Below are 144,179 nucleotides of genomic sequence, written 5' to 3'. Positions count from 1 at the left end.
TTTCTTCCTTCCTCCCTCCTTCCCTTCCTTTCTTTTCCTCTTTCCCTCTCTCCTTTTCTTCCTTCTCTCATTCATTCATGATCTCTTCCTTTTTTCTTTCTTCCTCCCCTCATTTTCTTCCCTCTTTCCTTTTCTCCTTTTTTCCTCCCCTCTCACTTTCCTTCCTTCCTTCCTACTAAGACATATCACCACATTTTCTAAAAGTTTTCTTTATGTCCAAATATAAGAAATATCTAAGTTAGCAGACTTAGACCAGTGAACTATCTGGTTCCAAATTCAGTCTTTGGTTCAGGTTTAAAGATAGTTTCTGGAAGAGTATGATAGTTGCCATCCATGAGTAAATCTCACCTTAAACTCCTCTTCAGTAATAGAAATACCAAAGCTAGGGAGTCTAACACATAGTAAATGGTGCAATGCAGAGTTCTCAGAAAAGCTATGTTCTTTCCTTTTGTTAAATTTGTTTTGGGTTTGTTTGGTTGTTTTTTGTTTGATTGTTTAAGTTCCACCCAGTTATTGAATGGCCCCAGCTGGAAGTATCCCTGTGGCAGATTTCTTCTTGGAACAGGTATTCATAGCAGGAGCCAAATTCCTCCAGGTTTCCTGCCTCCAGGGTGACTGGAAAGGCTGGTCATTAATCTGTGTACCCCTCACTGTTTTCAGACCCGGCATGGAAATGCTCACAGTTTCCGTTTCAAAGGTCAGATTATAGACTAAGATACATCCAGGACCCTTTTGTCTGTCATTATTTTTGTCCAGAAGGAAAAGACCACTCCTTTTTCTGTGCATTTAAAAACAGACATTCTGTTGTCAGCACCTATGCTATGTGTGAATGCATTTAATTTACTTCTTTAAGATTTTCCCTCTGTCTACTAGGCAATCCATTTCAATGGAACATTGATAAGTCAGAGAGCATCCATGAGGGGACAGCCAAGGTGGCAGTCCCTCAGTCCCTGCTATATGAGGATCTGATGAATGAACTAGAGTTGTTTAGTCAAGAGAAGAGAAGAACTCTGTGTTTGTTGGTTTATCATATAGAAGATCGACTCATTCCCTTTGGCTCTACAAGACAAATTTTGGTTGGCTGTCAGGAAAACCTAAAAAGTTGAGCTTTTTTCAGGGAGCATCAGAGGGCAATAGGTTCTTCTTCATTGGAAAACTGAAAGCAGAAGATGGATGACCACATGGATATCACTATTCTTTAGTTGTTTCGATCATGTTCAACTCTTTGTGATCGCTTGTGGGGGTTTTCTTGGCAAAGATCCTGGAATGGGTTTGCCATTTCCTTCCTCAGCTCATTTTACAGATGAGAGAACAAAGGCAAACAGGATAAAGTGACTTGTCTCCAGGGTCACACAAACTAGTAAATGTCTCAGGCCAGATTTGAACCCAGGTCTTCCTGATTCTAGGCCAAGCACTCTGTCCATTGTGCCACCCAGCTGCCCACATAGGCATATTATAGTGGAAATCCTATTCAGGGACAGTTTGAACTAGATGGCAACTGAGGTCTCTTCTGACCCTGAAATTTGCTACCTCTGTGAGACTTCTGAAAGATTTGTTTAGCTTACAAATTAATACACAGTGAAAGAAAATTCTTTTATAGATAAAGTGTTAGAGAAAGTCCATCTGAAAGCTATTCCTTGTGTGTGTTTCAGTTCCTGTGTGGAAATATTGCAGATGAATCCTGCCCTGATGGCATTTAGAGGACTTTGAAAGGGACTATCAGGAATGAACTCTCTCATGTTACTACCTCTGCTTAATGGTAGGGGTCTGAGGCTGTGGTTCCTGCTCCTAGGGAGCTGGAGGCTGGTTTAGCAGTTCTGAGCGATGGTAGGGCTTAAAGGCCATTGGCATCTGCACTAAGTTCAGCACTCACAAGGTCTAGGGAGGGTCAAGCTGGGCCAAGTCAGAAACAGAGCATATTAATGCTCCAGTACTCACCAGTAGTGGGATAGCAGGCCTATGAGTGGCCACTGGTTTTCCAGTGTGGGGGAGATAGGGAGATCTATGCCTACCCCCACCATGCTTGTGAGACATTTCTGGCTTTGAGAATTTTGCTTTAGTAACTTGGAAAGAAAGAAAAAAAAAAGGCAGCCAACATGAGTTTCTTATTTAGTCATCAGTTTGTTCCTTCTTTTCATTTCCTTTCAGGACTAATAATAGGATCTCAGGCATTGGCAGGGCTTAGAGGGCAAATGGTCCAAATCTTACTAAGTATAGGAATTCCTTCTACAGCATTTTTAACTAGTCACTCAGTTCTGGCATATAATATCCTGACATCATAGATTTAGTGTAGGAAAGGATTGTTGAAGTCATCCAGTCATTCAGTCAGCAAGGTGGTACAGTGGAGAGAGCTCGAGGGCCTGCTGTTATGGCCTGAATTAAATTCAACCTCAGACCCCTACTAGCTGTGTGACTCTGTTTGCCTTAGTTTCCTCATCTGTAAAATGAGCCAGAGAAGGAAATGGCAAAATACTCCAATATCAATATCTTTGCCAAGAAACCCCCCAAATGGGCTCATTACTGAATTGACTGATTGACTGGGACTGCCTGACTGAGACTATTACTTATTGGCTGAAAAACTAAACAAGTCAAATAATCATCAAGCATTCATTAAGTACCTAGCGTGTGTCAAGCAGTGTGCTAGACACAGGGCATACAAAGACATATGCAAAATAGTCCTTGCCCGCAAAAAGCTTATGCCCTATCCAGGTCCCTTTACATTTGACAAAACTAAGGCCTGATGCGAGTTTCTCAAGTTCCACAGCTAATACATGGAAGGTCCAATGCCACCAAAACTAGTGATGTCTCTACTGCATGATTTGGGGGATTCTAATTGTTTTTCTAGTTTAAACAACATCTAAATGGACATTTGGACATTCCAAATAGAGAAATTTCTCCAGATAGACTCTGTCATATATTATCTGAAATTTATTACTTTAAACTCATTTTCTTTCTTTTCTCCCTTCAAACTACTCCCTTTTTAACGTACATTAGATGAGGATATTACAAGAACAGAATAGTCAGTGTCTATTACCAGAGAAAGAAGACTTCACTCAGATTATACAGGGTGTTCTTAAGGGAGGGCTGGAATGCTTTTATGTGAATTATCTGGCTCATTCCTTCAAATAAAGCCTGGGACGTTACCTTGAGTACATATAACAACCACGCATCACACTTTGCTTCTGCAGGAGAGATGTGGCCAGCCTCTGATGACCACAGATGATTTCATTTCCACCCTTGGCGATGATTTTGAAAAAAAGCATTGCTAATATATCTGTTTTAACCTGTCTGTTATTCAGAGACTCTCATCTGCCAGAGTGAAGCCCAGGTAGGATGAGCTCTCAGGGCTGCTAACGGTGACATCCATTTAGTCCTTTGTCATCTCCCTATCCCATACAAGACTGAACAAGAGCTAACTATAGACATATGCTTCTCATATAGACATATGCTCATCAGTTGTATTCTGATGCTTGACAGCTCCCTGATAAAAGACATGATGGAATGTATTATATACCAACTCCTCAATCCATACAAATCAAAATTTGTTATATCAAATACTATTTCCCGCCCCCCCCCCCCCGAATGACTTAAATTAAACAACTGGAAGTATTTTCTAGCTGCCTCAAGCTTCCTTAATACTTCTAATATTAATTTCTTTACAATCTATATCTCTGTCTCTCTTTCCATCCATTTTGGAATGGATGGGGAAAGACTTCTGCTACTATTAGAAATAATGATCTCTTTCCAGGTATCTCTCCCAGGAGCTACTTGAAGTCTCTTTAGTAATGAGAATGAAAAGTACCCCTCACCCCCTCTGGCCAGTAAGGGAGCTTGGTCTTGTAATTTTAGGATTCATAAGCAGGCCTTAGAGCTGATCCTACTTGGGTTTCCATACTTATTATAATGAAAAAAATGCTGGAATGAGAATCGAGAGTCCTGGGTCTCCTACCAGTTTGTCTACATTTTCTTCTCCCATAATTGACCATGGCAAGGTCACAAGACAAACCATCTAACTTTATGCAATGAGGAGCTCTCTCTGGAAAACACACATTATATCCTTTACCCTGGCCTGCTATGTTGAAGGGTTATGCTTTTGGATGGGAAGGTGCCTAATGAGAATATGGTGATGGTCTAGTGATGACCTATCATCAAATAGGTAGTCCAGTAGATAGGATGATGGGCCTAAAGTCAAGAAGACCCGAATTCAAATTTGACCTCCCTGAGTAAGGCACTTAACCTTGTTTGTCTCAGTTTCCTCATCTATAAAATGATCTGAAGAAGGAAATGACAAACTATTCAAATTCCAAATAGGGTCACAAAGAGTCAGACACAATTCAACAATAACAATCCCATTACTAGAAAGAAAATAATGTTTTAAGATGTGCTCTGTTGATTCTGACTCAACAAAATCATCTTATAGCTAAGGACAGCAGGTTGCAAGGTGACTGCTCCCCAAAACAGTGTTGTCCTTCTCCATGTACATATTGTATCCAAGGAAGACCTGAGCTCAAATCCTCCATCAGACACTTAACTAGTTGGGTGATCCTTGGCAAGACATTTAACTTATCCCAGTTTCAATGTCCCCATCTATAAAGTGTATCTCTAAAGGGATCTGTAAAGGGATAGCAGCATCACCTGTTTCACAGGCTTGTTATGAGGATCAAATGAGATCATACATGTAAAGTGATTTGCAAAACTCAAAGCAACTTGAGCTCTTGTTATTACCTTTCCCTCCCTCCCTCTAATTTGACTTGTAATTTCATTGATCCAGGGAATTTCCAAATGAGGAAACTCTCTACACCAAGGCAAGTTGGTACTTTAGAGGGTGGCCCAGGGTCACATAGCCTGACGCACGACTTGAACAAAGGTTTTCCTGACTATCAAACCAGCTCTTTATCTCATCACTACCCTGATTAGTCACACACATTGTGTGCATTTGTGCTTGTATGAGTGAGTCTCGTGACCTTTCACACAGGAAGTATTTATTTAATGAATATTGAATTGAATCTCCCAAAGGGAAATTACAAGACAACAAAAATCCCTATTCAAAGCTTAATGAAGCACTGTCTTCATAGAGTCATCCTTCCACCCAGCCCCACTCCTTTACTCCTTTTCCCCCAGCTTTTTTGATATGGTCTCTAAAGGAGTAGTTGTTGAAGTATGACCTTGTATCCAAGATGTCAGCTGTAGCACATCCAGAAATGTGTTTACAGCTTACTCACTCTTGCTTTTCCCCCTGGAAAGAACCCAAACTGTTTTCTAACCACTGAGGTCATGCCGTATGGTGTGTAATTAGACTCCTGCTCTTGGCTAAGATATTAAGCTATCTCTGTACTTTATATTTGAGGCTCACCATGACATTTTACTGCCTAGGAAAAAAGGCAGAAGGGTCTGAACATGTCCCCCTATCACCTCGAAATTCAGAACAGGTAGTGTTTTTTAAGCCAAATGTGGAGGCTATAACTGTAATGAAGCTTAATTATATTACCGTCTTCTCAATATCAATGATAGGTTGCTAAGACAATAATGAGAAGAATGAAATAATGTGGTCCACCCAGACCTTAGGAAAACTTTAAAGTAATAAACTCATAAGCATTTCCCAAAACATCTGAAAGAAGACTTTAAAATCTGGAATCCTATTGCTGACCACAGTAGCAATGTGTTACATGGCCACAGCCCCACAGGGAGAGAAATATATATATATATTTGAATATATATTCAAAGATGGCAGCTACCTTGGCTGGAAAATACTTTTCCATCCCTGTCCTGCCAAATAGTCCATTTTTATTTTCATACCCATATCTATCCAAAGTGTTCACATTTTAGAAAAGCCTAGGCAAAAATTCAACCAAAATTAGCATTATATAGCCAATCATAGGTCATAAATAAGAGGATTTAGAACTTAAAGGCCAGAGCTCATTTGGTCCAATCCCTCATTCTCTTCTTAAGAAAGAAACTAACTGACTTCCCCAAGGTCATATACCTAGGAAATTTCAGAACCAGGATTAAAACTCGGGTCCAAACCCAATGGTCTTTTCCCTATACTACTGTAAAGGTTAAAAATTAAAGGGTTGGACTAAATCTAGAATCTGTATAAATCGTTGCCTTTTTATCTTTGGCATTTATATACTACTTCATAGTCATCCATTATGTGTGCCTGGAAACTAGGCTGAGAAGATATAGAGCCCCCAAATCCAAACAGTTGTAAAAAGAAACAACTGAGAGCTCCTAGTAAAATGACAGAATTAGAACTGGGGTCTGGGCCTTTGGAGGCTCAACTGGATCAGAAATTGGAAAACCTTTAAGTCTGCTTTTAGCTGTTTGAGGGAACACTTGTATTGGACCTCTGAAGGGTAAAAAATTAAAGGGTTGGACTAAATATATAAAAATGTGGTCGCCAAAATTATTACTCAAGTCAGAATTACTTTCTAGCAATTTATTTATAAAATAGAGGGAAAGAGTGAAAGTAAGGAAATTAGAGAGAGAGTAGATAATTACTCTGGCCCAGTCCAAACCAGGCAGGGCTCCAGAGGCCCAGAGGTAAATTAAACAAGGTTTTAAGCCACAGGCTTCCTCCAAGATAAGGAGCCTCTCCAGAGGCTAGTACCTCTCAGAAAAGCCAGGAAAGGGAGTAAGCCTTTTTCACTCACCCACGTGGTAGTTCTAAGGGAAAAATCAAAGAGCAGTTCGAGGTCCCCAGCTGGAGCTCCTCCAGGGCCAAGTTTGAAGATGAAAAAACTCCTCACTGGAAGTTCTTGCCACTTTTAAAGACCATTCCTTTTGTCACTTCCTGTGCCTTCCTTCCACTTTACATGGACCAATTGCAGCTATAGCTTTGCTTAGGACCGCCCAAAGGGCAGTCAGTTGATTCTGATTCATCACTCACTATAGCACACATGGGTCACAAACCTCTTCATATTTAATGATAAGTGGGGTGTATACACTTTTGGTGACTAAATCTAAAAATGGGCAGGGGAGAGTTAATCCCATCTTCACAATCCCCTCCCCCCACTGTGATCATTTGGGAGATTAGTCTCCCCAATTAATCATTTAACACAATTGGCTTATACCTCTAAAAATCTTCTAACTACAGGTTATACAATATCTCACCTTCTGAAAGGAAACTACAATAGTTAGAGATAAGAGGGAAATAGAAGAGAGAGAAAGCAAAACCAATGTTTGCTAGGTACATTGACAAAGAGCCAATTAGGGGGCAGTCCCCTTTGGTATAAAAGTTTACATTCAAAATAAATGTGTTCAATCCACTTCAGTTCAATCAATTGCACCCCAAATTTTATACTGGGTCTTCTGATGCAGTGTAGGTTTCTGCAAGGTATCTTTCTCCAAATAGTTCATTTTCTGGATTCAAGGAGTTAGCAAGCTTATTTCCCTGAAATTTTTCTCAAACAAAATTTTAAATCTTGGATTTTTATGAAAATATATACACAGGGGGCAGCTGGGTAGCTCAGTGGAGTGAGAGTCAGACCTAGAGACAGGAGGTCCTAGGTTCAAACCCGGCCTCAGCCACTTCCCAGCTGTGTGACCCTGGGCAGGTCTCTTGACCCCCATTGCCCACCCTTACCACTCTTCCACCTATGAGACAATACACCAAAAGTACAAGGGTTTAAAAAAAAAAAAAAGAAAGAAAGAAAATATATACACACCTCATGGAATTCTAATGTAAGCTATATTGAGCAAATGGCTTCATCATTCTCTCTTGTGTCCTAGTGACACTTAACTTGCATTCTTACAAAAGGGAAGATGAATAGTGGCTGTGAGAAATCAGGAGGTTTTGGTGAGCCAAATTTTTTCAACCCTTACATTCAGTCTTAGAATCAAAACTGAGTATTCAATCCAAAGCAGAAAAGTTGTAAGGGCTAGACCAGTGGTTCCCAAACTTTTTTGGCCTACCACCCCCTTTCCAGGAAAAATATTACTTAGCCCCCTGGAAATTAAATTTTTTTAAATTTTAATAGCAATTAATAGGAAAGATAAACACACCTGTGACCATCACCACCCCCCCGGATTGCTGCAGCACCCACCAGGGGGCAGTAGCGCCCACTTTAGGCTAGACAATTGGAGTTAAGTGAGTTGCCCAGGGTCACATAGCCAGGAAATGTCTGAGGCCACATTTGAATCCAGTTCCTCCCTTCTCTAGGTCTGGCTATGCACTGAACCACCTAGCTGCCTCTGGGCCAGTAATTCTTTAAACAAAATTAAAAAAAAATTTAATAACAAATTTCTATATAAGTTTTCCAAAGTTATATGATTCAAATTGTCTCCCTCCCTTCTTCCCTCCCCCCTTTCCTGAGCTGGCAAGCAATTCAATCTGAGGTATGCATGTATTATCATGCAAAACATATTTTCATATTGTTTGTTTTTATAAGTGAATAATCTTATAAAACCAAAACTCCCAAACATATGCCCAAATAAAAAAGTGATAAATCATATGCTGTCATCTGCATTTCTACTCCGACAGTTCTTCCTCTGGAGATAGAAAACATTCATTGTAATAAGTCCCTCAGAATTGTTCTGGATCATTGTATTGCTGTTAGTAGTAAAGTCTATCACATTTGATCATTCCATAATATTGCTGTTACTGTGTACAATGTTTTTATGGTTCTGCTTATTTCATTCTGAATCAGTTCACATAGGTCTTTCTAGCTCTTTCTGAAATCATTTTGTTCATCATTCCTTATAGCACAATAATGTTGTCACTAGCCTATACCACATTTTGTTCATCCATTCCCCAATGGAGAGACGTCCCTTTATTTTCCAATTCTTTGCCACCACCAAAAGAGCAGCTATATTTTTGAACAAACAGGTCCTTTCCCATTTTTATTTTATCTCTTTGAGGTACAGTCCTAGTAGTGGACTGGATCAAAGGGTATGCATTGTTTTATAGCCCTTTGGACATCATTCCAAATTGGCCTCCAGAGTGGCTGGATCAGTTCACAGCTCTATCAATAATGCATTAGTCTCCTAATTTTGCCACATCCCCTCCAACATTTATCATTTTCCTTTACTGTCATATTGGCCAATCTGATAGGTGTGAGGTTGTACCTCAGATCCATTTTAATTCCCATTTCCCAATTATTCTTTAATGGCCTTCTCAACCACACAGGAAAATCTCCCCATAGGGTTCCAGTTTAAGTCCTTTATTGACACTTTAAATTGTTATCAACACCATTTGCTCCAATCAATGAAGGATCTGAGAGCAAGATTTTAGATCCAGAGCTACAAGGGATCTCAGCAGCCATCAAGTCAACCCCCTCACTTTAGAAATGAGGAAACTGAGACCTAGAAAGGTTAAGTGATTTTTCCAAAGTCATATAGTTACTAATGATCAGAGTGGGATTTGAACCTAGTTCTTTTGTCTCTAGAGTCAGTATTTATTCCATTGCACCATGCTGAAAGGTAGAAGGAGAAAATTCTAGATGCTAAAGCTGTAGAGTCAGAGTACTAACAAAGGAGAGAGATATAAGGAGAAGGGTGTATTTGTGTGTGTGTGTGTGTGTGTGTGTGTGTGTGTGTGTGTGTGTGTGTGTGTGTGTGTGTGTTCTAATAGCTTTATCTAGGATTAGTCCCAAGTGATTTCTGGACTTTTAGTTGTGTCCACTAAGAACTATTTCTTCTGTGGTTCTTGCTGCTTCCTCTGGTAGCAGATGCTATCACTGACTTTCACTATGGACATGCAACAGATGCATGGATTGATTCTCTGCCACTTGTGCTAATTTTGACCTCACAATTAACACAAAGAAAACAGAGGTTCTCCACCAGCTAGTACTGCACCATTCATGTGTGGAACCATTGGTTATAGCAAATGGAGACATTTTGAATGCCATGGATAAGTTCACTTAACTTGGTAATACACTTTCCAGGAATGAACATATAGATCATAAGGTTGATACTCATATTGCCAGAGCTATCTTGGTGTTTGGGAGCTTCTGAAGGAAAGTGTAGGAGAGAAGAGGTATTACACCACCTATCAAATTGAAGATAGATTGAAATTATTGAATTGAAAATAGAGCCATTGTGTTGACTTCATTATTGTATGACTGAAACCTGAACAGTCTATCAGTGCCATAGAAGGAAACTGAATTGCTTCCATTTGAATTGTCTTGGGAAGATTCTAAAAATCATCTGGCAATATAAAGTACAGAACTGTCAAGCATTCAGACTGTTGCAGAGAGTGTAACTCCAATGGGCTGCCACATTGTTCAAATACCAAAGACACATTTGCCTAAAAGATTATTTATTTTATGAAGAAGTCACACAAGGCAGGTGCTCACCCAGAGGTCAGAAGGGATACAAGGACACTCCTAAGCTCTCTCTGAAGAACTTTGGTATGGATTGTGAGACTTAGGAGACACTGACACAGGACCATTCTACATGGCATGCCCACATCAGAAGAAGGCACTATGCTCTATGAGCAAAGTAGAATTGCAGTAGCTCAAAGAAAATGTGAGATGTGCAAATTTGGAGATATCTCCATCCCAAATGTTTACATGGGCTGTTCATGCCCAACCTGTGGTAGAACCTTCTATAATAATAAGAACCAAGTAACCAGTGTTATGATAGAGGGGAGAGGGAGAGTCTATGAGGTGAGACTCTCTTCTAGCTCTCCCCTCCTGCCAAATATGCACTAGGAGACTTTGAGGGGGTGTCACCCCTAAACTGGGTGACCTGGATGGTCGTGCCACCCCACAGGAGTTGGGAGCAAGGCTTCCCTATAAGATGAGGTATGGGGGACCCCAATCAGATTATGAATGAGGACGGGGTTCAGGCAAGCCTCCCCTGAGGTAAGCTAACTTCACAGCAGGTGGTCTGGCTTCAAGATGGAGGCCGCCAGACCAAGCTGTGATTCCCCTCCCCTTCGTCTCTCAGGCACTTTGGAACGCTGTCTGACTAACGAATGGCTTTTATTAATATCAACATAGGGATTGGGGAAAGGGGTGAAGGGCAGAGGGATTTGGGGGTGCCCTCTTCTCTATTTCTATGGGGTCTATCACTCAGGTGGGAACCTTTGGGGTTCCCACTCCTAAGCGTCTCCCCTCGCCACTTCTCCTTCTGTTTCTATTTCTATCCTTTCTATAATTGCAAGTTAAACTGGAAAGGGTCTCTCAGCAAGGTTGGGTGATGGGAAAAGGAGCCTAAGAGATTGTTCCCAAAATGGAGTCCCAAAACTTAGCTGACTCGTTGATTGAAGTCTTGATGGGTGAGAAGCGATGGGATGCCTTTGACCAGGGAATCAGGGTTTCAATGTCCAAAGAAAGAGCCTCAGGAGGCCCTCAGGACAGCTTTTTTTCCTGTCTCTAGTACCTGGGTGTCCTTTCCTTAAAAATGGGTTCTCTCGATAGAGTGATTAGATTCAAAGTAGTCTATGAATCTGGCTTAAAAGGCTAGGAGTCCTCAATGATTTATTTACTTTTACTTGTCAGAGGACACAATTTGTTCAAAGCAAGGATATAAAGTGTTGACTGGCAGAGGCAATTCCTGGGTTCTTTTGGCTTCCTCATTTTGGCAATTAATTTTGGTCAACCAATTCTATGCAGGAAATGATGAAAGCTTATGTCAGTGTCTTTTTCTTTGTCTGTTTCCCATTTTATTTTTGGTTCAGTAGTCATTTAAATAGGTCAGATAAATTTTCTTCTCATCTTTATTCTTTGCTCTGACTAGTCAGTGATCTGACCTCACATGCATAGATCTTATTCTGAACTGACTGGTCATTTCCAAACTGTTTAAATTTCTAAACAACAAAGCTATGGAAGTGACAGAATTTGGGAGAAAAATCACCTTTTTAACCCAGAGTTTCTAATAGTATGGAAAAAAGAAGCATGAGCTATAGTTATATATATATCCTAGAATTTAGAAAAGAAAATTTCAGGTTTCAGAGGAAAGAGATATAGCCCCATGGTCAGGAAATTGGAAAAGAAAATATGGTTTATACATAATAGAAAATTCTTATTGAAATGAGAGATCCCTAAATTTAGAACCTCAATTTGAATCCTCGCCCTGTCACTAACTACCAGTGTAATCTTTTTTTTTTTTTTAAGAAAAATTTTCTATGGTTACATGATTCAAGTTGTTACGTTCCCCTTCACCTCCCCAATTCCCCCCCCCCCCCATAGCTGACGTGCATTTCCACTGGTTTTAACATGTGTCATCAATCAAGACCTATTTCCATATTATTGATAGTTGTACTAGGGTGTTTGTTTTGAGTCTACATCCCCAAACATGTCCACATCAATCCATGTGTTCAAGCGTTTGTTTTTCTTCTGTGTTTCCACTCCACTACCAGTGTAATCTGGAGTAAGTTCCTTGTCCTCTCTGGGCTTGCAGATTCCTCTCTAAAATGAGAGAGTTGAATTAGTCAACCTCAAAGTCTCTCCTTTGAAAGTTTAATTATGGAATTTCAAACTATATTTCAATGAGAAAGTAAAAGTTTAGTAGATTTATAAAGAAGCCAGTATGGTACTCATTCTTATAAAAACACTAAAACTTGGGATAAATGGAACCTTCCTTCCATCTATCTAAAAATATCAGCAAGCATTATCTATACTGGAGATAAACTAGAATCCTTTCTAATAACATCACAGGTAAATCGGGGTGCTCAATAATACTGTTTAACATTATATTAGAAATGCTAGCTATAGCAATAAGAACAGAAAAAGAAATATAAGAAATTAGAATAAACAATGAGGAAACAAAATTATCACTTTTGCAGATGATATGTTGATATACATAGAGAACCCCAAAGAATGAGCCAAAAAACTAATAGAAATAATTCCAAACTTTAACAAAGTTTTAGGATACAAAATCCACATAAATCATTAAAAGCAAGAGAGAGAAAAGGAAAGTCCATTTAGAATAATTGTATATAATATAAAATACCTGGAGGTATACCTACCAAAGCAAATCCAGCAACTATATAAACACAATTACTTTTCACACAAAGTCAGACCTAAACAATTGGAAAAACATTAATTGCTCATGGACAGGCCAAGCCAAAATAATAAAATGACAAGCCTGCCTAAATTAATTTATATATTCAGTGCTATGCCAATCAAACTACCCAAAAATTATTTCATAGAGCTAGAAAAAATAATAAAATTCATCTAGAACAACAAAAGGCCAAGAATGTCAAGGGAATTAATGGGGAAAAATATGAAGGAAGGAAGGCCTAACCATTTCAGATCTCAAATATACTATAAGGTGGTAATCATCAAAACAATCTGGTATTGGCTAAGAAATGGAGTAATGAGTCATTGGAATAGGTTAGGAAATCAATACACAGTAGTTAATGACCATAGTAACCCAGTATTTGATAAATCCAATGATCTAATCTTGGGGGGAGGGGAGGGAAGAACTCACTATTTGACAAAAATTTCTGAGAAAACTGGAAAACAGAAACCAACATTTCACACCATAGACCAAGGTAAAGTCAAAATGATACTCAATCCAGAAATAAAGGATGACACCATAAACAAATTAGGGGAACACAGCAAAGTTTACCTCTCAGATTCATGGATAAGGGAAGAATTTGTGACCAAATGAGATATAGAGAACATTATGAAAAATGAAATGAATTGTTTTGATGACTTTAAATTTAAAGTTTCCATATAAACAAAGTCAATGTAAGCAAGACTAGAAAGAATACAACAAATTGGGGAGAAAATTTTATAGCAAGTGTCTCTGGCAAAGGCCTAATCTCTCAAATATGTAGAGAACTTACTCAAATTTGTAAAAATAGAAAGCATTCCCTAATTGATAAATGGTTGAAGGATATGAATAGGTTATCAGATGAAGAAATTCAAATTATCTATAGTTATATGAAAAAATGCTCCAAATCACTTATTAATTAGAGAAATGCAAATTAAAACAACTCTGAGGTACCACCTGACACCTATCAGATTGGCTAACTTTATTGAAAAGGAAAATGATAAATGTTGGAGGGAATGTGGAAATATTGAGACACTAACACACTGTTGGTGGAGCTGTGAATTGATACAATCATTATGCAGATCAATATAGAACCATGCCCAAGGGGCCATAAAACAATATACTTTCAAACTTAGCAATACCAGTACTATATCCCAAAAAGATTAGAGATAAGGGAAAAGGACCTACTTACACCAAAATATTTTTAGCAGCTCTTTTTGTAGTTATGAAGAATTGGAAATTGGGGAATGGCTGAAAAAGTTGTGGTATATGTTTGCAATGGAATACTATTGTGTCATGAGAAATGATGAAAAAGATGAATTCAGAAAGACTTATATGAATTGATGAAAAATGAAGTAAGCAGAACCAGGAGAATACTATGTACAGTAACAGAAATATTATATAATGATCATCTGTGGAAGACTAAACTATTATCTGCAAATCAAGTTTCCAAGATATCCACGAGGGACTCATGATGAAAAATGCTATCTACAGCCAAAGAAGGAACTATTGGAATCTGATTGCAGATCAAAGCATGATATCTTTCACTTTTTTTCCTTCATAAATTTTTTATTTTATGTGTCTTCCTCACAGCATGAGCAATATGAAAATATGCATTGCATGAAAACACTGGTATAACCTATATCAAACTATTTATTGCCTGGAATGGGGGAAGGAGAGAGCAAGAGATATAAATTATAAAATGTCAGAAAACAATTGCCAAAAATTGTTTCTACATGTAATGAAAAAAATTTTTAAGTTAAAAAAAGGGACTACAGTATGACAATACAAGAAGCTTCTCAATTGCTGATAGAGTAATCTGGGCCTATAAGAATATTGTTAAGAGAGTACATTTCCAAGATAACCTGAAATTTGGGAAAAGCACTGATGACAAAAAGAGCAAGAAAAACAAGGAAAGCACAGGGTGATTGCTTGAGAAAAGTAGTATGGAATTACTCAGTTTTGTTTTGAGTATATTGTTTCAGGTGAATGACTATTAAAGAGGAAAGAGGAAAGCAACTTTAAAGAGGCATTTGAAATGAAGAGATAATAAAAGTACATGTAAGCCCTTGAAAAGAGGGTAAGGTAGAATACAAAATAAGGTCCCAAGAATTAAGTCCTGCACACTGAGGGAAATTGCAGATGTGATCTCAAACCTAATGTAAATGATCCTTGAGAAACAGTGATTAACTACCTTCAGATAAAGAGCTGTTGGATCAGAACACAGAAAACATACTATTTTTCACTTTAGTTTATTTGTGTTTTTATTTGGTGGTTTTGGTTTTATAAGAGTATTCTCTTACAGTAATGATCAGTATGGAAGTAAGTTTTGCATGATAATATATAACCCAGATCAAATTGCTTACCATTGCCAGGAGGGGGAAGATAAGGAAGGGAGACAGAAAATTTGAATCTTATAATTTTGGAAAATGTATATTGAAAATTGTTATTACATGTAATTGGAAAAATAAAATATATTTTTAAAAATATAAATATTCAAAATATTAAGTAAAAATAAAAGGAGAAACTGTGATTAAATAGGTAGGGTACCAAAATCAAGGCAGCTAGGTGGTGAAGTGGATAGAGTACAGACCTGAAGTCAAGACTCATTTTCCTGTTTTGAAATCCAGTCTCACAAACTTATTAGAATTGTGACCCTGAACAAGTCACTTAAGTTACTTAACTCTGTTCACCACAGTTTCCTCATCTGTAAAAAGCTAGAAAAGGAAATATTAAACCACTCCAATATCTTTGCCAAGAAAACCCCAAAATGGGGTCATAAAGAATCAGATAAAACTTTTAAGATTACTAAACAATAATGAACCAAAATCAGAAACAGACAAATTTTTTAATTTTTTTCAATTCTAGAAACAACTAGCAAGCTTTATACAAATCATTGTTAATATTCTAGAATAGATTTTTTTTTAACCCTTAACTTCTGTGTATTGGCTTCTAGGTGGAAAAGTGGTAAGGGTGGGCAATGGGGGTCAAGTGACTTGTCCAGGGTCACACAGCTGGGAAGTGTCTAAAGCCAGAGTTGAACCTAGGACCTCCCATCTCTAGGCCTGACTCTCAGTCCACTGAGCTACCCAGCTGCCCCCTTAGAATAGATTTTTAAAATTATTTATAAGCACTTAGAAAAGAATATAAAGATTATTAGTGGCCAGCATGGGTTCAGTGGAGATTAGCTGTACAAACTAACTTTTGTATTTTTTTGAGATCATTGCTTAAAATTAGTAGATCAGGAAGATGCTATGAATGCATATTGTTTTCAGCAAAGTATTTGACAGTCTCCAGTTATATCCTTGTATATTCACAAAGGATCTATAATCACTTCAATAAGTTCTATGTAATTGCTTGGAGCACGACAGTTGAATGATTTGGTCAGGGTTACATAGCTAATATACTAAGGCAGAATTTGAACCCTAAGCTTCTTGCTTCCCAATTCTGTCCATTTTACCTCTATTCTTTTGGATAAGATGGTGAAATTTGGGCTCAATGACCATATTATAACAGTTCCTGAAAAGTGTTGACTAAAGGCAAAAGGTGAGATCTGACTGACAAAAAACTAATCAATTCTTGGGCTGCATTCATGGAAGTAGAATGTCCCTAACAAGGCAGCACCATTATATTTTGTTCTAGATTGACCACATCTAATTTAGTGTTCAGTTTTAAAAGGAACATTGACAAACCATAGCTTGCCCAGGGAGGATGAAGTGTCACCTCAAGAAATGCAAATGGAGAGCCTGAAGAGTAAAAGATGCAGTAGAGGTGGTGAAGACTGACTTTAAGTACAGAAAAGGCTAGTATTTAGAAGAGAGATTACCTGTATTTTGTATATGTCATTTATTACTCAAAGAAAAGAACCCCCAAGTAGAAGGAAAAGAAAGAAGGATTTATGAAGAAAGAAATTTGGAGAGTTTTCAAATTCTGATAAAGGTCATTGATCAAAATGGAGGGAGGAGAAATTTGGGAGGGTCTGAGAAGGAAAATGACTAGAGATGATAGAGGAGAAGGCTTTGAGGAGAAATAAAAGGGACTCAAGAATAGAAGAAAGTGAAAAAAGAGCTGGTAAGACTCTAGGAAACTGACCACAAGAATCTCTAATACAAAAGATGTGGGACTCAGAGTCTTGCTTCCAGAAAGCGATAACAGGCCAACTTGGCAGTGACTAGTATATAGCATGTATTTGCTGTCCCTTCTGATGTCCCCCAGGAGCCATGTGTTCCCTTGATACGAGAGAGTTTTCTGGGGTAATCAGCAAGCTCTCTTTGGCTTTCGAAGAGCTGCCTACATATCTCCCCTTGGTCCCTCTGTACTAGTAAGCGTGAGGGCAATTACTTCCACAGAATATGACTGCCTTGGGTCTCTGTCCTGTTCACTAGCTAGGGATGAGGGAAAGGAACATCCACTGGAACCCCAGTGCTATTATCCCAACCAATTGTCAGTGAAGTGAATAAAGTGCTGTCATAAAGACCTGAGTTCAAATTGGCCTCAGATATTTATTAACTTGTGGATAAGTCACTTAAACTTCTGTTTCTTCAACTGCAAAATGGGAATAATAACAGCACCTACCTCACAGAGTTGTTATGAGAATTGAATGAGAAAATATTTATGAAATGTGCTTAGCACCATGCCTGGGACATGAAGATGCTATTTAAATGCTTATTCCCTTCCCCGTGTCCCCTTTTCTATCTTTGCTCCTCATAGTTTAATGTTCTATATGTTAGTTACTTCCCTCATGTTGGACATACTCACCCCTTCCCAGGCTTAGCATTCTCTTCTTGCGTGCTTGGCCATATCCTTAAACCTTAATCCCAGCCATGGCCCAGTGAGGAGAAGGCTGTGTAAATGAATACAAATCAAATATCAAATAAATTTAAATAAAAATAAATATGAGAGAAGGGAATGAGACTCTTTGAGAAGGAAACAGTTGCTTGTCTTTCAAGGAATATTAAGTTTGAGGAATAATCCACTGGTACCTTCAGTTAAGAAATTAGACAATAAGGTTTAGGGTTAGTGGTTCTTAGTCTTGTTTGTGTGTGTGATGGACCTCTTTAGCAGGCTGATGAAACCTATGGTCCTTCTCAAAAGAACATTTTAAGTGCATAAAATTGTACAGAAATGATAAACCAATTGTAGTGAAATATACTTATCTATTTTTTTTATATGTTCATGGATCCCAAGTTAAGAACCTCTAGTTCAAAGGAAAAAGAAATGAGTGCTAGGTGACTGCTAACTCCCTAGTTAGGGATACTGAGTTAGTTTTGGTAGTCTGAAAAATAAAAATACAGAAGTATACTGTTTTCTCGGGGCATTTATACAGGTTGTGTCAGAGCTTCCCAAGGCTTGTCAAACCTGATGACTAATGTTAACTTTGGGTGATTCACACTTGATGGTACTGCCAGAAAAAATCTAGAAAACACAACTAAGAACTATGAAGTTTTAGGCAAAAACACTGAAAGCCTTAAGGGTTCAGGTGGTATTTTCATCAGAGCTGCTATTCAAAGACAAATGTTTCCAAAGTAAAAGGCAGATTTGACAATGACACGTTAAAACCAGTGGAAATGTGCGTCAGCTGTGGGGGGGAGGGGTAAGAACATGAATCATGAAACCATGGAGAATTTTTCTAAAAAGTAAAAAATTAATAAAAATTGAAAATTAAAAAAAAAGGCTGATTTGAGAAGTGAACAATTGGTTAAGTAGATGGTATCTTGGGAAGGAAGAGGCATTGAGGTGACTCAGTGGACTGAGAAGCTAGACCTAGAGACAGGAGATCTGGGGTTCAAATATGGCCTCAGACACTTCCTAGCTGTGTGACCCTGGGCAAGTCACTTAACCTGCATTGCCTAGTCCTTACCACTCTTCTGCCTTGGGACCAATACACAGTATTGATTCTAAGGTGGAAGGTAAGGGTTTAAAAAAGAAGATGGTATCTTAGAACATTTTATGGATTTTGGGACCAAGGACTAAAATATATGCAGTTTCTTGGCAGAGATGGAGTGCACCTAATGAGGGCAGGTAAAGGTGTGTTTTTCCTGAAGTCTCACCAATCTCATCAAAAAGGCTTTAAACTGAAAAAGATGGAGGGAAGAGAATAATGTCTGGACATTATTTAGTCTAGCTACTGTAAAGGGTAGCCAAAAGGGTGGAAGAATTGCAGGAAAGATACCAGAAGTTCACCAGAAATAAAAATCAAGAAAGGAGCTAGAGATAAAACTCAACTCCAACAGAACTTGGCAATGTTCTTCATTAAGTGGTGATGAGAATCTCAAAGAATATGTACAGATGAGGACCCCAATACTTGCCCAAATTCCTTTCCACACTTGGTTCTAGTCATTGGTTTTTTTTTGCTGTTTCTTGAACAAGATACCTCATCCTGATTCCATTCATTTTCACTGACCATCTGTCCCCATGCATGGGATGTTCTTCCTCCCCATCTCTGCCTCCTGGTGTCTCTGGCTTCCTTCAAGACTGTTCAAAACCTTCCTCTCGCAAGAAGCTTTTCTCAGTTTTTCCCTCCCACCCTGCCCTACTCCATTGCTAGTAACTTTCCTTGCGGATTTCCTCCCATGTCTCCTATATATCTTGTGCGTTCAGTTGTTTGCATGTTGTCTCTGTCATTAGAATGTGAGCTCCTTGAGAGCTTTTCTTTGTATTCCCAGGGCTCAATTAATTCTTATGTACTTCACTTGGTTCCAACTTTGCCTCTAATTTATGTGACCTAGGGCAAGTCACTTTTCTCTCAGCTTTCTCTTCTATAAAATGAAAGGATAAAGGAGGGAGTGGATGAGATAATTCTGTGATGCTTTGAAGTTAGAGAATGAGAATATCAAGAAAATGTAGAGCTGGGCAGTAGGGCAAATTATACCAGTAAATATTGCCCTGTGTGTGTGTTGGGGCGGGGAGGGGGAGTATTGTTGACTCTTCCTTGACCCCTTTTTGAGATTTCCTTCACAAAGATACTGGAGTGGTTTGCCATTTCCTTCTTTAGCTCATTTTATAAATGAGGAACTGAGGCAAAGTGGGTTAAGTGACTTGCCCAGGGTCGCCCAGCTAGTGAGTATCTGAGGCTGGATTTGAACTGAGGAAGATGAGCCTTCCTGACTCCAGGCCTAATTCATATTTGAGTTTAGCTCTTCCTGCCGGTAGGCCTGGCAATCTATCTACTGCACCACCTAGCTGCCCCCATATGTATTGTAGGTATGTATAGACGTGGATGTGTATGTGCATATGTTTATATAAGGCTTGAATGATATACCTAATCGATTTCTCTTGAAATACATTTATTATTTTCTCTTGAAAGGAGATCTAATGTAGACGATGTTGCCTTGTTTCTTTTAGAGGCAGAATTCCCAATCACCCTCCAGCCTTCCTGCACAAACGAGAAAACCCAACTAATCAGAGAATGTCGCACCTATACAGCAGACTCCTAGATGCCCAGCTCGCTCAGGTTTATGGGTCCTTCTGGAAGCAGCAGCGTTGCTCCTGGGAGTGGAGGGATTCCTGAAGGACAGAGCCCCAAGGATGTTGCAAACCCCCAGGAATTCCTTTCCCATTTATGCTTTATTTTGAGGTTAGGCACAGGTGGTTGCAATGTAATTTTCTCAACATGCAGATTCTCTTTGAGTAGACTTTCTAATGAAACAGATTCAAAATTAGACAAATAAAGGCCTGAAGAGTGTCCCTTGTGTATCCCCCGAGCCCCACTGTTCTGCCCAGAACCCCAGGGACCCAGCATGTTTTTAGGATCAGTGTGCCTTCAATGACCCAAAACCTCTGCCAAGCCCCTAAGCTAAAAGTGGAAGTCAATGAGGAGAGCATCTATCACTATTTTCTTCTAATAACCAAAAGCAGTTCCAAGAACAGACACTGATTTTGCTAAAAGAGCATGTTTAAAGGAGAGGTGAGGAGAAATTTCTCAATGGAGGCCATTCTCCCATGACCCATTGCACCAGAGGGATTTCCTAACTCACTCCCAGTAAGTTGGCATTGGAATGTGCAAATGGCACCATTGCAGATTGTTGTTGCTGGGGAAGTAGGAGGCATCTTATGCTTGCACATAAACAGAAAGGAGCTGGCTTTCACTCACTTTTGAGCAGCAGTAGAATATGATAAGGATAAGCTCAAAGGGCACCTCCCAAAGCATTCTCTTAAAATATAATTCAAAAGATCTAAATCACCATTTCAAAAATTGGGATTTGCAAAATATATACTTGTTGCTTGATTTCTCCCCTCTTCTCTTACCACCTCCCCACCCACTCCCACCCCTCATTTATTTTGCTACATTAGACCTCACAATCAATTGGGTCAATTCTTTTGAACCAGGACTCAGAATTTGTTGGGAAGTCATTCCCTGCCACTGACCATGTTGCAGGGGCTTGGGCTTTTCAGTCTTAGATTAATCAGACTAGAAAAGAGAAAGACACATGCTGGACATATATAGAGGCTTGAGGACACAGGCAGAGATAGAAATACTAACTTTCAGGCCCTACATTTCACAAACCTCTTTTTTTCTTTGTTTTAAAATTGGTTTCATTTTAAAGAAAGCTATATACTTAGGCAAGGGAGTATCTCTCTTAAGGAGTGATATCCTGTTCATTTTCTGATTCAATGATGGCTCCATGCATATTTCAGCAGGAGAGGTGGGAGGGAATAATGAGTAGGGGACAAAATTAGTCTCCAAAATTGAACGGGAGCAAAAATGTATTATTTTAAAAGAATTTAATTTTTTCTTTCAAAAAAAAAATTGTTCCTTTAAGTATCTCTCTTGTCATTTCTTATTTCCCAATGGAACCACATTCAGATGCTAAGTGCACATTTTCATATCTCTGGGCTCTTATAATCTTGAGAAATAATTTAGATTAGGTAAGGTATATAACAGAAAGAGCCCTTGGATTTGAGAGTCAGACCTATACTTCTGATCCAAACCTGTCCACCTGTAGGACCAAGGGATAAGATGGGTAATAACTAATCTTTCTATGGTGCTTTGTAGTTTACAAAGCAATGTTAACAATTAGCATGTTCAGTAGGCAAGGCAAACATGCCTTTGCCATTTTTTTAAATGAGAAAACTGGCCCTTGGGAAGCTAATTGACTTGACCTAGGGCCAATAGTTATTAAGTGGTCAAATCCAAATCTTCAAAGTCCAGCCATCTTTCCACCAGAACACACAGCCTTTCAGCCTTTCTGGTGCTTGAGAAAATTAAAGGTGTTATCTAAACACAGCACATTGTCTTATGACTATGCACATGTAGCTACTATCAATAAATGTAATAAAATTTTATCAGCATATAACATATTTCCCTTATATAACAGGGAATCTACTTGGAAAAATGCACCAAAAAAATCTCTTAAATGCACAGCCTTGAATTAGACTGCTTTAACAACTTTCACAATGGGCTCCAAAGCACTCTGAGTCTATCATAATTACAATTCATTACTGACCTTACTTTTGAGTAGAAATATGGCTAGTTCCTCTTGTGGCTGGTGCATAAGACTATAGGCTGCCTAATCCATAGATAATTCCAGCTACCACTTGTCCCTTTTGCATTGTCCCTAGGGGAAAGGGTGAAAGGCTAGTTAGGAATTTGGTTATATGTTGCTCCCTGCTGGTGAATGTAACTCAAGCACTTGAATTTTCAATCTCATGTGGGTCCAGGGGAATTTTTGCTATAATTATAACTTTACATTGGAACCCCTGGGTATAGAGGAGGAACATGGAATAATAGATGGAAAGGAGAATTCAGCACACAAATTGCAACATAAGGGGAGCCATGCTCCCAAGGAGTTAGGCCATGATTTCATTCAATAAAGAGTTTATATCTGCTGTGCAAAGCAGTCAGCCAACAAGCATTTATTAAGAGCCAAGCACTGTACTAAGCACCAGAAATACAAAGAAAGGTATAAGAAAGTTCCCACCCTCAAGGCGCTCCTAATCTAATCAGGAAGATAACATACCACTATGTATAGGATAAATCAGAGCTCAACAACAACAAGGGATAGCATTAGAATTAATCAGGAAAGATTAGGATCAGGAGAGGCCTGTAGAAGGTAGGATTTTAGTTGGAACTTGAAGGAAACCAAAGAGTAGAGATGAGAAAGGAAAACATTCCACGCATAGGGAACAGCCAATGAAAATGGCGGAGTAGGGAGATGGATTTTTTTGTGTACTGAATATTTAGCTATGCACATAAATAGGGTCCAATAAATGCATTTTGAATGAATAAATGAATTCTGTCAGCTCCACAAAGAGAAGGAGCCTCCCTTCTCACCCTATGAAGTATCTGCCAATATCAGCACCTTTGAAGTTCATAGTCAGAGGAAAGGGTCCCTACTGACAGTAAAAACAAGTTATCAAAATATAACTAGAGAGAGAGGATGCTAATAATCAGTTATCCCTTTGCCTCTAGCTATATATATAGTCCAAAAACCAATAAGTATCCTACACAATTGGCCCATAACATGGTCCTGGCTCCAAAGTACAAGGACAAATGGCCTTCATGTGAGATTGAAATAGAATGTTCTTTTGCTTTAAGTTTCAATGAGTATTTTGAGAAACAAGCTAATTCAGAACTCTCAGACAATTTTCTTTAAAAGCAACAAACACGTTAACATAATTATTTTGGAGCAAGGCAGTAAAATTTTTTCTAAATCCTGAACAGCACGAATGTTAAAATGAAATAAAAAAAATGTAAAGGCATTTAGTGTGACACCCACTTAAATGGAAATGATCTTCTTGAGTTGCTGGCCCACATATACAGGTCAGCTTAAGGCTTTATAACCTCCCTTTGAGCAACCTGGATGAATTGGCATAATAGAAGGAATACCAGACTGGAGTATGGAGTAGGTTTTGAACCTGATTCTGATGATAATTTCCTCTTTGGCCTAAGCCACTCGTGTCTTAACTTCTACATTGGTAGCAAAAGGGTGTTGAAATCGATAATTTCTTAGGCCTCTCCCAACTTTAAAATTCTGTGACATTCTCAGGTTGACAGTTTTTATTAAGATATATTTTCAGGGTCCAGGAGACTACTCTGATTTCTCCTCAGCTCTCACCTCTAAAAATGAAAAAAAAAAAATGCAGGTTCTCTTAAAGTTCTTCCATTGCCTTATGGAGCTCATCCAACTCTGGAAGGTTTTGGTAGATTTATGTGGAAATAGAGAAGTACTAGAGTAAAAAACTTTGTAAAATGTAAATCATAATATAAATGTGAATTAATGTGATCTTGATATTCCTGCAATTTAAGGATGGAATAGTAACTCCACTTTTCTTTCCTGTAGGTTCTGCACGGGCCACAGGCATATCTGGGAATTCTGCTAGGGTGGAGGTGGGATGAAGGAATTTCCCCCTCTTAACTAGTCAAGCTGCCAGCTGAGGGATAATGAGTTTGCCTGAAATGGTGTGATGGTGAAGGTGGGGATGATGGGGTGGGGGTGGGGGTTTGTGTTGCAGTTGCGGAGGGAAAACAGTAGGAAGGTTGCCAGTACAGCTGACCACTGCAGTGTTAAACACTTCATTTAAACATGTTTCAGGTGTTTCTCCTGTGGCATAGCATTGAAGCTATCTTTATGTTTCAAATCTACTTGAATATCTGAAGTTCATTGTTATTGATAAATGCTGCTAATAAAGGCTGCCTCTGTGTAAGAACTTCAGTTCCTGTCTCTGCCCTTCTACACGCCAGTAAGTCCACTCTAGAAACAGCCAAGCAGTCAAATGGCCAGTCTTTGAGGCAACAGAACAATTTCTATGCCTAGTTGTGTACTAGGCTGTTTGTTTCCTTGAACTATTGGATGAAGTCAAAGAGAGTTATTCATTAACACATATGAGTAATGCTCAAATAACACCCTTGCATTGTGACATTTAATAACTACTAATTAGTGGTGAGGATGATGATGACAGCGTGTGAAGCCTCTTTCCCTCCAGCTTACTAACGTCAACCTCTCTACCTCAGTTAGAAGATGAAATCAGCAAAGTGATGTCTGTTTCTCACAGTTTGCCACAAACCCTTGTTTCCCTCTTTAACTCCACAAATGGTATTTCAGTGAATCCATGACTTCATCAGTGAGGGTCAACCTACTGATTCAAATCACAATCCTGTCACATTTCCTCATCCTGGATGATTTTTAACCATATTTTCCCATAAATGTTCCATAGGGAACTTATTTTAGTGTGCCAGAAAGTTATCCTCTTGTTGTGTGATTACATTTTTTTGCGTTAGGCTCAGTGACCAATTCAGGTTGTCCATCCATCATCTTTCCTTCTTCCTATATGACTGACTTACTTAAGTATTCTTGTTCAAGGATAATGATGTTAGTGTCAGAGGACTTACATTAAAATCTTGGCTTTAAAGGAAAAGGACACAAATGCATGCCCATCAGTTGGGGAAAGGAAAAACAGTAGACATAATGGAATAATTACAAATATTAAAAATAGCTTTTGGATGAAATTGCAATATAAAAGGTCATGGAGAAGGTTGGCTTTCCCACAAATACTCCAGAAAAGATAACAAAAGACACTAGAGCATTATATATAGTAGGGACAAATTAGAGATCTTTTCAATAAGATAAGGAAACAAGCATGTCTATTATCACTATTACTATTTTATATTGTGCTTGAAATGTGAACCGTAACAATAAGACAAGAGAAAGAAATGGAAAGAATAAGCACTATTGTTTTTTGAAGATGAAATGATTGTTTACTTAGAGAATCCTAGAGTCAACTGAAAATTAATTAAAATGATAATTTCAACAAAGTCACAGAATAAAAATAAATCCATATAAATCATCAGTATTTCTGTATATTACTAACAAAACTCAGCAGGAAGAGAGAAATTCCCTTTAAAGTAATAATGTAGAAACACTTTGGAATCTACCCACCCTGACACACACAAGAAATATATTAATACAATTATAAGATACTTCAGAAAATAAAAACATCTAAATAATTGGAGGAATATTAATTACTCATAGGTAGACTGAGCCAATATAATAAAAACCACATTACCTAAATTAATTTACTTATTCAATGCTATATCAATTAAGATTTCAAAGAATTACATTATAAAATTTAAAAAATAACAATACATCTGGAGAAGTAAAAGATCAAGAATCTCAAGGGAAATAATGAAAAAAGTGGGAAGAAAACAAGTCTAGCAGTATCAGGTATGAAACTATATTACAAAGCAGTGATCATCAAAACAAATTTATATTGGTTAAAAAGCATGAGAGTCTGTCAATAGAACAGATTATACAACACATAGAAGCAAATCTACTTCAATTTTGTGTTTCATGTTCCTATCGTTAAAGACTAGATTTCTAACTTTGACTTTGCTTAGTTCTTTCTGAATAAATAGATTGGTATGTATGCATTAAGAGCAGATTGCAAAACTAGAGGGGCAAACTACGTCAATCCAGTGTTCTTGATCCTATACTAAAGCTTCAAATTTGTCTCTCTTTTTGGAACTTAAAGCTCGAGTATATGGTCCTACTCTTCATTACTTACCAAGTGATATACCTAAAGACTAGCCACTGGGACAAGACTCATTTATTCAGTGAAAACTGGAAAGAAGTCTGGCATAAATTTGATATAGGCCAACATTTCATACCATATACAAAAATTAGTTCCAAATGGATACATGACAAATCTAAAAAGTCACATCATAAAAAATAAAAGAAGACATTTCCTTTCAGATCCATGGACAGGGGAACAATTTATGACCAAAGGTAGAATCCCAGAAAATAAAATGAGAAATTTTTATGTTTAAAAAATTGAAATCTTTTTTGTACAAGCAAAACCAATGAAGGTAAAATGAAAAGGAAAGCAGTTAAACTGGCTATCAAGGTAGTCTTGACTCAGGCAGATAGCCTTCTAGTTAAGGTTTGATATTGGCATAAAATCAGGTCCTCAAAGGTCATTCAACAGTTCACAAAAGAAGGTTTACTGAGCAATAGCAAAGAAAAGATATTCAATAAGGATGTTCCAGGAATTAGCTAAGGTAGAGGTTTTTCCCCTGCTCTTGTCACCATATGAAGACACTTGATCAGCAAAACAGGATTTGGGGATGGGTGCCAATTCTGAAGGGTCCTAACTCCAAGAGTGGAACTTTTTATGCACTAGGACAACTAGGAAACCACTTCAATATGACCAGAGGCTACCATGTGAAGTGCAGCTTGAAGCCAATCAGGCCTAGGCACTATCTCCTTTCAGGGAAAAACTAGCTTAATCCATTTTTGGAAGAAGGAAGGAATTTGAAGAAAATTAATGTTGAATTGTATTATTTATGTACAACCTTTCTATGATGAAACCATTCCTTTTCCCAAATCCCTTAATCTCCTCAAATTGGTCTGCTCCCAAACTAAAGTAATTTATTTCCAGGCCTCAAGGCAGGGGTCGACAACCTTTTTTGGCCTTGAGAGCCATAAACGCCTGTGGAAGGAGGAGGATGGAGGCGGAAGGGCTGGAATATGGGGCACATCCTGAGGCTCTGCCCAGACTGGCAGGTCGGGAGGTGGAGCCAGATATGGCTCATGAGAGCCATAGTTGCCCACCCAGCCTACTTAGATGCCTGGAGATTCAAGGCATCTAAGTAGGCTGGGACCTTTTGGTTTTTTTTTTTTTGTTAAAGGCTTTGAAAGGATAAAGGACATTTTTTGTTTTGTTTTGTTTTGGTTTTTTTGTCTATAAACAAAAACACCCTCCTTGGTCAATTATGTTTCTCTAGCTGTGTGAAGTTATACCCCCAACTGACCCTATTCACCCAATGCTGTAAAGGAAGAGTAGTTGAGATATTTAAGTCCACCTACTTTTTCAAAATATCCACCAATCAAGATTGCTAGCAGAGGTCCAAAGGATGAACTGTTAGACCAATAAGAAAGAGGCAGGCCTCCCTATAAAATAGAGGATCAGGGCCTATGCAGCATCTTTTGTGGGTAAGAGGCAGACTTGATGGACCTGTCCTTTATTAACAGATCTCATGCCCCTATTAATAAACTATGTTATTTTCCGGGAAATGGATTCATATTATTTGTTGATTAAAATTCCAGGCACTATAGCTTGTAGTTCTAGTATACACTCAGAAAAAAAAAATCTTTGCAGCAAATTTCTCTGTTAAAGGTTTCATTTCCCAGATATATAAAGAATGGATTCATATTTATAAGAGCTATTTCCCAATTGATAAATGGTCAAAGAAGAGGCATCTAGGTGGTGAAGGTACAAAGTGTTGGCCTTGGAATTGGGAGAACCAAAGTTCAAATCCAGTCTCAAACCCTGAGCTCTGTGGATTTGGGCAAGTCATTTCTCGGCTTCAGTTTTCTCATTTGGAAAATAGGGAATCATAGCATCTTACAGGATTGTTGTAAGGATCAAATGAGATAATATTTCTAAAGAATTTAATACAGTACTGGGACCGTAACAGGTACTTAATAAATGTTTATTCCCCCTTCCCACTAAAGGATATGAACATGCAATTCTCAAAGAAAGATATTAAAATTATCAATAGTCATATGAATAAGTGTTACAATGCACTAGTGATTAGAGAAATGCAAACTAAAATTACTCAGAGATTCTTCCTTATAGCCCCATGTATCTTCTTTTGATAGATTGGTAAATAAGATTTAAAAAAAGGAAAATGACAAATGTTGGAAGGACTATGGGAAAACAAGCACATTAAGTGCACTGGTAGAGCTGTGAATTGGTCTGGCCATCTTGGAAAGCAGTTTGGAACTATAGCCCCTGTTATAAATAAAATCAATCTGGAGGCCTATTACTTATCATTAATTTTTATTTAAACACCCCAAAGACATTAAACTGTGACCCAGTGATACACTTACTCTATACCTCAAAGAGATCAAAGAAAGAGGAAAAGGACTCACCTGTAAAAAAATGTTTATGGCAGCTCTTTTCATGGTGACAACAAATTGGAAACTGAGGAGGTGTCCATCATTGGTAGAATTCTTGAATAAGTTACTGTATATGAAAATGATAGAATACTTGAAGTAATAAAGGGAGTGGCTTCAGAGTATGAACTAATGTGGAATGAAGTGAGCAAAAACAGGAAGGACAAATTATACAATTATAACATGGTAAAAAATATTGTAAAAACAAGATTATTGATTAATGCAAAGTACAACCAGGATTCTGGAGGACTGATGACCTGGGTTATCCATCTCCTAATGGAGAGGGGATGTATTCAAGATGTAAATGAAACATACATTTTTGGACAAGGACAAATGTGGGGATGTTTTGCTTGTTTATGTATGTTTTGCTTGTTTATGCATGTTTTTACATTAGGTTTGTTTTTCTTTTTTTCTTTTAAATGGGAGAGTAGAAAGGAGTGAAAATTATGCTTGTTATTTGAAAAATGAGAACTAAACTAGGAAAGAATAAAGAAAAAGGAAAAAGAATGAATGATCATCAAGACATCTAAGGGGAAACAATAGTAAACTATCAGCTGAAGCTGATGTTGTAATGCAGGATTTATGCAAGATCTCTTGCATTTGCAAAACTACCCTAGGCAATCCTGTCAGTTAGGAGAATGGAGCTCTGGTTGGGAAGGTGCTAATCCCAGGAGCTGACAATTTGAGCTGGGACTATAAAAACTCCTGCAGAACCAACCTGGGGATTCTGATTTCCTTGACCTCACCCAGACACCCAGCTACCCTTGACTTCCCTTGGGAACCGGGGAGGGATAGAGAGAGGTGGAACGTGGACAGGAATTAGGTTAGAGCAGCCTAGAAATAGGGACACCCCTAAACCAATTCATCAACTATATCTGGCTAACTGGTGGGTTACACAACATCAGGGCAGTGTCAAACTATCTCTGGCTGAGAGCTGGTTCCCTCAGCCTGGCCTTACCTTCTAGGTCCATAGCCATCACTTGCCAGTTGCCCCAAGCAACAGCCTCTCAAGAGCCCTATACCCTCTTACCTCAGTTTTTCCCTTCTGTGTTAAAATAAATCCTAGCCTGAAACTGAATTTCTGTAGTCAATATAACATCATCTTGGGTTAAGGGGCTGAGGAGAGGGGAGAATAACAACCTGTCGACTTTGAAGGAAGTTCTGGCCAAGCGTTCATTGTATCCAGGAAGTGTGTGAGCTTCACTTCCTGTTGAGTTCTGCTTTCACTCCAGCAGGGAGGGGCTCCTCACTCTCCACCTTAAAGGAGCCTATAGATAGCAGGGAGACAGTCTGGACATCACAGCTCAGACTACACATCCCTGACAGTCTCAAATCACCAGCTATAGTAGTTACAGGCTCCCTGGCCCAGGTGACTCACTTGTGCCACCAGCTCCCCTTTATCAGCCATATTACCCCCTTATTACAATATGAATAAACAAGAAAACATTAAACACAAAGAAGAAATGCTATGATCTAAGTGATGGCCAAGAAGTAAGCACAAATGAAAAAGGGAAAAATCTTTCTATAAGTATAGGCAAAGTCTAGAGGAAAAAATTCTCTCCACATAGAGAATAAAAAGGTTGCTAGAATAAGTTAAGCAAAATGTAAATGGCACAAGTAAAGTAATAAGAAATAATTGGTAAGAGGAAGAATAACTTAGAACAGATAGAAAACCTTACCTAAGTAGTAGACTTCCCCAAAATGGAATGAAGCAAATAAATGGCTTCTGGGAATAAAAAATATTAGAACAAAATCAAAAGATTGGGAAAAATAAAAAATCTAAAGTATCTGCTAACAAAAACTGCCAATTTGGAAAATTAACTTAAGAATCATGGCCTGAAAACTATGGTCAAACAACTACAAAGTCATGACACTATGTTTTTAAAAATCATAAAAGAAAACTGTCTAGGTCTATTAGAACTAGAGGGCAAAATGAAAATCCATTAATTGTTTCCTGAGAAAAACTCCAAATTGAAAGAAGATAGAAATATCATAGCAGAGATCTAAATCTTATCACCAAGAATAACTTATTCTGCAAAATTAGACATAACCCTAGAGAGGAAAAATAGAATTTTAAGAAACTAGAGAACTAGGGTAACTAGGTAGCACAATGGATAGAGAGGCAGGCCTGGAGTCAAGAGGACCTGGGTTCAAATCTGGTCTCAGACACTTCCTAGTTGTGTAACCCTGGGCAAGTCACTTAACCCCGATTGCCTAGCCTTTGCTTCTCTTCTGTCTTAGAAATGATAAGGTAAGGGTTAAAAAAGGGGTGGGAAAAGACTTTCAAGCATATGAAAAGGCTTAGAGCTGAATAAAAATCTTGATAAAAACAATGGAAGCATGAGAAATCTATAAAGATAAATACATTTGATCAATTGCTTAAGGCTAAATAGTAATGGGAAGTGGGGGAAAATTGGAAACAATCATTTCACTACCTCGTGATGGGCTAACAATATAAAAATCTAACCACCTAGTGGCCTAATAAAAGAGACCCCAGGAAAGGACTTGGTAAAGCAGATGATCTCCTCCATTACTGTAACAACTACCAGTTGTCCTTGGATGGGACACCCTGCAGTTTTGTCTAAAAAACTAGCCATTCACGTAAGATAGATAATGGAACTCAGTCCCCAAACTCGCTGGCATGGAGCACTCTCCTTACTAGTGGAATTCAGGGATGGGGTGGAGGTGTCCAGAGTTAGAGAGACTCTCTCCAGTCTTTTTAGAATGTGAATGATGCTGGGCAGGCCACTTAACCTCTGTTTGCCTCGGTTTCTTCACCTGTAAAATGGAGTGGAGATAGAAATGGCAAACCTCTAGTATTTTTGCCAAGAAAACTCCATAAACTCCATGAACGGTAGGATATTGAAAGATAGAACAACAAAGAAAAGATCTATTTGTTCTAGAGCTGATTACTGTTTAACATTAAGTGAAAATAATTTCACTATTGTAAAAGTATTTGGTTTCTTCTTGTTTCTTGTCCTTGAAGAGGGATTATTTCCTTTTCTGATAATAAAACATACTACTCACATTCTAAGGATTCCCCTTTTCTGTCTTGGATCACCCTCATCTTTCTCAGCTCCTCCCTCTTGTAACAGAATGACTGGACTTGGGCAGAAAAAACCCCAGCAAGGCATGCATCTCTGAGATGAGATGGAACTTGGAGCAGCCCCAGGAAGGGGCTGGAGGATTGGAAAGTGAAGGGAGGCGCCAGAGGAGCAGTTCTAATTGTCAGACCTGTGGGTTAGGTGAAGGGAAGTGGCTGCATTTGTATCTGGAGTGAATCTGCCTCCTCTGAACCCCTATATTTGAGTCTAGTTGGAGATCACAACTGCCAGCATCATTTCAACAAGCTTCAATTTAACATCCAAGAACACTTTGACACAGCAATTCTCCATTTTTGACTGAAGAGCTCAGACTGGGGCAGGGGGGAGAGGAAGTGGGCTCAAAGGGGGGATCCCTTCCCTGATCCTGCTTGATTCATTTATCCTTGTTACTCCCCTTTTATATTAGGTTATTAAATAGTGATTAGGAGATTTTAAAGGGTGAGGGACAAGTACTGAGATCACACCTCAAAAGAGATCCAGTATTGCCTACCCCAGGGGGAAGTTCATAGTTGTTAGTGAAGTCTATTCCTTTTACCCTCATTCCTGATTCCCCATATCCTTCCCCTTCCCTGAACCCCAAATACTTTATCTTCACAATAAATCCCTGTTCAGCTAAATTAGTTACACTGATTAGAGTTTGGAGTAGGGACCTTGAGGTGGGAGGTATTCACTGGGTGGCTGAAGGGAGGTTTTAGACAACTCAGCTCCATCTTGAGGAAAAAACATTTTAGGTGAGGTTTGTCAAGATTTTAGTGGCTCTGAACATTGGACAGAAGTCATTTAGGATTCAAACTATTCCTAACACCTTCCTCCATCATCTTCTCTACCACTCTTCCAATTTGGGGAGCCCCCACCGAAATTATACCCTCAAAAGTCCTCCTAGTGGGGGGGGGGAGTAAGTAACTTTGGCCCAGATGTTCCAGATAAGTGGGGGTCCTTAGATCACACCCCCACTATCTGATAATCGCCTTCCTACACTCTCCTACGAAATGCTTTATTTTCTAAGTTGTTGCAGAATGCTGCTAATGGCTCATGTACTCCATGCAGGCCTAAAAATGAATAAAAACTGAACCCATACCTCAGGAGTCTGAATTTGCTACCAGGGAAAACAAATCTCTAAGCAGGCTAATAAGTCTCTATCAGTTTGGCCTCCTCTTGTAGATTCAGAGTCAGTATATAGGCCTCTCCAAAGAATTCCTGCAGAAACATGCTAAAATACTATAAAACATAATTTGGTCAGATTTGCCAGGAATGTAAGGTTGGTTCAATATTTTAAAAATATATTGATTTTTATCAATATTTTTTTAAATTATAAATATAAGAGACTAATAACAAAAGCAAGAATTACATGTATCAATAGCTGCTAAAAAAGAACTTTAGTCAAACTACAACTCTGATTTATTTTATTTTAAAAAAGCACATAACTTAAATGCATCTGAATAAAGGACCGTTCCTTACTATAGTTAACAATATTGAATTTAGCAATAACTATCTATGATGAAGAACCAGCATTATCTAGAATAAGAAATCCTAACAGCCTTTCTGACAAGGGTAAAGCAAGATTACAAATAAATTGAGGGAATAAATACAAGCAAAGAAGAAAAAAACTACTATTTTTCGTAAGTGATGTGATGGTCTACTTAGGGAATTCTAAAAATTCCACTAAAATTAACTGAAACAAGAACTTCAACAAAAAATCAAGACACAAAATAAACCCACATAAATTTTCATATGTATATATTACAAATAAAAGCTAGCAGGAAGAAATAGAGGCAATTTTATTATATAATTATGAGATTATAAAATATTTTGGAGTCCCCCTAATAAGATACATAGGAGGATTATATGAATATAACTTAAAAAAATAAAGACAGACCTAAATAATTGGAGAAACATTCATTGCTTGTAGTTGTCTCAGTATAATAATATCATAATAATACCTAAATATATTTATTAAATGCCATACTAATCGGCTTGTCAAAGGTTACTTTATAAAGCTAAAAAACTAATAATATAATTCACTTAGAGAATTCTGTTTATCTCAGTTTACTGATTTGTAAAACAGATAAAAATAGCATATACCCTCAGGGTTGTTGGGAAGACCAAATGATATTATAATTGTAAAGTGTTTGGCATAGTTCATAATATAAATTTGGTAAATCATTGAATTATAAATACTTTTAGAAAAGGAAATTCTCTTTTCTTTCTGGATTCTGATGCAAAAATGTTTGAAAACTATTTTAAAATATAATAATGATAATAATTTTCTATAAATTTTATAAAGCAAAGATCTCATAAGATGTCCTCATTTGTGAAATTCGGAGTCCTGCTGACAGTTTAAAATGATTAAGTTTTATTAAAAACTTATTTTATTAACTTTATTAAGTTTTAATTTTTTTATTATGCTGGAGTCTTGCAGCATACAGACAACTGGGCAACTTTAGTTCTCTTAAGGTATCAAAAACTAGTCCCACATCCAGGTTAGAGTGCAGTAATTTTATTTTATTTGGAAATAATAACAATATGTTTTAAGGTTTCCCACACCCATAAAATCATAGGTCTACTAGAAATTACAAAGAGGAGATATTTGATTCATATCTCTGTCCATTTGCTCCAAGAATTATGAAACCCTAACTTCTTAGAATACTTGATAACTATTCTAAGACTAAAAACCATAGGATAAACCTTACTAATTTGTGGAAGAAGAAGCTGTTTAGAATGAGCTAAAATAATGAGATACAGGTTCTTAAACTTGCCATCTACTTGCTATTAAATACACTCATGTATATTACTACAGAGCATCCTTCAATTATTTCAGAATAATATGGAAATAATTAAGCAATGATGAAAAAGCTTGTAGGACAAACATAATATTAACATAGTTAAAAGTCAGAAACATTTTTTCTGTCTTGTAAAGAGAAAAATCTCAGTGAAACTGGTTATCTTTGAAAGTATTGAACACTTTTTTTTTTTTTTTACTCTTTTGTCATTACTTATTCTGAGATTTTGCTATTTGAGGTAAAAATTTGTTGGATTGTAACTTGACATTATTCTGAGTTTTGATTCCAGGTATGCAAATTCAAAATTGTTGATCCATCTGATTTGTATAAGGAAATGCCACGTGTTGTAGTCTGGCAATGACTACGGGCAGATATCTGTCCCTAGGAAAGACTGAGGGGATGATCTTAGCATGAGCCAAAATAGGATCCCCTTGACTCAGTTTCCTAAAGAAGAAATTTTCCTACCTAGTCAAACACAAGTCATCTTTCATACTCTCTGAAAAAAGTGATACTTCTCTACATTATTAGTTGTCAAGTAACTCATGACTGAAGTCAAATAGAGATAAAGGAGAATTTTCTTCCTGCTATAATATTACATTCCTCCCTTTTCCCCCCCTTTTATAGCAGTTTCTTTATTAGAGCAGGTGGCCAGTAAGGCTTTTGGATTCCTTATGGCTCATGTTAAAAATATTAAGATGTCAATAAGGGATATCAATTCCTTAGCCAAATAAATAAAATAATTTTTGAGCTCATCAAGAATTGTATGATTATATCTGAGAACAGCTTTTCTTTCAAGTTGATATAGTTGATATCTCATTGTATTAAGTGGAGAGAATTAGCTGGAGGGGAGAATATTGAGAAATGTTACAATTAAAATTGATATAGATGGATATTAAAAGAAGTATTAATATTTTAATTAAGGCAATGTTGGAAAAATAAAGAAGACCACACACTTGCTAAGATCTAATTCAAACTGCCTGCCATACCTTCTGCCCACCTTGGCTCCCTCGTACCAAAGAGAGACCGCCTCCAATGACTGTCTTATACTATTCTTTTAAGAAATCACACTTCCTGTCTACCTGTATTACAAGAGGGATCATGGGAAATGTAGTTTCCAAGTCCCCTAAACGTCTAAGGGAAGTTTGTCATATATCTAAATATTTAAAACTCAAATAAACCCCAGATAACCCTCAAAAGAACCCCCAAAATTCCAAATAACACAGAAAGCAACAAAATCTGACAGTTATATTTGTCAAGTGTAAATTATTCTAACAAGAATATTTTGCTCATCTATGTTACTATATATTTATGTAACAAATATGTGATAAAAATAACTCCTTTATGGACCCTTCTGTGCCTGCATCTGTTATGTTCCCTGCTACACTCCAAATTTGCTGGTAGAATAGGCTCTTGATTCATCAGGAAGTATCCTCTTCCCCATCCCTAAAACAACCCAAGAAGCCAGATCAGACAGATGCCAAACACTGATATGAGATAGCAACAAGGAATGTCCGTTGATTGGGGGCTCAATAGGAAGAGATAGGTCAGTTCTTTGAAAGGGAACTATTTAAAAGAAGGTGGGAGTGGGGGTAAAGAAGACCCTGAGGCTCATCATGAAATATTTTATAAAATATAAATAAGTGTAATAATTAAGATGGGTTTGACAGATATAAGAATTTTAAAAAGTTGTGGTTGCCATTTATAATAATAATTAAATATTAAGTCATGAGACTGTTAGCAGCTTTATTACTGCTAAATAGTGATAATAAGAGAGGGAAATGTAGGAAGGAGGTATAAAATACTGCCTAGCTAAAAATACCCTAAATCCAGGTCTGAGTGCCTCCAGACCAAGAATGTGAATCTTACCAGCCCATGAAAGTATCTCCAGCTAGGCATTTCAACGACAAAAGACCAATGCTAAAGAAGCTGAGCCACAAAGGGCAGTCTCTCACTCCAAGGAGGCAAGAGTCTCACCCAAGTAAGCATCCCTCTTCAGCTCTAGTCACCCACAGAAAGCCAAATCTTCATCAGAATCCAAAATCCAAATTAGGAAGCCAAAATCTGAAGCTGCAAGACTTTAAGCCATCCAAGAGCTCACTCCCCCAAGGAGCCAAAAGCCCAAAAAGAATCTCACCAGAGCTCATGCCCACAAGGCAAAAGACCATAAAAGAACACTCCAGGGTCCCAGAGGTTCCTGCTTATATGCAATTTTCTCCACTCATCTGTGTGAAGATGGGATTAACTCTCCCCTATTATTCTTTAGATTTTAGCCAACAGGAACATATACACCTCCACTTAATCCTTAAGTGTGTGTGTATGGGGGTGGGGGTGGGGGGCCTATGACTCACGTGTGCTAGTGAGTAAGAAATCAAAAACTACTGACTGCCCCCTGGGCAGTCTGAAGCAAAGTTAAAACTGCTATTGGTCCATGTAGAAGTGGAAGGTAGACACAGGAAATAAAACAAAAAACTGTCTTTAAATATGATGGTAACTTCCTGTGAGTAGGTTTTTCCCCCCTTTGAACTTAGCCTTGGAAGAGCTTGGGCTTGAGACTTCAGACTGCTTCCCTTGGACTGCTATGTGGGTGAGTAAAAAGATGGACTCCCTTTCCTTGACTTTTCTGGAGGCACTTGGAGAAGGCCTCATGACTAGAAGCTTTGTTTAGTTAACATCTATGTCCCCCTTGCTAAGGTCTCTGAAGTCCTGCCTGGTTTGGACCAGGCTGGAGTAATATTTTCTCTCTTTCTCTCTCTCTCTCTCTCTCTCTCTCTCTCTCTCTCTCTCTCTCTCTCTCTCTCTCTCTCTCTCTCTCTCTCTCTCTCCTTGCTTTCATTCTTTCTATTTATAAATAAACTACCATAAAAGTCATTCTGACTTGTATAATTCATTTGGAATTAAGTAATTAATTCCTGGAGTCCAAACTCTTAAATAATCAGTCCAACCACAATTTTACTCCTTACATTAGCTCTCTGCCTATGGGGCAGTGCTTGTGGTCTTTTAGGGTATGAATTTTCTTTTCCAGTAAAAGGTTCTTACTAAGTGTGAAAGGTGAGGGATTCCAAGTTCTTGATTGGTTAAGTTAAAATAAACAAAAGGAGTTTAAATTCTCTTTCACATAAGATTATGGGGGAAGGGATGATGTTTGTTTTGTCTTTATGTCTGCAAATGTGAAATCATCATTAGAAGATATATGATTTTTTCTGAAGTATTTTTTGTAATTCAGTCATTTTGGAATCTAATAAGTAATCAATTATTTCTGAAAAATAATAATTTCTAACAAAAGATCACAGCATGCAGAATTATATCCAGTTTTTCTGACACTTCTCTAGACCCATGCTATATTATGTGAAGTTTTTCTACACCCCAGTATCATTGAATTTTTTTCCATGTATTATCTGATTTTTCTTCACTTCTCCTTTACTCTGGGTTTTTGCTGATTTTATTTGATTATTGGATAAGAAGTAAGTTTAAACATCTCTGAAGATTATTGTGTCTTTAGCACAAGTTTGGGCTGTACAAGACTTGAGGTATTTGGTTTCTAACCAGAATCTGCCTTTATTGAGAAGCTGGCCTTTTCTCAATCAATAAACCTATTTCTTTTTGGCTTGGAGATTTTGTTTTATTTTTTGGTGTCTCAGCTAATAAAATTCCACCATATGTCTCTTAAAGGAGAAAGGTCAGAGTTTCATTTTGTGCAGAGAAAGCTTAGGATGGAGACAGAATTCAGTCACTTAGCATCTACTTGAAAGAACCAGCAGCAGGTCTTGAGGTTAAGACTCTCAAAGGGAATAATGAAAAAAATCCAAGATGGAGGGGGTCCTAGCAGTGCCAGCTGTCAAACTATACTACAAAATTGGAATCAACAAAAACTATCTGATACTGATTAAAATGATTGATCAGGGGAACAGATGAAGTGAATGAGCATAGCTTAGTGTTCACTATATCAAAAGATCCCATCTATTGGTCTAAGGACTCAGTATTCAATAAAAATGACTGTGAAAACTCTAAAACAGTTAAAATTGGGCTTAGACCAGTATTTCAAACTATACAGCAAAATAGGTTTCAAACAGATACATGACCTAGATATAAAAAGATTACATCATGAACAAATTACAAGAGATGGCAGGTCAAATGAAGGTTTTGGCGGGAGAGAGGAGAAACCAGGTAATTTTTGAGTCAGTGGGGAAGCAGCCAGGAGATAATGAAGATGAGAGAGGGTGAGGAAAAACTCCAGGAGGAAATCCTTTTAAAAAAAATGAGACCAAGGAGTACTAGCAAAGTCTTTGGCCTTGGTAAGAAAGGCCAGTTCTTGCTCCGAGAATGGAGCAGAGGAATGATGCAGTGAATTATGTGGAGGAGTTTTAAGGTAGGAAGTAAGGGAGAACTCAGGACAGGTGGCTTCCATTTTGTCTGGAGGTATTTCCTCATGAGGAAGAGGGGAAGGGGATAAAACCGGGGAGCAGAGAAGATAGGTTGAAGAGAAGGCTTAAAATAGCAACATCAGAGAGCCTGATAGTCATTCAGGGAAGAATAAACATATTGCTCCATAGCAATGAAGGCCAAATTTAGCTTCTATAACTCAAATGTGTAATGGAGCCAGTCTACACAAACTCTGTGACTTCTAGCCTTCCTTGGCAGCTAAATTTAGGGTGGAAGTGCAGAAGGTGAAGGGTGTGGGTAATCCAGGGTTAGAGTTTGGCAAGGCATGAATGAATGTGATCTGATACCAGGGCAAGAGACTCAAGGGTCGAGTTCAGAAATGCAGTCAACTTTGAGTCAGGATAGTGGCAGGAGGTAAAGGAAGCTAGAGCAGAGAATCAGAGAGGGGCAACCAGAATGGTCTGGAGTATGATCAGTTGAATTTTAATGATGTTTAGTATGGAAAAGAGAAGCCTGGTTTACCAATTTCTGCTTTTAAAAGCAAAGATAATGTTAATCAGCATCAGTTTACAGGAAACAGAAAATCTTAAATTGTGATATAAACAAATGAGATAAAAAAAAACTAAGCTACTTTTAAATTATGTGAATTTTAAACATCTGTAAAATTTCATTCCACTTTCAGAACCTGATGGTTAAAAAAACCTTCTATATAGGTCTCAGGAAAACGAATTTATTCTTAACATAAAATTCATGTCATTTACCACAAAACTAAGACAAAGTATGTAAAGGCAAAAAAAAAAAAATCTGGAATCCTATTTACAAATGTATATACCATGTGAGTCATTGCAAGGTTGCTTGTTAGTAGTAAACACCACAGCATACCCTTTCATATACTCCACTCCAAAATTTCTGCAGTGTTAAAGATTGTTTCACCAAAAATTAAATTCAAGGATGGATGGTCATCAAAGACAGAAAGACTAATTAGAGTTCCCAATAGTTCAAGTCAACCAAAACAGTTGTGAGGAAGAGATTAGATCTGAATTTTGCCTGAGAAGGCAAAACTAGGGACCACAGGGAGAAGTTGAAGAGGAAAGTTCAGATTTGATATCACGGGAACAAAAAACATCTGCTACTAATGCTCTCCCAAAGAGAAATGAGCTTCTCCAGAACGGAACTTCTATTAATTAGTCTTGTTATCTGATTTTGGGGATCAGGCCTGAGAGTATAAGATTGGAGGCCTAAGCCTTCTGCAGCTATACAGAATATCGATCGCTGATTGGTCCACGCAGAATCAAGGTTGGCTAGATCGGCCAGAGAGCAAATGCTTGTAAAGCGCCTGCTGTGGAGCACTTTACAAAAGTCATTAATTAGTGTGATCTAGGGCCATATAGAATAGTATTGTGGCGTATATTTTAATTGTCCTATGTAGTTGGAAGAAGAAATAAACGAAAATGGTGATCGTCCAAACACGCCATCCCACCTCACCCTTCCAAAAATACCATTCCCTGGCCACCCCCACCCAAAAAAACCAACAATACAAAAACGAGCCAGGTAGGAGTCGAACCTACAATCTTCTGATCCGTAGTCAGACGCGTTATCCATTGCGCCACTGGCCCTCCCGAAAGCGGGCGGGGGAGGGCGTCTACACAAGGTCTAGAAGGGCGGGAGTGGAACGTCCTATCTACCAATGAGTTTACAGCATGACTTGGGTGGGTTCGTGCGCTGAGCTGCAGCCGCTGTGGGTGGGGTCGGGAAAGAGAGTAGTGGTCAGAGTGGAGCCAGGATCTGGCCAACAGCCTCGGTGGACACCTGCGCAGGACTGGGATCTTGGTTTAGGTTAGTCTTTCAAGTCTTGGTAGCGAGCAGGATGTACGCAAGCGCAAAGAGACAAACCTTTCCAGACGAAAGAAACTTGTCACCCCCGCTGTTAAGTGTTGAGTCTCACGGGGGCGCAAGGAGCTTCTGTGTTCCTTCGATAGCTCAGCTGGTAGAGCGGAGGACTGTAGTGAGAAACGCTTGTGCGAGACATCCTTAGGTCGCTGGTTCGACTCCGGCTCGAAGGAGACAGTTTTTTTTACCCCTTCCACTCTATGCAACTGTAGAGATTTCAAATTGAAATAAACCTTGCCGGATAACCCTTATATTTACTTGTCTGTGTATTTGTAAATACTTCCCCTGTGGAATATAAGCACCTTGAGGGCAAGGGAGCATTTTCTCAAAAGACTTTTAGTTACTAGTCTGGGTACGAACATACTTTCCCAGTAGAATATAAGACCCTTTGGGGCAGGGTCTGTAGGGTCCCAGCAGTGCATAGCTGTGGAATGGAGTTCGAAGCTTCAGTAGACCAAGAAACCTTAGAGTTCCCTCCACTCCAAAGAAGCGGGGGGACGCTCTAAAACGAAGCAGTGCATATTTGTTCCTGGTGTTTGGATTTCCTTTTGTTTTCGGGGGGATAGGGGGAATACTGTACTTGATCAATGAAAAAAATATATAAAAGGTTGATCAGGGCTACCTCTATGAGAGCTAGTGGCAGAGCCAGAAAGAAAGAAAAAGTAAGAACCTAGAAGAAACAGCTAGAGAGAAACAAGGAGAAAAGAGACAAAGAGAAGAGGGGAAACNGCAAAAGACCATAAAAGAACACTCCAGGGTCCCAGAGGTTCCTGCTTATATGCAATTTTCTCCACTCATCTGTGTGAAGATGGGATTAACTCTCCCCTATTATTCTTTAGATTTTAGCCAACAGGAACATATACACCTCCACTTAATCCTTAAGTGTGTGTGTATGGGGGTGGGGGTGGGGGGCCTATGACTCACGTGTGCTAGTGAGTAAGAAATCAAAAACTACTGACTGCCCCCTGGGCAGTCTGAAGCAAAGTTAAAACTGCTATTGGTCCATGTAGAAGTGGAAGGTAGACACAGGAAATAAAACAAAAAACTGTCTTTAAATATGATGGTAACTTCCTGTGAGTAGGTTTTTCCCCCCTTTGAACTTAGCCTTGGAAGAGCTTGGGCTTGAGACTTCAGACTGCTTCCCTTGGACTGCTATGTGGGTGAGTAAAAAGATGGACTCCCTTTCCTTGACTTTTCTGGAGGCACTTGGAGAAGGCCTCATGACTAGAAGCTTTGTTTAGTTAACATCTATGTCCCCCTTGCTAAGGTCTCTGAAGTCCTGCCTGGTTTGGACCAGGCTGGAGTAATATTTTCTCTCTTTCTCTCTCTCTCTCTCTCTCTCTCTCTCTCTCTCTCTCTCTCTCTCTCTCTCTCTCTCTCTCTCTCTCTCTCTCTCTCCTTGCTTTCATTCTTTCTATTTATAAATAAACTACCATAAAAGTCATTCTGACTTGTATAATTCATTTGGAATTAAGTAATTAATTCCTGGAGTCCAAACTCTTAAATAATCAGTCCAACCACAATTTTACTCCTTACATTAGCTCTCTGCCTATGGGGCAGTGCTTGTGGTCTTTTAGGGTATGAATTTTCTTTTCCAGTAAAAGGTTCTTACTAAGTGTGAAAGGTGAGGGATTCCAAGTTCTTGATTGGTTAAGTTAAAATAAACAAAAGGAGTTTAAATTCTCTTTCACATAAGATTATGGGGGAAGGGATGATGTTTGTTTTGTCTTTATGTCTGCAAATGTGAAATCATCATTAGAAGATATATGATTTTTTCTGAAGTATTTTTTGTAATTCAGTCATTTTGGAATCTAATAAGTAATCAATTATTTCTGAAAAATAATAATTTCTAACAAAAGATCACAGCATGCAGAATTATATCCAGTTTTTCTGACACTTCTCTAGACCCATGCTATATTATGTGAAGTTTTTCTACACCCCAGTATCATTGAATTTTTTTCCATGTATTATCTGATTTTTCTTCACTTCTCCTTTACTCTGGGTTTTTGCTGATTTTATTTGATTATTGGATAAGAAGTAAGTTTAAACATCTCTGAAGATTATTGTGTCTTTAGCACAAGTTTGGGCTGTACAAGACTTGAGGTATTTGGTTTCTAACCAGAATCTGCCTTTATTGAGAAGCTGGCCTTTTCTCAATCAATAAACCTATTTCTTTTTGGCTTGGAGATTTTGTTTTATTTTTTGGTGTCTCAGCTAATAAAATTCCACCATATGTCTCTTAAAGGAGAAAGGTCAGAGTTTCATTTTGTGCAGAGAAAGCTTAGGATGGAGACAGAATTCAGTCACTTAGCATCTACTTGAAAGAACCAGCAGCAGGTCTTGAGGTTAAGACTCTCAAAGGGAATAATGAAAAAAATCCAAGATGGAGGGGGTCCTAGCAGTGCCAGCTGTCAAACTATACTACAAAATTGGAATCAACAAAAACTATCTGATACTGATTAAAATGATTGATCAGGGGAACAGATGAAGTGAATGAGCATAGCTTAGTGTTCACTATATCAAAAGATCCCATCTATTGGTCTAAGGACTCAGTATTCAATAAAAATGACTGTGAAAACTCTAAAACAGTTAAAATTGGGCTTAGACCAGTATTTCAAACTATACAGCAAAATAGGTTTCAAACAGATACATGACCTAGATATAAAAAGATTACATCATGAACAAATTACAAGAGATGGCAGGTCAAATGAAGGTTTTGGCGGGAGAGAGGAGAAACCAGGTAATTTTTGAGTCAATGGGGAAGCAGCCAGGAGATAATGAAGATGAGAGAGGGTGAGGAAAAACTCCAGGAGGAAATCCTTTTAAAAAAAATGAGACCAAGGAGTACTAGCAAAGTCTTTGGCCTTGGTAAGAAAGGCCAGTTCTTGCTCCGAGAATGGAGCAGAGGAATGATGCAGTGAATTATGTGGAGGAGTTTTAAGGTAGGAAGTAAGGGAGAACTCAGGACAGGTGGCTTCCATTTTGTCTGGAGGTATTTCCTCATGAGGAAGAGGGGAAGGGGATAAAACCGGGGAGCAGAGAAGATAGGTTGAAGAGAAGGCTTAAAATAGCAACATCAGAGAGCCTGATAGTCATTCAGGGAAGAATAAACATATTGCTCCATAGCAATGAAGGCCAAATTTAGCTTCTATAACTCAAATGTGTAATGGAGCCAGTCTACACAAACTCTGTGACTTCTAGCCTTCCTTGGCAGCTAAATTTAGGGTGGAAGTGCAGAAGGTGAAGGGTGTGGGTAATCCAGGGTTAGAGTTTGGCAAGGCATGAATGAATGTGATCTGATACCAGGGCAAGAGACTCAAGGGTCGAGTTCAGAAATGCAGTCAACTTTGAGTCAGGATAGTGGCAGGAGGTAAAGGAAGCTAGAGCAGAGAATCAGAGAGGGGCAACCAGAATGGTCTGGAGTATGATCAGTTGAATTTTAATGATGTTTAGTATGGAAAAGAGAAGCCTGGTTTACCAATTTCTGCTTTTAAAAGCAAAGATAATGTTAATCAGCATCAGTTTACAGGAAACAGAAAATCTTAAATTGTGATATAAACAAATGAGATAAAAAAAAAACTAAGCTACTTTTAAATTATGTGAATTTTAAACATCTGTAAAATTTCATTCCACTTTCAGAACCTGATGGTTAAAAAAACCTTCTATATAGGTCTCAGGAAAACGAATTTATTCTTAACATAAAATTCATGTCATTTACCACAAAACTAAGACAAAGTATGTAAAGGCAAAAAAAAAAAATCTGGAATCCTATTTACAAATGTATATACCATGTGAGTCATTGCAAGGTTGCTTGTTAGTAGTAAACACCACAGCATACCCTTTCATATACTCCACTCCAAAATTTCTGCAGTGTTAAAGATTGTTTCACCAAAAATTAAATTCAAGGATGGATGGTCATCAAAGACAGAAAGACTAATTAGAGTTCCCAATAGTTCAAGTCAACCAAAACAGTTGTGAGGAAGAGATTAGATCTGAATTTTGCCTGAGAAGGCAAAACTAGGGACCACAGGGAGAAGTTGAAGAGGAAAGTTCAGATTTGATATCACGGGAACAAAAAACATCTGCTACTAATGCTCTCCCAAAGAGAAATGAGCTTCTCCAGAACGGAACTTCTATTAATTAGTCTTGTTATCTGATTTTGGGGATCAGGCCTGAGAGTATAAGATTGGAGGCCTAAGCCTTCTGCAGCTATACAGAATATCGATCGCTGATTGGTCCACGCAGAATCAAGGTTGGCTAGATCGGCCAGAGAGCAAATGCTTGTAAAGCGCCTGCTGTGGAGCACTTTACAAAAGTCATTAATTAGTGTGATCTAGGGCCATATAGAATAGTATTGTGGCGTATATTTTAATTGTCCTATGTAGTTGGAAGAAGAAATAAACGAAAATGGTGATCGTCCAAACACGCCATCCCACCTCACCCTTCCAAAAATACCATTCCCTGGCCACCCCCACCCAAAAAAACCAACAATACAAAAACGAGCCAGGTAGGAGTCGAACCTACAATCTTCTGATCCGTAGTCAGACGCGTTATCCATTGCGCCACTGGCCCTCCCGAAAGCGGGCGGGGGAGGGCGTCTACACAAGGTCTAGAAGGGCGGGAGTGGAACGTCCTATCTACCAATGAGTTTACAGCATGACTTGGGTGGGTTCGTGCGCTGAGCTGCAGCCGCTGTGGGTGGGGTCGGGAAAGAGAGTAGTGGTCAGAGTGGAGCCAGGATCTGGCCAACAGCCTCGGTGGACACCTGCGCAGGACTGGGATCTTGGTTTAGGTTAGTCTTTCAAGTCTTGGTAGCGAGTAGGATGTACGCAAGCGCAAAGAGACAAACCTTTCCAGACGAAAGAAACTTGTCACCCCCGCTGTTAAGTGTTGAGTCTCACGGGGGCGCAAGGAGCTTCTGTGTTCCTTCGATAGCTCAGCTGGTAGAGCGGAGGACTGTAGTGAGAAACGCTTGTGCGAGACATCCTTAGGTCGCTGGTTCGACTCCGGCTCGAAGGAGACAGTTTTTTTTACCCCTTCCACTCTATGCAACTGTAGAGATTTCAAATTGAAATAAACCTTGCCGGATAACCCTTATATTTACTTGTCTGTGTATTTGTAAATACTTCCCCTGTGGAATATAAGCACCTTGAGGGCAAGGGAGCATTTTCTCAAAAGACTTTTAGTTACTAGTCTGGGTACGAACATACTTTCCCAGTAGAATATAAGACCCTTTGGGGCAGGGTCTGTAGGGTCCCAGCAGTGCATAGCTGTGGAATGGAGTTCGAAGCTTCAGTAGACCAAGAAACCTTAGAGTTCCCTCCACTCCAAAGAAGCGCTGGGACGCTCTAAAACGAAGCAGTGCATATTTGTTCCTGGTGTTTGGATTTCCTTTTGTTTTCGGGGGGATAGGGGGAATACTGTACTTGATCAATGAAAAAAATATATAAAAGGTTGATCAGGGCTACCTCTATGAGAGCTAGTGGCAGAGCCAGAAAGAAAGAAAAAGTAAGAACCTAGAAGAAACAGCTAGAGAGAAACAAGGAGAAAAGAGACAAAGAGAAGAGGGGAAACAATCAGCTACAGAAACGAGACAGAAAGAAGAAATGGGCAAAGGGAAGACTGCTAGAGAGAAAGAAATGGGAGAGACGAGGAGAAATAAGAAATAGAGAAGGCAAGAAAGAGAAGAAACGGAGAAAGGGGCAATGATAGAATAAAAAGACAAAAGAGGCAGAGGAAGAAAGGAAGACAGAAATATAATAGACGAAGAGGAAAAAAACAGGGAAGGAGATAGGGTGAAGAAAAAGGCAGTGAGAGAAAGAAGAGACAGATGAGAGAAAGAGGCAATGATAGAAGGAAGAGACCAAACAGGAAAAGTCAGAGAGAAAAGAGACAAGACAGATGGAAATAGAGAAAAAGTCAGGAAGACAGAGATAAAGAAAAAGCCTAGGAGAGTAAGGAAGGTGAGTATGAACCGAGAACGGGGGAAGGAAGGATGCAAAGCAAGGCCTTTCGCCGGCTTGGGGGGGGGGGGGGAAGTCTCTGGGCGGGGTCCCCACGAGGTGCTTTGTTTTTAAGCACAATCCTTTTACTTGAAATCCCCTTGGCTGGATAAATCCACACTCCAGAATAAGAGCCCTCTCCAGACTAAAAGCCCCCTCCCCTCCCCAGCAACCTCTCCGACCGTCCCACCTTCAGGGTTCCTGGGACAGGCGCTCGGCTCGGCCTGGCCGCGGCCAGAGAAAGTTTGTGAAAAGCTACCCCAGGATCCATTAGAGATATCTGGATGGTGCTGCGGGAAGGTGAGAGAAGAAAGGGGAGAGGGGGTGGAAGTATTTTCCTCTCCGAGAGCTAGCAGAAACACTGGCAGGCGGGCGGCATGTGAGGAGAGGAGGCAGCGGCGGTGTAGCTGCTTTATGGCGCCGTCCTGGGCGAGTCTTTGCAGCTTCCTTCGATAGCTCAGCTGGTAGAGCGGAGGACTGTAGAGGTACACATCCCTGGCTATCCTTAGGTCGCTGGTTCGATTCCGGCTCGAAGGAGAAGCTCACTTTTTGACTAAAAGTTTCTGCTTTTAGAAAAAAAGTTTGGCGTGACTTAGTTCCGGAGGAAAGAGAAAGTATTAAGCAGGATGGAAACTTGGGTTATTGAATTGTCAATCAGAGCCGCTGTCAGCGCTCCCTAGGGGAAGTGCTAAAAAGTGCTCCTCCAGGAGGGGAATTAGCTCAAATGGTAGAGCGCTCGCTTAGCATGCGAGAGGTAGCGGGATCGATGCCCGCATTCTCCAGTTACCCTTTTTTTCCCCTTTCCACATTAATCTTCCCATTCTGTGATCCAAACAGCATCACTTTACTCCCTATTTCACCAACTTTACAATTGGCACTGTCCTTGCATTTTTGTTGGAGAATAAAGGAACTTACACGCTAACTGGGGAGACCACATGGAAATAAACAAACGAATAAATAAACAAACAAGAAGCAAGAGATGGACAAGATAAACAGGAAATAATTGGCATGCGGGGTGGGAGTGGGGAGAGTGTGGCAGTACACATTGGCTCCTGATAGTTCAGTGCTAGAAAAAAATCTCCTGGGATGGTGACAAATTTCACATTCGATTCCCACCTCACCTCTTTCCCTTTTCTGGCCCCTCTCACTTGCCCCCCTCACCCACTGTAACCCAGGCTCTTTTCTGATCACCCACCAGCTTGTGATCTTGGGACACAACAGGCTGGAGTTGGGGCCTCCCACCCCTAAGCTAAGGGACTTGCCCAAGGTTGTGCTTTACCCAGCCCCTGTACATAAAAGGCCCATAATACATGTTTATTGAATTGAATTAATAACTGAAAGAACCAAGATGAATAGGGAACCTTTAAAAAAAAAAACCTATGTGGATTCAGTAGCCATTGAAGTGAAAAAAAACTGAATATAGTTTTATATTATACTTTAAGAAAAAAAGATAAAATATTAAATTTATTCTGCCTTTCTCATTCCCTAAGTGACTGGACAAAGCACTTTCCTTATCGACAAAGAGAGTGGATGAGAGGGCCCCAATTCTTTTCCACCTCTAGTTTGTATAACCCAGAAAATGATAAATACTAAAATATATGCTTCATATATTTTATGATCAATTAAGGGAGAAAGGAGGGAAATTGAGATGAAAGAAGACAAAAACAGAGAAAAAGGATGACACTTCTAGAGACATAGGGTAACAAAAGTCTGATGGGAAAATGATTGGGTCTGGTCCTCCAGGTATATCCATAGGTGTCCCTCGGGGGTCTGTCCTGGGCTCTCCTCTCCCTCTCTGCTTGTTGATTGATTTCATGAACTCCCATGGATTTAAATGTCCTCTCTATGTAAATGATTCTCAGATCTAATCTTTCTGGCCCAATCTTTCTGCTCACCTCCAATCCTGCATCTCCAACTGCCCTTCAGATATCTCAGAATTAGATGTCCAGCAGAAGACTGAAATATGCCCCAAATGTAACATCCTATTTTCCCCTAAATCCTTAGACCTCCTACTTTCCCTATGGCTGTAGAGAACTACACCCCCCCCCCCCCAGGCCATCAGGCTCACAATCTAGAAGTCATCCTACACCCCTCTCCCCATCTTCCACTCCCCCAAATGGAAGCTGTCCCCTTCTCTGTCCTGACACTGCCATTGCTATAGGTCACTCTATTGCACTGGCTGCCTCAAGCCTCTCCCCACTCCATTTCATCCTCTTCAGCCACTACAAGGATTTTTCTAAAGCACAGGTCAGATCAAATCCCACTCCCACCCTCCCAATAAATGCCAGTGGCTTCTTATTGCCTCCTGGAACAAATATGCAGCGTGAAGCCTTTCAGAACCTAGAGCCCCTCCTGCCTTTCCAGTCTTCTTCCACCTTACTCCTTCCAACAAGCACTCTTCAATCCAGTGACATTGTTTCATGAATAAGACTCTCCATTTCTTGGCTCTGGACTTTTTTCTGGCTCTCTCTATGCCTGTAACTCCCTCCCTCCTCTGCCCTGACTCCTGGCCTCCCTGGCTTCTTTTGAATTAAAATACCACATTCTACAGCAAGCCTTCCCCAACTCCTCTTAATTACAGTGCCTTCCCTCTGTGATTTATTTCTGATTATCCTGTATAGAATTTGCTTTGTATATTGTCTCCCCTGCTGAGTTGTGAGCTCCTTGAGGGCAAGGGTTGTCTTTTGCCTTTTTTTGGATCTTCAGGGTTTAGCTAGGTACCTGTCACCTAGTAGGCTCTTAATAAATATGTATTAAATTAAATTGAATGGAATTGAAGTTAGAATCTCAGCTTGGCTGTTTACTACTGTGTGACCTTGAGGAAATTCACTTAACCTCTGCAGGCCTCAGTTTCTTCATCCAGCCTCCAATTATTATTTTATTTAAAACTCCTTTTAAGAAAAAGGGGATTGTTGTTTGAGTACCATGAAGAAGAGAGGCCTTTGAATGTGAATTAGTTACATAATATATAAATGTGGTATTTTGAAAGACAAGCAATTTACCTAGGGCATAAGGAAGATTGTCCTGAATATGTGCTGACTCCCTAGAAGAGAAGTAAGGGACAGCTGGTAGGGAGAAGGGACTTTCTGGTCAGGATAAATAGGTAATGTAAAGGACAGGCAGTGGTAACCAGCTGAAAGGATTTTTTGGCAGAACTGCTGGGTTTAGAGAGGAGGCTCTATAAAGTAAAAGATCAACTTTTTTTTTTCCCTTAATGGGAGAGCTTTGAGAACAATGGGCCAGCGGAAAAAATTAGGAATTAGGATATCAAGAAACAAAAAGAAAAGACAGTAGGGAAAAATGGACCATGGTATTGATGGACCTACACTTACCCTAATTTGGTAAATTATACCCTTGGCCTTGGAGTTTCAGAGGGGACAATGGATAAATCCCAAGGAGCAGCTAGGTGGCTCTAGGCCAGGAAGCCTCTTCTTTGTGAGTTCAAATCTGATCTCAAATACTTCCTAGCTGTGTGACCCAGGGCAAGTTACTTAGCCCTGTTTGCCTTAGTTTCTCATTTGTAAAATGAGCTGGAGAAGAAAATGGCAAATCACTCCAATATCTTTGCCAAGAAAACTCCAAATGGAGTCATGAAGGATTGGATATGACTGAAAAAAATGACTGAACAACAGTGGAGGATAGATTCTAAGCTAGAGAAAGAGCTATCTATAAAGAAAAAATACTTACATACAAAATCAGAATGAACTCCAGGAAGATGTCTGTGTGTCCATGAAGTCTCTTCAATAAACCAAAAAATCCTCCAAGGCCCCATGGATCCAACAGCCAGACATCCTCCCAAGGCTAAAGGAGGAGGCCATAAGAAGGCAGGGACTTTGCATCAGATAAAGCAGTAACAGGACTAGTTCTTCCAGAGCCAAGAGAGGTGTTCTTGTGCTAAACAAAGAACTTCCAGGACTAGTGGGGGAGTTCCTAGACCAATCCAAAAGAACAACAAATAGCAACATCTCAACAACCCTCATTTGTCCCCTTCAGCTGTATCATAACTCATGTTAGCTGCTGTAGTTCAGAGGAGGTGAGTTTAAGTCAGTTATTCTCCTTTAGGAGGAAGGGTAGTACTTTAAGCCTGAAGAACTCTATAAATCCTTGGGAATGTGTAAGTCCAGGGAAAGGCTGATGCCTTGATTGTTTTAAGTTCAGGTTCAAATCCCTTTGGATTTGAATTTGAGTTAAATAAAGACTACCCTGTTTTTGGTCTCTTTTTAGCCTGAGTGCTTAGGGACTCTTTTCCCTACTTTTTTTCCTTTCTATGTTTTGGTTGTGATTTAGACATGAATGAAATTCCTAGGTTCCCAGGAGAAATGTAGGTAAGGGCAAAAAGAGCTAAGTTCTGATATACTCAGGGCATACTCTGAGTAAAGTGATGAAACAAAGAGAAAAATTTCCAAGATTGAAACAGGCCCATATGAGCTCATAACTATGATTCTAAGTCATGGATTAGTTACTCTAGAACAGGGGTCGGCAACGTATGGCTCTTTCTGCAGGAGCCATAAAATCAATTTTTTTTTTCAGGCGCTGTTACAGGAGCATGCACTGTGAGTACTGTACGGCTCTCATGAAATTACATTTTAAAAAATGTGGCGTTTATGGCTCTCACAGCCGAAAAGGTTGCCGACCCCTGGTCTAGAATAACAACTTGAAAATAACAACTAGCATTTATATAGGACTTTACAATTTGAAAAGCACTTTATATGTTATCTCATTTGATCTCCATAACTCTGTAGGGTGGTATTATTACCCCCCATCTTACTGAGACTAAGAGAGGGTAAGTGATTTGCCCAGCATCACACATTCACTTGGATTCAAACCCAGATTTTCCTGATTCCAAGTCCAATTCTCAATCCATTATACCACCTACATCCATAGTCACAAATAATGCCAAACAATAGAGACATTCTCTCTTAGATTCTTTTACCTTTTAAAATTTAATTTCTAAGGGGCAGCTGGGTACTCAGTGGATTGAGAGTCAGGCCTAGAGATGGGAGATCTTAGGTTCAAATTTGGCCTCAGACACTTCCCAGCTGTGTGACCCTGGGCAAGTCACTTGACCCTCATTGCCTACCCTTACCACTCTTCTGCCTTGAAAAGGGTAGGCTGACTCCAAGACAGAAGGTAAGAGTTTAAAAAAAAATTAATTTCTTTTTTTTGGTTATATTTTAAGTTCCAAATTTTCTCTCTCCTTCCCTCTCCACCCTGAACCAGAGAAGGCCATCATTTCTCTCACACACAAAACCATACAATATATACTTATGTTTATAGTTTCTTTCTCTGGAGGTAGATAAGGAGTGGCTTGATTCTTAGGGATCAGATCCTGGTGTTCTGACCTGTCTTCTTTCCCCTTTTGTTGAGTTTTGATTGGGTATCCTAGCCAAAGCCATGGAACCAGGGAGTGATCACTGAGCCTGCTGAGAAGTGTGGGGGAACGAAAGAAAGAAAAGGAGTCCAGACAAGTGCAAGGAGACACATGATTACACACATATAACCAGTGGCTCAGGATCTGGAACCTTGATTCAGTTCTCAAGGCTTCTTAATAAGACAGTATGCCCTGTCTCAAGATTTCTCCTGGGGACATCAGAATTTGGTTCATGTCTAGATGACCACAAACAATAATTAAAAAGGAAGAGGGTCTTTGACTTTCATGCAAGCACTTTGGCTAAAAGAAGATTGGAAATAGGCAGGTTGATGGCTTGGTGGTTGGAGACCTGCGCCCTGAGTGAGGAAGATAAGAGTTCAAAAGCAGCCACAGCCACTTCCTGGTTGAGTAATTCTGGGTATGTCATTTAACCTGTCTGCCTCAATTCCCTCATCTGTAAAATGGGGATAATAATAGAATCCACCTCCCGGGGTTGTTGTGAGGATCAAATGAGATAATATTTGTAAAACATTTAGTGTAGTGCCTGGCAACTTGGGAAAAAAATAAGAATGTATCTAGTGCCCTACTATGTGTGCCAGATGCCAGACCCTGTGCTAAGTGCTCCTTAACAAATATTCTTTCCTGTGAGCCCTACAACGACCTTTCCTTGTTATTATATAGAACCACAAGAAAGGTGCTATGCAAATGAATGAACCCATAGAGCTGGATCTGAAGACCGGAGTTCAAATCTGGCCTCAGGCACTTCCCAGTTTGCCATCCTGGGCAAGTCACATAACCCCACCACTGCCCAGCCCTTACCCTTCTTCCGCCTTGGAACCGGCCCCAACCCATAAATCCAGGCAAATTCAGTAAACATTCTTGGAGTGGTTGCCCTGGGCCAGGTGCTGTGCTAAGAGCCAGGAAACAACTGATACCGGACAGCCCCTGCCCTCACAAGGCGCTCACTAAGGCAATCTGAGGGGGGAGGGGCAGCAAAGAGGAGGAGGGAGAGGCGCCACCCTGTTCTGGGGCTACGCTGAGCAGTCCCCTTTCCGGCTTCTATAAAGGAAGAGCCTGGGAGGAATTTGGTATTCTCCCCTTCAGCCCCACCGTGAGACAAGACCGGGAGGAGAGTGCACCTAGAGCTTGACCTGAAGGGCGCATAGGATTACTGAAGTGGTGCAAAGAATGGAGGACTTCCCCGCATTTGGGGTCGTGGATGGGGTAGAAACTCCAGCGGAAGCGAAGGAGTGGGGGCTGGGCCTGAGGCCGGTGTAGGGGGAGACTATCCCTGTGGTGACTGGAGCGGACAGTAACGTGGGGGGCAGGGGGAATAAAGAGTTGAGGAGGCCTCGGACAGCCTCGCACGGGAGCCTGGGGTTATGGTCCAACCGCCTTGTACTTTAATGGATAGGCTCCTAAGCCTGTTCAAAGGCTGAGGGGAAGCCAGGGAAGAAAGTTTATGGCCTATTGCTTCCCACGGGGATGCGTGGGGGCCGCTGGCCTGAACAGGTCTCAGCCATTTCTAGAGCTGAGATTGGGGACGCTCCGTTTCCCGAAGTTATAGGTCTGTCGTTTGGTGGAACCTCAGCTTCTGGCCCCTGCGGCTGCTGTTTTAGATAGCCGGGACTGGGTACCTTTACGAATGTCCAGACCACTAGCTAAGGATGCTTCCTGGCGGGCTTGGCTGGCTTCCCTTTGCCCTGCCCCTGCCCGCAAAAGAGATTATTTTTCTGTAATTTCTCCTAGCCTTAGTGATTGGGAAGAGAGGGGCTGGGCCCAGAGGGAGAACCTTCGAGGGAAGAAATATCCAATCAAAAATATTTGTTTCAGAGAATTCTGATTTTATGACTGGAGTTAACTCCACAGGCCCAGACAGTCCAGATAACTATGTTCTTGCCCTCTTCTCAACCCTTTCCCCTGTGGCCTGAGTAGTTGGTTGGTGGTCCCTTGGTCTCAGAGAAGGCCCAAGTGACTGCGCATAAATTGTCTTTTGACTGAGCATAAATTGGATTTTAGTGAGGCTCTAAGACAAGATCATTGGCCTCATACATCTGGAGCCATCAAAGGCCAGGTTCAAAACAAAAGGCAAAATGACCTTGGCTTCTTAGACATCTGACCAAATTCCAACTGCTCCACTGCCCTAATTTTGCTGCCTTTGTATTTAATTGAAGAAATTTGAGTTCATACTTTAATGCATAAATTTATAAAATGATCATTTAAAAATCAATAATTAAAACTTTTATTAGAATATACATAGCTATGAGAACAGTAACACAAGATTATAATTTACATATAAGTAAAATACATATATTGGGGTTACCTGCTCATTTTCCTCCCTAATACTCTAGGACTTTTGCCCTCATCATCTATACTTCCTGGCTTCCCAGGCTTCAGATAAGTCCTAGCTAATGCCCTCCCCTTCCACAAGAAGCCTTTCCCAGAATTCCTTGATGCTAATACCTTCCTTCTGTTTACTATCTCTAGTTTATCCTGCAAATATCATGACTGCACATAGTTGTTGGCATATTGTCTTTTCCCCATTATACTATGATCTTCTTAAGAGAAAGGACTGTCTTTTACCTTTCATTTCCTCTATCTCCAGGGCTTAAAACACTACCTGGTACATATTAGAGGTATAATAAATGATATTTGACTTGGATCATAAAAGTTTGAAGTCCATTGGATTGGATTGGATGACTTCTAAGTTCTTCCCCTGCCCAAACATTATTTTAGAGAGTGAGCATAAATAACTCAGCCTGGCATTTTATGGGATCATAGATTTAGATCTGTAAGAAGAATCTTCAAGACCATCTGGTCTAATCCCTTCTTTTTACAGTTGAGGAAACTAAGTCCACAAGGTTGGCTGCCTAAAGCAGGCAAGAGCTAAGGCCAGATTCAACCCCTAGACTTCTGGCTCTCAAGTCAGTGTGTTTGCAGCAAACTATTTCTCTTTCTGCCTCTCCCTGTGTTACTGGAATATTTAAGAAAGGACACCACTTGGCAAAAAACTGGAAAATGAAGGGATGCCCTTCAATTGGGGAATGGCTGAACAAATTGTGGTTTATGCTGGTGATGGAATATTATTGTGCTCAAAGGAATAATAAACTGGAGGAATTCCATGTGAACTGGAAAGACCTCCAGGAATTGATACAGAGTGAAAGGAGCAGAACCAGGAGAACATTGTACACAGAGACTGATACACTGTGGTAAAATCGAATGTAATGGACTTCTATACTAGCAGCAATGCAATGACCCAGGACAATTCTGAGGGATTTATGGAAAAGAATGCTACCCACATTCAGAGGAAGAACTGCAGGAGTGGAAACACAGAAGAAAAACAGCCGCTTGAACACATGGGTGGATGCGGACATGGTTGGGGATGTGACACTACCAACCACACAAATGCAACTATCAATAATATGTAAATAAGTCTTGATTGATCACACATGTTAAAACCAGTGAAAATGTGCGTTGGATATGGGGGGGGGGCAAAAAGGGGTGAAGGGGAAAGTAAAAACAAGAATCATGTAACCATGGAAAATCTAAAAAATAAAATATATATAAAAAAAGAAAAGTATGAGGTGCCACTGTGTGGGTGGAGACACCTCTTGCACAAATAAAACTATAGTACTGGCACTTCAAATGTGTTTGTATTGATAAACAGAAGTACAATTGAGTATCTTATAATATTAAAGATTTATGGTCACTAGACATATTTAAATATCTTAAAATGAATTGAAAACAAATTTTGACAAATATTTTAAGATTGTCACGTATTCAACATATTAGATTTATAGCATCATCATGTATCTTATAAAATGTTCCATTTCTTTGTGGAAACTAAAGAATTTTAGCAATATACATATATTAAAATTTTAATTTAAACTAAAAAAAAGTACACCACTGTTTCAAGGACGTGGCATTTTTTATGTGGACACCTCCTTCACCAACAAAGATTGCTACTCCTCTATAACTTAGCAGTAAGTCTTGGAGAGTTGCTTAGGGATAAAAACATCACCACTCTTTGACCACTGATATTTATATAATACTTTAAATTTGACAATGTGCTTCAGATACAGGATATTCCAAAAGTCTTAGTGCAGCTCCAAGATATTAAAGCTGAGTTGGTCCCCGCAACTACCCTTTGGTTATTATTATCCCTTCTTTACAGATAGGGAAGCTGAGGCTTTGAGCAGCTAAGTGATCCGTTGAGATTAATAGAGATAATATATAAGGGAGGACTTGGGCTCAGATCTATATTGACTCCTAGTTCTACACTCTCTCTACAGTGTCTCCTATCTGCCTAAATGTTTTCATTTTTCAGTTATGTCTGATTCTTTGTGGCTTGGCAGAAATACTGGAATGGTTTGCCATTTCCTTCTCCAGTTCATTTTACAGATGAGGAACTGAGGCAAACAGGGTGAAGTGACTTGCCCAATGTCACACAGTTAGGAAGTAGCTGAGGCCAGATTTGAACTCACAAAGAGGCTTCCTGACTTCAGGATCAGCACTCTATCCCCTCTACTACCTAGATTCCCTGCTTAATAAATCTATTCAAATATTTTCAAATGTTTCAAGGCCTGTGATTTTATTGGTGGTTTATGGCAGCCTCTTCTGTACTTTAGGATATGACTTTATGGGTGGCTGTGGCTGAAAAAGTCATTTTGGTGGCCACATGTTGCAGTCTACTACCAGGCCCAATTTGGAAGTCTTTCCAGCAAAATCTGCTGGCCCTTTAAAAACCCAGGTTCATTCACCTCCACTCTTCAGTGAGATATCAGGGCAGGACCTCAGTTCAAAGGGTTAAACTTAGATTCTCTACAGATCCTGATTTTATATGTGAAAAAAAAAAAATAAGCTGGGGGCAGAAATCCCAAAAATAGAGTTGAGCCAGATTTTTTTTTTTTTTTAAGTGAAGGCAACAACCATTTCAGAATCTGTTCATGGGTCAGTCATTGTTGACTTTTGGCACATGGATTAACCCAAGAAATATTTAAAGGTATGGGTAAGTAGTATCCCGGGGTTTTGTTAGGGTTCTTTCTCCTGAACTGAATATCATTAACAAAAGATTTGCAGACGGAGAAATTATCAAAGGAAAGAAATTTTTCAGCCAGAGATTTGTAAACTATTACTGAAAAAATGCCATAATATAATCCCTGGATTATATGGATTCCCCTCCCCCCTTTTACTTGTTTAGTTTTTAGATCCTTGGATGTAGAGTCAAGATGCCCTGGGTTCAAATCCTGCCTCAGACACGTGAGCCTCCCAAGTGGCCTCTGGAAATTTCTATTATTCTTAACACCTATGCTGAAGCAAAATAATGGCCTAGATATTTGGACAATTCTTTTATTATCCAGCTAAGGCAAGTAATCAGCCATAATCATTATATATGGTGTTCAATGCCCAACACAGCATATTAGATACCCTTCATAAAAGAGATAGGCTTTATCTTTACTTACTAGGAATGTGATCATCTATAAAATATGTATGTATGGGGGTGGGTAGAGTTGAACTTTTTGGCCTCTAAGGTCTCTTGCAGCTCTAAATCTATGCTGCTTTTTTTTTCACTAGAGGGAACTTGTATCAGAGTTTCCCATTGTGACAACAATAGTCTTTTTGAGGGCAAACAATGCAGTACCCAGCATTGTGCCTGGTAGATAGTAGGCCCTTAATACTGAACAAAGAAGAAATAATTGATTGCCTTCAGTCAGAAGACAAGACACAAGACAGGCTGGCCAGTGACGGCCTCGGATGCAGCCAATGATTTCGGTCTGATGGACTTCCAAGCACCCCACCGAGCTTGCTTGGGTCACCTGCATGGCCACAGGAACAAACTGCTCGAGGTAGACACCCCTTAATTTGCGGGTGGCCAGTCTGCTGAGGCAGTTTTCCTGGGGTGTGGCTGCTGTACCTGCTATAGCTCTTGGAACCACAGGTGAGAGTTGGGCGCCAGTAGCTCCGAAGGGGGATGACAGCCCTGAAAAGTGCTCAGCAGGCCCTCACAGCAGAGGTGCTAGTCCTCCCTGCACACCCCATAAAGTTTTGGCAGTGCCAAGTGTAATGCCTGGCACAGAACGGGCTCTTAATACATGCCTGTCGAATGAATGAATGGCTGCGCTATGTGTCATATAGTGTTAGTTTGAATGACTTTGCCCTGATTGCCAGCTCTTGGAAGAGAAAGATGACAACTTTTCTGGAGGGTACCTGACATGCTGTCTTTGGCATGTCACACCAGTTGTAATGAATATGGCTGATTAAGGGCCTAAAATGGGTAATTAAAAGAATTGTCCAGATAACTAGACCATTCTTGTGCTATGGCATAGGTGCTGAAAATAATACCAGAAATTTCCAGAGGCTACTTCTTATAGTTAATATATATTAGTTTATTTTTAACTGCAATGCAAATAGCCTTAACTCAACAAACAAGGATAGAAAGAAGGGTATCAGCCATCCTGGGTTATCAGTTATTAAGTGAATGCAGGCTTATTTTAGTAAATGCACCTCCTGATAAATTCCTATGGCTCATTTTATTTTTAGAGCTGAGGAAAAAAGGCAGTGATAAACTGGTTACTTGTTATCCATGGACACACACTTTTTTTTTTTCTTTTCATGAGTGGTTCTGAGTTTGAGGTTTTAGCTGAAATATTTACTGGTTATACAATTGTTTTGCAAAATGCTGGCAAATACCAGCACAGATGGCTTTGACCTGAGAGTAGACATCGCATGTCAGAAGTAATCTGGGAAACAGTCATTTTAAAAATAACCCTGAAAGAAGTGTCTAGTTCAAAGGGTTGTACGTGTTTCAAAAACAGCTATCAACACAGGGAGGGCTCGGAGCTGAGATATATTTGGGCTACATTCAATTTAGGAGAACTGTACTCCATTATTACTGACCAATAACACTGAAACCTCTTGCCAGCTGTACAGCAAGGAGAAAATAACCTTCTCCTTAGCTTACATGCCAGTTGGAAACTTACCATTAACCTCAAACCCCATGACAATGAAGTCCAGGGGACTGTCTAAGTTTGTTTGTTTGTTTGTTTTTAATTACTATTTTGTTGTCTTGAATATTTTTTTAAAATATGTGGTCCAGGGGCAGCTAGATGACTCAGTAGATAGAGAATCAGGTTTAGAGATGGGAGGTCCTGGGTTCAAATGTGATCTCAGACACTTCCTAACTGTGTGACCTTGGGCGAGTCATTTAACTGCAGTTGCCTAACTCTTACTACTCTTCTCCTTTAGAACCGATACTTAGTGTTGATTCTAAGATGGACAGTAAAGGTTTTTTAAAAAAAATTAAGGAAGTGGTCCATCAGCTAGGGCGTGGAGATTTTATTTTACAGAGGTTTTTGCTGGGTTGACATCTGATCTTGGGGATTATAATTACTTGAAAGTTAAGGATTGTAATAGTGTAAGCATCTATAATAAAGCAGGTCCTCTTAGATGACCAAAATCATGGTACTGGAATGATTCTTTTCTTTTTTTCTTATGAAGGGATTTTCCTTAAGAAAAGTCATTTAGATTGCACATGTAAAATCTTTATGAGCTTGTTTACCCTCTTACGCCCTGGGGAAAGGAAAGACTGAAATTGAGTCTGAAAATTAAAAAAAAATTTAGAAACTGTTTTTACATGTAATTGGGGTGAGGGGGAAGAAGAAAAGCCATTTGATGACTCCTAGTTAACCTGGGGGAAAGGGCCACAATAAAGAGGGTTTTCTTTTTTGTGCCCTGGACTACTTCAGGAAGGTCAGTTTTTCAGCTGGTCAGTAAGAAGTTACTGACCACTCATTCTGTTACTAGGTAGTGGCTCACACTTGCTTTTGTTGGGGACAACTGTCAGCTTCTCTTTCCCTTCTCTCTCCAGCCTGTCACTCTTCTTCCCGCCTCCTCCCCTCTTCCAGCAGGCCTGGAATGTTGATCTCTGTGGTCCATCACCTGTCAAGATCCATCCCCCACCCGTCACAGGCATATATGGACAGGCTGGCCTGACAGCATGTGATGAGGGGCTGCTAAAAACAGCCTCAGCCCCCACTCTGCACCAGCCTGGCTCGAGACAATGCCCTCTAGCCAAAGAAACCTAAAGAACACTTGAGCACACCCTACCCTGGCGATTCTTTCAAGGAAGCGGGCCCTTGAGTTTAGCCCTGCGTCCACCCCAGTCCCCCTCTCCTGGCACCACACGCCCCAGGGCCGGCGGGGAGATGAGTACAGCTCTGAATTACAAGTCTCTTTCCAAGGAACAGCAGACGATGGACACCCTGGAGAAGCAGCTTATCTGTCCCATCTGTTTGGAAATGTTCACAAAACCTGTGGTGATTCTTCCGTGTCAGCACAACCTGTGTAGAAAGTGTGCCAGTGACATTTTCCAGGTAGGCTTGTTTGCTCCTTTAGGGTGGAGGGTATGTGGGGTACAAGGAGCAGCCAGAAACAAGAGCTCTAGGTCCTGCTGAGAATTTCACAGGCCTCAATTTGTTCTGGGGGCAGGAGAGTGACTTTGTCCATTTTTGGTACTTGTGTTTTCTGTGGTGTTTGTAATCTCTCCTACTTCCTATGAGGGAGTAGGGTTTCAGACACTAAAAACCAGCCCTCTTTAGAAAGAAGGAAAATAAATCCACCTTTCAAAGTTTGAAATGAATTTTCTCTCCCCTTTGGGTACTCCTGAGGGGGATTTACCCAACTGCCTTGAGCTGTTTCCATATATTGTTGTTCAGTCTTTTGCCTCATTTGGGGTTTTCTCAGCAGAGATACTGGAGTGGTTTGCCATTTCCTTCTTTAGTTCATTTTATAGATGAGGAAACTGAGGCAAATAGGGTGAAGTGGTTTGCCTAGGATCACACAACTAAGAAGTATTTGAGGCCAGGTTTGAACTGGGAAACAGTTTTCCTGACTTCAGGCCAGGTACTCTATCCACTTTGGCACATAGCTGCCCTGTTTTCATAAATAGACTTTATATTTCTTTAGATTAAAGTTGAGTTCCCCTTTGGGATTTTTGGACATGAATATCTTTGGTTAGGGAGCCTAAGCCTTTGGGCCTGCTTGTAGCCCTGCCCCTCCCAAGTCATGTAATACAGCCATGACAAATACTTAATAAATGCTTTTTGACTTGAGATTTGTATCCTGATTACCAGATCTTTGTGGAGAGAAACAAAGATTTAGTTGGTAATGCAAATAGGTTAGTGATATAAACTTACATGCCATTTGAATTTAAGATCATTTCCTTGGGACAAAGTGGGGAAGGAATCTTTGATACCAGGAATAATTCCATTGTTTGAATTAGCATTTGCAATTTTGCATGTGAGTGGGACCCTGAAGGACTATTAGGTAGTAAAACTCGATGTTGGGGTTGTTTGAACAATTTAAAAGTGGGGAAGCTTGAGAGGTCTGTGAAAAGTTACCTGTGTCATTACTGAATTGTTGTTTTTTGTTTTGTTGGGCAAGAACAGGCCTCAAATCCATACTTGCCAACAAGAGGAGGTACTACAGTGGCATCCGGTGGTCGATTCAGGTGCCCCTCCTGCAGACATGAAGTGGTTCTGGACAGACATGGGGTGTATGGACTTCAGAGGAACTTGCTGGTGGAAAACATCATTGACATCTACAAGCAGGAGTCCACCAGGTAACAGTCTAGTGTATCATATATATATATATATATATATATATATATATATTTTTTTTCTTTCTTTCTCTGACTTTTAAAAAAAATAACCCTTAACCTCTGTCTTAGAATCAGTACTAAGTGCCAGTTCAAGACAGAAGAGTAGTAAGGACCAGGCAATTGGGGTTAATTGAGTTGCTCAGGGTAACATATATAGGAAGTGCCAGATGCTGTAGGAACCCAGGACTTCTCATCTCTAGGTCTGGCTCTCTATCCACTGAGCCATCTAGCTGTCCCCATCATACTTTTTTATACCAAGGCTACTTTGTGAGTGCTTGCTGATAGGACATAGGTCTCTGCTCTACTATTCAAAAATACAGAATATAGACTAAGTATTTCTCATGTGATGCATGGCCTAGGCTGAAGCTTTGGATTTACACGGTCCAGTATCAAACTCGAGGGTATCACAGAGAAATCTCTGATTGTCTTGTTTTGCCCCCCACAATGATTAGCCCTAGGAAAATCAAGATTTGTCTCATGCTCAGGTACTAGTTCACATGCAAGCAGATTGACTATAGAACAGGCATTGTTTAACCTGACCAAAGAAACAAAAAACAAAAAGGACTCCTTCCCAAACCCATACACTGTTCTCTCCAGTGGGCTTCTCCAGGCTTATAAGACCACCCTAGGGTTGAGACTGCCACAGAAAGAAAGCATGTGGAGTTGTTAAAGAGTCAACCCTTTATCTCTAAACCCTTACTGTCCACATAATTTTCAGTACCAGTGAAGAGAAAGGTCCAAGTGTGAACCTCTGCATTGTTGCTCTGTTCCTTGCTGCTCCTTAGTTCTTTCTTCTGTTTGATATGAAAACTCCTCTGATGGGTCCAGCAACTTGGTGTTGTCCAAAAACTCCTTTTATTTGTATAAGGTCTGGCCCAGATTGATGTGTTGTCCAGTAATGACTCTTTTTTTTTGTCCAGGAGGTGTGGTCCCAGAATCCCTCTGTTAGTTCAGGAAGTCCTCTATTGCTCCATTCCTGACCCTCTCCAACTACTGGGTTTTATTTCTGAAGCTCTACATTTGGCCCAGGAACTCCTTACCATTCCATCAGTGTTTCTATCTGCTGCCATGTTTATGGCTGGGTGGTTCCCTACTTTCCCGTGGCCACAGGGTTCTTAGAAGGACTTCCCTTGCAGGGAAATGGAACCTTGTTTTGTTGGGCAAGAATAGGCCTCAAATCCATACTTGCCAACTAGAGGAGGTATTACAGTAGCATCAGGTGGTCGATTCAGGTACCTTTGAACAACATCTCTCTACTTATCTCACTTCTGGTTCTCTCCATGTCTCTTTCCCTAGCCCTTTAGATTACATTTTAAATGCCAAGTATAAGGATATAGGCCAAATGTGTGACCTCCTATGCCTTTATCAGTCTTCCTTAAAAAATCATTAAATTTGGTAAATTGGAACATTTTCTAGGAGCCATTACCAACATTAGAACAAAGGCCCCCTTCACCTTGATGAAGAATTAACTTTGAGAAAGAATTATCACCTTGTAAAGGAGTAATAAGAGAATACTCCTTTATATGCTCAAAAATATTTTTCCATATTAGTCTTTTCCAATGAGACACTGGATTCTGTTCCCAAGAGAATAAAAGGGATTAGTGGACATACAGAATCTCAGTTATTTCTCTGAAAGGATTTTAGAGATCTTCTAGTCCGGCTCTTACCTTAGTGGAAATTCATGCTATGACATGGTCATCAATTATTATACAAGAGGAACAGGAGGAAGGAAACAAGCATTTTAAAAAATAATTTAAATTTATTTATTTGTTTGTTGAAAATAACCAGTTAACTCCCTCCTTCCTCTCCCTCATTTAAAGAAAGCATAATTTAACAAGAAGACTTACATATATCTATATATAAAAAACTATTTGTTGCTATGTTTCTATTATATCAGTTCATTCTCTGGAAGTGGACATATACAAGTTAGTTTTCAGACAATATTTCTGTTGCTGTATATAACGTTCCTTGGTTAATAATTAACATTTATATAGTATTTAATATGTCTCAGGTATGGTACTCAGCTTTATAATTATCTCATTCGATCCTTACAGCAAACTTAGGAGGTAAGAGCTATTATTATCCATATCTTATAGATGAGGAAATTGAGGCAAACAGAAGTAAAGTGACCACACACCACAAAATCAGTCTGTAGCTAAGGCTAGATTTGAACTCAGGCCTTCTGAATCCTAAACCTAGTGCTATCCATCACACCACTTATGCCTTCTTTTATTGAAGGTGTCTTGAGAGAGGGAACACCACTATCTCCTAAGGTAGACCATTCCACATTTGATTAGTTCTAGTTGCTAAGAAGTTTTATACTACATTAAACCGAAATCTTCCCTCTGCGACCTCTACTGACTGTCCCCAGTTTTGTCCTCAGGGTCCAAGGAACACGAGCCCATTCTGTCTTCCACAAGACAGCTTTTCAGATATTGGAGGGCACCTGTCATGTACTCCTCTAAGTCTCCCATTCTCCAGGCTAAGCATCCCTACTTCCTTCAACCCTTCCCAGTATAGCACATCCTCCAGTCTTTTCATTGTCTGGGTTGTCCTGTTTTGGATGTATGTCAGCTTGTCTATCTACATCTTTCCTAAAAGGTGGTGCCAAGAAGTGAAGATGGTGTTCCATATGGGAGGCCACCAGGGAAAGTATAGCACAGCTCTTGTGGTAGTTGTGTCATTTCAGTTGTATCTGACTCTTCATGACCCCATTTGGGGTTTTCTTGCAAAGATACTAGAGTGGTCTGTTATTTCCTTCTCCAGATCATTTTGCAGATGAGGAAACTGAGACAGAGATAAATGACTCACCCAGGGTCTCACAGGTAGTAAGCCCCTGAAACCAGATTTGAACTTGGGACGATGAATCTTTCTGGTCCTTGCCCAGTGCTTTATCTATTGTGCCACCTAGCTACCCTGCAAGAAGTGAAGATGGCATTCCAGATGGGGTAGACCAGCAGAAAAAAAGCATAGCAGGCCTTTTACTTCTCCCATTTGGGACATCATGCCTCTCATTGAAGCCTTGTTATATCACTGGATTTTTTTTGAGGGTAATGAGGAGGAGTGGGAGGGGAAGGGGATTTCCTCACTGAACTTACAGGCCTCTAAAACCCCTACTTCTTTTTTCTCAGACCTTTTGCCTAGCTGTGGCTCCCTCATACTATATTTTTGAAGTTGATTTTTGGAACCCGTGTAAAATTCGGTTTTTCCCTTTGAAATGCCATCTAATTTGACTGAGCTCAGTTTTCCATGCTTTTACCTGCACTCAGTCACTTTGAGTCAGAACTCTGCTATTCAACATGTTCGCTCTCCCTCCAAGCTTTATGTCATCTGCAAAGCTTGAAATGGCTGCTACTATGTGTTTGAGAATGAATTGGCTTATTAACAATATTCTGTTTTGGAAAGGAATACTAAAGAATTGCAGACTCCTTCAGTAGAGGAAATCTCAGTTATCATCTTAATATCCTCTGTGCTTAGAAAGAACAGTGTGTGCCATGAAGGAAGCACAGAACTAATATTATCAGAACTGAAGTAAAAAGTATAATAAGGAGAAGTTAGATGGCTCAGTGGATTGCGAGCCAGGCCTAGGGAATGGGGGCCCTGGGTTCAAATTTAGTCTCAGATACGTCACTTAACCCCCATTGCCTAGCCCTTACCACTCTTCTGCCTGGGAACCAAGACACAGTGCTGACTCTGAGATGTAAGGTAAGGGTTTAAAATATATATAATAAACTTGGAGCCTTCCAACCCAGCTTCTGTAAGAATTTGAACAAATAGAAACCAGAGCCATTATTAAGCCATAAAGAAGTAGTGAAGAAGAGACACTTTTAGATGGTCTCTTCTTTGTGTCTTCAAACATTGAGAGGTAGAAGGGACCACAGGGATCAAGAGCTCTGATGCCTTCATTTATGGGTGAGGACAAAAATGGAGGCCCAAAGTTGGGATTCCAACCTAGATCCAGTGATGTTCGTTCCCATGAAATAAATGTACAATTTATAAATAAGCATACCACACATGTATATGCTCTACACACGTGCTCAACATATAGCACACGGGTGTCTACACGCCTGTACATGTATGCATGCTACACAACATATGTGCACATACACACAACACTCATGTTTAGATAAATAGGAGTGCATACTCCAATGCACACGCAAATTGCAAACGTACACACAAGAATGTTCTACAAGCACGTGTGTATATATGCAAAGCACCTGTGTTTATATGGACATGTATATACACTCTAAATGCACACATGTAAATGTGTACCTTTAAACCACTTGTGTTTATTGGAATATGTGTATATACTCGAATGCATATATGTATGTATACACACAAGACACTCATGTTTACTTGAATATATGCATATACCTTCTATATGCACATATACATATGTAGAGAGATAAAGAAGAATAACAGACCATGTTTAGATTCTCTTTACACAGTACTAGATATTTATACGAATCTATTCTTCATTTTCCTCATCTTTAAAACAGGGATAATCATTCTAGCACTAACTGGTTCATTGTGAAGGAAGTACCTCATAAACCTTAAAAGGTTCTGTTTGTGCACATTGTTTTATTATTACTTAACTTGGTTAAATAAATTATTATTGCTAGATGCGTGTGATCCTGTAACTGGGTTTTAGGAACAGTGGCCAATCCAAATTGGTCAAAGAAACTTCCTCTCTAGGAATCCTTCCTCCCACGAAATCAAAAGAGTTCTGTGATTTCACCGGATCTCCTTGTAAGCAAGTTGTCGTGGTAGTGGTGGTGGTGTTTTCAGGTGTGTCTGATGCCTTCTGTCTCCATTTGGAGTTTTCTTGGCAGAGAGACCAGAGTGGGTTATCATTTCCTTCTCGAGCTCATTTTACAGATGAGGAAACCAAGGCAAATAGGGTTAAATGACTTGCCTAGGGTCACACAACTTAGTGTCTGAGGCCAGATATGAACTCAAGAAGATGAGTCTTTTTGACTAGGCCTGGTACTCTAACCACTGTGCCACCTAGTTACCCCATAAAGGGAGTTACCCCAGGCATTATAGGATTAAGTGTCTCATCTAGAGTCACACAGCTGGAAGCAGAACTTGAACATTAAGTAACTTCGAGGACTAAGAACAAAATTACTTGTTCAATACTCTTTTTAGATAATATGGCTCAAGAGCAGCTATATGAAGAGGAAGAAATTAATTATTGACTATGCATTAATTACAACCTCAAAACTGTGGTCAGTGAATCAATAAACATTAATTAAGCACCTATTACATGCCAGGCCCTGTGCTAAGTGTTGGGGACACAAGAAAGGCAAGACAATTCTTGCCCTCAAGGAGCTTACCATCTAATGGGAGAAGATAATCCACAAAAGGAAACTGGAGAACAGGGGGTGGCAGAAAGGTATCTGGAGAAGGGGGCAGTGATGGAGGGGTTTAGAACAGTATAGCTTGGGGGCTGGCCTGGACACTCTCCTTAAGTAGATGTTTTAGATTTGAACCTATGACCTCTAGACTCTAGGCCTGGCTCTCAATCTGCTAAGTCAACTAGCTGCCTCCAAACCCCTATCTTTAATGCTAGGTAGTCCTGGGAACTTGATACATGTAAAATTATAATGGTAGCAATAACTTGATTATCTAGATCAGTGGTTCCCAAACTTTTTTGGCCTACCACCCCCTTTCCAGAAAAAATATTACTTAGCCCCCTGGAAATTATTTTTTTTTTAAATTTTAATAGCAATTAATAGGAAAGATAAATGCATCTGTGGCCATCACCTGGATCGCTGCAGCACTCACCAGGGGGCGGTGGCACCTACTTTGGGAATCACTGGTCTAGATGATTAGGGGAAAAGTAAGAAATCCAAACTTTAATGTGTGATGCTTGGGAAACAACAGAGTGATGTTTCGTCTTAGCTAATCTGCTCCACTAGAAAAAGCCAAGTATAGGAATTTGGAGGTAAATTAATTGTGAAAGGGGAATGATAGAACCTTTTACATTGAGGTGGATGCGGTATATCTTTGTGTTTAGCCACACCTCTTTATCCTTTTGTATTCAAAGAGTTGCCTTTGAGGGATCTTTGTGGAGTAGCAAGACCAAAAATTATTCTCCAAGGTCCTCTAAGACACTGATGACTGATCATGAATCTCATGAATTGCCCAGGAGCAGGCTAACTCAACCAGCACCCTCTGAACCTTAGAGTGGCTCTGGGAGGCCCCTGGAATATACATAAATAATACATTTAGAGTTGGAAGGAATCTTTATGGCCATCTAGTCTAATTCCTTCATTTTACAGTTGAGGAAACTGAGGCTCTAGGAAGCTAAGTTATGTGCCCAGGTTCATGCTGGTGAGACACAGAAAAAGAATTTCAACCCAAATTGTTGTGGGAGAAACATACCTAAGTTTGTAGTGGGTCTTGTCCCAAGAATAGGAAATTCATACTCCATCCAATCCAGAAGTAAGAAAAGAATTTTATTTGAAGAAAAGATTTATGGTGACATAATAGACTAAGCTGGTGGAATAGTTTGAGGGTTAATCTAGTAGCCTTAGGGCTGATGGATAAACTCAGGGGCTAGTAAAGTAGCCTCTCTGGGGCTGATAGAATAGCAGCTCTCCAGGTGTGGAGTAGCAGCCCCAGAGTAGCAGCTTCCCCACTCTGTGGATCAGGGTTGGCATATTTATTAGGGTCTGGGGGGCTTGTCATCTTCCGTTCCAGAGAAATCTTCACCTCTTCTGAGAACTCTGGAAAATGGGCATGGCTGAATTCAGGTGGAGTTGTGTTTTGGGGGTGACACATACATCTCAGAGAATAAGGAGCATGTGCAGATTTGGGGGTTCCTTCTAGAATGCCAGAGTTCTAGTGTGCAGGTCCCTTGTTCCCTGTTGTCCACCTTGTCATCATTTGTCAATGTGGGAAAGGTCTCACTGCCCTTCTGGAATGATAACATTGGGGGGGAGGTTGATGCAGTACAATGAAGGACCATTCTACATAATTAATTGTATCTTACAGCTCTAAACTAAAGCAAATAAAGAACAATATAGGTAATTAATAAAACATATTGGGCACAGAGTTGATGCCTAGGATAGAACATTGCTGATCCAGTACACAGAATGGTTAACTGACCAATCTGAAATTCATGCTTGATTAATGCTAACACTACAGATTTTGCAACTGATGTTTAACGAGTGCTAACTGGTGAGAAATACAAGATTTTAGAGTATAAGGGTCCTGTTCCTATTACTAATCTTCATTGCCTGATGTCTGCCCTCATCAAAATCCTCTGCCACCAAAGTCTATTCTGTGTCTACTGTAGTCTGCTACCTCTGAGTGTTAAAATGGGCCCATTCAAGGCCATAGCCACATCAGGGCATAATGTGGGCCTAGGCCAACCCATAACACCCTTCAAGGCAGTTTCAGTTGTGTGCTTCTCCAAAAGTCCCAGTGCAAATGGTTCTTCACAAGACTCGGCAGAGTGGCTCCAAACTGTACTCTCACTGGAGTAGAAGCCATTCCCAAATGGGCTGTTGGGTGGGCTTGGGAATCATGGAATAGGCCAAAGTGAACTCTCAGCCCAATACCAAAATACCCCAGCATCTCCCTGCCAAGATGTATCTGTAGCTAAGAATGTGAGGTGTTCAAATCCAGCCTTAGATTCTTACTTAGCCATGTGATCCTGAGTCTAATTTCAGGGCCACTTAGAGCCTTTGGAACGTTCCATGATATCTGTCTTGCTGCTTCTGCCTTTGCTTTTACACAACTGGGTAGATGCTTTGAATGATAAATCAAGGCACCCCATAGAAAGTCTCATACTTATTTCTACCTTGGGGAACCCTTTTTTGGCTGCTTGGTTCATAAATGCATGACCCAGACCTAATCAGGAAATTATAATTTTTTAGGCTTGTGTTATATCCTGTAGCTTTATATAGGAGTCAGTAATAATAATACTGAGATATCTATATGGTTCAGTGGGTAGAGCTCTGGACCTGGATTTAGAAAGACCTGAGTTCAAATCTAGCCTCAGTCACTCACTTCCTGTGTGGCCCTGGACAAGTCACTTAGCTTTTGTTTGCCTTAATCCACTGGAGAAGAAAATAACAAACCACTCCAGTAGCTTTGCCAAGCCAACCCTCTATGGGATCATGAAGAACCAGACACAACTGAGCAACAAAAAACAATAACAATAATAATTTATCTTTATATGGAACTCTGTGGTTGTAAACACTAGCTATTGGAGCATCACAATACCCCCTGAGAAGCAGGTGGTACCTCCATTTTACAGATGAGAAAACTGAGGTTTGGAGGCTTCTCAGCAAAGCAGTAAGTTGCAGGGCAGTTTTTGCTCATTGGCATGGGCAGAGAGACTTCCTCACTGGGAGCTCCTTATACCAATGGAATTATGGCCCAGTTAAAACAGGAAGGAGGAAAGAGGAGAGATCCAGGAGGGCAATTATAGAGGAAATGCTCATTCATCCTTTTTTACCTGGGCTCCTAGCCTTTGGTTATTTCACTGATTGGTGACTGTGTTCAGCAAGGAAGCAGAATCATAAATGAAAATTCATTACCTGCCATCTTACTCTGGTACTTCCAAAGAGCCATGGGGCAGTAAGGAGCCATTTTGGATAGATTGCTGGGCCTGGATTCAGGAAGAACTAAGTTCAAATCCAGCCTCAGATTCTTACTTGCTGTGTGACTCTGGGAAAGCCACTTAACCTCTGTCTGCCTTAGTCTTCTTAACTGCTAATAATAATATGCTCATTCCTTCCTTGCCAGAGATCTATGATTTTACTTGTATTCATGCTCCCCATCTTTAGTAAATGGCTCTGGCCTCAAAATTCATCAGCCATAGCCAACCTCTTGGTGACGAACCTCTCCAAACTGAGCTAGACCAGTCATCAGATGGCAAGTACACAATTCCTCCCCAGGCCTTTCCTTCAAGCTGTCCCAGATTTTGGAATTCGTGTTTTGTTGTAACAGACCTTAAAGCCTGAGGCTGCTTACCCCTGATGGAGTAGCTCAGAGGTGCCCACTGGAAACCTGGGGAACCTTTGCCTCTTAAAGTGCAGCTTACGCTGAGGCCTGGAGATGACCACGAAGCTACTAACTGCCATTGCTAGGACACATCTAACCACATGCCTCCACACTCCTGAGAGCCTTACGTAGGTCACAGATGTCTCATTGAATCCCCGCAGCATCCCAGGGAGGGACAGGCCATGGCTATCTTCTCTAGAGCTAAGGGAATGGAGATAGAGAGTGTCTGGGCCCACTCAGCAGATATGGGCCTGTGAAGAGAGAAGGCTGAGTAGGGCTCAGAGAACAAAGCATGAGGAGGAGGAGGCATGCCACTGTCACTCACTCTGACCAGCCGTGATCTAGAGACCTGGAGAGGAAGTAGGCCCTATGTCCTGCCAGGGAAGGGAGGGATTCAGGGCTGAAGGGGAGACATTTTTGGATATGGGCAGTAATGGAATTGGCTTCTCTTGACTCTTCACATGGGTTAAGAGGATGTTTTGTTGTTGTTTAGTGTGTGTGTTGGGGGGGGGGTGAGAGGAAAAAAGAATAAATAATATTTCAAAATAAAACAAAACAAAACTACTTGACACATGGGAAGGGTCATGGAGGATCGAATGCCAGGCCACACATCAGGAAGATCTGGGTTCAAATCTAGTCCCAGATACTTCCTAGCTATGTGACCAAGTCACTTAATCCTAATTGTCTAGCCCTTGCTGCTCTTCTGTCTTAGAATTGATGCTAATCAGGTAAGAGTTTAAAGAAAAAAGGTATGCACCATCAAAACTCACAGCACTGACTTTGCCAGTTCCTCTTAATTCTAGCACCTTCCTTCTGTAGATAATATCCTCTGTATCCTGTATATGGCTTTTTTTTTTATATACTTGTTTATTGTCTCCCCCATTAGGTGATGAGCCCCTTGAGGACAGCCACTGTCTTTTGGCACTTTTTTTGTATCTTTAGTATTTAGCACAGAGCTTGGCACAAAGCAGGAGCTTAATAAATCTTTGCTGATTTATTAACTTCTTTGTCTTAATGTTAACCACTATGGGGAAAGTAATTTTGGAAGGAAATCAGTGGACACTTGGGGAAAGGCCTATGGGAGAGTGCTCTGCAAGTATAAAAATGGCTCTAGGATGCTCTTGACCTTAGAGCACAAGGTCTGAAAGCAGGAGGGCCCGAGTTCAGATCACTACAGTTCCTTACCTATAAAATGGGGATAATAATAGAATCTACGCAGCTATCATTAGAGGAATCCAAGGGTTCCTGAGACAGGTGGAGCTGGACCATGTGCAGTGCCCCAGGTGACTACCCCAGCAAAGTACAAATTGAGGGTGTATTTTTCCCCACTGTTTCTTTCACAGGCCAGAAAGAAAGTCCGAGCAGCCCATGTGTGAAGAGCATGAGGACGAACGGATCAACATTTACTGCCTGAACTGTGAGGTACCCACCTGCTCCATGTGCAAGGTCTTTGGCGCTCACAAAGACTGTCAGGTGGCTCCCCTCACACATGTTTTCCAGAGGCAGAAGGTAAGGATGGACAGCCTCGACTCCCCGGCAGCCTCCCCTCCTAACCTATGCATCCCCTTGCTGTAGAGCAGGACCCAGACTATGAAAAGAGGCAGGTTTGGAGAATTGGTCAAGTATGGACTTTGTCATAGGTTGAGTTTCCTGAGGGACTGAATCCTGCTGGTTTAGGTAGCAGGATGTGGTTGCCCAGGCTAGGAACTAACGGCTTCAGAGTCAGGAAAACCCAGATTCTCTTTAGGGGAAGGAGAGACAGGGACAAATAGACAAAGAGATAGGGACCGAGAAGGGGAGAGAGAAGGAGAGAGAAAGACACAGAGAAGGATAAAGTCAGTCAGAGACAGAGAAGGTATTTTTGCTTTCCTCCAACCTTTTTCTTTAGTCAAAACTGAAAGACACTTTTACTTCCCCATCGAAAAGCAGCTTTGGTTTTTCTCCTTCCTTCCTTCCTTCCTTCCTTCCTTCCTTCCTTCCTTCCTTCCTTCCTTCCTTCCTCCCAACCCCTCTCTTTCTCTGTCTCTTTCTTTTACTGGCTTAGACCCAATCTCAATGTTGACCAGCATAGAGGCTTTAAATTGCTCTTTTTTTCCAGCCTGAATGGTCAGTTCACCCCATCCTTAGGAAATCTGATAGCCTTCTGCCCACAGAGACTCACCATATTGGTTCTATACTTTGTGTTCACCCACTCAGCCTTAGGCCTGCCACAACTGTAACATCCATGATCCTGAGGGGGGTTAAAGCTGCATCACAGAATTCCATAGTGCCCCCCAGAACTCCAAGGGAGGGGGCAGTTAAGGGCAGTTGGAGACTTGGTATAAAACAACCTCTTGCAGGGGCTCTTGGTACACACTCTGTGTAGGTTCAGGGGCTGAGGCATTCAGTCTCTGACAGCCAGGAGCTGCTTTACTTTGATAGCTAACCTCAAGATAGACCTCCAAGCAAGATCCACCATCTACCTTCAGTTTTGCTGTATAGGATTTAGGGCAGTGGTTCCCAAACTTTTTTGACCTACCGCTCCCCCCTTCCAGAAAAAATATTACTTAGCCCCCTGGAAATTAATTTTTTAAAAATTTTAATAGCAATTAATAGGAAAGATAATTGCAAATGTGGCTATCACCACCTCCCTGGATCGCTGCAGCACCTACCAGGGGGTGGTAGCACCCACTTTGGGAATCATTAATTTAGAGGAAGATTATTTAGGGGCTTAAATACGAGTCCAGCCTTTCAGTATACATTCTCCTCACCTGGGGGAATGTGCTGCTAGCCAGAATTTAGCATTTTCAGTTAGCTTACCTTCCTTCATCCTTTCTTAAACCAATTCCCTTCTCCCTGTTCCCTGAAACCATTAAATCCTTTGTTCTTTGGATATTGAGCCTGTATCCAGTTAACTTGGGCCATACTCACCATCTTTCACTTCACTAAGCCAAGTTTCAAGCTGGAGCTGATGCTGTCTCTGTCCTAAGAGCCTATGATCTGATCTGAAGAAGACCTACCCTCATTTATCCTATCCTGTGGGGGGATAATTTATACAGAGAAAGTTATTATCTCAAGGGGTTTAGTCCCTATCCATTTACCATCTTGGCCCAGAATTTACTAAGCTTGAATAGCCTCCATAGCCAGCTCTGAGGGTATTCTGTTAACTGTTTCAACTGCTTCCAGTGTGGGAGAGGAGGAGAAGAATCCTACTCAATCCTGCCCCTCCCCTTCAGTTAAGCTTGCCTGCTTCTCTTTTGATCTGGGACCTGGAGAAACCATTGCCATTCTGACCCAAATCCAACACAACTCAGACCTTCACCTCAGACTTTTTTTTTAAAATCTCTTTGGGATATAGACCCAGTAGTGGTATTACCTGATCAAAGTATGCACAGTTTTATAGCCCTTTGGGCATAGTTACAAATTAACTTCCAGAATGGTTGGATCATTTAACAACTCCACCAACAATGCATTAGTGTCTCAATTTTGTCATATCCCCTCCAACATTTACTACTTTCTTTTATTGCTATATTGGTCAATATGATAGGTGTGAGATGGTACCTCAGAGTTGTTTTAATTTGCATTTCTCTAGTCAGGAGGGATTTAGAACATTTTTTCATGTGATGATTGATGGCTTTTATTTCTTCATCTGAGAATTACTTATTCATATCCTTTTACCATTTCTGACAATTCTCGAAACAAATGATTTGGACCCAGTTTGGATTTCTATGGGTAGAAGAAAGAAAGGGAATACACATTTATTTGGTAGCTACTATATGCCAGGCACCATGTAAATATCTCATTTGATCCTCAGAACAACTCTGGGAGATAGGTGCTCTTATCCTGAAGTTAAATGACTTGTCCAAGGTAATAAATCTAATAAACATCTGAAGACAGATTTGAAATCAAGTCTTCCTTACTCTCTCCACTTGGCCACCTAGAAGGAGGAGGAGAAGCAACTCAACTTCCCAGAACTTATATGAACACTGCCCTTATAACCCTGGGAGATGGAGGACAGGCAGTACAGACACACATGGGGGTAGCTCTGGGCCAGGGTTATGTTGGTGCCACCTCTGAAAGTAAACTGCAGGATGGGATCTGTGCCTGGGGGCTGGCATCCTTGTGTATTGATGGTGTCCCTGTTGTCTCCCTCCTCAGTCTGAGCTCAGCGATGGCATTGCAGTCCTTGTGGGAAGCAATGACCGAGTCCAAGGAATAATCAGTCAACTGGAAGAGACCTGCCGGACTGTCGAGGTAAGTGAGGGGCTCCCTGTCTGACCCCTGCACTACCCCCCCTACCCCCACCCTGGGGGAGCCTGCTTGGAAGCTGCCTTCTCCTCCCCACAGACACCTGCACTGGTAAGAAATTTCCTCATGTTTACCACAGCTAGTGTGTGTGTGTGTGTGTGTGTGTGTGTGTGTGTGTGTGTGTGTGTGTGTGATGGTTCAATGTCTCTTGGTCACTCTCAATGGAGAAATTATGTGGAAGGAACAATTTCCAACACAGCACCACAGATGGTAAAATGGGGAGACAAAATAGTAAGATAGAAGGAACATTGGACTTGGAAGTCTAATTCTCAGTGTTGTAACTTGTTAGGCTTCATATAAGCCTCAAATCCTCATCTGTAAAATGGGACCATAATATTTACACTGCCTACCTCACAGAGTTATTGTAGGAAAGATCTTTTTCAACAGTGACATTCCAGATAAATGTAAGCTATTAATATTTTCATTTTATTTTTCAAAAACCCTTACCTTCCCTCTTAGAATCTATACTGTGTATTGGTTTCAAGGCAGAAGAGCTTGCCCAGGGTCATATAGCTAAGAAGTGTCTGAGGCCAGAATTGAACCCAGGAGCTTCTTTCTCTAGGCCTGGCTCTAAATCCACTGAGCCACCTGTTTATTATTATTATTATTATTATTGTTATTGTTATTGTTATTATTATTATTATTGCAGATGGTTCTCTTCTAATTAATGGAGTTGAGGTAGAAATAGTCCTGGGACAAGTCACTATACTACTATTATTTTTTATATTTAATATTCTGCTTTCTATTGCATAGATGGATAAAATGACCTTTTGTGTTTGAAGAAAGGATTAAGATGTAAATGCATCTTCAGTGGGCTCCCAGAAAGCAGCTTTTGGGTATAATTCTAGTAGCAGGCAGGATAAGGGGGATGACATGTACCTCATTCTGTTCTGAAATGATTTTGATTTCTTTTTTGAGGTCCATCTATGTATTTTGACAATTTTCCTGACATGAGGCTTGAAGGCTATATTTTATATGTTGACATGTTAAAAGATTTTTCTAAAATTTTGTATATCAATGTTACATTCATGTCATTTTGGACTACAGTTTCATCTATAAATTTGCTCTGATTCTAGTAGTCTTTGTATGAATTTGCAAGGCTGTTTCAAGGTGTGAATCTGTACCATAAGGATTTGTCACATGAAAGATGTATATTCTGGTGTATAATTCTAGTCACCAGGTCATGAGGTTATGTTTTGGTAGCTATTTGGTTAGGTGTGAAAAATTTCCAATTTATAGTAATATATTGTGAAGTTTCCCTTTCCAAAAATAAACCTATATGACAATAATTTCATCTCCTTCCTCCTCTTTTTCCTCTTCTTCTTCCTCTTCTTCTTCTTCTTCTTTAGAGGTCAAAACTGGGGCAAGTCACTTAAATTCCTGTGCCTTAAGTTTTCTTATTTGTAAAGACATTAAACTATAGAGTCTCTAATCTCTTCTAACTTTAGAAAGGCTAGGCAATAGAGGTTAAGTGACTTGCCCAGTGTCACCCAGCTAGGAAGTGTCTGAGGCCAGATTTGAACCCAGGACCTCGCATCTCTGGGCCTGGCTCTCAATCCACTGTGCCACCCAGCTCCCCCATGGAGGAATTTGAAAGACCAGCACTAGTTGATAGATCACAGACCCAAGTATGGGGGGGGGGGGAACCATAAGAAGGTCTAGAGGAGAATTATCAAAATGGTTACATTTAGGGAAATATAGCTTTTATAGGAAAGGCTAAAAAATTTTACTAGCTAGATTGGAAATGAGAGGAAAGTTGAGTGGGATTGGGAAACAAAAGTTTTCCAGCTAATGAAAAAATGTCATAAGAGGGACAAAGGGTAGCTGTTTTGGGTTCCATTGAGAAAACAACAAAAGGGAATATGTTTGAGCTTCATTCAGAGATTTTAGATAAGCTAAAGTGAAGCTTTACCTTATGGTGGAACCAGGAGCCATGGACAGAAGTTGACAAAGAGACTGATTTTGTTTTGACATAAAGGAAAGAATACACACATATCCTTAATAATTAGGGCTGTCCAAAAATGTGCCTTATGGGGTAATAGGTTTCCTGTCACTTAAGTACCTCATGTTTTGATGACTACTTGTCAAGGATATTGCAAGAAAGAATTCCTCCTTAGTATACTGTTATAGTAGATGACCTCCAAGGGCCTTTTGAGTTCTAAGCTGTTATTGAGTCATTTCAGTTGTTTCTGACTCTTTTTGACTCTATTTGAGATTTTCTTGGCAAAGATTTTAGAGTGGTTTGTCATTTTGTCTTCTCCAGCTCATTTTACAGATAAGGAAACGGAGGCCAGCAGGGTTAAGTGATTTGCCCAGGGTCATATAACTAGTACATGTCTGAGGCCAGATTTGAACTCGGGTCTATCCACCATGCCACATAGTAGCCTTCCAGATCTGAGATCTTACATTAACAATTTCTTAGGTTTGTAGAGCACTCTACACATTTATAAGTGTTTTCCAAAGTTACTAAGGATTTTTGAAAATTACAAAGAATATGTAACTCCTTCTTGAAGGTTTTTAAGACCAAGAGAAATGTGCTTCTGTCCAGAATGGCTTAAGATGATTTGTCCAGGGGCAGGGGATGCGCTAAGCCTTCTCTAAGGGTACCTCCTCACTGGCTGACTCAGAATTCTGTTTGGTGGCAACAGGCCTCCCTTGTAAGGGAACTTGAGATGGGAGCTCTGGGAGGTAGACCGCTGTCATCTGTCATTCTCAACTGTCATTTTCAGTTTGGGGATGGTGAACACATAATCCGTGACGCTCCACAGAGGTCAGCCTCTTGAGCTCTCAGGCCACGGTTTAGAGAAAGCATCCTTTCTCCCAATTCAGCTCTGTCAGGGCTCAGAGCTGCTCCTGGCCTTACAGAGCCATGGTCCCTTTCACTTCCCTGGGTTTCCCTGCTTTTCCTTCGCCTCACCACCTACCTGGGAGCGCTTCTTTAAGGGTCATTGGCACTGCTTCTTCATGGTGTGGGGATGTCAGTAAGCATTCCTTAAAAGCCTTCTCTGTGCCAGGCATTGTGCTGGGCCTGGGGGGGGGGGTACAGAAAGAGACCGGAAAGCCCCTGCCCTCAAGGAGCTTACCATCTCATCAGGTAGACAAGCAAATGCAAGGCGCAGGAGGGGGAGGAAATAACTAAGGGAAGGAAAGCACTTTGGGGAAAAGCTTCCCAGAGAAGCTGGGATTTAGAGAAAGCCAGGAAGCCGGGAGGCAGAGGTGAGAAGGGAGCATGACCTAAGAGAGGCGGGAAGTTGTTATTGCAAGTTTCTCTTCTCTCATTGGCAGAGCAGGCCTTAGAGACGGAAGAGGAGCAGCCCCGAGAGGTACATTTCTCAGCATAAGTTTTCTGCTCTTATTTCTTTGGACTCTGACATCATCGGTCTCTGGAGGTCATTAGTTGTGGATATCTAATTATGGCACTGATTAATGTTATTCTGGGTTGACCTTGTGAGGTAGGCTTGGCAGAGGAACCTGGGGCCAGAGAGAATCTCACCCTTGTTCCCCCACCCCCATTTTAAGAGATGGAAATAAGATGAAAATTAGTAAGGCAAACATTGGTAGGATCATTTTATCTTAGGAACAGAGAATAGAGCCGTGATTTCATCAGGGCAGGAAGCCCCTGGGCCAGGCGGGTCTATACCTTAGCTATAACTTAAAATCATGGAGAGTGTGGGGCAGCTGGCCCTCGCCAAGGGTCACATGGCCAGGGTGTCATGGAAGCCAGCTCTCTATGCATTATGCCACAGCGATTCTTCTCCAGTGGGAAAGTGGAACCCTTCATTGTGGGAGGGTTGTATGTTGGGCTTCCCCAGGCTTTTTTTGGCATCCTCTGCCGGAGCCACCTCTTTCACCTTCAGCTGGGCTCCTCCTTGGCTCCAGACAACTCCAAACCCAGGGCTCTCGTCCATCAGACCTGCAGTAGAATATGGGCTCTCCCTTGGCCTACCCTGTCTATGGTCATCTAGTGGTTCCCAGACTTTTTTGGCCTACCGCCCCCTTTCCAGAAAAAATATTACTTAGTCCTCTGGAAATTAATTTTTAAAAATTTTAATAGCAAATAGGAAAGATAAATGCACCTGTGGCCATCACCACTTCCCTGGATCGCTGCAGCACCACCAGGGGGCGGTAGCACCCACTTTGGGAATCACTGGGATGGCTTTCTTTGGTCCTTTCTTATCCACTATTCCCTTGATGGGTGACCAGTGACCATACTACTGTTAATGAGGGTCCTTAAAAGCCACAGTCTGTGCTGGGACCTCCCAAGCTTCCAGAACTCGGGGTCCCTTTACACTGCAGGGAGGCCCAGGCATGGAGTTAGAGGCTGAGGGAGCTCCCTGCAGGGAAATTATGGGAGCCAGTGACAAAGCGTCACTCACAATTGCAGGCACACTCGGGGGATAGGGTGTTTTATTGGAGGGATGCCTCTGCTGAAGTATCAAAGTGTAGAAGGTTACATAAATAAACTTGGTTTTTAAAAAACATAGTTTTTAAATTATCTGGCCACAAATAAAGAAATGGGTTCATAAAAACAAAAAATATTATTCATGAACTTAATTACATATATGTTTTAGTGATGGCAGTTAATACATTGATGGAGTTTTTCACCTAAACTACGGAATACAGCATTTCCTTCTACTATCTGGACTGTGTTGTGTTTAAAGATGGTTAATATGGGGGCAGCTACATGGCACAGTGGATAGAGTACCAGACTTGGAGTTTGTGAGGTCCTGGGTTCAAATCTGACCTCAGATATTCCTAGCTGTGCAAGCCTGGGTAAATCACTTAATCCCATTTGCCTAGTCCTGGTTCCTCTGTCTTAGAGTTGCCACTGAGACAGAAAGTAAGGACTTAATAAATAAAGAAATAAAAATGGTTAATGTGGCTTCTAAGCCACAGCTAGGTGGTACAGAGTAGAGTCATGAAGACTTGAGTTCAAATCTAGCCTCAGGCATTTACTAGTCACTTAATCTCTGTTTTTCTCAGTTTCCTCACATGTAAAATGAAGATGATAGTAGCTCCTACCTCCCAGGGACCAAATGAGATAATATTTTTAAAGTACTTCGCAGATCTTCAGGTGTTATATAAATGCAATCGATGATTATTATTGTAAACTAGCACTAGACCCCAAAATGAATTCTAGAAATATTTAGAGCTATGACAGAATTATTGGAATTTCTTAAAATCTGTCATTTTACAGATATCAGATAAGCTTCTCATCAAATGCTTGTGATTCAACTTGTAAACAGCTTCTTTTAAACATTCAAGAGAAACAAATATATCAGGTTTATTTATATGCTTCCCTTTGGGAGGAATAATATTAATAGCCTGACTCCCTGCGATTGCCTTTCATTCCCACTGAAATAGGATGAATTGAAGTCCAGGTCAAAATGCTACACAAGAAGAGTGGGTCTTCTAGGGAGGAGCACTGAAGGCAGAGGACATTTCTCTGGAGCCATCCCCAGTGCCCCAGCCTGGCCCCTAGGGCAGGGCCCCTCTCCTTGGACATTTAGGTCTTGGTTGCATCATTTATTATAGCTTTGGAGTTTCTTGATCCAAGAAGCCAGTAGGAAAGCACACAAAAGGCATCTGAGGATGACCTGGGGCTAAAGGTTCTCTAGGCCAATGGAGGGGCAGCTCAGAGCCCTAGTGGGGAGGCTGCTCCAGTCTGACTCAGTCAGGAAAACTGAGCTGAAATCCTGCTTCAGACACGTGGTGAACATGTGACCGAGCAACCATTTAGACTCTGTCAGCCCCAGTTTCCCCATCTGTAAAATAGGAGTAGCATTAGAACCTATCTCACAGGATTGTGAAGGTCAAGCAAGATAGTGTATGTAAAATACTTTGCAAATTTTAAAGCACTATGTAAATGTTGGCTATTATCACTTGGAATCACTGCTACCTCTAGCATACCTTCTAGCTTGGGACCCAGGCAGATTGGCTTTTTCTTCTGACTCTTAAACACTTTCCTTCTGTCTTAGAATCAACACTGTGTATTGGTTCCAAGAATGGTAAGGACTAGGCAATAGGGGTTAAGTGACTTGTCCAGGGTCACACAGCTGGGAAGAGTCTGAGGTTGGATTTGAACTCAGGTCTTCCTGACTGCAGGCCCAGCTCTCTGTCTTCTGTGTCAGGCCACCTAGCTGGACAGGGACTCTGTTCTTTTAGCTCATGGCTCTCACATTTGACAATACTGACTGTATTATTATGGGCTTACCCAGATGGAATAAAGTCTTGGGATCTGGTGCCTGGGGATCTGTTTATCCGTTCTCCTTAAAAGAACTGATGTTTCCTAGGTCCCAAGATTGCCCAGAGATCCAGACTTTGTATGAATTATCTCCTTTTAGCCTCATAATAACTCTGCCAGATTGAGGTTTGAGGAATCATTTTTGAGCACATTGAAGGTTTTTTTTGTTGTTGTTGTAGTTTTAAAATGTCTGAAAATTTAGAAACTTCTGGAACTTCTATAATATTTTGGTTTTACTAGGAACAGGAAGCCCACTTTTTTTTGGTAAGGTGATTTACATGGATAGTCTTTTGAAATATAAAAGGATAATCCAAATTGAGGAATTCATACTATCTCCCAGAGGCAATTGATGATACAGTGGACAGCGTGCTGGGCATGGAGTCAGGAAGACTTAGGTTCAAATCCAGCCTCAGATACTTACTTAGCTATGCAATCCTGGGCACACCATTTAAGGGCTATCTGCCTTGGTTTCTTCAGCTATAAAATGGGGATAATAGTAGCACCTACCTCCCAGGGTTGTTATGAGGATCAAATAAAATAATACCTACCACAGTGTCTGGCACTGTGTAAATGTCTATTTCCTCCTTTTTCTAGGTCTCTAGAAAGGGAAAATCCATTTGTAGAAACTTGGAAATCTTGCTTTGGATTTGGAAATGAGCTTGTTTCCCTTGAATGGCTTGGTAGCATGTTAACAACAGCTTTGGCAGGACCTCAAAGTTTTCATCTTTCAGCACTTGACCAACAGCTGCCTGGAACTTCAGAGTTCAGGAGAAAAAGCTAGAGATCCATAGTCTAATTAGTAAACTGCCTTCAATTATACTTGAAAAAACGTCACCAAACACAATCTCCAAGGTCCCTTCCTGCTTGAAAATTCTATGGTCTCTGACCTCTATTGCCTCCCAACCCACACAAACCCCCAAGTGATATTTGTACTTCTTGGAAGTCAACCGTCAACCATCCCAAATACGTATCTTAATTAGTTTTTTTTTCACACTTAGTAATCAGTCAGTCATTTTTATATTGGCAGCAAGGTCAAATGAGTAATTTCAGTGACCTGGAAGTGACATTGTTCTAAAATAAATCGAATCTCAGCAGTCTTTTCTTCCTTATTTCTTTCCCAGAGGATGCTATCAGGTCAGTTGAAGAAGAGAAAGTAGATGCTTGTATTTACCTACCCAGTTGATGTATAGAGTCAGATAATGTGGACAGATTTCCAATTAAGACCTAAGTGGTAGAAATAAAAAAAATATATGTACATATATATATATACACATACATACATATATATTTTCTACCCAGTGAGGTCCATGCTAGTATTCTTACAAACAGTTTTAAGCAAAATCCTTCTTTGCAAGGTTAATAAACCACTATAGCTAACATTTCTTCTGGGCTCCTTAAGTTTCTTGCCTTTGTTTTCTAAGGGGGCTAACCCAGTGTGACTCTGAAAGGAAATTAATTCCCATTACAAATGAAGCTAGCCTATTCAAGTAATTTACCAATCAACTAAATCTGTGCTCTTTGTCACCTAGAGCTTTCTAGAATCCAAACTAGATGGCTGCATAACTCTTAGAACAACAACTGTGTGGGGATGGAGGGTGAAGGGGAGAGAGATAGATACGCATGGGCCCTGTTTAGCTGCAGCTGTTCAGTTGTTAGTGAATCATTTGAATCCTTTTCAACTCTATTTTGGTTAGTGATGCATCTGTCCCTTATGTGGTCACAGCAGCAGAGTCCATTTTCTCAGGTCTTACTGTGGTTTCTCTCCTCTCTAAGGCCCTCTTCCTCTCAGCTATCAAAGCGATCCTCCTAAAGCCAGCTCTGGCCATCGTCACCCCCTCTCCCAATTCAGTAAGCTCCCCTGGCTTCCCATCTCCTGCAGGATCAGACACAAAATTCTCTGTTGGACACGCAAAGCCCTTCATCTTTTGTCGCCCTACACCTTACATCCTCCTTCACACCTGTGATCCAGGGGCACTGACCTCCTTGAAGTCTCTCCAAGAAGACATTCTCTCCCAACCCTGTGCATTTTCCATGACTGTCTCCCAGGCCCTCTTTCTTCATCTGCCTCCTGGCTTTCTTCAGTTCCAGCTAACACTTGCCTTCTGTGGGAAGACTTTCCAGATCCCTTTTAATTACAGTGCCTTCCCTCGGGTGATTATTTTCACTCTAAACTGTCTCTATCTTGTTCATACATACTTTTTTGGAAGTTATCTACCCCCCCTCCCCCATCAGATTGGGAGATCCTTGAGAATAAGGAATGCCTTTTGTCTTTTTTTTTTATTTTTTTATTTTTTTGCATCAGTTTTACTTAGCTTAGTGCCTGGTGCTTAATCAGAACTTAGAGTAAATATTTAAGGATTGAAAGTACCTCTGTATTACCCATTACCTTGGAAGTTAAGAACCCTGTAGAGCTGGAAGGAGCTATATTAGAAGAGGCAGCATGGTATGGTAGGAAAAGCATGCTTCCTTTAGGAGCCCCTTCATCTTCCATAATATCAGATGGGGGAGAGATATTTATTGCATCTCTTCTCCAGTAGAGTAGTTATTCTCAATAATGATTGGCAATGAGTGAGCCTTGTTTCTTGAAACACCTGAATGTTTATACCTTAATCCTAAACATTTGGTCAAAGAGTTTTTAGCCAATTATCACTTCTTATTAACTGAACCACCTCCTTAAACTTCCTTTCCTTTGTCTCAACAACTCTTCTTGAGCCAAAGCCACCCTCATTGGGTCCCTTTTGTCTGGCACCAATTTTTTGTCTCTTTCTGGCCAACTTGTCCAATCTTCCAATGCCCTCCATCAATTTGTTTAACTCACTAATTGTTCCACTCACCCTCCCCCATCTTGCTGCCTGGCATCTTCCAGTCTTCTCTGGGTTCGCCTCTTCAGATTTCACCCCCTTATCCTTTTTGATTTCCCTTTAAAAAAAAAAAAGACCTTACTTTATGTCTTGGAATCAATACAAAACTTTATTTCCAAGGCAGAAGAGCAGTAAGGACTAGGCAATTGGGATTAAGTGACTTGTTATGAGGGTTACATAGCTAGGAAGAGTATGAGGCCAGATTTGAAACTAGGACCTACTGTTTCTAGGCCTAACTCTCAATCTTTTGAACTACCTCACTATTCCCTTAAACTTCTTTAATCTGATAAATCCCCCTTACTTATCCCCAAACCTTTGGTTTCCCTTATAAATATTAGGAAGCGGACTCTGAGCCAGTATCTGGGCCTAGAGATTTTTCTTCAAATTTTCCAAGATTTTTCCTCAATTTTGTCAAATTTCTCCTCTTCATCTTCAACCTCTGATTTATTACCTCAATAGTTCAAACCTTTCTAAATCACCTAGATTGTTTCCCCTCCTTTTCTTATTTGACAAATCCTTTTCCTTCCCATGACTGTTTCTACCATCTTCTCTCACAGAAATTGAAGTAAGGAGAGAGATGATAATCCCAGTGTACTCTGTCCTCCTCAGACCTCACTGAAGTACTATGTGCATTTCTGAGTTCCATAGTTTAAGAAGGACATTGATAAAGAGGAAGGTAGCCAGGATAAGCATTTATTAAGAACTTTATAGAATGCCAGGCCTGGAGTTAGAAGACAATTTTCTGAGCTCAAATCTAGCTTCAGACCTTCACTAGCTGTGTGACCCTGGGCAAGTCACTTCACCCTGTTTACCTCAGTTTCCTCATCTGTAAAATGAGCTGCAGACGAAGATAACAAACCACTCCAGTATCTTTGTCCAGAAAACTCCCAAAGGTGCCACAAAGAGTTGGACACTACTGAAATGCTGGAACAGCAACAACAGTGTGCCAGGCAGTGTTTTAACTATTGGATAGTGAAGGGCCTTGAGTTCATGACAGGAATGTCAGCTGAAGGAAATGGAGATCTATTCCAGGAGAAAGAAGGCTTGGGGATCGAGGAGTGGGATGTGAGAGCTCTGCTCAGATATTTAAAAGAATGTCATGTAAAAGAGGGATCTGAGGTCTTCTCTTTAAACAGAACTGAGCAGAACTGAGGCCAATTATAGGACATTACAAAGAGGCAAATTTGGCTTAATGGTTGGAAAAAAGAAAAACCTTAGAGTTGTCCCAAAATGGAATGGCATGCCTTGAAAGGAAGACTCCTTTGGAATCTTCAAGCAAAACTTGGACAATCACTTGTCAGGCATGTTATCCTGGGAATTCTTTATTCTATAGGTCAAGTTAGATGGCTTCTGCTCAGCTCTCAAAATATGGGATTTCAGTTCCAGTTCTGCAATGTATTACTTATGTGATCTTGGCTGAGTCATTCTCTTCTGTGAGCCTTAGTTTCCTCCTCTGTAAAAGTAAGGTGTTGCACTGGATGATTTCCAGCTCTAGGTCTAGGCTCTTATGATACCAGAGAGTCTGGTTTTTTCTAGTTTAGTACAAAAAGCACTGGTCTTCTAGTTATGAGACCCAAATTCAAGTGTCGTCTCTGCCATTCATTCATTCATTCATTCAGCAAGCATTTATTTAGTATCCACCATCTGCTGGGCATGGTGCTAGTCCCTGGGGATAGAAAGACAAAGAAAAACCCATCCTAGTGATGTAGCTGTGAGCCCTGAACCCCAGTTTTCTGAGATCTGTAGGTGGGAGATAATAATACTTATACCATCTGCCTCACAGCATTGTTGCAAAGAAATTCTATAAGTGTGAGCTATTATTTTTATTGCTGAGGCAACAGCTAATTGTTAATAACTTCTTTGGAAGGTTAGAAGAAGTTGACTTTCAAAGATTTCAAATATAAATACATATTTGTTTGTATATCTTGACTACTAAAACCAGGCATAAGTTAATTTCTACGTGCAGGTCATACTGGGGTTTCCGGAAGAGAAGCTTATGCTTTGTACATTGAGGAATTATAAACACAGACAATACTGGCCAGTGGTTTTGCTCCTGAAACCCTTCCCTGTTCTGTTCTATTTCTTTTCTTTATCCATGAACAAGTGATTAAAATTGAGGGTCCTTTAATCTGTGTCTTGTGAAGTTGTTTAAACATAATGTAAAACCACTGCTACTGATTCTTTATTTAGCAATAATAGTTATATTAAAATATACAATACATATAAATTATAATAATATGAATAATGGTATATTAAAATGTACTTAAACAAATGGAGAGATTGAATCAAACCTATGTCTTCGGAGAACCAAAAAAGGTAATAAAAAAAGTAAATTGTTAGAATACTTAGGTCATATTATATAGGTTTATAGAATTAGAACACGATGATCTAGTTATTCTCACTTCACTTTGTATCAGTTCCTAGATCTTGCCATTTTTTTCTGAAACCACCCCTCCTGTTATTTCTTATAGCACAATAGTATTTTATCACTATAATCTGCTACAGTCTATTTAGCCATTCCCCAGTTGATGAGCATCCCCTCATTTTCCACTTTTTTGCCACCACAAAAATATTTTTGTATGGTTAGGTCCTCCTCTTTTTCCTTTGATCTCTTTGGGACATAGACCTAGTAGTGGTATTGCTGAGTCAAAGGGTATGCATAGTTTTATAACCTTTGGGCCTAGTTTCAAATTATTTTCCAGAATGGTTGGACCAGTTTATAATCTCACAGTCGTTCATTAATGTACCTAATTTTCCACATTCCCTCCAGCAATTGCCATTTCTGATAGGTGTGAGCTATGCCTTAGGGTTGTTTTAATTTTCTTTTTTCTAAGATCAATCTAATCTATATCTAGTGACTTAGAGCATTTTTTCATACGACTGTAGTTTTGATTTTTTCCTTCTGAAAACTGCCTGTTCCTCCTCATTTTTTAAAGATCAGGAAACTCGGGTCCAGAGAGGTTAAGTTATTTGTGAAAGGTCAGGTTTGAAGCCTCTGGCACAAAACTCAATATATTCTCCATCATATCTCACTGCATATGGTGCTTTGAGGTTTATATAAGGCTCTATCTTCTTACAACAAATCTAGGAGAGGGGTAGGTGCTAAAATATAATGCCTGAAACTCTGACTTCTGAGAAAACATTTAGATAAGAGATTTAATTTTTTACTTTTCATGCTGATGTCTTGATCCTATAAAGACACAATCAGCTTATACCTCACTGTCTCTCACAGGCTTCCATGCTCCTCAGATAGTTGATTTTGGTCAATTCTCCATAATTTTTTTCTCTCAATAGGCAGCATTATGTGTTCATTTCTGATGGAAGCTTTGCAAGCAACTTTCATTTAGCTCTTCAGGAAGTGGAATGCCAGCAAGGAATATTGCCCTGGCTGACACTGTATAAAGGTCAGGTTGGAATCTGAGACCTCCCAGCTGAGTCAACTTGCTGGCCAAGGCCAATTGCAACAGTAATGGAGGGTTTTCCTTTCTAATTCTTGCAGTATGGGACAAAATTTAAAAAGATAGTTCCACAGACTAAAAAAAAGATATAGGAAATATTAAAAGAGAAAATTAATAGGCAGATAAATAATCCTGTGGTATCATTTAACAATTTTAAAAAGCAACATACATCCTGCCAAAGGAATATATTTTGTTTTTGTGTGTGTGTGTATCCATATATATAATTCTTGAACATGGATTCAAAGAAACCTAACTTTCCACTCAAATGAAAAAGTTTGTTAAGAGTAAAGAGAATTTTTTTTCAACCAGGAAGTTTTTGCAGAGCAAAGATAAAGTTGGCTGCTATCATGAGTTTGCAGCCAGCAAGATGCCTTTGAAGAATAACTGTAGATATTTCCATAATGCAAAAGCTTACATTCCTTTCTGATGATATTTTTTAGGTTGCTATAAAATCAACACTGAAAGTATTTTAGGTGACATTTATAAAGGCACTTTGTGGTACCAAATAGCAAAGCAGTCACTACTGATAACTTTGTTGCTTCCCCTGACTAATTTCCCCTTTGGTAGCACATACCTGTTGAATACTGTTCTTCAGAAAAGAAATGAACAAACCAAGGAAAGAGTCCATTTTAAATTCATTGACTTTCCATAGCAAGGTTGAACCTCTATCTTCAGATAAAAAATTAAAAGGACATTTCCAGTTAAAGCTATTGCATACTGCCAACCTTTCCTTTGTGTGCTGTCTGGATGATGTCTGGTATTAGAAATTAATATTCAGTTTGCCTCACAACTTAAGCTAACTTTTAAGAATTTAGTGAACTGAGACTTGGAAACTCAAATGAAGAAGCATTATTTCCTTACTTTAAAACAGATTTACTTCTCATTCTGTTTGCATATAATATGCTAAGTTATACAATATTTATTCAATAAAAAAAAGCAAAGCAAAAAAACAAAACCACAAGAAACAAAGCGATATGGGGAGGGTAGTTACAGGTCCTTTGATAGGAAGAAATTGGGACCTGTGAACATTTATTCATACTCTATCCCTGTCCTCTAAAAGATATTGGCATCAGGAATGGTCTTGAAAAGAAGTGCTTCTAGCTTCATTCCACCATACTTTGAACATAAGTGTTTTTTGGATAGAGAATGATTTATTTGGTTTATTAACAGTTTATCCAAAGAACAGCAATACAACCTCCCAATATTTTCTGTTAGTCAACTAGCATATGTTAAAGTGCCCACTTTTAAAGTGCCTGTGCGCCAGGCTTTATGCTAAGTGCTGAGGATAAGAAAGGCAAAAAATAGTTGCTATTCTTGAGGATCTCACAGTCTGTGCAAACAACTGTGTACTAATAAATTATATGCAGGATATATGAGAGATCATCAATAGAGGAAGACGTTAGAGTTAAAGGCAGGGAAGAGTTTCCTGTAGAAGGTGAAATTTTAGCTGGGACTTGAAGGAAGCGAGGGGAGTCAGAAGGCAGAGAAGAAGGAGAGCATTCTAAGAATGGGGAACAAGCAATGAAAAGGTCAGTGTCACTGGATCTATGTATGGGGCAGGGTTGAGTAAAGTTTCAAGAATACTAGAAATATTCTTTTTTTTTTAATCCTTATTTTCCATCTTAGAATCAATACTAAATATTGGTTCCAAGGCAGAAGAGTTGGTAAAGGCTGGGCAATGAAGGATGAGTGACTTGTCCAGGGTCATACATCTAGGAATTGTCTGAGGCCAGATTTAAACCCAGGACTGGAGTGGGAGAGGGGCTTGAGTCAGGAAAACCAATCAGTGGGCTATTGCAGTAATTCAGGAGTAAGATGATGCCAAAATTGTGTATATTGAACATAGCTAGTACTTTGACATCATTCCATTCTTTCTTAGAAAATGGATCAACCACTTTCTTCTTGGCTCCCTTTTTGTCACCTTTGGTGAGGAGGTTATTTTTGCCCACCATAACCCTACTCTAAAAGCCAAAAGCCGGGAGTAAGATGATGCCTAAACTTGCATGTTCTCAACTAAGCCAACCTATACTGGTTGTGTCATAATGGTAGAGGGATTCTATGGAGTCAAGGCATCCCAAAACAATTTAAAGGCAAATACAAAATCAGATATGGCATCATTAAACACTTCCAATAGGTGAAGATAGAATCAGATAGGATATTTTGGGAAACATGTTCTTGAATAGCACAGGATGGAAAGGCCTAGAGTAGTTATGACCAACACCAATAAAATCAGAGAACTTTCAAAGTACTAAAATAAGTAATCAAAAGTATCAGATTGTTGATCAGACAGATTGCTTAAGTGATTTTATTATATTAATAACAATTCTTCATGCTTATATAACATTTCTCACAAGAAAAATCTTCTCAGTAGGTGTTATATTATTATCGCCATTGAATAGGTGAGGAAACTACTTATTTGACTTGCCAGTGATAAGACAAGACTCAAAATGAGGTCTCTTGCCTTCAAGTCCAGTGCTCTTCCACTGTAGGTAAGATGCCTTTCCATTACAATTCGAACCACAAATAGATGATGCACTGGCTACACAGATACTTATATATTTCCTAGACTGCTGAGGAGGATAAAGAAAGAGAGGATCTATATGAATAGAATTACAAAGCATTTTTCGCAGAAATAAAGTCCAAGATAAACAATTGTAGAAATATTAATTCTTCATGGGTAGACCTAGCCCAACATCATAAAAATGATACTTCTGCCTAAATTAATTTACTTATTCAGTGCCATACCAAAGCACCAAAAAATTATTTTACAGTTGTAGAAAAAATAATAAGATTCATCTAGAAGAACAAGAGGTCAAGAATATCAAGGCAATCAATGAAAAAATGTGAAGGAATGTGGCCTAGCAGTACCAAATCTCAAACGGTATTAATTGCAAAGTAGTAATCATCAAAATAATCTGGTACTGGCTAAGAAACAGAGTAGTAGATCAATGGAATAGATTAGCTAAATAATACATAGTAGTAAATGACCAAAGTAATCTAGTGTTTGACAAACACAAAGATACAAGCTTTTGGAGTAAGAACTCAACATTTAACAAAATTGCTAGAAAAAACTAGAAAGCAGTTTGGCAGAAACTAGGTATAGACCAGTATCTCAAATCATATACCAAGATAAGGTTAAAATGGGTGGATGATTTAGACATAAAGGTATAATTAGCAAATAAGGGGAGCATGGAAAATTTTACCTGTTAAATCTGTAGATAAAGGAAAAATTTATGACCAGAGATGAAGAGCATTGATGGGATGTAAAATGAACAATTTTGATTATATCAAATTAAAAAGGTTTTATAGAAACAAAACCAATGCAGCCAAGATTAGAAGAAAATCAGGAAACTGAAACAATTTTTATAGCAAGTTTCAAATAAAGGCCACATTTTTCAAATATATAAAGTACTGAGTCAAATTTGTAAGAATAAAAGTTATTCCCCAATTGATAAACAGACAAACAATACAAATAGGCAGTTTTTTTTTTAACCCTTGTACTTCGATGTATTGTCTCATAGGTGGAAGATTGGTAAGGGTGGGCAATGGGGGTCAAGTGACTTGCCCAGGGTCACACAGCTGGGAAGTGGCTGAGGCCAGGTTTGAACCTAGGACCTCCTGTGTCTAGGCCTGACTCTCACTCCACTGAGCTACCCAGCTGCCCCCCAAATAGGCAGTTTTTAGAAGAAGAAATGAAAGATATCTATAGTCATCTGGAAAAATGTTCTAAATCACTTTTGATTAGAGATATGGAAATTAAAATAACTCTGAGGTACTCCCTTACATCAATATGTTTGGCTAATATGATAGAAAAAGAAATTAATACATGTTGGAGGGCATGTGGTAAAACTGGGACATCAATACACTGTTGGTGGAGTTGTGAACTGATCCAAACATTCTAGAGAGAAATTGGAAACTATACCCAATAGGCTGTAAAACTGTCCATAACCTTTGATCCAGCAATAACTAGAACTGTATCCCCAAAAGATCAAAGAAAAAGGAAAAGGACCTAGTTGTAGAAAAATATTTATAGCAGCTCTTTTTGTGGTGGCAAAAATTAGAAATTGAGGAGATGTCAATCATTTGGGGAATGGCTGAGGAAGTTATGGTATATGATTGTGATGGGATACTATTGTGTTATAATAAATAATGAGAGGGATGGTTTAAAAATGAAGGAAGATTTATATGAATTTATGTAAAGTGAAGTGAGCAGAGCCAGGAGAACCTTGTACACAGAAACTTCAATATTGTATAATGACCAAGTGTGAATGATTTTGCTATTTTGAGAAATACAATGATTTAAGACAATTCTGAAGGATGAAAAATACTATTTCCAGAGAAAGAACTGATAGAGTCTGAATGCAAATTGGAGCATACTCGTTCAACTTTATTTTCCTTGTTTTTTTTTGGTTTATGTTTTATTTTGAAACATGGCTAATATAGAAATATGTTTTGCTCACATATATAAATTGCTTGCCTTCTCAAGGAGGAGGGAAGGAAGAAGAAAATTTGGAACTCAGATTTTCTAAAAAAAAATGTTAAATTTTTTTGCATGTAAAGAAAAATTAAAAAAAAATCACAGACTAGATGCCAAACTCCAAGTTGGAGAGAAGAGTCCTAGGGTTCATGGTAGCAAGATTCTCCATGCCAGAACCAGCTGATGGGTCCATTGACCCTACTTTATGAGGAATATGCTTACAGTGGCCAGAGGAAATGGAGTTCCCTGAAAGGTAAAGATTGCCTACCCAGATAGAGAAACATTTCCAAGACCACTGGTATCCTGAACTTATTCCCTGTGATGTGTTACTATGTCCAGAGTTCTTCCAGATGTTCTGCATCAGCTTCAGATGACTATGCCTATTGGATGTGAATCCAACATTGTTATTTTTTTTAAAACCCTTACCTTCCATCTTGGAATCAATACAGTGTATTGGTTGCAAGGCAGAAGAGTGGTAAGGGCTAGGCAATGGGGGTCAAGTGACTTGCCCAGGGTCACACAGCTGGGAAGTGTCTGAGGCCAGATTTGAACCCAGGACTTCTCGTCTCTGGACCTGGCTCTCAATCCACTGAGCTACCCAGCTGTTCCCCAATATTAAGTTTTGAATGATGTAGCTGTCTTTATATTCACCTTCCTTATTAAAGGAAAGGTGTACATTTCCTAAAGGACATGTTCAAATCAGCTCCTATGTTTTCAACTTCAAGAGTTTAAGAGCTTGGTAGGTTCATAGCCATTTGGAGGATGTTTTGTTACTCTGTATTATTTTCTGTAAATTTACACTGTTTATTTGCTTATCAATTCTTTGCTGAACAAAACAATTGTAGGCAGTATCTAAAAAAAAAGATACATTTTAAAACCATTCTAATCTGAGCCAACTCAACTCACAGGAATGTTGCAGGAGACAGAAACAGGAGCTGTGTGAAAAGTTTGACTATCTATATGGCATCCTAGAGGAAAGAAAAAATGAGATGACACAAATCATTACAAGGAGCCAAGAGGAGAAATTGGAGCATGTCCGGGCACTGATTAAAAAGTATGCGGATCATTTGGAAACAGTATCCAAGTTGGTTGAGTCAGGAATTCAATTCATGGACGAGCCAGAAATGGCTGTCTTCTTACAGGTATGGTCCAATGTGTCATGTAAAGACATTTTATAAGGCAGATAGTTTGGATACAAAGGATTGTTTGTTGTAGCCAAAAAGTGGGAAAACATCTCTCCCTCAAATAGTATATTTATGTTTATGTCAATCTTATTATATTGAACTATTTTGACCAGACTGAAATATGATCTCTTTTTGTGCCTGGCTCTTAATCTAATTGTGTAACTCAATAAAGTATATTTAAAAGGTCACAATGTTTAAATGCAAAAAAAAATGATTTTTATTTAAATTTGATCAATTCGCTACACTTTGATATTCTAAGAGGTAGAGAGAATTAAAGATCTGAATATGAAATATCTTTGATAAAAATAAAGAATTAAAGTGGACTTTTCTTGCTTTCACAGAATGCCAAAACACTGTTACAAAAGTAAGTAACTTTTCATTTGATGAAGAGTTCAAGTTTTCTATTTTTATCCAAGACCATCTAACTAAACAATGATTGCAAATGCCACATTGTCTTGGTTTCAGAATTTCTGAAGCATCCAAAGCATTTCAGATGGAGAAAATAGAACACGGCTATGAAAACATGGACCATTTTACAGTCAACCTCAATCGAGAAGAAAAGATAATAAGAGAAATTGACTTTTACAAAGGTATATCACCCAGGTGACCAAAAATGGCTGTCTTAAACTGCAGGTGTGTGCAAGCTGCTGGAGGTTGGGGTGTAAAGGGTCACACTCCAGGACTGCTGCCAAAATAGAACCTGACAATTTTGCAAAGAACATAATTGAAAATGAAGCTTTATTTCACAACAGAATCAAGCAGCTTGTTGACAAAGGTTATTCCTGTTTTGGATATCAAAGGGTCTCTTACACCATGATACACTATGTCGACAGTCAAGTTCCCCTGATGACGATAGCATCCTTAGTTCTTCCATCCTTATATAAAATGTCACCCATGTTCATGTAAAATGCCACTTGGTGCTAGTTTGAGGACCAATCAGAAAACAGAAGGCATCTGGGTGGAAAATTGTATAGTGTTTACTTAATTAAATCCTGACAGTTCACAAATCAACATGTCAGGTGGTGTTGGGAGGGGAATGAGTGGGGTTGAGTAAGCTGTGTCCTGTGAGGAGAAGCTGACACTAAGGGCTAGAGACAAAGTGGACCAGGCCCAAAACATCCCATCCATTTCCATTTCCATTTCAATAGCAGAGTTGAGTCTAGGTCCTCCAAAATGAAGTGATCTTGATATCACCATCTTTTTACAGTGTCAGAACCTTAAAAAAGAAGAGTCATAAGATCACGGACTTAGATTTGGAAAGACCTCATAGGCCAAGGCCTCGTTTGACAGATGAAGAAAACATGAGGTCACATAGATAGTAACCATCAAAGATGGGATTATGGATTTAGGGCCACTAAGCCAAATGTCTTTCCATTGATGGGTAATCCATTCTGTTTTTTTTTTAATGATCACTATATAGGAATACTACACTTGTCTTTTTAAAACTAAATCTCAGGATGATCTCCCTTTCCATCCAATTTCTTGATTTCTTCAATAGTTAAGGGCAGAGATTATATTCTCTGTTGGAACTATTTGTTTCAACTGGATACAGGAATGTCTTAGATAAGAAGTAAACAAACATCAGGCCCATGCTAGAGAGTTAGTTTAGAAGTGTATTGGTAGAGACTACAATTTATGTGGGAGAGGAAGGGAAAGAAAAAGAAGAGAAAGGTATTCATTGCCATGTTGAGTATTTTCCCTGCCCAAATAGAATCAAAAGTTATAGGGCCCAGCATTGATTGTGTTATTCAGTCATTTCAGTTGTGTCCGACTCTTTGTGACCCATTTGAGGTTTTTCTTGGCAAAGTTATTGGGGTGGTTTGCCATTCCCTTCTTTAGCTCATTTTGCAGATGAGGCAACCGAGGCACACAGGATGAAGTGATTTGCCCAGGATCACACTTCTAGTAAATATCTGAGGCTAGAATTGAACTCGGGAAAATGAGTCTTCCTGACTCCAGTCTTGGCACTTTATCCACTGTGCCACCTAGCTTATCAGCAGTGAGTATGGACAGGGATTTCTCTAGCCACCATTTTAACCTGAGCATAGTAGTTATGCATAAAGTATAGACTCCCTCTTAGAGGAAGGTAGAGGGAGATATCCTTCTACTTCTTCCACTGTTTAACAACCAGCTTTCTGAAGATATGTTACATAATTTTTAATTTAATCTGAATGATTAACTTTCCCTCCATCATTTTTTAAGTGTAGAAAATCAGAAAAACAACAAATCAAACCCTGATTTGTAGTGTTTGCTGATTGCCAAGGTATAAATGCTCACATTAAAAATTTAACAGCTGTCTCTCCCTGGCTATTGACTGGCTCCAGCACATCTGCCTCTTCTTTATGGCTAGGAGAATTGTCTTGTTTGTACCCTTTTCAATAGTGTTTTTGGACCAGACTACAACTCCATTTGTTTACAGAACTCTCAAATGAGAAAACTCCCCGAATTAGTGCAGAGGCACATCTATTTGTCTTAGAGAGGGACCCAGGACCACTGAAAGGCTGAGCCAATATGCATCCCAGGTAGGGCTTGTATCTTGGTTTTCCTGACTGCAAGGATGACTCTATACACTATCACATATCACCCTAGTGGTCTATTGTACTGTACTTAATTGATTTGTTATACTAGCTTTATTCAGAGGTGTCCTGGTATATTTTTACAAGTGTGTACAGTTTATAGGGGTAGCTAGGTGGCACAGTGGATAGTGCACTGGGCCAGGAGTCAGGAAGACCTGAGTTCAAATCTGGTCTCAGACATTCATTAGCTGTGATCCTGGCAAGTCACTTAATCTTGTTTACCTCAGTTTTCCCATGTATGAAATGAGTGAGAGAAGGAAATGGCAAACCACTCCAGTGTCTTTGCCAAGAAAACCCCAAATGAGGTCACAAAGAGTCACCCAATTGAAACAATTCAACAACCACATAGTCTCTTTATTCCACAGAAATAATGTAAGTGAAAATGATAGCCAACTTTGTTCTGGACTTTTCTTGAGTATAAGTTAGGAGGACAACCACTAGCCCAGAATGATCTATGTGTGACAAATCTTGTCCAGTCCCTATGAAGAGAACATGGAACGATGGGCTCAGATGATCAGTTTATCTCCTCATGCCCTGTATGCAGAAGGAAACTTGGGATGAAAGGGAGCTTTAAGGTCAATATACTCATTGTGATAAGTGGCTAGAGTGTATTTAGGCATTTTCCAGATTGGATTTAGCTCACTGCTGAAAATCTGAATATACAAAACAGATAAACTAAGGGGCAATGGTCCATGTTATCAAAATATTCTTGATTTATTAAAGAATTAATTTAAGCAGTAGCTGCTCTGGTATATTTTCCTGCTTCCACATCATTAGCTTCTTTACTGAGAGAATTAGAAAGGTAAGTCAGAGAGGAAGCCATCAACAGCTGTAGGGAGTTTTATACCTACACAAATACATGCGAACATTGACAGAGAGGACCTGCTCCTGTACACAGAGAGAGAAAAAAAAACAAAAACCCCGATTTAGAGCCTTCAAAAGCAATAAAGTTACATTAAAAAGCTTATTAAATTATAAAACTGTCTTCGAAAACAAGTTAAATTCCAATTAGCTCTTAAAGCTAACTGTAAAATAAAGACCAAAAACTCATTGTAAATAGAATGGAAGAATCAGTGTGAGGGGCAGCATTGCACAGTGGAATGAAGACCGGGCCTGAAATCACAGGACCTGAGTTTGAATTCCACACTTGCCTGTGTGAACCTGGGCTAATAACTCTTCCGGGCCTTTTCAGTTTCCTCATCTATGATACCTAACACTATTATCGTGGTTTAAGATTTGCAGAGAACTCTGCATGCATTATCTATTTCATCTTCACAGTAACCCTAGGAAGTTGTTTTGAGGTGCTGTGATTTTTCCCATTTTACAAATGGAGAAACTGAGGCACAGAGCAGTTAAGTGACTTTCCTAGTTACCAAGTCTCTGAAGCAGGATTTGAAATGAAGTTTTCATGATTCCAAGTCCTAACTTCTGTCCATTCTATCACATAATGAGAGATTTGGACTAAATGACTAGGAGGTTCCTTCTACTTATAACAATGTTTAGCCTATGAACTAAATATTTAAAACTTGATATTTTTATAAACCTATGTTATAATTAGTTTAGTAATAATAATAAAAACAAATAGACTCCATTGTTTTTAAAATTACTGAATCAAATTTTTCTTGGTACTTGTGTTGGCTAGGTTCCAACTGCTAATTTGTTTCACATATTTACTATAAAAAGAACAATAAAATATTGTACAAATAATAGCCAGCATTTATATAGTGCTTTAAAGTTTGCAAAGCACTTTTTCCATGCTATCTCTTTAGGTCCTCACAACAACCCCATGAGGCAGATGCTATTATTAACTCCATTTTGCAAGTAGGGAGACTACGGCTCAGAGAAGGTCAATTGACCTGCCCAGGGTCACACAACCAGTAAAAGTCTGAGGCAGGAATTTAACTCAGATCTTTCAGACTCCAAGTCTAATGCTATATCCACTCTGCCCACTGTACTACCTATTTTGTCTGTAGCCCATCTGGTAATTATTTTCATGGAGATGGCACATTTAAATGATTAAAAAGTAGTTTTCTTTACATATCAGAGGAGGAGGAAGAGGAGGAAGTGGTAGAAGAAGCATTGGAAGATGTCTGTACAGAGTCATCTGGGGAGGAAGAAAGTCCTGAAAAAGGAACACAGCTCCCTTCACTGGACGCTGAATACTCTGCACCCGAGGTACTTCCTACAGCACCTGTAGAACTACCACCAGCCCCAGCAGCCACTGCAGCCAATCTTGTCACTCAGGTAAACTGATACTCAGATTTTCCTCATCCTCAGGCCAGATAAGAATGGATCAGCATTGAACAATCTGAGCCATTTATTCTAACTCAAAGCAAAATATGTGTCAGGCATTCCTACTTGGTCTCTGGAAGAAAAGATTTTAGGATAGTTATATTGTTAGGGAAGGAAGCTCTCAGGATGAATCATGAAGAAATTTTAGATGTCATTTGATTAACAGAATTTCTTCCTCTTTTATAAGCTCTACTTAGGGCATTTTCTGAGTCAATAGACATTTTGCCTTTAATCCATAATTTGTAAGCACTAGAAAATGTAAAATCATTGAGAACTGTTATCTTGAGATTCATGTCCATTCTGTGTTCATTAGTGAGAGCACAGTTACTTTATAGATAAGGCAGGAATTAAGAGAATTATCATTTGAGAACATCAATTTTTAATTCAACCAGCAAAAAAGAGACCATATAGGCCATATGAGTTCATTTCTCTTTGATTGACCCTGAAATATAATCCGAGCTCTTGTTCTTTTCCAATCATGCAAACACATGAAGCCTGGTGTCCACTTTACTAATTTGTCTTGTTAGCTCGATTTGAGTATTTTCTTATGAAGAACAGAGCTGTGGTTGGCTGAATGTGTTTCTGGGGTGTCCCTGCCTACATTTCATGCTTAGTAGGTTCCCAGTGGTGTATCTTTTGACTTCATGATGCTCTCAGCAGATGAGATCGCTGCCTGTTAAATTGATAGGCTCCTTCGGGCCCTCTGCCTGACTGTCAGAGGTGATTGAAATTACTTGTGGCAACCAAAGTCATCAGAGGAGCATGGAGAGGTTAAAAAAGTATCTCTGCTGGCCATGGTGGCTTCCAGAGAGCCTGAGGTTGGTGGATTGTTGGAAGCCAGGATTCTGAGCTGCAGTAGGACTAAAGCTGATTGGATATCTGGGCTTAGTCCAATATGGTGAGCTCCCAGGCTGCCTCAGGAGGGTTGACCCAGGCGGGGTCAGAATGCTTAGACCAGCATTGGTGAAGTATTGATGTGTGTGCTGAGCCAGCAGAGTGGGTGGGGGGCTGCTCTGTTCCCCCTCTTCTCGGTGCCTGAGGACAGTTTTTACAAGCCCCATCCCTCTCTCCAGGGGCCCAAAGCAAGCACTTCCTCCCTCTGCTCCCTGGGGTAATGCAGGGGTGGAGGAGGGGGGGGGGCGGAATGGAGGGAAAGGGGGAGGCCTCACCAGCAGCTTGAAGTTGTAGTTTGGGTATGTGAACTTGAAGACCTTTGCCAGTGCTGGACTAGATCCACCAGTAGTGGGGCTAAGTGATATAGAGAGATGCAGGCTCACAAACTGAAACAGAACAAATCAAAAAGAATTCACTGAAGACTCCATTTTTGTCACTAAAAAAAAATTATTCATAGCCTATGTGAAGGAGATTAGGGAGGAGGTAGATAGAAAGGGAAAAAGGTGCCAAGAGAGAGATCTGCAGGGTTCAGCCTCTGGCTGGGGAGAGCAGAGCATTTTTCTCCAGGGTCAGGAGAAAAAAGGCACCAAACTTTCCCTTTTATACTTTCTCTGACACCTCCCACAAAGGAAGTGGGAGGTGTCAGGGCAAGTTATAGCAGAGAGAGTCCTGGGAGACGTAGTCTTCCTGGGCTTTACATTAATTCCAAATGACACACCTAAAAGGAGGAAGCATTTCAGACATAGGTATATAGAGTCTTAGGGCCATGAAGAAGCTCCCCCTTGAGTTAAAACAAATTTGAACTTTTTATAATTTTTTTGAGAATACAAAAATCTAATAATAGTAAGGGTGATAAAGTTAGGAGAATGATGAAGGTTTACAAGGTTGGAAGATAGATGAAGACCTAAAAAATAGAGGCTATGTATTGTTTTGAGCATTCATAGCAGAAATTTTACATATTAATATACCCTTGTTTACAGTTAATTTGAGTAGGTGCTTTTCATTGTTCTCCCTAAAAGCAGTAAGGTTTCCAACAGAAAAGACAGTTTTCTTTTTGTCCTTCAAGGATGTAGTGCTTAGCCTACCCATTGCCCTTTGCAGTAATGTCCAGTTTTCTAGAAGCTTAAGCCAAGTCAATCAGTATTTATTAAGTGCTTATGATGTGCCAGGCTAAATGCTAGAAATACAAAGTAAGAAAAGCAGTCCTTGCCCTCGAGGAGCTCACAAGGAAGAGACAATGTGAACACCTATGTATGTTTAAGATTTATACAAGATAACTTGGTCTTCTCCATCTGAGACAGCAAGGCCAGAGGAGAGCTGAGTCCCCAGGTAAGGCAGGTGTGGTGGCAGTAGATCTACCCTTGTACAGCTTCCCTAGGTCAGCATGTGTCACCCAGGCCTGGGAACGCCCACGGTTCCATCACCACATTGGGAAAAAAGCACATTGCCTCATACCTACCACCTGAACTGGGTTAAACTGGAGCCAAGATTCCTTTGCCTATTGTCCCTATCTCCACCCACAAGAAGAGAAGCATAACTAGATTAGACAGGTTGAGAGTACTGATTCCACAATGATTCCACATAAATTCTTTCATCCAAAGGAAACCAGATTGGGAAAGCTTTTTCCATAATTCTCGTAATTCTTTAGAAAAGTGATATGGCTACTAGAATTTCATTTTTACTTTTAAAAATTAATGTAACCAATTCTCAGTTTTAGAGAGGGAAGGAACATTTTTTAAATCCATGGAAAATGTAAAAACGAACAAAACCAAACCTTCATTTTAGCTGATAACTTTAACCTCTCACAATGCTTGGCACAAAGTACATGCTTAATAAATTTTTTTCTCAAATCATTAATTTGCACCAAAATAATCAAGGAGCACCACTGATTTTAGGTTTTATGTCTTCTCTCTGCTTCTACCTACTATCCAGTAGATTTTGTCAAAAAGCAATTGAATAAAACATAGACAGGTGGTAAGAGAGAAGAGGAGAAAGGAATAAATGAAAGTTCAGACTCTGAGGCATATGGAGATAAGTCAAAGATTTTTATAGATTTTCTGAGTGACTCTTTTGGGAGAAGGGGCATAAGTAAGGGAGATATGAAACAAATTCATCAAATTAGTACACACTGAGAAGCTGCTGGCTAGAAACAGGAGGATGATTAAAGTCCACTGCCTTTTTTTTTTTTTTTGCTTTCATTTTATCTGTCCCAATTAAGGGAGAGGTGGTGCCAAGTGGTGCTCAACAGACTCCACAGTCTGAAACTCAAGTGCCATCAACAGCAGCGGAAACCCTGGATCCCTTGTTTTATCCTAGTTGGTATAAGGCCTCCAAACGGCAAGGCACCAACCCAACTTCCACCCAAGTGAGTGAAGGTTCTGGTCAAGTAGGGCCGTCAGTTTCTGTGGATGCCACTGGGCAGAAGGCAGAAGAGGCAGAAACCACCGCAGCATCCAGTGAGGGGGCATCAGTGAGTGGTAAGGAAACTAGCCCACCTGCAGCTACTTCTCAGGTCAGTGTCCATCCCCATTGTGTCTGAATGCCTTTATGCATCCATCACTGGAGCTCCCAGCAGAATATGATAGGACAAGCAAAAGGCTTCCAAAATGGAGCAATAGCAACAGAGAAAATTAATTGCAAAGATGTATTTTAAAAAAATATTCTTCATTCTGATATGGCCACCTTACGACTGGCTTCCCAGTGGGAGAGGCATGAAGACTCAGGCCCACTGGCAGGCAGTTAGGTTTGCTGTCAAGAGCTGCCTGGTCTGCAGTGATTGGCTGGTTTTCCAAGTTGCCCATGTGGAATGGCCACTTGTCCTTGCCCAGCTTTTCTGTGTTCTTTTTGAGCTTTCTGAGCTTAACTGCTGGCTTTTGTGTCATTCATAACAAGGCCCAAGAAGCATGTTTAATGGAATTTTAATTCTGTGCTGGAAATAACTCCTCTGATTCATGACTTTTGGTAGTATTTTAGCTATGCTAGACAAAGATAGATTCAACTTAATTATACCTGTGCTTTCCTGAGCATAGATTCCTGGTAGGGGCTGAAAATGAGGTTCCAGTATATACCTTGGCCCCTTTTCTTAAAGAGATACTCTATGCTCCCAAATCATTAAATGTGAATGTTTCCATTTGTAGAATGAGTGTTTGAAACCCATGTCATGGGTTGGATGTTTGCATGGCTACGGTGTTTCTCAGAAGATACCTATACATCTTCTCTGTTGTAAGAATGCTAATGGAGGCTTGATGCTCATGGGCATTCTTATGGTGGTGTGTGTTTTGGTGTTTTCACCAAGGAAGGGTTTGATAAAGAAGCATTATCTCAGCCAATGTTTCTGGGCTGTGAAGAACAGGTAGAATATTTTCCAAATGGTGAGAATTGCTTTGACTGTCACCCTTCAGGTTTAATCCAGGCGGGGTGAGGTAAACTACTAAGAGTTTCAAGAAGAAAATAACTTGTTGAAAAATGTAAAATACAACTAGTGCATTAAAAGCCAAAAACCAAAAATGATTTTAAGAGAAAAGTAAATAGTAAATGTTTACTGTATGTGGGGTTTTTTTGGTGGGGTTTGGAAAAATTTCTATAGTGGTTATACATAAAGCAGTTATGTATGATATCAATTCATTTTGGTATATTTAAAGGGAGAGAGAACACCATAAAAGAAAGTCGTATGTGTAGGAGCTGTTTTTTGAAAGGAACAGAGGAATACACAATATTGAATACCTAGTAGTTACTCAATATAGTCTTAATTAAAGGCAAAATATTTGTCCTGAATCAAAATGAAAATACAACTTCTAGACTAGGTGTTCTTAACCTTGGTTATGTGAACTTGCTTTTAAATATTTTAAATAAACTTTTGGAGGGCAACCAGGTGGCTCAGTGGATTGAGAGCCAGAACTAGAGCTGGAAGGACCTAGATTCAAATTTGACCCCAGATACTTCCTATTGACCCTGGGCAAGTGATTTAACAGCCATTGCCTAGCCCTTACTGTTCTTCTGCCTTAGAACTAATACACAGTATTGATTCTAAGATAGAATGTAACGATTAAAAATTTTTTCGAAGATTATATTTCAATTTAATTCATTTCCTTTGTAATCTGATATAATTTATTTTATGCATTTAAAAACATTATTCTGAGAAGGAATCCCTAGGCTTTACCAGACTGTGAAAGGGGCCAAGCCACAAAAAAGGTTAAGAACTCCTGCTCCAGACAATGATGAAAACTAAAGTTATTCCTGATCCTAACAGTGAAGCATTCTTCTTATTTCCTCGCAGGAGTTAGCACTCTGCTTATCACTTTTGGCTTTTGTTATCATACTTCACTACATCTGGAGTCAGATTCATACTTGATTTTTACCTTGATGGGTAGGACATCTTTTATTTATCGTTGACTAACATTACCAGTATTTCTATCCATAATGTCCCCTTTCCAGATACTCATAGGTGTGTTTCATCCCATGTCTTAAGAGAATCATGCTGTCGGATCATATTTGCTACCTAAATCTCCCTATTGCTCCAGCTCTTCCATCTCCCTCCCCATGGAAAAATTCTCTATAAGCTAATAACGCATGGTGGAAACTGCCTTTTTCCCTGAAAAGGGGGGAAGTCTGACTCAGAACAATGACTCGATGGGTAATTATTCAGCAATCCAATGTGAGTTAACCTAACCAAACGATGGTTTTAGGAAGCCTGGCCCCACCCTGAATAGCTTCATGAGGCACACCAGAGTGATCACAGAGTATTCCTAGAACACCAGCTTTAGTGATGATGATGATAATGACGAAGATGGGTCTTTCTTGAATGATAATCCAAATGTTTCTAGATTAAATTTCCAGAGCTTATCTCTCCTATCCCACCATCTCCCAAATGAGAAGGTGCCACATAACAATAATACTCGAAGTTTGGGGCAACTAGGTAGTACTATATAGAGTTATATAGAGTGTATAGAGTATCAGGCCTAAAGTCTGGAAGAGCTGGGTTCAAATCTGACCTCAGATACTTCCTCTATATGTTACCTTGGGCAAGTTACTTAATCCTGATTGCCAAGGCCTTATGACTCTTCTTTCTTTGTCTTAGTATTGATACTAAGATATAAGATAAAGGTTTTTAAAAAATAAAGTTTGAACATGGGCAGAGGGGCCTAGCTCCCATCTATATATTGCCTGAATATATTAGATTTCATTGGCAGCATTAAATCTACCTCTGGAGAATTACTTCAATACTTATGACCATGGACAGGGAGTCAGAAAAGAGAAAAAAGTAGGGGAGGTGTTGAATCAGTGGCTATCTACCAGCCAAAGGCTACCAGGAGAAAAAATCAGAATCAAAAATGGCTCTTAAACAATGTTTGCAAATTATTTTCTAGCTTTGACTCTCTTAACTAAGCCTTTCCCGCCCCCCCCCCTAAGTTTTTCAGTTATAAAGATTTGTTTTGAAGCTAGTATCTTTTTATTTTAACTTCTCCTTAAGGGGAATGTTATCATATTAATAAATAATATTTTAAAAATCTAAGACTGACAGCCTTGTAAGTAACTGACCTATGGAGCCTGCTTCTCAGCTCCATGGACCTGAGTCTCCAAAGGGCTTTGGGGTCACTGGCAACATGCAGACCCAGCTATTTCTGGTTCGTTGACTTTTCCTTTGGTTGACATTTGGCTGATCTGGGAGTTCTCTATCACAGAATTCAATTTCTTTCACCTCATTATTTTCAGTTGTCTGCCTTCCAATGGCAGTGGCTGCTTGTCAGTCCCCTTTCAGTCTTGGATCCATCAAACTGTGTGAGGGGTGGTAGGATGGTGGAGATGGCAGCTCCCTCTTCACCTAGAGAGTAAATGAAGTGGTTAATGGTGTCTTCAAGCTTCTTGACTCTGCCCTTGTTAAAGGTTCTTCAAATCTGGGTACAGTGACTTATTTGAAATCTTCTCTTAATTATAACTAGCATTTACATAGTGCATTACAAATATTATCTCATTTGATCCTAATAATAATAGGTAGATGCTATTTTTGGCCTATAACTTGGGCAGACAGAAGTTAAGTGATTTGCCCAGAGTTACCTAGGTATTAAGTAGCTAAGGCAAGTCTTGTGCTCTCTCTGCTGTACTGCCTTGCTGCCTCATTTTCTAATCATTCATCCAGAAGAATAGAATGGAAACCTGCCCTGGCTATGATCTTAGTAGGGGCTAATGAAGAGGAAGAAAGAATTGTTTCTCTTTTCACAACAATCTACTTATGGATCTGAATGATTGGCTAAGAGTTCAGCTGTGTTCTGAGGGTCAAGGGAGTTGGTCCCACCATCATCTTTGCCAAACATGTCTGAGGCTGCAGGGGGAATGTCAAGCTTTGTGGCTGCCCATCCATTTATCCCATTTCATATATGCTAAAATTCATATGCTTGTTCATTGGAGTTGGGGTAGGAGAACTGAAGGGGAAAGAAAGTCATAGAGGAAAATGCATGTTCATTGTAGCAGAAAATCTAGAGCTTTTCATGTTGTTTGGGAAAGAGTTTGTGTGTGTGTGTGTAGGAAAAAAAAGCTTAAGTGATAATGATAAAGTGAATTGGAACAATTGTCCACTGGGTAAGAACTATGAGAACAAAATGAATTAATGTTAAGCATTTATTCAACCAGTATGGAAGGTTCAAGTGGGCATCAATATGGATTTTTAGAAAGCATTGACCATGCATCTGCTAACTTTATGGTTGAGGCATTCCAGATTCAGTGGGAGTCATCTCCCCATCTGGTTCTTCAGATCCTGGAATCTCCATATTTCTTTTTGACCAGGACATAATAGATATCTCAGATTTGATAAACCCTGTGATTTGAAGGCTGAAGGGTAATCCCTAATTCAGGATATGTTGAATTAAGTCACACTTGAAAATTAATGATAGAATTTTCATTTACCTCTTTAGTGGACCTGTTTGCTTTTTCTTTGCCTGTTCAGGCTGTGCCTTCCTTTTTCTTCAGTTAACATCCTAACATGCCATCTGATATGTTGGATTTCCTTTGCCTTATCTTCCTTGATTGGGTTGTCTCTTTTAACTGAGTGATATCTTTCCCTTAGCTAAGAACCTTAGTAATCTGCTGGAAACTTATTCTGTGACTCATTCCAACCTCAATCCCTTGTCTGCCAACCTCTTAAACAATTAAAACTTTTCCTCCCCAGTAATTTGCTCATATTCATTCACTAGGTAAAATCCCATCACTGGTTTTCCTAAGTCCAAATGCTGTCCCTGCACAACAGCTATAACCTGCCTTCTCTGATTCCTCTGTGTGGAAAACCAGATAAAAAGATTGTTTTGACTCTAGTAAGCTAATAATTGATGAGGAAAATAAAAACAAACCTCTGGCTTCTCTACCACAGGTGAAATGTGTTTGTGTTTTATCAAAGGCACATTAATATTTAGCTTCTTCTGCTCTCCAGAAAAGAACCATCCTACAGGGAAGTTTGAACTCAGTCCAGTGTTAGCTTTTACAATTTGGGGCATATTGGAATAAATAAATGTTATTGGCTACTCTTTTTTGGGATATATTCTGAAATTCATTGCTTTCAGTTTCTGAAATTGCCTGATCTTAGTTTCTTTATGTGTAAAATGGAGAGCTTGACTAGATGATCTCCAAATTCTCTTCCATTTCTAATAGGTTATGATTCTATGAATTTGCGCCATAGGTCCACCCATACTGAGTCAGGGTTGGATGGCATAGACTCTGCCCTTCCTCATTCTGCAACAGTGTGGAAGGGAGGCAAAGGGCTTGTTAGTTAATGTCCTTGTTTGGTAAGGGAGTATTTAACTCATAAAATCCTAGGAGAGTTGACTGTGAAATTTCCATTCAGGTTATGTCAGTTGTTTGCTCGGCCAATTGAAAGAGATTAAGGTGGAACTAACATTTGATCGGTTTTATATAATTATTGATTTTTTTTAAAAAGCCTGAAATTTCCTAGACCCAGGCTTAAGAGCTATGGAGTCAGGAGCATGTTAGAGTTGGGAGCCAGAGGAAAGGATGGGATGTCAAAGTACTCCAGCTAAAATATCCAAGAGAAATTTAACTAAGACCATGCATAAAAGATTCAGGTTTACTCCCCCTGAAAAGCAAAATTTTTGAGGCAGCATTTTCAAGCTGACATTGTGACCCTAGGCAAATCACTTAATCTCTCAGTCCTCCAGGCAAATGTCTAAGACTATTTTTGCAGAGCAGATGCTGAATTGTACTAATAGAAGTTCCTCATTGAGAAATCCCTAATACCAGTGAAATCACAGGTTCAGTCCTTCACCCCATCCTTAAGCCTCCACTTTTTTCCATACTTCAGGCAAGTCCAGGCTTCTTAGAGGGAAGCCCTAGAGTTTCCCACTGTTGTTGTTTCCAATTTTAAAAGTCCTACCAAGTCATTTTTTAAATGATTCTTCCACCTCTTTCTGAACCCTAAATTAAACTTTCTGTTTTTGCTTTTTTTTTTTAAACCCCGGAGATGCCAATGAAGAATACATGATGCCTAAAGGGCATTTGGGTTTTTCAATGTGATTTTTAGGGGAATTTTTCCAGAGATGGAAAGGAGCAGTGACCTTCTGCTTCCTGGAAATTGCTTGTTGACTTGACATTGGAGATATTTGCTAGTCCTGTTTAATGAAACCTCATACTGAATCAATGGATCATTGAATTTCTTGAGCTCTAAGAGAATGTAGAGAGCATGATTTCAGCTCTGGAGGTCCAGACTTAGCCTCTCATTCTTTTACTGACATTAATTTGCAATAAGACCTTGGGTAAATCCTCTAGTCTCTCTGGGCTTTACTTTCCTCCTCTGAAAAATGAAAGGATTACATTAGATCATTGAATTTTAGAGCTGAAAGAAACTTGGTGGATTCAGCTCCCTCATTTTATAGGTAAGAGAACTGCAGCCCTAAGACATAAAGTGACTTTTCAAAAGTCACATAGTGACCTGGCAACTGAGCTCTCAAGGAACCAGAGCAAATATTTCCATAGAGATTCTTTCCCATTCACAACAGCTGCAGGGTTAATCCAGCAGCTGTTCTGGCCAAATCCCCAGGGTTGAGCTATGGAGATGGTTTCCTCACAGTTCAGCCATCACAGGGAAGTGAAGACAGGCCATTCGGAGATTAGTTGTGGAAAGAGAGCTGGACCTACAGAAAGCTCCGTAGTCAATCACTTCTCTCACTTGACAGCTTGATTATCAGAATCTGAACAACAGGTGTCTAAATTAAGGTACTTTGCTGGAAGCTGATTTCTGCAGATACAAGAACAAAAAGACCCCAGTATTATAGGAACTCTTAGTTTTAGGAATTGTTTCCATATTGTACTTCATATTTCTTTATATTGAAAATGATTAAAAATAGAATTGTATCCAGATTATATCTAAAATAATAAGTGGGCAGTGTTTGGTAGAGACAAAACAAAATGGCGCCTCTGATCTTTGCCTGGTTATAGTTTGTTGCAGAAGATTTATGGATTAGACCATGGGTAAAGGCAGTAAAAGTAACAATACTAATGATAGTTCCTCTGTGAAACAAAATACATTTTGTCATTTTCAAGTATGTTTCTCATCTTGAGTCTTTTAACTAGACTCCTGTTTTTCAAAAATTCACTAATTCCTTCATAGACATTTATCTAGTCTTGGAATTTAAAAAGCACCTGATATCATAGTAATCCTGGACACAGGTGTTTAGACAAGTCCCCTGTTTTAGGCTCATAAAAAGCCAATTTGGAAAAAATAAAATCTTCTCACCTTGCCTCAGTTATGATCTCCAAAGTGGCCCCACTCTGAATTCCATTAAAGATATTTATTTATCAGAGCTTTCTTATTGCCAGCTATGAAAATAAGTTATTGTAGTAGACATTCAATTAATACCTGTTGAATATTTATTCAAGGAATAGAGGATTAATGACTTCACTTTTCATTAGTGACAATGGAAGATTAGTGCCCATCTCTTATTTTCCTTGTGCCTATCCTCCATGTGGTTGTAGTATTGAAGAAAAATTCTCATGAAGCTATCTCGATCTCTCAAAGGGCATCATCAAGCACTTTTGTGCCAGGCACTGATCTAAGTGATAGGACCACAAAGAAAGGCAGAAATAGGATCCCTGCCCTTGAGGAGTTCACATTTTAACAAAGGATGAAATATTTTAAAAACTGTACATGCAAGATATACACAGTGTAAGTGGAAGATAATCACAGAGGGAAGGCACTCCCAATGGAAGGGGCCAGAGAAAAGGCCTCCTACAGAAGGTGGGAGTTGAGGTGAGTTTTGAAGGAAGCTAGGAAATGGAGGTGGGGAGGGAGAGCTATCCAGGTTTGGGAGACAGCCAGAGAAATGGCATGGAGTCAGAATGGTGCACCATCATGTACTGGGAATAACGCTGTACCCAGTTTTTATTGTACTGATCTCATCCTCTGTCTGGACAAGATCTGAGCAAGTTGCCATTAGTCCAGTCTACTGATAGACCAGTTAATTCCTCACTTCATTTCACTGACAAGGATGTAAGACAGAGCAAACACCTCATCCTAAGTTCGACTGGGAACTAATTCTTTACAAGACATTTGCCACAAATTCTGTGTGAGCATAGGGGTACGCAACTTATATTTTCATTGCTCCCAAATGAGAAGGAAGTATGTAATGACTGTGGACTCAGAGCTGGTGGAAAGCCAAGTATCATAGACATTAACATTCTGTTTCCAAGGTAGCTAGGTGGCTCAGTGGATTAAGAGCCAGGTCTGGAGACAGGGGAATCCTGGGTTCAAACCTGGCCTCAGACATTTCCTAGCTATGTGACCCTAGGCAAGTCACTTGAACCCAATTGCCAACCCCATACTGCTCTTCTGCCTTGGAACTAAAAGCTAGTATTGATTCTAAGACAGAAGGGGAGGGTTAAAAAAATCTATTCGTCTAAGAAAATAATCCCAAATTTTACTAGGTAAATTTTTAAATGGTCTGACAATCATGCATAGTTCTAAAAAACAACTTTATACATTGATATTTGAATGAATCTGTGACTTTATCTATGTGGGCATTTTCCCCTGCTTCCCACCACCATGCCCTCTCAACCCTCATAATTTTTGTCTTTATATTTCCATAAGCCTTCCAAGAAAGACTATAAATCAACAACCTGGGCCCTCCCTTTTAGGTCTCGAGGTCTCTAAGACTTTAGATATTTCATGGATACCAACACAATACTGGCTGAAGGTGCTTCTATTATCCCTTGCTTTCTCTATATGACCAAACCACTTATTTTCCCAGGAGAATGTGATCTTGATGCTGCCTTTATCTTTACACTACTTTTTGTATGCAAGTCATCCTTCTTAATATGCTGTAGAATCCTTATATCTACCATCTGTCTTTCCATTATTCTTTAGGTCATTTGCCATCTGGACTTTGAGAACTAATAGAAATTCTTGGAGAACATCACTGGGGAGAATATTGGTGTTAAAAACATGGGTACTTTCAGAAAAGTATCAGAAGTCTCATGTGAATTGATACAGAGTGAAGTCAGCAAAACCAGGAAAACAATATACATAGTGATTGTAACAATGAAAATGGAAAGAACAAAAAAAAACTCGAATTCTACTAGGTAATTATAATGATGAAGCTTGGCCATAGAGAAGAAATAAGAATTGTATTGCCTTCCTTTCCTTGACAAGGAGGAAATTATGAGTGTGGAACATTTCATGTGCTGTCAGACTTGGTTCATGTATTGGTTAGTTTTGCCAAATTGCTTTCCCCCCTTTTTCTTTTCCATTCTTTCTTATAAGAGTTGGCTTACTTAGGGGAAGAGAGGAGGAATATTCAGAAATGACAATGATATCAAAACAGAAGCTCCTGATTAAAATACATAAAAATAAGATGGATGATTTTTAAAAGGAGGATTTGAGTGGTGAAAAATAAAAGCTATTAAAGCCCTAATGGGAACCAAAGGTTCCATCCTAGGTCTCTTTCCTCATATTTAACAAATATGGAATCTCTCTACTTCCCATCAGTCCCCTACTTATTTCATCTTCATCAAAAGACTTAGTTTTCCATTAACAGAGCTGATAAATAGAGCAATCTATAAGAGCTTCAACCAGTGATAGAGGACAACCAAATTACTTTTCCCCCAGGTGTTACATATAGAGGATAAAACCATTTTCATGCAAATGGCCTTTGGGATAGAAATCTTCCTTTCTTGTTTTGTGATCAAATGCAGAATCCAGATTCCACAAGAGACCTAGAGGTGAGAGATGCCAAAGGCTGAAGGTGATGCCACTTGTCTTTCCTGAGCCAGTTTAATTTCAAAAGTTATTATAGAGCATTAAAAAAAATAAGAAAGGGAACAAAGAGCATAGTGTTATTCTAGTGCCTGATTTCCCATGAGTATAGATGCTTCCTATGTTCTTTGAAATGATATATTTAATTTTCCAAAACAAATAGAAATGAATGAGAATTAAATTGTGTTCTCTCAATTTAATTGAGGGATTCAGGATGTTAAATTATCTTCAAACATAAATCTCCACCACAGAGAGAGCGAGCACATTGTGTCTCACAAATTAAGTCTACCAAGCTTAAAAATCATTGCCTTCCTTATGCTGGGAGATGGGATGGTGTTGGAATTCTGGCATGACAGAAAATAGAGGGACACCTGATTCACATTCTATTTCACATTTGACAAAATGGGAAACAGTGGATGTTAAGAGTACAAATAAAGGCAAGAATCTGTATATCAGCTCAGTTTCCCCAAACAATGTGCAAGACCAGGTTAGCTCTAAATAAGAAAATAATAATGAGACCACTTCAGCTACTGTGATTCATTTGTGTCCTAAGGCTACATGTTTTTTGCTGATTTCTCCCTCTGGGGAAGTGATATTCTAACATTGTGGAGTTTTACTAGGAAGCCAAAAAAACAAGGATAAGTGTCACAGGAGACTGTGGGTTACAAGGTCAGCCAGGACCCTAAATAAATACTGTAATAATAAGAAACTAAAGTGTAGGTGTCCACTTAAAGAGGGAGAAAATCATTCAATCCTGCAGGAATGTCATAGAGGTTCTGAATTAATTTCCCCTGACAAATTATATCTTTAACTCTCCCATACCAGGAGAATCACAAAACATGTAGTATTTGCAATATTATAATTAAATAGCTAATGCTATTTTTGCTTCCCATGTTTCCAAATTTTTTATTAATCTGTTTTTAGCTTGTACCACTTACTGGAGATGGGTATTCTGTAGACATTGCTGCCGGAACTCATGAATCTCAGTAATTGAGGAGTAATGGGTGGAGGCAGGTTGATAACTCAGTGGATAAAGCCCTGGGCTTGGAGTCATAGAAGACCTGAGTTCAAATTTAGCCCCAGACACTGGCTATGCAACTCTGGGCAAATTACTTAACCTCTATCTGCCTCGTTTCCACAATTATAAAATGGAAATAATAACAACACTGGCTTCCCTGGATTGTTGTGAGGATCTCAGGCTATATTTGTGAAGCACTAGCACATAGTATTATCTATTTTGTTCATACTGCTTAGAAATTACTAAGATAAATCAAGATAACATTGTATATTGCAACAGCAGTATTATCTGAAGAATCATTGTGAATGTTCACCTCCAGAGAAAGAATTGATAAATAAAAGTATGCATGATATGTTTTTATACATGCAAATGCATATATTATATATTTAAATAAAATGCCTATTATGTATTTGGTCAATTTATGCCTTCTCTAGTACAGGATAAGGGAGAAAGGAGGGAGATAGCTCAGAACTTAATATGGAACAAAAATAAAGGGAAAAATTACTAAGAAGTCTAAAAAAAGGAGAAAATATTCTGACTTCACAACAGGACTATAATAAAATCATGACTCCAAGAATCCAGTTGATCTAATTACCTGGTCCAACCTCAGAAGACTTGGAACATCAGATACCAGCCTCCAGCAATTGCACAAATTCTTTTAAAAAGTAGCAATGTATGTTCTTTGATGGTAAGATCTGTTGCATCCCCAAGACCTAGTCAGTCAAACCTTTATTAAATGCTTACTGTGCCAGAAAATGTGCTCTGGACATAGTAGGTATTTAGGTCAGGGCTTGTGGATTAGATTAGATTGTAGGAATCTATCTGGTGGATTGATGTGGATATGATTCTGATTCTGAAATCTAGCCCTGCTGGCTAGCCTTCCCTTTAGACATCTTTCCCTTGTGTTCCCTGCCTACTTTGGGGGATGAGGAATGTCATTCCTTGCTTAAGGTGCTTCCCTTTTGAATAGAAGGGGTTACCTTGATTTTCTCCAGATTATAGTTTGTATTTTCCCTTCCAATTTACATAGTTACCACACATGTTATTCTTTAGAGTAGGAGGGGCCAATCACAAATCTGGGCTGGGGATGGACCTGTACCCAGGCCCCCAAAAGGGTCTAGGCTATTGGCCCGTACTCATCTCTGTTCTGTAGGACGCTTACTATTCCACTAGAAAAATCAAAGCAGGTCTCTAAGTAAAGCTGCCTTTATAGGATCATATAATGGGGCATCCCATGGTCAGTGGCCACATTTTATCCCCCAGGAGCAAAACAACACTGAAAATCCATGGCAGTAGCTATATGTAATAAAGCAGTTCTTCTATTCCCCTAACCACCCTCTGCCATTGCCTCTGATACTCACCATGTCCTCTGATGTCATCTCAGAGGGAGGCACATTATTCTCAATTTTGTAGCACTTTTCTACTGACCTCACCTACTCAAGCCTTTCATAGCTCTTAAAAGCAATGGTGGAGTTCAGCAGTGTCAAATTCAAGCAGAGAGAGATCCCTAAGGATCACAGTTTGACTTGGAAAACCAGGAATTAACATTATGTTGTGTTGTATTTTTATTTATTTTGTTAGGCATTTCTTAATTATATTTTTAAAAAACCCTTACCTTCCATCTTAGAATCAATACTGTGTATTTGTTCTAAGTCAGAAGAGTGATAAAGGCTGAGCAGTGGGGGATAAGTGACTTGTCCAGGGTCATACAGCTACGAAGTGTCTGAGGCCGGGTTTGAACCTAGGACCTTCCATCTCTAGGCTTGGCTTTCAACCCAATGAGCCATGTAGGTGCCCTTCTCCCACTTACATTTTAATCTGGTTCAGGATCTACTAGGCAGTGAGCTTGACATCTCAGGGGTCAAGAAAAAAAATTAGATTTGAAATCATCAAATCTGGTCTGAAGTCTTGATCTTGAGATGGCGATAACACCCCAAGAGACCCTGAGCAAATCAGTTCATCTCAGGATTTTACTTTCCTCATCTACATATGGGATAGCTCAAAGCCCAGAAGTCTAGTGGCCAGCTGCATGGCTAAGATTTTCCTGATTCCAATACAGAGTTTTATCCACTACTCTCTATTACTTCAAACCCTGAATTTAACATAAGAAAACCTGAGTTCAAGTCTAGGGTCTGTTATTTAATAGCTGTATGACTCTGGGGAAGCTGCTTCCCCTTTGTGGTCCTTAAAGTTCTTATCTGAAAGATGAAGGGATTAGATTTGATAACTTCTTTTCATTAATATATGTATAATATATATATATATATCCCTCATTTTTCTTCATCTTCTTTTCCAAGTACATCCTTCCCTTTTCTCTATTCAGAGAGCCATCCCTTGTAACAAAGAATAAAAATAAAGAAAAAATAATGGGGGCATCTAGGTGGCATAGTGGAAAGAATGCCAGGCCTGGAGTTGGCAGGACTTGTGTTCAGAAATGACCTCAGATACTTCCTACCTCTGTGACCTGGACAAGTCACTTAACCCAATTTGCCTACCCTTTGCCCTTCTGTTTTAGAGTTGTTACCAAGATAGAAAGGGAGGGAGGAAGGAAGGAAGGAAGGAAGGAAGGAAGGAAGGAAAGAAGGAAAGAAGGAAGGAAAAAGGAAAAGGCAAAAAGGGAAGGAAGGAAGAGAAAGAAAAAAGGGAAGGGAGGAAGAAAGAGAGGGAGGAAGAAAGAGAGAGGAAGAAAGAGAAAAGAAGGAAGGAAGGAAAGAAAAAAGGAAGGAAGGAAGGACGTTATCAAATCAAGGGAAGAGGGTTGGGGAAAGACAGTTCTTTAAATTTAATCAGCAGAGGCTTCTAAGGTCACTTCCTTCCTGAACATTTTATGATCTTATAAGAAATAGTATCCTCTTGATATAATTGGCTTATCAGTAAACTATTTCCCTTTTGGGGCTTGTTTGGTGGTGGCTGTGCTGATTTGTTTTTCTCCTTTCAAAGGGCCCAGCATTTTCACAGTTGGATGTCCCATTCCTAACATACTTCAATTACTCAGCTGTCATGCAGGAGCTTGTTCCTGGGTACAAACATGGCCATCAGAACCCTCTAGTGCCATTGCCAGGGCTCAGCTTCTCTACTTGGAGATGAGTCATAATCTGCCTCGCATCCACTGAGTTTCCCACTGTGTTCTCAGGTTGGATTTTTCTTTTGGATCTGGAATTCGTGATCCAGTGCTCAGGAATGTAAAGTAGGAGACCAGGCCACTGACCAGGCTTTCTGCCTTTCTTACAAGGACTCTAAAAATGTCCCAAACATTCCTGTTTGCACCTGCTTTCAGTGTTTGGTTGTTATGTGTGACAGTGTGATACAATGGAAGGAGCCCTGGGTTGAGTTCCAGGAGATCTGGGGCTTGGTCTTGAATCTGCCATGCTATTGATTTTGTCTGATCTTCTGTGAATCGTCTCACTTTCTTAGGCCTCAGTTTCTTTATCTGTAAACTAAAGAGGTTAAACTAAGTTATCTCTGAGGTCTCTGCTAGCTCTTTAAAATCTCCCCTTTCTAAGATTCAACTTAAAAATTCAGAGTGAGCCATATTTTTCACTAACAGCAGATTTCAGCTTATAAATTTATCCATTTCAGTCCTGCCAGGTTTCATTATCCATGGGAAAAATGTTTTATTTATCTGGCTTAGATAGAATCATTATCAAATAAGGTCTGACTCAAATGCCTTCTCATGGCATACAGGTGACTCTGGATTCCCAAATGCTACCTGGAACAAAGTATAAGATCTATAAGTCATAGTAATGGATATTAATCAAGCAAGTGTATTTTTAATGCCTACTATGTGCCTCTCCCACAGTTACCACTGTTATGGGAGAAATATCTCCTCTTTGAGTTCATGTGGCAGGTTACTGCTGCTAAATAAATCTACCACAACACAAAGATTATAGAGATAAATCCTAGGTTTTATTATTCTTAACCACAATTCTAGAGATAGGCAAATAACCCTCAACAAGGATTGGAGTTTCTGCCATATCATTTACAGAGAAAATTTTATCAGAGAGACAGTGAAAAAAAATTTAAATATATAACAATAGGCTGTAAATCACAGGGGCTTAGTCAAGCAGATCCATTATCTCATGCTTTCTTCTACTGAGGTTGAACAAACTATATTAAAGAGAATCATGATCTCACATGTCCCCTAAAGAAACAGACTTGGTTAAACAGGCTCTCTTTTTGTTGTTCAGTTGTTTTCAATTGCGTCCAACTCTTTGTGACCCCATTTGGAGTTTCCTTGGCAGAAATACTGGAGTGGTTTGCTGTTTCCTTCTCCAGCTCATTTTATGGATGTCAAATGAAGTTAAATGACTTAATTGCTCAGGTTCTCACAGTTACTAAGGGTCTGAGGTCAGATTTGAACTCAGGAAGATGAGTCTTCCTGACTTTCAGGCCCAGTGCTCCATCCCCTGTGCCACTTAGCTGTTCCATACAGATTCAATGGACAAAGTCAAGTAACAGAGGAAACAGAGGGTACCCAATGAGCTGATGGAGAAGAGGAGATTCTCATGGCACAAAGATAGCTAGAAGTCTTGGGGCTGGGTGAATCTCTTCACAAATAGTGAGTTAAAAATTCTCCCTTTGGCTTCTTATCTGAGGAATGTCAAAAAGTTTTCCTGTAATATTGTCATTACGTGAGACAGGTGAGTCCAATGTTAATAGGAACAGGAAACAAGCTTCAGTTAGCCAAAATGAAAGAATGGCATAGTAAAATTGAATAAAAGGAAAATTTTAAAAATTCCCATCATATCCTCTCAGTTCAGGTCTCCACTGTCTTCTGTACGGCGGCAGCCTCCGCCTCAGTTTCTCTGCCTCAATTCTCCTCTCCATTTCACACACTGCCAACAGAATAATTTTCCTTAAACAGTGCTGACAATGTGACATGCCTAGTTAGCCACTGCAGCGACTTCCTATTGCTCCAGAATAAGAAATAAATAATACTCAATGCCCTACATGCTGACCGTAATGGACCTTTGAAACCTCATGGGCTATTTTCCTACCAACTGGTCTTCAGTTTGTTCTTCACAGAAGAGACTCCACTTCTCCTTGCCGTGCCTTTGTATTCACTGTTCCCCAGGCCTGGAATGCAATTCCTCCTTTCTCCCTTCATGTACCATCTTTTTGCATGAAGCCTTTTATGGCCCAAATGCTAGTATCTTCCTCTCAAACTCCGTTGTGTAGAATTGCTGTCATAAATACATATATTTTTATTAACTTTATATTTATGCTGTATTTTGTTCTCATATGTAGTTTTCTCCCCTATTAGATTGTATAGTCATTGCAAGTAGAAATCATTTCCTTTTTTTTGCTTTTGTTTGCTTGTGCCTATCTATGATAGTGATTGGCACAAAGAAGCTGCTTAATGAATATCTGTTGGTTAACTGATTGCCATTTACTGTGGACTAAGTCTGAGCACCTAAACAAAAACAGAAAGACAAAAACAAGCAGTCTGTGCTCTCAAGATGCTCACGGTGTAGCTGAGGAAATAACATGTCCACATGGGTCCATATGTGGCAGCTAGGTGGTGTAGTGGAGAGAGTGCTGGCACCTGAAAATCAGGAAGACTCATCTTCATAAGTTCAAATCTGGTCTCAGACACTTACTGGCTGTATGATCCTGAGCAACTCACTTTACCCTGTTTGCCTCAGTTTCCTCATCTGTAAAATGAGCTGGAGAAGGAAATCGCAAATCTAGAACTCTAGTATCTCAGCCAAGAACACCCCTAAACAGATTCAAGAAGAGTCAGACACAACTGAAAAATGACTAAGAAAGGACATATGAAACAGGAATTATATTTACTCTATTTAGCTCCACAGGGTAGAAACAGCAATACTGGTTGAAAAAGGCAGTGTGGCAAAATAAAAACTTGGATCTGCAATCAGAGGACCTGGTTTTGAATCATGCTTCTGACATTTCTTGTATAATGTGTGTGACATTTGACAAACCTCAGATTCCTCATTTATAAAATGAGAGAGCTGGACTAGAGAGCCTCTGAGATTCTAGCTATGATGCTAAGCTGCAAAGAGACAAATGAAAGCTTGAAGTTAGGTAAAAAAAACTTACAGTTAGACTCTCCCAAAGGCTCCCTGTCCCCAGAGACTATCAAGAAGAGGCTAGATGCCCCCTTATTGAGTATGTTGCACTGGGGATTATTTTTTAGGTTTAGGGGATTTGAACTTAGCTACTGAGATCCCTCCCAACTCTAACATTCTGTGCCTCTGTGAAGCTCAAAGATATTACTGACTTCATTGCGTAGTTGAGGAAACTGTATGAAATGAAGAACAGGTTAATTTTTTAAAATGGAAAGATCTACATGAAATCATGAAGAGCAAAATGATCAGAACCAAAAGAGCATTGTATACAGCAACAGAAATATTGTTTGAGAATGACCTTTGTATGTCTAGAGAAAGATCTGATCCATAGAAACAAGCATGACGGTTTTATATGTACACTTTTTTTGGTCAAATGATGCTTTCTCTAGTGTGAGGAGGGGAGGAAGGAGGGAGGAATTTTTATGTAACAAAAAAACAAATAAATTTATATATGTGTGTTTATGTGTGTGTGTGTACATGTATAAGTATACTTTGTGTGAGTATATTATATATATACACACAGATATATATTTGAGGAAACTGAGGCTCAGAGGGGTTACTCGCATGATCACATGGAGGTAGGATATGAGGAGGTCTTCCTTATCTTCCTTACTCCTGTCTAACATTCAATCCATTCTGCTACTCTGTCTGTTAATTCTGATGAAAGGTAGGGTGTCAAGATAAGATCTAGAGGAGGCAGTTTGAGGGTGCTGGGCACCTGGTGGAAGTTGGGGTGGGAGTTGCTGAAAAGAGGAGAACCTTCTGATGAAGGGGATAAAAAACAATCTCTTTCCTTCTTCACACTTTCAAAACTTTGGGTCTCATCCTGTATATGAGAAAGAATCCCCTGGAGGAGGAAATGGCAAACCACTCCAGTATCCTTGCCAAGAAGATGGATAGCTATAGTCCCTGGGGCAGGAGCCCTGGACATGGAGGATGTTGTCTTCCAAACAGATGCCTCTATCTTTAATAATGTGAGTTGGTCAACACATTCAGTTCTGGCTATTCAGTGGATCATTTAGGGCTGACTGCCTTGTAAGGAAAATACCAGATTGTGCCAGGATGAAGGAAACTTCATTCTCAAAAAAAAAAAAAAGAAAGATACTAAAAATGTCCGCTATATCACCAAATCTAAAACATTATGGCGTTATCTCCTTGGGTGTCATTTCCTTTCTAGTTTGCATTTTTGAAAGGAGGATGTGTTTGGAGGGAAAAACCCTTGCCCAGGCATGTTTCCTTTTAGGGTGGGCAGTTGTTGTGGCACTAAACTGAAAAACTTTTCTTTAAAAGCTTCTAGAAGATTTGAAGACAACCTGCTAAGCCACTTTCCTGAACTCCATAATGAAGTCATATATCAAGAACTTATACAGGCAAGACACTGTGCAATGTGCTGAGTATAGATACAGAGGTGGAACAAGACATAGCGGCTGCCTCAGGGAGCTTACATTCTAATTAAGTGCATTAGATACATCCAAAAATCTATAATAAATGACAGATTGTAAGAATCAGAGGTGAGAGGTTTAATAAAATTCCATGGGAAACTGGAGGAGGAAGAAAACACAAATGAACTCAGTCTTTAAGGAAAGGAAGGGAATGGAATGAGCATTTGTATAGCATCTATTATATGACAGGTGCTATGTGGTTTTGTTGTTTTTTTTAATTTTCTCATTTTTGATCCTTACAATAGTCTTATGAAGGAGGTGCCCTTATTATTCCAAATTTACAGTTGAAAAATCTAAGGCAAACAAAGGTGATTTACCTAGGATCATACAGTTAATAAGTATTTAAGGCCTGATTTGAACTCAGGTCTTCTGGTCTCCCAGCATTGTACTCTATCCTAGCTGCCTGGGAGGAAAGGACTTCATTAAGGAGAAGTTAGCTGTGAAGAGTGGCATAAACATAAGCAGGAAGATAAGAGAGTTCATGATAAAACTGGAGATAGGAAAACAGCCCAGTTTAAATGGGATATAGAGTATGTAAAGGGAAGTAGTGAAAGGCAAGTTAGAGGCAGAGTGTAGAGGGATCTCATCCATTATTTGGATGTGGATCTCGAGAAGATCCACAGAAAAATAAAGTAAAATAAAGTCCCTGCCATTAAGGAGATTACAGTTATAATCTAGCAAAGGAATTCAGTAGTAGTTGTTCAGTCATTCTTTAGTTGTACCTGACCCTTTATGATCTCATATGGGGTTTTCTTGGCAAAGATACTGGAATGCCTTGTGTGTTTCCCTTGTACCCCTTATTTCTATTACATTTGCCATTGCTTTTCCAGCTCCATTTTACAGCTGAGGAAGCTGAGGCAAACAGGGTTAAGTGACTTGCCCAGGTTCATACAGCTAGTAAGTGTTTGAAGCCAGATGAATTCAGGAAGATGAGTCTTCCTGACTTTAGGTCTAGCACTCTCTCTACTATGCTACCTGGCTACCCAAAAGGAGGTAAGAGGGGATTATAAATAGCTATAATATAATCTAAAATATAAATACAGTAATAATATAATATGATATAAAGAATGGTAAGGGCTAAGGCAAAGTATTTGGAATACTTGAAGATTTCCTAGGAAGAAATGATAATTTCTGATTTAAGGGTCAGGAAAGAATGATATTTGAGATGGGTCTTAAAAGCCAGAGTAGGATTTGCTACTGATCGCTTAAAATCATTCAGAGTGTTCCAGGAATTCCTTCTTTTTTTTTTTTTTTTTTAAATCACTGCTGCGTTCCTAACTCCTCTTTTGATTCATATCTATGTAATCTCTGTCCCACTTTATTGATGAGTCCTGTGTGAGATTGAGGCAGAGTTGTCAGGAGGCAAGAACTTCACTTCTCCACCCTTTGGAGACACTTCAGCAGAGGGTTCACTTTGAATGCTCCCCTACCCCTTCTTCAGGACTGTTCAGAGCCAGTCCCCTTTGGGGACTCATCAGGTTTCAAGTCTTGTTCAAGCGTGGAGCTGCTTTGGGTACTTCTGACTTGTGGCTTCAAGAGAGAAGATGGAAGAGGCCAACTCCCCTTCAGAATGTTGAAGAGAAAAGACTGAAAAGAGATGAGAGAGGGGATGGCAGTATCCATCATGCCCCTATATCCAGTTTGTTAATTCTAGAGACTTGGGGGGGGGTTCCCCTTGGATGAGATCTAGGACACTCTTGATTGAGCTGAGTTGACTTCTTTCAGTGGGAGAGTTCCTACATTCGCTCCTTCACTCTCTACTGTTGAGTATATTTTTCTATGTATAACTTCTCTGATTTCTATTTTGCCATGATTCAGTTAAATGGATCTCTTTGCTGTTTGCTATGTGTGTTCTTTGCAAAACTGGTATTATATTAGATGGAAAAGAAGTCAAACTTTGGACATAAAGCTTGAAATGCCCCTTCCCTCCAGAAATGGCAAATCAATCAAAAGTTAGATGGGATCCAATCATATACCCTGGGTGAGCAATATTTAAGAGAGCACATAGATATGCTTCTAGTTAAATACCCCCTTTCTCTGAGGAGAGCAGAGAGTAGATTCTGGCTTGAAACTCCTGCTTTCCCTTCTGGCGGGAATGAAAGTCACCCTTGAGAATGGACAGAAGCTAGGGATGTCTATTATGTTTTCCTTCAAAGCCACCTGTAGGAATTAAATTTTAATGGTTTGACTAAAATATATGAAAATTATAAATAATATGGTGGTCCCTGATTTGATATATTATAGTTCAAAGTCAAAATGACTTTTAATAGCTTTTATTTACAAAAGAGATGGAAAGAGTGAAAGTAGAGAAATACAAAAAGGAATAGAGAAGATGTCTAGCCCAGGGATGGGCAAACTATTCCCCAAGGGACATATCCAGGCTGTAGTTTGCCCATCACTGCCTTAAGCAATTCCCTAATCACTAAGCCCCCGCATCCAGATGTAGTGATTAGGGAATTGTTTAAGGCAGTGATGGGCAAACTACAGCCTGGATATTGCCTGGGGGGAATAGTTTGCCTATCACTGGTCTAGCCTATCATATTAAATATTGTTCCGGTGCTCCACATAGCCAGGCACAACTTATTAACCCTCTCAACCAAAGTTAAACTCTCTCTGGAAGTCAGGAAAGGAAAGCCAGCTATTTACTCACCCAAGTTCCCTCCAAGAGGCAGGTCAAGACAACTTGAGCTGAAGATGACTCCTGAAGCCAACTCTCTTATTGAAGTCAACTTCCTTCTTGTGTAAGAGGAAAGTCTAGATATTTAAGGTATGGTTGCCAGAAACTGATTAACTCGATTTCAAAATAAAATAGACCCAAGTCAGGATGACTTTTATGGTGGTTTATTTACAATAGGTAGGGAAATTGAGAGAGGGAAACTCTGGCCTGGACCAGAGGCCTGATCCAGGTAGTTATTTAGAAGCCCCAGCAAAGGGGCACAGAGGTTAATTAAACTAGGCTTCTAGCCACAAGGCCTCCTCCAAGAAGAGAGGCCTCCCTAAGGCTAGAGCCTCCAGAAACACCAAGAGAAGAGAAAAAGAGTCAGCCTAACTTACCCACATGACAATTCAAGGGAAGCAGTCTGAGGTCTCACCAGAGATCCTTCAACACCAAGTTCAAAGTGCCAACTGCCTCCACAGGAAGTTAACATCATATTTTAAAGCTAGCATCTTTCATCACTTCCTGCATCCACCTCCAATTTCAAGTGGACAAATGGCAGCCTCGATACTGTTTTGGACTGCTCAAAGGGCAGTCCCTTGTTTTTGATTTGTCACTATCACGTGTGGGTCACAGACCTCCTTCTCCCCACTTAATTCTAAGTTGGGTGGGGTGACATTATTTCTGGTGGCTAGTCTGCACAAATGAATGAGGGCGAGCTAATTCCATTCACACACTTGAAGCTGACTTCCAAGCCCCAGAAATTCAGGGCCTTTTATAGTGACTTCTTGTCCTTTCCCCTCTTCACAGGGGCCAATCATAGCTTCCAAATTGTCCAGCACTGCCCAGGGAGGCTGTGTCTTGTGGCATCTGCTTCTTACTTCTAAAGGTGTTAATTCTTATTATAGGCCTCTGAAGGTGTAAACCTTTTTTATTATGGATTCACTTGTTTCTGACTGATTGTGTTAAAAGGGTGGAGCTCTCTTTACTTAGTGGTTAGCAAGGTACTAAAAGAAAGAGTATGCTAAGTGTTTGTCTACCCAAAGTAGACAAAGAGAATAAAGAATTCCCTTTTACAAGTGTTAACTCAACATAGACAAAGAGAATAAAGAATTCCCTTTCACACACCCACAATATGCAATATGTACACCCATCTACCCTTGTGAGGTCCACTGTTACCCTATTCATTTGCTATATTTGAATTTTGCCTCCTGCTCAAAGTTTGTACTTTATTCCAGCTGGTTAATGGGGTTTAATAAACTCAGAAGAAGGAACCTTTGGATTTTAAGTTCTGAGCTTTAAAGTGAGTATCTGATTCTCAGGGCTTTTTTTAAAGTTTCTAAAGAGTCAATGAATCTGTAGAGAGTATAGTCACTAGCAGCTGCAAAGAGGGGTGAAGACAGATAATTAAATTGGTCTCGTGCCACAGGAAACAGTCCAAAGAAAACTTTACAGTATTTGTGTCCAGTGACATGTAAAGCATGGGGACTGTCAAATGTACTAGACTTGCTGCTCTATCTTTCAGTGGATAAAACTTTGTTTCATTCATTTCTTTTCCCATTCTTTACACCCTATTTCAAGTAAGTCCATCTTGTATTATATGTGTTTAACAGAAATAGCAAGGTCCATTTGCAATGTAAAAATTTTTTCTAGAAACAAGGAGACTTATGGAGAGCAGCAGAAACAGGAAGGAGTTAGGGCAGTGGGAACAGAAGGGTGGAACTAGATTGAAAAGAAGGATGGATATTCGATATCTGAAAAGGAGATAGAATTGCTTGAAAGGAGCCTCTTCACAAATGAACTCTAGTCTCTTCTCCACCCCCCATAAATTAACTAGACTCCTGCCGAGCTAGAGAATAGGGCAAGGTGGGAGGGAGAGAGGTCTAATATCTATGGGATTCAAATAATGTAATGAAATCGTTCCCTCCAAAACACACATGCATGGCATGCTACAGTGAAAATTTATTATCTTTCCATATTCAGAGGCGACATAGGAGAAAATTTTAGATGTAGAGTCAGAATTTAAGAGAGAATATTCAATTATAATCTGCCACCTACTACCAAATCACTTAAATCTTTCCAAGCCTCAATTTCCTCATATGTAAAATGAAGAGAATTAGATTAGATGATCTCTGAAGGCCCTTCTAGCTCTAAATCTATGATTTTAAGAAATCCTGTCTCTTCTAAGCAGTGGGTTGAATTTAGGTTCACTTTCCTGAGCTTTAGTTAAGAAACCTCTGTAAAATAAAGGACTGGGACCTTTATATAAATATAAAAACAAAGTATCTCTAAAATCCCTTCCAATGATTGACTCTATGATCCCTTGATTCTACATTTTTTTCTCTCCTCCAAGTATATGATTTTGTTAACATGACAGTTTTGTTAGTCCTGTCATTTATATTTGGATCTGTTTATATCCATATTTATTTTGGTTATGTTTCCTGAGGAGACTTGGAAGGAAATTTTTTTAGTCTAAGGGAGAAATGGAAAATTACTTTTTTTCTCCCTAAGTCCAAATATCAGACTATATATAAAAGTAGTCTGATATCTGGGCTCAAGGAGAAAAGAAAGCTGCTTTCTATCCCTAAGGAAAAAGAAAAAAGTGTGTGTGTGTGTGTGTGTGTGTGTGTGTGTGTGTGTGTGTGTGTGTGTGTGTGTGTAATATCTATAAAGTCAGGGACAGCTAGGTGGCTCAGAGGATAAAGCACTGGACTTGGAATTAGGAAAACCTCATCTTCATGAGTTCAAATGACACTTACTAGTTATGTGATCCTGGGCAAATTTTTTCAATCCTTTATGCCTTGGTTTCTCATTTGTAAAAATCAGCTGGAAAAGGAAATAGTAAACCAGTCTAGTATCTTTGCCAACAACAACAACAACAACAACAACAACAACAACAACAACAACAACAACAACAACAACAACAAGCACCAAAATGTGTTCAAGAAGAATCAGATTAAGTTGAAATGACTAAACCAAAATATAAGGATAGAGGGATAGAGTTTACTGCTCAGTCTAGGGGAAACCCATGAAGAAACCTTCCAACACCCAATATAAACTAGTATAAACTAGTACTAGAGATAAAATTATCTCTATTCTGGTATTTTCAGAGTCTTTCTGTCAAGGCAATAGCATTCACTGCTTTATTACACTTTTATAAGAACCTCAAAGAGCTAGTAAGAAGTTTGCTGTTTACCAAGGGAGAATGTAAGCTCCTTGAGGGCAGGTACTATCTCACTTTTTTATTTGTATTCCTACTGCCTTGTGCAATTTCTAGTGCATAGCAGATACTTAATAATTACTTGTAATCAACAAAATTACACTACTGTTTCTAGAAACAACAAAAGTTTTCTTTTCAAAACTCAAAGTTTAAAGTCTTATTTTGTGTATGAAAATGTTTTTAGATTTGGAAATTCATGTTAGAATATATGGTTTCATGATTATCTCTTACTCTAAATTAAACTATTTCTTTATCATCTTTGAAAGAGACTTCAGATGTTTTGACTTTGGGTTTGAGGTTACAGAGTAGTTGAGTATAAACTTCTTGAGATTAGAGACTGGCTCATTTTTCCCTTTGCATCTGTGACACCTAGTATAGTATTTGGTCCATAGTGAGTTGATTGAAACATTTGGAAGTGGTATGTGGCATTGTAGTGAGGGGCTAAATACTAAAAATACATATTTAAGCAAAACATCTTTGTGATGCCCCTAAGAATCCTAGCATATTTGCTAGGAAATAATGCTAGTAGTGTCTAACCCTTACATGACAGGTGATTATCTATAAGAGAAGATAAATAACTCATCTCTTTGTTCATGTGCTCTGTACCTTGAGGAAATTATTTAGACAAAGAGAATGCTTTCCTTCTCTCTTCACTGTCCAGGGACTGTATTAAAACATATCACTTAAAGCCTAATGGTGATACATCACAGAATTATATAATTGCTGTTGCTACCTATTATATAGAATCTTCACTGAGATTGAGGGCTTTCTATTCCTCTTCCCACTTTCCTTCCATCCTCCCTCCCCCTTTTCCTTCCATCCTTTCCCCCACTTTTTCTTCCACTGTTTCCCTCTTGTCTTTCACTTCTTCCTAATCTTTCCCTCCTCGTTTCCTTCATTCTTCCCCTCTTTCTTTTACCCCTTCCCTTCCCTACCCCTCTTCCCCAACTCAAATTTAGAACAACATATAAAATTCACAAATAACCAATATCTGACATCTACTACTCACTTTTCCTTTGGTTCCCAAACTAAACTCTTCAATAGTATATACATCCTCAATAGCAGAAATAAAACAGTGTTCCACATTCATCTTCCTGAGGTTTTCAGCAGACTCAACTCCTCTGCTTGACAAGATTAGGAAAATCTGAAAGTATTTTGCAAATAGTCAACAATAAGGACAAGAAAAAAGGGCATTTCTTGGTATGTGAGATGACCCTATAAATACTGAATTAAATTAAAAAATCCAAACCAAAAACTAAGACTGAGTAAATTTTGGTACTGTTTCAGAAAGATTTCTGTCTGATTTGATTTTCTATGTGGAAAGGGAAAAAGGGGTTCTGAAATATTTGTTTTAAATAATTTTTATGATCCTCTATGGAGCAATATACAATAGCATCTTGGTGAGAACATAAGCAGAAATGTATGAACACAGTAGAACTGGGAAAATCATAGTGGAAGTAGGCTGAGGGGATTGAATCCATGACATATGGAGGTGAAAGATAAGCAAAACAAATACTATTTTCTTCCCTTCTCTCCTGTAATGAAGTGTACCTAAGTAGCAATAATACTGTTGAGCCCTGAATGATGAAAAGGAAGCCTTGGAGATATATTTGTTTTGCACTTTGGGAGGAGATTTGCTTAATTTTAAATTTTCCTTCTTTTGATTTTGTTTTATTGTTTCTTGATGTCTCATGAAGTCATTAGCTTCTAGTGGCCCAATTTTAATTTTTAAGGAATAATTTTCTTCTTTGAGCTTTTGATCCTCTCTTTCCATTTGATTCCAATTCTACTGTTATTTTCTCCTTGCATTGTTTTCCTTTCTCTTCCCCATTTTCCCTCTGCCTCTCTTAATTGATTTTTGAAATTCTTTTTGAACTCTTCCAGAGCCTGAGGCCAATTCATATTTTTCTTTAAAGTTTTATATGTATTTGGTTTGCTTTCACTATCCTCTTCTGTGTCTGTGCCTTGTTTTTCTTTGTCACCATAAAATTTTTCTATGGTTAGGTAATTTTTTTTAATGTTTGCTTATTTTCCCAACCTTTTTCTTGCCTTTCACTTTTATCTTAAAGGTGGGCTCTGTTCTGAGGGAAGAGAGAACACTGCTTAAAGTTCAGTTTTTCCTGCCTGCTCTCCTTAGCTCTATTTCTGGGTTTCTACAAATTTTAGTTCTTCCAAGGTGAGAGCCACCTCCCACCGCTGATTCAGTCACCCCCTGGGACTGCTGAAGGCTTGCAGAGTTCAGAGAGCACTGTGGGCTACCTTCTGCCGGGCCTCATGGTCTAGCTACGGGCTCAGGCAGGGCTTTTGGTCTCACTCTGGGCTTGATCAGGCCAGGCACACTGGGTACTACCTTGTCCTGGGGCTTAAAAAGACCAGGCCTACTGCATATTGCTTTGAGCTGGGATTCAGGACTTCACTGCAGGCTTAGGAAAGGGCTTTGGGCCTCTGCTTGGGCTCACACCAGCTGGGCACCTTGCCAACTGCCATGTGCTAGGACTTAGGGCCTCTGTTTGGGCTTACCAGCCAGGTACACTGGATATTGCCCCGTGCTAGGGTTGGGATGTCACTGCAGGCTTGGTCTGGGGCTCAGAACTTTATGGGATGTATGTGGGGTTGCACTCCTATTGGCTCAGGTAGGGTCTCAGAGCCTCTACATCGGCTTGGTCCCAAGTTCAGAACGTGGAACAGTAGATGTGGGGTAGGAAGGCTTACTGTTGTCTTGAGTTCCCTTTGGATTTACTTTAATACTTTTTTCTCTTGACTTTGTGGGTGTTATTTTTTTCATGTAATCATAGTATGTATTATTTTTCTTCTCTTTTCTTCTCTTTTTATCACTTCATATATTTACCTTATTTTCTTTATCTTTCCAATGACAATTTTTTTTAAACAGTGCTTTCCTCACAAAAACTCTGTGAAGGGAAATCAAGTACCATTATCCTCACTTTGTAGATAGGGAAACTGAACTTTAGAGAAAGAAAGTGATAGAGGTGGGCAGTGGACAGTGAGGGGCAGTGACAGAAGCAGGATTCTCATGTTTGGAAATCTTGTATTTCTCATCAGTTAGCATTAGTTAAGCATAAATTATAGAATCTGCATCATTAATTGGTCGCCATTCTGTATTATTAATCAATTGTGCTATTCTGTTCTATACACCAGCTTTGTGCTGTTGTGTATTATTAATCGCTTATGTTGTTCTGTATTTACCTTACCTCTGAACTGTTAGACATTATTAATTACCCAGAGTGGTTTTTTGCTATACTATCGCCTCCCTACGTTCCCATCTTTGATGAAGGCATTCCAGAAGGGAATGATGGCAGCTGGGACAAACCACCCCTCTAATGCCCCATAATGCCCAGCGGTAGGCTCTTCTGGGAAAGGGGGGAAGATTTCCCTGAAATGGGAGGTGACAAGCCCCCAGACCCTCAATAAATATACAAACTGTGGTCAGCACCTTGTGCTACTCCATCAGTCTCAGGGCTACTCTGCCATCCTCAAGGCAATTCTACTAGCTCCGAGGCCATTTCACCAGTCTAGGCCATTATGCCATCTAAAATAAAAACTCTTCTTTAAATAAAATTCTCTCCTACTTCTGGATTGAATGGAGTTTTGAGCCTCCCATTCTAGGGGTGCCAGAATGCTACAAACTTGGGTGTGTTTTCCCATAACAAAAGTAACAGACCCAGAGTCCTACAGTTATGGTCAGGTTATTGTGAGTCATTGGTGGGACTTCAACCCAGGGCTTGCTGACTTGGAGATCAATTCCCTTTCCACTTTATCCTTTCATCTGTATTCATATACATACCCATGTCTCTATATATTTAAATGTGTATGTTTATCTACAGGATGGCTCAGTGGATAGAGCCCCAGGTCTGGCCTCAGACTCAAGTCACTCAACTTCATTTTCCTCAGTTTCCTCATCTATAAAATGAGCTGGAGAAGGAAATGGCAAACCACTCCAGTATCTCCACCAAGAAAACCCCCAGTGGGGTCACCGAGAGTTGGACGACAATGTGTCTATGTTTATAACTTTAATATATCTATTTGTAACTTTAAACATATAAATATATATAAATATACACACATTAGTTTGTATATGGACACATGTATATGTGTGCAATATATTTTATATACATATAAGCTGTTGAATATACTTCAGGTGATCCATTAATCACCCAGATATAATATAATATATACATATATGTGTATGTTTATACATATGGGTGTATGTGTATTTGTGTGCTTAGCTATATATGTGTGTGTGTATATATATGTATATATGTATGTAGAGTAACAAATTATTTAGAAAGAGCACTGGATTCGAAGTGTGAGAACCTGGCATTGAATTTCAGTTCTGTCATTTACTAACTGTGTAACCTGGGGCAAATTGCTTCATTTCCTTGGGCCTCGGTGTCTTCATTTGTCAAATGAGGGAACTTGGGTCAGGTGAACTTTATGGTCCCTTACAACTCGAAGTCCTGTGTGTAATTTTATTCCTAGAAAGGTCGAGTGAAAAGAAGTGGTTTGTACTGTCCAGCCAGGCACAGAATCAGAAACAGAAGATGACCTGATCAGTGAGTTTCGAGTAGACTGAGGCATACAGATGTAGAAAGAAAACTTATAATAACTGGTAACTTTAAGCTCAATTTAGCTGGCTTGTGGGACCTGAAAGTGGTTTGGGGCTTTCATCCTTTTTATTAATAGGAAAAATCTTATTTATTAAATTTTTGAGCATATAGAACTCTCGCTGGGAGTCATCCAAAAAGACTCATTTAGGCCAAAGCATCTAATGAAGAGCATGCCAAACTCTCTTGTCTCATTCTAGGTCATTTTAAGAGAAGAAAAGATATCTTTAACAAAAGAATGTTGCATGTATGAGTGTTGTGATTTCATGGCTCAGGCTTTGCAGTTATTGAATGTACGTATGTAGTTTCCTCATTGTTTGGCCACGGTGTCATTCTGAATGAGTGGAACAGCTTTCAGCAATCTAGGGTCTACTAATATAAAACGCTGTTTTTTTTCTCACCCTCTTCTTTCTGGTTCTCATAGGAAGAATTGTGCTCATTTATATATCTCTTTGAAATTATGGAGCTCATCAACTGTAATATAGTGAAAGTTCATTCAATGGCACTTAAAAAAATAGACTTTTAAAAAATTATAAAAAAAACAAACAACAACCCAGTTCCCTAAAAAACAACTTTGAATTTGTACTTAACTTCTACAATTTTTTAAAAATTGATCATAAACTCCAAAATAAAACCCTGTTGGATTATCTTTAAATTATGTTGTACTCTTCTGTTCCTTGTTGGGGGGAAGAGAATTCAAGCTTTCTATGACTTGTTAAAAGCAATCCCTGAGGTTTTGAAAGAACAAATACCAAAGACGATTTTATTTTTGGATTCTAGTCCTTCATAGAAACTTCTTGCTTTCAACACAATGGGGAGAAGTACATACCCACCTACCTGAGAGATACTGAGGTTTGGAGTGTTCATCTTTGCTAACGCTGCTTAATTCTGTTATCTTTTCTCAGTCGAAATGCCTATTGATTTCAATGTCAGTTTTACCTCAGTAAGACCTGGCCCTTCTCTTAAAAAATAAAATAAAAAAAAGAGCAAACCCAAGAACAAAGCACCTTGGGTTCTTTTCATCTCAAAAGGTTCCCTTCGCTTTTGCAGCAAATGATACTGTTAGTGTTGACCCTTCTTTGGCCTACAAACATGTTAACTTTCACAGTTCAAATCAGTTGGGCCTATTTTCTGAGGATCCTATAAGTTTTTTGTCCTTTTAATAATAATTCACCATTGCTAATATATTCTACATAACTGAAACAATCCTTTTCTCAATAACCTTGTTAGTAAAAAAAATTTAAATAAATAAAAAGGCATGACCAACTTATACTGAAATAGGCCATGTCTCTCCTTCTTCCTTTGATATGTATTTTCTTCTGTTACAGATTATGTCTGACTCCTCTGCCCCCCAGGGACAAGTGGAAGGTGCTTCAGGGAGCAGTGAGGGAGCCGAGAATGAGCCCACCCGCCACGTCTTCTCTTTTTCCTGGTTAAACTCCCTGAGTGAATGATGTTCATTCCAGCTGCTACCTCTCTGTCTACTTGGCTAAGGGACAAACAGAGGCAGCAGGTGACCTAGATGAAATGAATATGAAGTAGTGAATGAATGGGACCTCCGAATGAGTTTTCTGCAAAAAGCTTTGATTCCATGTTAGTTACCTGACTTTTAGAGTGGAGGAAGAGTACTTTGGGGAACGAACTGCCTCAACAAGGAGGAAAAATGAGATGATTTTGTTATAATGCTATGAAGACACTATAAAATTGTGTGTGTATGTGTGTGTGTGTGTGTGTGTGTGTATAACAAAAATCCTTGGCAGAAGATGCTAAAAAACAGTTAAACCTGTTGTTTCTAACAGGTATTAGTGTTTTGTTATGATCATAATAGGTAAATAGACCTTTTTTCTTCCTGATGATGTCACTGGTCAATGAACATGTATTATGTGTTTAAATTTACAAGTGATTGATTTAGCAATTTATTGCCAAGAGGCAACTATCATTGACCAAAAGCTATGAAATGCTTCGTAAAAAAAATCACCAACAACCCTTCTCTCTTTTAGTGCTGTATACTTGTTTCTTTATACTCTCAGAGTGTCCATTGAATTAGGGGCATTTTTCATAACCTAAAAGACTGTAGGGTTGAGATATAAATCAGGGCTAGTATACCTCTTTCAGCCTCATCCTAATCTCAGGTTTAGGCATTCAGATAATCTATTCCTTAGGCAAAGAAGACCTTTCCAAAGAAACTGTCTACTTTCTTACATAACTACTTAGGAGTCAAGGTAGTATATTGCATAAATGCTGCATGGATTTAAATATACTTTTTAAGTCACATTTTGTTTGACACACCATGATGACTCCTTTGGAGCACAGCTGTAATTCTACTATGTATGAACTATTAAATAAATGTGAATTTTTAAAATTATAGTCTTATAATGACTTATTCAGTGCTTTATCCCGTCAGTTTATCTTATGAAGCCTTTAATCAAATGTATTTACAAGGACAAGGAGAAGATCCTTCTTCACATAAACAAATTAGCTTTGAACCATTAATAAGTCAATCTTTTTTTTTTTGTAGTTACTATAATTCAGTTACCAATGGTAATTGTGAGACTGAATTCTTTAGAGATATTCATTTTAGGGATGAAAAGAAGTAGTTTATATTCCTGTGACCTAGGCTGATTAGACTTGGGTTACAGATGAGAATGGAGGATATTTGTGGAGTTTTAGAAGCCAAAGTCCTTACCTAAACTATTTCACCGAGAAATAATTTTGATAAGTGCCAATTTATATATTACTTTTTTTAGTAGTACTAGGAATAGGTATGGTTTTAGTTAACACATAAGTCAAAAAATCTTGAAGAAGCAGAGATGCAGAAATGAATATACTTTTTTGTTTTGCTAAATTAAACCATGTTATTTTACAGTGATTCTTGGAGATGTGCATCTTATTTCCTTCTCTCTTCATCTCACTCCCCACACACACTCTCCTTTTTCTCTCTCACCCCCACACAAAACTGTCTTAAATATAATAGGTGGTAGGCTTTAAAAGCATTGTCTTTATGAACCGATTTTTTTCTTTTCTTTCTTTTTTTTTTTTAATTTTATCTCAGCTGCATTTCATAGAACCATGGACTTTCAGAGCCGGAAGGCACCATCAAAATCTAAGGAAACTTGAGGCCTCTGCATTTAACTTAAGGTCCTATAGCTAGCCAATGGCCTCTACATTATTGTAGAATCTGTATTATCTGATCATACGTTTTTTTGTGCAGAAAGGAAAACTTAGGGAAAATTTTCTTTCTGTTTTCTTTGTGATAAAGGGAATAGAGTGGGGAGTAGAGAGAGAAACTCTTTTCTTCATGTGTAAAAACACAACAAGAGAAAATATAGATGACCCCAACGTAACCTTTGCAGCTTTTATTAAAAATATAAATATTCAACATTCTTTTACACAAACCAAGTTGACTGAGGGCTGGAAAGATGTTTTATTAGGACAATGTTTACAAGGAAAAAATGGATTCAGAAGAGCTTACAGAGTTTCCCCATCCAACCACCCAGAACCCAGAGAGAAAAGCTTTCTCCTTGACTCTAGAACACAACAAACTTAAGTAGGTGACTTTCCTATACTCTTTCAAAACATAGCTCCCGAGGTCTACACCTGTGCTAACCACACCACTAGAATAACTTGGAGATGGAAAATAAAATTACAAAGGACAATTTTCTCGTTACTGCACTTAAATACACTTGGTGCATGCTAATTAAGGGATATAGGCTCTCTCAGGGTATATCCTCTATGTTTCAAGCTATATAAAAATAAACAAATGATATCAGAGCAGCACTATGGTACAGAATACTGTATTTTTTTTTTCTTTTTGTGCTAAATGCAGAATCTCTTTGGCGAAATGGGATGTTTCATTTTCCAATAATCTCCATCAATTTCCTGTTGCTGTGAGCTTGCTGAGCTAACTGTTCGGCCCGGGCCATTTCTAAGACTTCTCTGAGGAGGTGGAAAGTGAGATCCAGGGAGATGGGAGGTTCTTCTGACCGCTTCTTTCTCTCCATCGCCTCCCGCTGCTCGCTGTAGGCACTCTCAGCTCCTCCCTCCCCCAGCCCTGCCTGATCATCTAGGGAGCGCTGCGGGAGCTGCAGGTGCTGGAGCCGCTGGACAGCTCCCCGGAAAAAGTTGGCGACCGAGACATCAGAGACATCGGGGGAGAAGTGCATCCCGGGGCTGCCGCTGGAGGACGAGGGGGAGAAGGAAGCGGCGGGGCTCTTGTTGAGATTGCCCAGGCGCAGGAAGTACTCTTCTCCCATGCGGAGCAGGAGAGGCAGGGGCTGCTGCTGATTCGGAGGCGGTGGCGGCTGGAAGAAGTCCAGAGGCTGAGCTGCCGACCCCACGGACGATGCGGAGCCCTTGCTGATGAGAGCTCTGCATTCTTGGCAGGGCAAGAGAGTGACCAGCAGGATCCCAGTAGACACAAGAAGCTGGAGCTTCATGGTCGGGGCGCTGATCTGCAACACAAAGGACAGGGGATAGAAAGGAAGGAAAAGAGAGGGAAGGGGCGGGGAGGGGTCGGAGGGGAGAAAAGTGAAGGGAAGGAAAGGAAAGGAAGGAAGAAAAAAAGAGAAGATATGCAGTTGAAGTGAACCGGGAGGAACTCCATCCCCGTCTCCATGACTTTCTACACACCTACACAACAAAGCCACACACAGCACAACTCGACGCTGCGCAATGCAACATCCCGTTTCTTGGTCTGCCTTCCCAGTAGCCCTGGGCTGGAGATGGGCGCTGTCCTTGGTGCTGAAGCTTTGAGAGCAACCCAAGCAGGAGGAATTGCCGCTTGGGGGGTGGGGGGTGTCAGGTGGCGCGACGCGCTGCGCCAGAGCGTTTTGGCCACGCTATTCCCCTCAAGACTGGATTCTCGTAGCCCAACTTTGGACTGAACAAGACCAAAGCGGCTTTAGTGCTCGCAATCTGCTTTTCTGGATGAATTCTAAAGGGAGAACTTTTTGCTAAAACTATGTAGCTAAGTAGCCTCGCCGGTCCCACTCTTCCTTCTCCTCGCCAACCTGCATTTTCCCGCCCTCAACCAGGGGCTCCTTGTCTTTTAAAAAGTGAGTGAAAAGCATTTGGGACATTCTGATGGATGAAAAGCACCCGTTTGTTTGTGCGCTGTTGTTTTGGGGGGAGTTCTTTGTCAGATAGCAGACACTATCAGATACCTTTAAGAGACATAACCTGCATAAACACAAGCACACACGCACACGCGCGCACACACACACACTGATACATTTCAGCCAAAGCTAATACACCTAAAAACAAGGGAAAGTTTTCAGTGAGTCTGAGGCTGTGTACCAGGTTTCTTCCTACCTTCAGAGTCGCTTCTGCAAAGGAGCAGGGTAGCAGACGCTTCTCAGCTCCAAGAGGGAGGAGACGGAAGCTTTTCAGGTGCTCCTTCGGTGCCTCCGAGTCGTCTCTTCCCCGAACTTGGGATCAGATTTTCTTCTAATCAGAGCTTGGTTGCGGGATTTTTATAGCTTAGACCCTCTTATGGAATCACGCAGTACTTGCCTAATAAGCTGACGCTTTCTTGACAGCTAGATTGCGTGCTCGATCTGCTCCTGAATAAATCATGGGGTCCTTCCGAGGAGCAATGGGCAAAGTTTTGCTATCACAACACAGAATCTCACATCCAATTATATCAGCAGATATTTATCGCCTCCTTGGTGACGTCAACCATCCCTAAATTGGAAGAGCTGCTCATGACTTGCCCATTGACAAAAAAACTTGAATGAGATTTCCCAAGTGTGAAGAGATACTGACCTCTTACTATGAATGGCTAAACTTGGGGTAGGAGACCTTTCGGAGTGTTAGGGGACAGGAAGGGGCTGGGGAGGTCAGCAATCAAGCTACAACTGTGCAGGCTTTACTCCCTCCTCTTTTCAGTATCCGAAACCATTCCTTTGCTAACTTAAAACTTTCCATCTTTTCCCAGCCTAAAAGAGAAGAGCAGGGAGATAGATTTGCTGCAATATCCAGTGTCTGCTTCTGATATTCCGGATAGGCTATATTATAATTCACTCCAACCATAGCCTAGGTGACAAGAGTCAAAATTGTTGAAACAATGCCCACAGTTAATCACATAGTGGTTGGTTGGTGAACAGGCTACCGGACAGATAACTTGGTGCATAGCAAGTTATAAGTTGTCTTGGAATGCCACTGTTTCTCTAGATCTTCCTTACTAGATTCCTTGATCCTATTCAGTTAGATAGGGGCTAACTCAATAAAAGATAAAAAAAAAAAAAGACAGATATGTACATATGTGGGCACCTTTCTACTGAGTTAGTGTATGTAAATGTATATATATTTTAAAGTCAGTTTAAGTCAAATATATGTATATATGTGTATACACAAATATGCCAGATAGATCATGATCACTATCAACTCCCAATTTGATCTCCTTCAGTAAGATTGAAAGCAAAATAATGAACTGCCTTAGTAAGTAGCAGGTCAAGATCTATGTAAGCATTAAGGTCTTAAACACTGGGGCAATGACTCTCTTCTCATCAGTCCCCAAACAATGTCAAACACAAAATCCCCAAAAGAAAAACATATTAGAGGAAGCTAAAGTTTTTTGTTATGACTCCTATTATTAGTTGTACTGAGGGTGTCTGATGAAATAAGATTTTGTGCCTCAGCATTAGCACAGAAAAAGTCAGTTTGTGAAATTATAATTAGTTTTGAATTAAATTCATAACATCACATCTGCCATTGTTAGATATTACTACTCAAATCTACTGATATCATTTCATTAAAAAAATACAACCATGGAAGTTACTTTTAAGTATATTATTGAATGTTAAACCAATGAGTCCAGATTGTGATGCTTTAGTTAATTCAGCTTATAGACGATTCCTGTAGATATTTTCCAAGATTTCTACAATCCTTGATTTTGTTTTCTCTCTGCATCTTCCTCCTTGAATGATAAACATTTAATGGTTAATTCATCATCCATGTTTTGTATATTCTAGGTTATAATTTTCAGAGAGGGAGAAAGAGAAGGGGGGAGGAAGGGAGAAAGGGAGGGAGAGAGAAAGAAGAAATAGATAAGAGAGAAGGAAGAATGGAAAGGAAGGAAGGAAAGAAAGAAGAAGAGAAAGAGAAAGAAAGGAAGAGAGAAGAAGAAAGAAAGAAAGAAAGAAAGAAAGAAAGAAAGAAAGAAAGAAAGAAAGAAAGAAAGAAAAAGGAAGGAAGAGATAAAGAGAAAGAAAGAAAAAGGAAGGAAGAGATAAAGAGAAAGAAAGAAAAAGGAAGAGAAAAGAAGAGAAATGAGGGAAGAAAGAAAAGGAAGGGAAAGAATGAGAGAGAAAGGAAGGAAGGAAAGAAAAGAAGGAAGGAAGGAAGAAAGAAAGAAAGCTAAGGAAGGAAGAAAAACCTGAGGTTCCAAGTTCATGTGCCTGAGTCTCTATCCTCATTAATTAATACTGATTACTCAAAGTTCGATGCCTGTGTGAATTGGTGAGAGCTGGAGAGAAGAGAGAGCCTTGTTTTCTGGCTTCCAGCTTCAAGAGAAAAGACATATGGTTCCGGATTCTCTCTTGGGAGAGGGCTCTGAAGAGTAATTAATCCCCACCAATGAAGAGAGTGTTATGCAAATGAGCTTTGGGCCTTGGGCTTCAGAAATAAGGAAGTAGAGGGAAGAGGAGAAGAAGGGAAGGAGGGGAAAGAAAGCTGGGCCTTGTTTTATTTGAAAAGTTATCTTGCAGTTGGTGTGTCCCTGTTAGGAAACTGGTTTTACCCAGAGGAGTAAATTGAGAGTTGTGTAGAATAGGAAAGCCTTTAATTGTTAATAGATTATAGTAGGATATTTTTATGCAAAGGGAAAAAGTTGAAGAGTTTCCCATGTTGGTGGGCAAGGTTTTGGACCTTATTATACTGACACCTTTTTAGTGTGTGTTTTTGTTTTTAACGGTGGTAGAAGGGTGTTGTTGTTTGTTTATAGTGGAGAGCATTCCAGCTTCTCATTTCAGAGAACCACAGAATCTCAAAGTTGGAAGATACCCCAGAAACCACCTGATCCACCCCATACCTGATCAAGAATCCCTTACAATATCACTGACAGGCAGACATGCAGATTTGGCTTGCAGACTTGCAGTGAGAAGGAAATCATTACTTCCCCTGGCAACCCATTCCACTATGGGAAAGTCCTGATTTTTAGCAAAATTGCTCCTTACATAAGGCAGAAATCTGCCTCCTAGCAACTTCAGCACCTTACTCTGAGTCTGAATTCTTTCCCTGTCTCCACTGGCAACTCTTAAACTGGTATCTAATCGGGGATAAAAAGTGGACTCAAAAGTCAGTTGAAAGCTGAGATTAAGTGGACAGAGAAAAAGTAGAGTCAAGATCAATGAGATAAGGGAGGCTTGGCTGAGAACCTCTTATGGAGAAGTCTCTAACAGTTTTTGGGTTAAAATGCAACTTAGCCAAGGAAGATTAGAAATGAATATAGTTTCTGCATAGAAACATTCCTCCATTCCCTAGTGGAAGGGTGGTGGCTTAGGGGAGGATTGTGGAACAACGAAAAAAAACCTGGCAGAGTGAGCCCAGCAGTGGAGAGCTGCCCTATATAAACAGACATTTCCTCAATCTTTCATCTCAGTTTCCTTTCCTTTGTCAGTCCTGAAGAGGCTTTCTTTGCAAGCTGAGCGTGTTTCCTCCAGGGCTGGATAATTCCCCTGTCCTTTGGTTCTACAGAGAAAAGTTTGAAGAAAAGAGCACCAACAAAGACCAGCATTATTTTTTGGAGAATGAAGATGGAGAATGTGGATGGGGAAGGGAGGGAAAGACACATCCCTTTCCCCCCCAAGTTCTTTTTGACCCCAAAACCTGTTGGGTCTTTAGAGGGCAATGAGCCACCATAAAGGCCTTGTGGCCATGAGCAACAAAAACCAGAAAGTTGAATTTCTGATCTCACTACCCCTACCCACTCCATCACAGGAATCCTTCCCTAAACGTGAGGGGGTCTTGGAGGGTAGACTATTCTCTGTGAAGGTTGTCACCTCCAGCCCCTGATTTGACTAGGAATCTCTAGTGACAGGCATTGTATTTGAACTTTTAGCTGTACCTATCAGTCCATCAGCCTACTTTGCACTGGGCATTATGGTAAGCCCAGGGGACACAATTACAAAAGCAGAACAGCCCCTCTCCTCAAGGAAACTACACTCTACAGAATCTTATCATTATTTGCAGAATTTTTAAAAAGTGCATCATCAAATCCACATGTAATGCCGTGTTGGCCCATCTTTGTTTTTGTTTTTGTTTTTTAACCCCTTACCTTCCGTCTTGGAGTCAATACTGTGTATTGGTTCCAAGGTAGAAGAGTGGTAAGGGTAGGCAATAGGGGTTAAGTGTCAGAGACACACAGCTAAGAAGTGTCTGAGGTCAGATTTGAACCCAGGACCTCCTGTCTCTAGCCCTGGCTCTCTAGCCAATGAGCCACTTACCTGCCCCCATGTTGGCCCATCTTGATAAAGAGATTCTGTGATGAGAGCAGTGAGGGCCATAGAACTGCTGGTACACACATGTAAGCATATCTATATCAGAAGTTTAGTGACTTTTATCATCCATATAGACATGTACTTAGAAAAATAGCATAAATGTAGAGGTCTTGATATGTGCAATTACATAAACACTCAAGTCAATCAAATCCTTCACAGAAAAAAATGACCATAAAAACAAGAAAGTGACTCCTCAAAATAGCCACCAGGGAAACAATTGAAATGCTTTTAGAACTCAGCAGCACAAGCCAGAGAAACACAGATATAATCACAATAGCTAATTTAATTTTTTAGCATCTATTCACTTTTACCTAATGTATAACAATGATCAAATATACCAAAATGTCAGAATAATCAAACTAAGAAATAGTAGAAATAGTAGACAGTAAGCAAGATCCAGATGATGTCTAAGATCTCAACCAGCTCTAAATCTTACAATCTTATGTGATTTTTTTCACTATTCTAAGTTCCTTTGAATTGACTTTTTTGCAAAGTGTTTTTCATAGCTGTGTCTGTGCTTAAATGGTGCATTTGGCAGAAACAAATTCTTTAAATTAGTCAGTCACAGCATTTTCTTTTTTCTCCTAATTTCTTTTTTTCTGTCTTAATAACAACTTAAGACAGACAGACAAAGGCTAGGCAAACGAGATTAAGCGACTTGCTCAGGATCACTCAGATATCGGAGGTGTTCTGAGGCTAGATATGAACCCAAGTCCTCCCAATTCTAGACCAGCATTTTCTAAACCAGTCTACCTTCTCTACATATAGTAGCATAGGCTATAAGACATCATATCAGCCTAATTGCTTACTAATTGCTTACTAATTGACTAATAATCATCATCAATCATCATCATTCTTTCTAGTCACTATTTCATTTGCTCCTCAAACCAATGCTAGTTATTGCAAGGATTATCCTCTCCATTTTACAGATTTGGAAAGTGAAACAGAGAATTTAAGTGACTTCTTTATAGTCATTTCATTTTTGAGTGACAGTTGTTTATACAGTTTATTTCTACCTTGGATCACAGTTATGCTTCCTTTAAAATACTATTGCTTGCAAACTTTAATGAAAAGCAATTTGAATGTCCTACATGCCGACTATAAGAATTCCTCAGATGGATGAAACAATTCATGCTTCTAGGTGTGCCCCAAATTGCCTGTGTGTCAAGAGAAAAACCTAGACTTTTAAACTAGGCTTTCTGGGTACACGGGATCCATATCTAATGGTAACTACTTCCTATCTTCATCAGACACACTTGATTGAAAGGGTTCTCAAAAGCGACAGATAAATAAAGATTCATGTCCAACTCTTTAAAGATGCTATTATTTTTTAAAATTGGTATATCTTGACTTGAATAATTTTCTTCAGAAGTAATCATTACTACTGCATATTTCTTAATGACATTTAATTGTTCAATTATTTCAGTTGTGTCCGATTCTCTGTTTTGAGTTTTTTTTAGCAAAAATACTAAAGTGGTTTGCCATTTCCTTCTCCATCCCATTTTATAGAGAAGGAAACTGAAGCAAATGGGGTTAAATGACTTGTCCAGGGCCACATAGCTAGTGTCTGAGACCAGATTTGATCTCAGGAAAATGAATCTCAGCACATAATCTATTTTGTCACCTAGTTGCCCCAATAATGATATAGCTTGGGTTTCTTCAGTTATTCCAACTATACATATATGTTTTATATATATATACATATGTGTATATATATGTATACCTATATATATTTAGCAAGACAACATAATATAGTTGACAATGAGACCTGAAATAAAAAGAGACAACTTCAAGTCTTATCTCTGATAATCTGACCCGGGACAAATTACTTAATTCCTCAGAGCCTCAATTTCCTCACGCCCCCTTCCCTGAAATTGCCTTTTATTTGCTTTTTTTCTATACTTATTCCCACCTACCCAGATATAAGCTACTTGAGAAAAGGGATTATTTCTCTTTTGCATTTTTATTAGAGTACCATGTCTAACACATAGTAAATGTTTAATAAATCTTGTTGTTTGGTTGTAAAAAAGGGATAAAATTGACAACAACCTTTCTCCTTTCTCAAGATTGTTATAAGAATGTGCTTTGTAAACCTTAAATAGCTGTAGAAAGCCTCTTATTATTTTTTTTTGTTCATTCCAGACCTGTGATTTCACTGGTGTAGGGAGGTATTGATAAAGATACTCCCCCTACTTTATTTATTTACTTAAAATTTTAAACTCTTACCTTCCATCTAAGAAGCAATAGTATAAATTGGTTCCAAGGCAGAAGAGCAGAAAGGGCTAGGCAATAGAGGTTAAGTGACTTGCCCAGGGTCACATAGCTAACTCCCTCTATTTTTTTTAACCTTACCTTCTGTCTTAGAATCAATACTGTACATTGGTTCTAAGGCAGAAGAAGGGCTAGGCAGTAGAGGGGTGTGGGAGGGAATATCTGAAGCTAAACTTGAACCCGGGACCTCCTATCCCTGGGCCAGGCTCTCAATCCACTAAGCCACCCAGCTGCCTCCTCCTACTTTATTTTTTATTTTTATTTTTTAGCAATTAGATTTATTAAACTTTATTGATGGATCAAAGCATTTAAAACTGGTAGATACCATAGAGATCATCTAGTCCAGTACTGGCAGACCTTTTAGAGATTGTGTGCCCAAACTGTACCTTCAAGCCGCCTGTAAGCCCTTCATATTACCTCAGACAAGGGAGGGAGGAAGTCCTCACATTGGGCCACTAGGCAAACCTACTCCTATTTTATTTATTTATTTATTTTTTTTTAATTTATTTTTTAAACCCTTAACTTCTGTGCATTGGCTCATAGGTGGAAGAGTGGTAAGGGTGGGCAATGGGGGTCAAGTGACTTGCCCAGGGTCACACAGCTGGGAAGTGTCTGAGGCCAGATTTGAACCTAGGAACTCCTGTCTCTAGGCCTGACTCTCAATCCACTGAGCTACCCAGCTGCCCTCCCTCCTCCTATTTTAAAAGAAGCTAGGTGGCTGATTCTAGAGTAAAAAGCACATGAGTTCAAATATAGCCTCAAACATTTATTAGCTATGTGACCCTAGGCAAGTCATTTAACCTCCATCTGCCTCGGTTTCCTCAACTATAAAATGAGGATAATTATAGCATCTACCTTGAAGAGTTGTTGTGAGAATCAAACGAGATATTTGTAAAGCATTTAGCACAAGTGCCTGGTATGCAGTAAGTACTTTATAAATGCTTGTTTCCTTCCTTCTTCTATCAAAGCAAATCTGCACCTATCGTTTTAGAAATTTTCTGGAGGCACTGAGAAGTTAAGTGATTTCCTTAGATACAGACCGTATGGGTCAGAGGTGATACCTGGACCAGGCTCTGCACTCTTCACTGTGCCAAAGTGCTTCTCACTTGTGATTTGATTGAAATCTCCCTGCCCCTTAAGTACTATCTTCCATCATTGTTTATGAGCTGAGATTCAGTGACATAAATGGATCAGAGGAGCAGAGCATTTTGCATTGGAAAGAATTTGATGAAGGTCCACATTTGTTAGGGTGTGGGATGAGCACATCTGGAGATTTCTCTTTTCTGTGATTTGGGACCTTTTATTTAGTTTATGATCTCATCCACTCTAATCATGTTACTTCCTATTTATACAGTAGTCTGTTATCATCTGAACTGATCACTGCTTACCATCTCTGTGAGAGAAAGAAGAAGGTTCTCCTGTCTTACAAGAGAACAACTGGAATCCAGAAAGGGAAAAGGATAAGCTCTAGCTTCTCCTGAAAATCAGAACAGGCTCTCCCGGGTGCCTGACTATATAATGCAGCTATGTGGTTAAAAAAAACAAAAACAAACAAAAAAAAAAACAGGGCCAGAGGAAATGTACCTGGACTAATGTTTCAGGAAGAGAAAGGGAATATTTTGGAAGATCCAAAGGGGAACAGCTCTGTGAATTCCAAATGAAAGACAGCATCATATAATCAGCTACTGGGGAAGAGGCAAAGCTCGGGTCATACACACACAGACTTGGGAAAACCCCTGGGTGGTTTATTTGTTACTTTGAACAGGAGCATGATAGCCATTACCATAATATGATATTCAT

The 144,179-nt window shown here is 39.6% G+C and overlaps 3 protein-coding genes and 6 non-coding genes across 15 annotated transcripts in view; 6 read left to right on the top strand and 3 right to left on the bottom strand.

The window, feature by feature from the left end:
• DNAJC5B (DnaJ heat shock protein family (Hsp40) member C5 beta) overlaps positions 1 to 20,378 on the top strand; it is a 54,279-nt gene extending 33,901 nt beyond the window's left edge. The window contains exon 4 of the mRNA XM_044657988.1: positions 20,287 to 20,378. Coding sequence (XP_044513923.1) covers positions 20,287 to 20,378 — 92 coding nt within the window. The remainder of the gene's footprint in view (positions 1 to 20,286) is intronic.
• A 20,267-nt stretch (positions 20,379 to 40,645) lies between these two features.
• On the bottom strand, positions 40,646 to 40,718 carry TRNAR-ACG. The gene has a single exon. It is a non-coding gene; the product is annotated as a tRNA-Arg (tRNA).
• Positions 40,719 to 41,071: 353 nt separating this feature from the next.
• On the top strand, positions 41,072 to 41,165 carry TRNAY-GUA. The gene is made up of 2 exons: positions 41,072 to 41,108; positions 41,130 to 41,165. It is a non-coding gene; the product is annotated as a tRNA-Tyr (tRNA).
• Positions 41,166 to 45,491: 4,326 nt separating this feature from the next.
• TRNAR-ACG lies at positions 45,492 to 45,564 on the bottom strand. Its single transcript has one exon. It is a non-coding gene; the product is annotated as a tRNA-Arg (tRNA).
• A 353-nt stretch (positions 45,565 to 45,917) lies between these two features.
• On the top strand, positions 45,918 to 46,011 carry TRNAY-GUA. The gene is made up of 2 exons: positions 45,918 to 45,954; positions 45,976 to 46,011. It is a non-coding gene; the product is annotated as a tRNA-Tyr (tRNA).
• Positions 46,012 to 47,440: 1,429 nt separating this feature from the next.
• TRNAY-GUA lies at positions 47,441 to 47,531 on the top strand. The gene is given in 2 exon segments: positions 47,441 to 47,477; positions 47,496 to 47,531. It is a non-coding gene; the product is annotated as a tRNA-Tyr (tRNA).
• Positions 47,532 to 47,703: 172 nt separating this feature from the next.
• Positions 47,704 to 47,776, top strand: TRNAA-AGC. The gene has a single exon. It is a non-coding gene; the product is annotated as a tRNA-Ala (tRNA).
• Positions 47,777 to 60,569: 12,793 nt separating this feature from the next.
• Positions 60,570 to 132,311, top strand: TRIM55 (tripartite motif containing 55). Of its 7 annotated transcripts, XM_044666007.1 has the most exons (14): positions 60,570 to 60,737; positions 61,812 to 61,984; positions 72,385 to 72,550; positions 75,179 to 75,274; positions 93,277 to 93,510; positions 93,894 to 93,916; positions 94,018 to 94,142; positions 95,197 to 95,223; positions 96,242 to 96,256; positions 98,173 to 98,372; positions 101,533 to 101,832; positions 106,758 to 106,774; positions 125,443 to 125,456; positions 131,980 to 132,311. In XM_044666007.1, exons 1-14 carry the CDS (start codon positions 60,570 to 60,572, stop codon positions 132,063 to 132,065), a joined length of 1,644 nt encoding a protein of 547 aa, XP_044521942.1. In that variant the 3' UTR covers positions 132,066 to 132,311. The 7 variants fall into 7 exon arrangements, with proteins under 7 accessions (XP_044521942.1, XP_044521934.1, XP_044521957.1 ...); XM_044665999.1 differs by lacking the exons at positions 96,242 to 96,256; positions 106,758 to 106,774; positions 125,443 to 125,456 and having other exon boundaries at positions 101,533 to 101,826; positions 131,940 to 132,311; XM_044666022.1 differs by lacking the exons at positions 101,533 to 101,832; positions 106,758 to 106,774; positions 125,443 to 125,456 and having other exon boundaries at positions 131,940 to 132,311.
• Positions 132,312 to 134,462: 2,151 nt separating this feature from the next.
• On the bottom strand, positions 134,463 to 135,047 carry CRH (corticotropin releasing hormone). Its single transcript, XM_044657985.1, has one exon. The coding sequence runs from the start codon at positions 135,045 to 135,047 to the stop codon at positions 134,463 to 134,465; it is 585 nt and encodes a 194-aa protein (XP_044513920.1).
• Between the last annotated feature and the right edge of the window lie 9,132 nt (positions 135,048 to 144,179).

The sequence above is a fragment of the Gracilinanus agilis genome, chromosome 1, assembly GCF_016433145.1.
Source record: "Gracilinanus agilis isolate LMUSP501 chromosome 1, AgileGrace, whole genome shotgun sequence".
NCBI lineage: Eukaryota > Metazoa > Chordata > Mammalia > Didelphimorphia > Didelphidae > Gracilinanus > Gracilinanus agilis.
Note: the sequence above shows the minus strand (reverse complement) of the source record. Positions and strands in the feature narration are given on the sequence as shown.

What these genes read in the sequence shown, in the direction of transcription:
- TRIM55 (XM_044666007.1), top strand. Translation starts at nt 60,570, where the DNA reads ATGAGTACAGCTCTGAATTACAAGTCTCTTTCCAAGGAACAGCAGACG. An exon ending in GCCAAAACACTGTTACAAAA is followed by an intron (nt 93,917 to 94,017) that starts GTAAGTAACTTT and finishes TCTTGGTTTCAG; the next exon opens with AATTTCTGAAGCATCCAAAG. An exon ending in CAGCCAATCTTGTCACTCAG is followed by an intron (nt 98,373 to 101,532) that starts GTAAACTGATAC and finishes GTCCCAATTAAG; the next exon opens with GGAGAGGTGGTGCCAAGTGG.
- CRH (XM_044657985.1), bottom strand. Translation starts at nt 135,047, where the DNA reads ATGAAGCTCCAGCTTCTTGTGTCTACTGGGATCCTGCTGGTCACTCTC.